This window comes from Anguilla anguilla, chromosome 15 (assembly GCF_013347855.1).
Source record: "Anguilla anguilla isolate fAngAng1 chromosome 15, fAngAng1.pri, whole genome shotgun sequence".
NCBI classification, from domain to species: Eukaryota; Metazoa; Chordata; class Actinopteri; order Anguilliformes; family Anguillidae; genus Anguilla; species Anguilla anguilla.
This window is the reverse complement of record NC_049215.1, coordinates 808,220-952,398: the sequence shown is the minus strand read 5'-3', so window position 1 is coordinate 952,398 and position 144,179 is coordinate 808,220. Positions and strand designations below refer to the sequence as shown.

At 43.5% G+C, this 144,179-nt stretch overlaps 2 protein-coding genes across 3 annotated transcripts in view; both read right to left on the bottom strand.

Moving 5' to 3' along the window:
• The window catches only part of calcrla (calcitonin receptor-like a), a 44,278-nt gene extending 7,201 nt beyond the window's left edge, over positions 1–37,077 (bottom strand). The window contains exons 1-10 of one of the 2 annotated variants that reach the window (XM_035393544.1): positions 36,602–37,077; positions 20,255–20,353; positions 9,433–9,577; positions 5,102–5,212; positions 3,685–3,797; positions 3,289–3,380; positions 2,197–2,320; positions 1,016–1,169; positions 813–873; positions 373–439 (exon numbers count right to left, since the gene is read on the bottom strand). In XM_035393544.1, the coding sequence (XP_035249435.1) occupies positions 373–439; positions 813–873; positions 1,016–1,169; positions 2,197–2,320; positions 3,289–3,380; positions 3,685–3,797; positions 5,102–5,212; positions 9,433–9,577; positions 20,255–20,320 (933 nt within the window). In that variant the 5' untranslated portion in view covers positions 20,321–20,353; positions 36,602–37,077. Of the gene's footprint in view, positions 1–372; positions 440–812; positions 874–1,015; positions 1,170–2,196; positions 2,324–3,288; positions 3,381–3,684; positions 3,798–5,101; positions 5,213–9,432; positions 9,578–20,254; positions 20,354–36,601 lie in introns of both variants that reach the window. The other variant, XM_035393543.1, reaches the window with a different exon arrangement.
• An 11,833-nt stretch (positions 37,078–48,910) lies between these two features.
• Positions 48,911–92,040, bottom strand: tfpia (tissue factor pathway inhibitor a). The gene is made up of 7 exons (XM_035394732.1): positions 91,771–92,040; positions 66,678–66,881; positions 62,695–62,871; positions 60,956–61,021; positions 60,413–60,493; positions 50,229–50,408; positions 48,911–49,433 (listed from the first exon to the last, which is right to left on the bottom strand). Exons 1-7 carry the CDS (start codon positions 91,859–91,861, stop codon positions 49,366–49,368), a joined length of 867 nt encoding a protein of 288 aa, XP_035250623.1. The 5' UTR covers positions 91,862–92,040; the 3' UTR covers positions 48,911–49,365.
• Between the last annotated feature and the right edge of the window lie 52,139 nt (positions 92,041–144,179).

Below are 144,179 nucleotides of genomic sequence, written 5' to 3'. Positions count from 1 at the left end.
AGTTGCTCTGTATAAGAGCGTCTGCTAAATGCCTGTAATGTAATGAAATGTAATGCTAAGTGAATGAAATGTAATGTAACAGGCTAGAAGAAGGCCAACCACCCCAGTAATAATAACGAGCCAGGCTCATAACTGGACCCTTCTGATGCAGGAATAAGAGTGCTCTGAGGAGGCCATAATGAAGCTCTGTGATCTGCACTGACGGGCAGGCCAGGGCTATTCATTCAGCCGCGGACAGGGAGCGAGCGAGGCCTGGAGGCCCATTAACCAGAGAGCTGTTAAACGAGCTCGCGGCGGAGCAAACGCCTGGAGAATCCCCGCAATAATGCGCAACGCTCGCGAGGGCCTTCCGATCACCAGGCTCGGCCTTACCAACAATGCAGCGCAGATGGGTCCGTGGATAATATAGAGCAGAGACGTGTTCGAACTGATCCAGCAACTACAGGTGGAAAAGACACACAAGGATTTTTCAGAACATTCTCTGAGATCTTTTGTTTTGATATTGTGGCAGGACCATTCCTTCATGTAATACTGCAAGCCTTAAGATAGCTGGATAATATTATAAAATTTAGCATGTTTCCAGGAATTCCTACTGCTTAAAAAAACTTGCCTAATTGTGATAATGCCCACAGAGTCTATTAAGCCCTGTATCTGGGACAAACTTTTAACTGACAAATGGTAAAAAAATAAGATTATAGTCAAATAAACAGGAAGACTCAGCTCCATTGCCACATACAGAGAAGCTACATTTAACTTCAGTCCCTGTCACTACAACACAAAACCTTGAACATGAGAAAACCCCAGCAACGTACTTATCATTGTAGTAGTAACTGCGGGCGATTGCATGAATGGAAGCCGGTATCAATGGGAATCCTGAGGAGAAAGAAGTAAAATAACCCATGTGACCATGATATCAAAGGGTGACCATGATAGGATCATAGTAAATTGTACAAGGAGAACTAGGATCATGATATTGCAATAGTGACCTGCACTATAATGAGTCAAACATACGTACCCCATCCCAGAAGATAGTACCACATTAAGTGCTGCTTTTCGGCAAACACTGCCACAACGATGAGCGTGTGCAGGTAGATCCCCTCACACAGCATCCAGAAGTAGTTACAGCCAAAAAGGTAGAGATGAATGAACTGGGACACTTTGCAGCTCACCTGCGATGACAACATCACAGGAAAGAGTTTATGGTCAGCACATAATACTGACCAGCTTTGATGAAACAAAGGATGAAACGCACAATCATTTAAACAGCATTGAGCTAACAGTAAACACTATATTATACTGGTTTAGTAAATACTGACATACTTATAGAGTTCTGCTACCCTAAATACTGATATTTTCACAGGGTTCTGCTACACACAACACTGATATACTCACAGTTCTGCTACACCAAACACTGATATACTCACAGGGTTCTGCTACACTAAACACTGATATACTCACAGGGTACTGTTACACACAACACTTATATACTCACAGTTCTGCTATACTAAACACTGACATACTCACAGTTCTGCTACACTAAACACTGATAAACTCACAGGGTTCTGTAACACTCAACACTGATATACTCACAGTTCTGCTACACTACACACTGACATACTCACAGGGTTCTGTTACACTCAACACTGATATACTCACAGTTCTGCTACACTAAACACTGATATACTCACAGTTCTGCTATACTCAACACTGACATACTCACAGGGTTCTGTTACACTCAACACTGATATACTCACAGGGCTATTCTACACTATACACTGCCATACTCACAGGGCTATACTACACTATACACTGGCATACTCACAGGGCTATACTACACTATACACTGCCATACTAACAGGGCTATTCTACACTATACACTGCCATACTCACAGGGCTATTCTACACTATACACTGCCATACTAACAGGGCTATTCTACACTATACACTGCCATACTCACAGGGCTAAACTACACTATACACTGCCACACTCACAGGGTTCTGCTACACTATACACTGCCATACTCACAGGGCTATACTACACTATACACTGCCATACTCACAGGGCTATACTACATTATACACTGCCATACTCACAGGGTTCTGCTACACTATACACTGCCATACTCACAGGGCTATTCTACACTATACACTTCCATACTCACAGGGCTAAACTACACTATACACTGCCATACTCACAGGGTTCTGCTGCACCAGCTCCTGGTTGTTAGCAACTGCGGTCAGTAAAATAATGGTGATGATTGAGTTTAACACAAAGGAGAAGAACAGGTTCTTGTGCAGCGTTATCCTCTGGCAACTTAAGCTGCTGATAGAAAGAGCCAAGATAATAATGTTACAATGAATGTAGGAACCAATACATTACATTACATTACATTATAGGCATTTAGCAGACGCTCTTATCCAGAGCGACGTACAACAAGTGCATTGGTTCATGATGTAGAGGTGCAAAAGAAACACTAGAGTATAATAATCGAAGATTAAACTCAAATATGTATAGATCAGGGGTGGGCAACTCCAGTCCTGGAGGGCCAGTGTGTGAGTAAATTTTTTTCCACCAATTACCCTGGCTAAATGAGCTGGCTGCACGCATCAACACCAGTTCACTTCTAGATTAGAGCACAGTAAAACCTTTCATATAGGGACACAAGAACAGTCTTCTGCTTTCATGTGCTTATCAAACCATGTTGCCACAATGTCAGATGGTGTAAATGTCTGGGCTAACTAAATAATTAAGGCCAGAAGTTGGCATGAAAACCAGAAACAGACACGGCCCTCATTGCCCACCTCTGGTATACATGCATATTCACTACAATCGTGTTCATGCACTATGAAACAAATTTGATATGACCTGTCTGATGAGCCGTGTATTTAAAAACAAGTTTTAACTAGTACCAGAAATATATACTACACACGAATATCAGATTATTATTAATAATAATAATAATAATAATAATAATAATAATAATAATGTCTTTCAATGCTGGTTTTTACTCCTGCTGACCTACACATTACACAATAAGTGATAATGAATGACCTAGAGAGTAACTGACAATGAATGACCTCATACAGACTTACACAGAGACTGATAATGAATGACCTCACACAGACCTACACAGTCACTTATAATGAATGACCTCACACAGATTTACACAGTAACTGATAATGAATGACCTCACACAGACCTACACAGTAACTGATAATGAATGACCTCACACAGACCTACACAGTGACTGATAATGAGTAGAAAGATTGCTGCTATTATTTACTTACTTGAAATGGAAAAATATTCCCAGTGAAATAAACAATGCAATCAAAGACAATCCCTGGCCAATTAGGGTTAAGTAGAACAAGTTCATCGCTGTCTGCAAGGGAACGGAAAATACAAATCTCTTAAGTTTCCATAAGCACAAATATTTAACTGACCTCAGGTTGATCCAGGACAGGTTACTACGTAACTATTCATCAAACATCAATGTAAACCATAATTTACCTGACACAGATACACTTAAATAGCATATAATATAATATAATATAATATAATATAATATAATATAATATAATATAATATAATATAATATAATCTAATATAATATAATATAATATAATATAATATAATATAATATAATATATAAAAGCACTTATGAATAAACTGAAAAATACTCATACCACTCTGCCTTCATTTGTGTGTTCATTGCATCTGGTGTAGTTTGTCCACGTTCTGTTACTCTGTGGATGTGAAAACCAGCGGCCATTTTCATTGCAAATCTTCGTCACCTTCTCTGTTGGAAAGAAACAGGACCTGTGAGCAGAGCTGTAAGCAAATTCGTCACCTGCACCGTTCCATCCACCGGCGGTGCTGCATCCTGCACTATTGATTCGCTGCTCATACTGCGTGTCCGAAATCACGTCAAATCTGGGTTTTTAAAAAAAAGAGACAGTCTGCCCTCTTTGTATTTCTCGCTTTATTCAGAAAGTTTGAAGGCAGAGAATTCAAAAGGGTCACAGCTGATAAAGTACCGCGGTGTGCAGCGCTCTCCTGGAGGGGTGGGGGGGTCCGCGTTGGCTTGAGATTCGGCCACCCCACACGACTCGCTAAATGAATCTTCTTTTGACTTCAGCATGATGAATGGGCCTCTAGAGATATCAGCCCACATCGTTTCTAAGCAAGCAGTGTTGAGAAGTTTGGTAAGTGGACATTATCGCACCGATACTGAAATGTACACTCATGTCGGTGTTCCAAGGTCAAATTAAAAATGGAAATATTCTAGCAATGTCAAGCCTCATTTTCCTAAAGTAAGATGAAAATAATATTCCATTGCTACAAGGCCAATGTAGCAAAGTAAACATTGGCACCTATGAGAGAGACATTGGCATTTGCAGGTGAGTCATCATTTTACTGAAAGGGGACACAGTATGAAAAAGAAACCTTCAGCTTGGTTGTGTCAAAGGTTTTTTTTGCAGAGAAATAATAAATAAATTAAATGAACAAATGAAGGTGAAGTCTACAGACCCTGAGCAATCACCTGTTTCTCGCATTTAAAGCCACATTAAGCCACAAAACACAGACGTGTAACTCAAGTCTTCCGAATTCAAAAACACTAAACTGGTAAACTGGCACCACTTCAAAACATGAGGGTTGGAGATCTGAAGACAGTGTGTCTATTCAAGTTCACTTCTGATTGGCAGCCAATTAAACACATGCAGTGCTGATTGGTTAATATAGAAATTGACAGATTGCTTGCGTAAGTGAAATGGTCTCCAAAACACTGATTTCCCTGTTGTGGGTAATGTTACTCTCATGATAGATACAAAGCTAATTTAAAATTTTATTAAAATTGGATAAATATCATAGTTCTTATTTTCTTTATTTCTTAAACCCATGTTTTGTGCATTAGTGATACTGCATGAAGGTTAGCTGGTCTGGGAACGCGGACAGCCAGGTTTGAGCGGCTCCGCTGGATTGGCTTACACTCTCTCATGCTGCAAGTCACTCCGGGAGAGGGATTCTGCTTTAAGAATGGTGTATGATGTAATGCAAGGTGTGTTTTATGAACCAGATGCTCAGAACAGGGCAGAGACTCACCGTAAGGGTCAAAGTCCTGGAAGTAGTCGGGACAGTGCTGTTCGGAGGTAATCCCCGCCTCTGTGTCGTCCCAGCACAGCCACCCGTCCCAGGTCCGATTGCACATGGGACCTTTAAAAACACCCCACAAATGCATCCTGTTTAAACTGCAGCATGCACACGCTCACAGAAAGTCAGACAAAAACTAAACAATGGGCTCTGTTTCCGGGCAGGCGCATGGTAAAGTGGTATTTCCCTCACGTATTCTGACCTGCCTGAGTGGTTTGGTAATTCTGTGATTCGCTGTGTGCTAAAGTGGCAGGGGAACCACTGCTGGGGGTATAATGTCACTTAGTACAGTGCGATTCTAAAGCAGCTCATCTGAATCTTCAGGTCAGTCTAGTCTGCCATTTGGGTCCTCCGCCACCCACCTGCTCAGACCACATCTACAGTGTAAAGCACAGGCCATTGCACAGCGAGCACATCTACAGTGTAAGCACAGGCCATCGCACAGCCAGCAATCACATCTCCAGTGTAAAGCACAGGCCATCGCACAGCAAGCGAGCACATTTACAGTGTAAAGTACAGGCCATCGCACAGCCAGCGAGCACATCTACAGTGTAAATCACAGGCCATCGGACAGCCAGCAAGCACATCTACAGTGTAAAGCACAGGCCATCGCACAGCGGGCACATCTCCAGTGTAAAGCACAGGCCATCGCACAGCAAGCGAGCACATTTACAGTGTAAAGTACAGGCCATCGCACAGCGGGCACATCTACAGTGTAAAGCACAGGCCATCGCACAGCAAGCGAGCACATTTACAGTGTAAAGTACAGGCCATCGCACAGCGGGCACATCTACAGTGTCAGCACAGGCCATCAGACAGCCAAGGAGCACATCTACAGTGTAAAGCACAGGCCATCATACAGCAAGCACATCTACAGTGTAAATCACAGGCCATCGTACAGCAAGCACATCTACAGTGTAAATCACAGGCCATCGCACAGCGAGCACATCTACAGTGTATAGCACAGGGCATCGTACAGCAAGCACATTTACAGTGTAAAGCACAGGCCATCGCACAGCAGGCACATCTACAATGTAAAGCACAGGCCATTGGACAGCCAGCGAGCACATCTACAGTGTAAATCACAGGCCATCGGACAGCCAGCAAGCACATCTACAATGTAAATCACAGGCCATCGTACAGCCAGCGGGCACATCTACAGTGGTAAAGCACAGGCCTTGCACAGCCAGCGAGCACATCTACAGTGTAAGCACAGGCCATCGGACAGCCAGCAGGCACATCTACAGTGTAAAGCACAGGCCATCATACAGCAAGCACATCTACAGTGTAAAGCACAGGGCATCGTACAGCCAGCGAGCACATCTACAGTGTAAATCACAAGCCATCGGACAGCCAGCAAGTACATCTACAGTGTAAAGCACAGGCCATCATACAGCAAGCACATCTACAGTGTAAAATACAGGCCATCGCACAGCCAGTGAGCACATCTACAGTGTAAATCACAGGCTATCGTACAGCGAGCATATCTACAGTGTAAATCACAGGCCATCGTACAGCCAGCGGGCACATCTACAGTGTAAGGCACAGGCCATCGTACAGCCAGTGAGCACATCGACAGTGTAAAGCACAGGCCATCGGACAGCCAGGGAGCACATCTACAGTGTAAAGCACAGGCCATCACACAGCCAGCAAGCACATCTACAGTGTAAAGCACAGGCCATCGCACAGCGGGCACATCTACAGTGTAAAGCACAGGCCATTGTACAGCAAGCACATCTACAGTGTAAAGCACAGGCCATCACACAGCCAGCGGGCACATCTACAGTGTAAAGCACAGGCCATCGTACAGCCAGCGGGCACATCTACAGTGTAAATCACAAGCCATCGGACAGCGAGCAAGTACATCTACAGTGTAAAGCACAGGCCATCATACAGCAAGCACATCTACAGTGTAAAATACAGGCCATCGCACAGCCAGCGGGCACATCTACAGTGTAAAGCACAGGCCATCGCACAGCGGGCACATCTACAGTGTAAAGCACAGGCCATCGCACAGCGGGCACATCTACAGTGTAAAGCACAGGCCATCATACAGCGGGCACATCTACAGTGTAAAATACAGGCCATCGCACAGCCAGCGGGCACATCTACAGTGTAAAGCACAGGCCATCGCACAGCGGGCACATCTACAGTGTAAAGCACAGGCCATCGCACAGCGGGCACATCTACAGTGTAAAGCACAGGCCATCATACAGCGGGCACATCTACAGTGTAAAGCACAGGCCATCGCACAGCCGGCGAGCACATCTACAGTGTAAAGCACAGGCCATTGTACAGCGGGCACATCTACAGTGTAAAGCACAGGCCATCGTACAGTGGGTTTCTAAATTTGGGGCTTTCCCACACAATGCGCGTATGATCCTAGCCTATTCAAAAGTCAATCAACAGTCTTCATGGATCGAAGCTGTCTATTTTGACTTTTATATAATTTCCGCAAAGCAGGAAAAATACATAGTTTTGAGTTATTTTTCATTGTCTCTCTTTTTTGCATAATAAATGTAATATGTAATAAACGTAATATCAACATGAAACAAAAATATAGAAATAATTAGCATTCGAGTTAAACAAATAACAATCATTACAAATTCCTATATATGTTAGTTCATACCAACATAATTGAGTTATCTAATGTATCTTACTGGTGGTAATTTTACTCTTGATTAGAGATCTATGGTGCAATAGCGAGAGTGTTAAGACTAGTTGGTGTCCTTCGTTTGTGGATCTAGACTTCTGTGTTTGGAAGGGCTGTTTGGAACCAAGCCCACCGCCCATTCAGATAGTCAGTTTGTCTGCAGCTTTAGGATGTGGTCAATCATGTGCTGTGCTTGCGTTCACATGCTGGGCTGTCTCTGCACAAAACAGGATGCCTGGGACACCAGCGTTCTGGGCTGGCCCTTCGTTGAAGCCCCGCACCCCCCACTCCACAGTAATTCCTTCATCTCCAGTCCGAACAGATCGACCAAATGCCTAAATTAGCCTACCCGTCTGGAAGTCTATCACATGACAATGGAACACCAACTTTTTATAACTCCGGAGGAGTTAAAATCAAAGAGGAAGAAGTACCTTATGTATAGGTAAGGTGTAGGAATGTAATGGGCTTTTTTGTTAAAGAGTTCAAATTGCAAATAAAACAGTGTCACTGAATGTGATTAGTGACAAACTGTCTGACCAGTACAGAGTACAGAGCATTTCTTCTTCTTGCATTGGCTTATTTCTGCACCATAGTTTGTGCCTTTAGCTGGCTGATGTCAAAATGAGCATCACAAATAAAGATGTCTCCTTACCAACCATCGACACCATGCAAGACATTTATTTGGATAAAAATCACTCAGAGAATTACAGTTAAAAGGGTAACAGCCGCCAATGAGCAGTGTACAAATAAATGCAGTTAACCCAAACATAAATCAGGCTGTTCTACAGGAACGCTTAGCAGGGACACAAACCTAACTGTGCACAAGTATCTCATATATCACTTTATTATTAGGTAACATCACTCCACAGATTACAATATTTGCAGCTGTAGAATTATAGGGTAGCAGCAACACAATTAAATGGGGAATTAGCATATATATTGGAAGCAGATTGCACTGCTTGTAAGGGATGCTAACTGACATCTCTGATCTTATTCCTCCATTTTCTCAGTCACACTAATGCTGGCTGGTACCAATGATGAATAAACGGTATGAGCTGGGTGCAGCCCATACATAATCTCACTGTCCATGGTTCATCTGTCAAGATATGCAGCGATCCATATATTTTAAAACAAATGCTTCAGCAAGGCACATTTTCACATTCAGTTTAAACACCTAAGCCATTCTGTCATTCGTTTCTCAACACTGAGGTATCAACACTGAGATCTGCATTTTGTATTTTAACCATGTTTCTGGAAAAAAAAACTATTGAGTGAGTGAGTTGATTGAGTACAGGTTGAAGTTAAAGACACATGTTGGTTCAATCCTGGCCTCAGTATGAACGAGTTATGGGCATTTTCATGGGGCGGCAGTGTAGCACAGTGGGTAAGGAACAGGGCTTATAACCAAAAGGTCATACGTTCAATTCCTGGGTAGGACACTGCCGTTGTATCCTTGAGCAAGGTACTTAACCTGCATTGCTTCAGTATACACTATATCCAGCTGTATAAATGGATACAATGTAAAAGTTATATAAGTCGATCTCGATAAGAGCGCCTGCTAAATGCCTGTATTGTAATGTTATGATGCATGACATCGAATGAAAAATAAAAATCCATCCAACTACGTTACCTTTCTTGTTGCGGTTGGGATCCTTCATGATTTTCTGGTAGCACTCAAATTGGGCAGTCACGATCTTATTCCTCGTAACGCCGATGTCGTGGTAACCATTCTGCAATTGAGTTTCGTTCTCTTCAGCGTGAACAACGCCAAAATGCTACAAAAAAGACACACAAAGCAGTCACATATCTGAATTAAAACTTCTCTGTATCATAAGACTGAAATCAATCTTAGGTTTTCCTCCAGATTTGAGAACCAAATAAAAATTGTAAGTCAAATAAGAGCAATAATAACGCATTCAAAAATAATGTTTGAAAAAGACACTCATTCAGTGATGCCTAATTACTAGAAAGCTAATACACAGAATAACCCATTGTGAGGACTAAATGAAAGCCTTCATATGTTTATTTTGCAGGTATATTGTCATTGGCATATTGTCAAGAGAAGTTGGGGCTTATTTTGATAGTGAAATTAAGAAGCTGTGGTGTGGCCTATTGTTTGATGTGAGCTCAACCTCGTTTGTTTAGCCTCAGAGTCAGGACAAATACTACAGTAGCCAGTGAGTTTGTTGCTAAATTTGAAGCCCCTAGAGACAATTTAAACAGCACAGCCAGCACATCCTTATTTGGCAAACAGGAAATGGCTGCAGCATGGAACAGCTTGTACAAATGGTCCAAGAGATCCACCATTTATCAGTCAGGACACCACTTCCTGCTGAAAGAGGAATTTTATCATGGAATATATAACAGTGTGTGTACTGTTTATTCACACACACACACACACACACACATACACATATATATAGTACAAAAGTGTGCATACGTATTTGGACAGTGACACATTTTTGTGTTTCGGCTGATACTTCATCACACTGGATTTGAGACGTGACTGTGAATATGAGATTAAAGCACAGACTGTCAGCTTCAATTTGAGAGTATTTACATCCATATCAGGTGATCCGTGTAGTAATTACAGCCCTTTTTATACATAATCCCCCATTTTAGGAGAGTAAAAGCAATTGGACAAATTAACATAATCTGAAACAAAGTCATCATATTTAGTATTCGGTTGTAAATCCTTCGTATTTGATAACTGCCTGAAGTCTGTGACCCACAGACATCATCATGTGCTGAGTATCTTCTCTGGTCATGCTCTGCCAGGCCTGTGCTACGGCCATCTTTAGTTTTTGTTTGCCTTTGGGGTACGTTGCATCAGTCGGGTCTTCAGCGAGTGAAATGCATGTTCATTTGGCTTCAAAGATGGTTCATTGACCTAGCCAGTCAATTACATTCCACCTTTTGGCCCTGAAATTGCTTAGTTACAGTATGTTTGAGGTCATTGTCCAGCTGCAAGGTGAAGCACTGTCCAAACAACTGAGCAGATGTTTCTGCACACTTCAGAGTTCGTCCTGCTGCCATCAGCAGTCACATCACCAATGAAGACAAGTGAGCCAGTTCCAGGGGAAGCCATACATGCCCAAACCACAACACTACTTTGGATCAAGAGCACTTCCTTCCTTTCTCCACACTTTCTTCTTTCCATCACATTCGTACAGGTTATTACGTGCCTTGTTTGTCCATGAGACTGCTCCGGAGCTCCACAATGTCTTTTAATGTCATTTTTAGTGAACTCTACCCTGCCCATTCTGTTCAGAAGCTTGCCGGTGGTTTGCATCTTGTGGCAAACCCTCTGAGAATATGCTGGTGTAGTCTTCTCTTTATGGTAAACCCTCTGAGAATATGCTGGTGTAGTCATCTCTTTATGGTAGTTTTTGATACATCTGTGCCCACATCCTGGAGTGTGTTCTTGATCTGTTCTTGACCTGTTCAGTTAAAAAAGGGGGTTTGTTTCAACCTGGCTGTCTCCTATTGCTGAGCTCAGCAGTGAGTTCTTGCTTCCTAATGTATCAAACAGCTTGATTTGGACACAACCAGTGTTTTGGCTGTGTCATTGTATGTTCTGATTTTCAGCCTCAAGATGGCCTGCTTTACTAGCATTGACACTCATTTGGTCCTCATGTTGACAGGAACAAATGCAAATTCCAAACCTAGAATCAACTCCAGACATTTCGTTAGCTTTCATGTGCATGAACTAATTATTAAAGACACACAGCTGGCCAAGAAACAACTGAGCAGGCAATTGTCCAATAATTTGCTGCCCAAAATTGGGGGATTATGTATAAAAAGGGCTGTAGTACACAGATCACCCCATATGGGTGTAGATGCCCTCAAACGAAAGCTGACAGTCTGAACTTTAATTTCCTATTCATTGATTTATTTAAAATTCAATGAAAATTGGGTCACTGTCTAAAAATGTACACACTGCACTGCATATACTCTATATACTGCATATCTAATTGTGTGTGTGTGTATATATATATATATATATATTATATGTATATATATATTATATAATTCTATACCATTTAATATATCATATTCATGTATTATTCCCTTTCAAGCAATGTCTCAGAAAATGTCATAAAATAAAAATCGATCAAGAATTCAACATAAACTTAGTGAAAGTCGTATGATATACATTTCACCATTTATGAGGTCTAATCTCTAACTTGGAAAACGTACTCAGAATGAAAACAGAAAGAGTTTGACTGAATCTGTAAATAGGCAGGAAGGGTTATGGGAGGTCTGTGGAAACACAAGGGGACCATCTGTTGCACAAGTTTCTCTGCCAAGCACTCCAACGCATTTCAAAAATAAATGAATCAAGAGCTTATTCTGTACAAAACAATTTTTACATTTCATCCATTGTCCTAGTTATTTTCAAATTAAATTTGCACTCCAGAAACACAGAACATGGTGTGAAATGACGAGATCCTATGATGACTGATGATCACTTATAAATGCAAAGTGGATACAGATGTAACCAATCCCAAGGTGTTTCCTGAATAGAGAATTTCAAGGCAACATGTTACATATTAGATATTATTCAGAATTTGGTCCAACTTCTTGGACAGTTTGCAAGGTAGACACAAAAGACAACTCCATACCATCTGGCACTGTCCTGATGTGTGTTTTTATGCAGGTTTTCAAAATTCTGAATAGCTCCCAAGATATTTAACTTTATTATTTGAAAAATTCCTCCCATAGAGAATGATTGTCAGAAATTTCACAACGCAGTTTCTGTGAGATGGTAACATCAGAGACATGAGGTTTGGCAGTGTGGTCAGGTCAGTCAGCCATTAGATGCCCATTCAATATAACTCCAATTGGCCCCTACGGAGTCTCTCTTTGACACACTTTCTCATAAATTATAGTTTGTTGGCAGACCATTTCAAACCCTGAATTACCTCAATGAAAGCATAAGCCAGCACTTCCTGTTGGGAGTGGTGGAAGCTGAGTAGGCTCGACCAATCACAGTAGTGAGGTGTGCAGGTAAACAGAACCCATGGGACACACCACACGGGTGCTGATGGCCATACGGATAGTACTCATGGGAAATGGCTGAATTGCCTGAAAAAACACCAAAAAAACCCTCTATGGAGGAGCAGAACACCTGCTCCTCTAAAATGGACGAGTGGGCAGACCAGCTTGTTGGCATCTTCTGCCCGGTGGCACTCAGGGAGGTCCTTAGCCAGTCGCGAGCAAGCTGTGGGCCGTGTCTGATATATCAAACGTTTGCCGTAATCCAAGCAAATGCATATGCCCCGCCCCTTATCTCAATATAAGGCACTGGATTGGTTTCAAACGGAACACAATGAAAACAAAGCAAATATGCTAAATAATCCTGTTCAAAATTTCATCTGTTATCTTCTGTAATCTCCATTCGTCTGTGATCTACATTCCATTCTCCTTCGAATAGTTGCCTAATGGACTATAAGCATGGCAGAACTTCCAGAGAGGAAGATCTTGGGTGGATATGGTCTACTACATATGCTGGGGTGCTTCCAATTCACGAGACTATCGCGCCACCCCAGAGGCTAAATCATCATTTTAACGGTGATTTAACTGATAGGTTTCGAGACTGGCCACTCGGTGACCCTCCAATTAAAGTTCTAAATTTTACAATAACCCCCACACCATAAGTGCAATTTCCATGAAACTCAGCACACATTATTTGCTGATACAAAAAATTTTCTAACTACACAACCAGCTAAAAACAAAGGTTAGGGTGGATTTTCCAACATTATGATAAAACAAGCACAAAACTGTCCAGACCCATGGCGCTAACTATATAGCTAGCTAGCTATGGCATGTCCTCACCTCCGTAACATTATTTGTTGTCCTCCGTGTGTCCATAAATCTGTATCGGTGGTATGCGCTAACTAGGTTAACTAAAGTAGGCGGAATGCTAACATAGTAGGGTTAGCTAAAGTAACATTAGGCGATAAAGCTGTGCTTAAAAATCTTGTGTCGTTCGAAGTGGTGATTTTGGAAGATGCACCTGCGCATGCGTCCTACTAAATGAAGCACCACTTGCGCATGCGTCCCACCAAACGACCCTCAAAGGTCATCCATGAGTGAGTGAGTGAGTGACCACAATTTGCCATGCATAGCCCACGGCGGCAGTCTCCTGCGCGCCGTGGCAAAAAAACAGTGGTTCCTATTATATTCTTTTGTTTGTGGACCGATCTGCACCAAACTTGCTGCATATCTTTATTGAACCAAGATACACATATGGTATATAAACTGGAACATTCGGTTAAAAACATAGCCAGCACAGACCTATGAACTTGAATGAGAAAAAAGGATATGGCCGATGACAATACTGTAGCGGTTTGTGCTGTCATCATGAGACATGAATTATCTTGATAACTGAATAACCAAATGAAACGAAAGTAGATCGTTATTACAAGGACAGCCAAAATTGGGATAATCTGAACATAAGGCAATACAAATCTAAATGCAAATCTTGTTCTCCTGCAAAATCAATGGATTCTAACTCAGTAAAAATTGGGTGAAATGGGTTCCTCAGAATGTCTACTATATGAACCGGACAGGTTTCTGACAATGCATTCACCCAAAGAATTGTGGCAGGGGTTTAACTCCTACACAATTTCGGTTCAGATACCACCTTTCCCTGCTTTTGAGCCCATTTTTGCAGATTTTGACTTCATCTATGATTGCACAGTTGGCGGATTTCCGATTTGGTGTCCTCTTGTCACAGAATCGGCACGACCGAAAAATGTCCAAGAAGCACTTGAGCGGAACGTAAGTAACGAACGTCCGGCTCGTTTGTGTTGTGTGCAACAGGATGTTCATTCTTCAGTCAACACAGAAAACAGATGCGGCTCTTTGTTCTTCAGCAGAAATCAAATATCTGCTTTCCCAAAAATAGCCTTCAAGTACAAATCTGTACCGCCTCCCGCACAAATGCCAAACGCATTATTTCAACAGAAACCCGGCGTGTATTTGACATCATCGCCAAAAAAGTCACACAAGCAAAAAAGCATTAAAGTGAACAATTCAGTTTCTTTTGTGGCGTGGATCGGGGCATGGCTCCACAGTGCCCCTCCCAGCCCGATAGGCGTCAGCCAAAACCGGCCACCAGGCCGCCTCTTCAGAACCCAGGACAGCGCCCCAATAGGAAGCCCAGCCACAGGACCCTGGAGAGCGGCAGATTGAACATTCCTCACCTCCCTCATTGGCAGGCAGCACACCTGCCATCAATGAGGCAACACAGCTGCCGCCACTCCAGGGAGATGGCTGGGAGATTAAAAGGAGGCTGTTTGTCTCCATTGTGGAGAGGGGGTTTTGGGCGGCAGGAGAGCTGAAAGACGTTTAATAACTTTGTCCCTATTTTGCAGAAGCCGGTGGAGACGCAGGACAACATCCCTCTTCCTGAGTTGAAGAGGGATCCCCTCCGCGGTCTCCCGGACGCCGTTGTTTCTTAATTTTGTTCGCTTTACTTTAAGTTAACTCCGACAGGAGGTTTTTGTTGTTGAGTTGGGTTTTGGGTTGGGTATTTACTTTTGGTGAATAAAAGGCCCTGTTGGGCTACTTTTCCCCAAACCTCCGGTCTGTGCGTTTCTGTGCCGCCCCGCCTGCACCGTCACGCCCCGTGCGGTGCCACAGTGGTGGAGAATGCGGGCATAGGCACGGAGTAATAGCAGACTGCAGCTAGCTACCTCGAGCTCAAGTGTTACACTCGTTCTCGCGGTAGAATTAAAAAAAAAAAAAAAAAAAAAAAAAAAATTTTTTTTTTTGTTGTTTGTTCTCCCCCCCCCCCCCCCCCTTTTCCATTAGTCTGGTGTTCCCCCAATTTAGCTGCAATATGGAGGACCTCTTGCGGGCGCTCGTGGAGGCTAACCTGGGACAACAGCATGCTGCCCAGGTCATGGCTCAACAGGTCGGCCGGCTCACCGAGCTGGTCCAGGCTCGCAACGCATCGGCCGTGCCACCCCCGGTTAGCAGGACAACGGCTAAAGACGTCCTGACAAAGATGACTGAGGCCGATGACGTGGAGGCCTACCTCCACACCTTCGAGCGGGTGGCCGAGCGCGAGTTATGGGACCCCCGGGAGATGGCCGACACCCTCGCTCCCTTCCTCACCGGCAAGGCCCAACAAGCGTACCAAGACCTGGGGGCAGCAGAGGCCCAAGACTACCACAGGCTAAAAAGGGAGATACTGGCCAGAGCCGGGGTATCCCCCACATCCGCCGGACAACAGGTCGCCACCTGGGCCTACCAACCGGGGGTCAACGCACGCAGCCAAATGGCGTCACTTCGGAGGCTGGTTACCCGGTGGCTCCAACCCGAACGCCGGTCTGTGGAGCAGATCCTCGACCGGGTCGCCATGGATCGGTTCCTCCGGGCGTTGCCATATGGGGCGAAGAAGCTGGCTGGGCAACATGCTCCCCAGAGCCCGGAGGAGCTGGTGGAACTGGTGGAGCGGGTCGAAGCCACGCAGGAGATGCTGAAGGCAGAGTCGACCGAGCGCCCCCTCTTCCGCCCCCAGGCTGGAGGTGGCCGGAAGCCGACCCCACCCGGCTCGACCCAGGCCCAGATTCCAGGCGACCACGGCGGACATGCGTGGACACCCCACTTCCCGTCTCAGTCTGGAAGGGGAGGGAAAATGCCCACCCTGCTGCCCACCTCTGGAAAATTGCCCTCGGATGTGTCCATGCCCACCGACCCGGCCCCCACACCAGCTCGCTTGCCCCAGGGACAGAGGTGCTTGGCTACGGAGCAATTTGCCGCCCTGTACCAGGCCGCCAGAATTGTCCAGAAGGGGGGCAGAAGAGCCCGAAGGAAGGGAACCGGGTCATGGCCCCGACAAGCCAAACCCCGTGTCCGTCCATCAGGCCAACCCTATGCCGCCTGGCTCGGGGAACGGGTTGGAGTAGGCGAGGCCGCAGAAGAAGCGGATGGGGAAGGTGAGCTCTTACTTCCTGTAACTTTGTCCAATCTCCCTCCCCAGGCACAACGTAAAGGACAGTTCGGCACCGCGCAGGTCCAGGATGACCGGTTGCGCCACTGCTGGAGCCAGGTTCGGGTCCTTGAAGGGGTAAAGAGGGGAGAAGGACCCCTGGAAGCAAACTACTTTTCAGTGCAACAGGGTCTGTTGTACTACCACACCACGAGAAGGGGAGAAGTCCGGGAGCTGTTGGTCCTACCCCACCAGTACGTGGCCACCGTCCTACAGCTGGCCCACACACACATCCTGGGAGCTCACCTGGGCATGCAGAAGACCCTAGAGCGTGTGGCAGACCGCTTCCACTGGCCAGGAATGCGCAGAGCGGTGGAGGATTACTGCCGCAGTTGCGAGGTGTGCCAACGCACCTCCCCGGTAAGGCCACCACCCGCTCCTCTAATCCCTCTCCCCATCATAGAGACCCCCTTCGAAAGGATCGGCCTGGACCTGGTCGGACCCCTGCCAAAGTCAGCCCGGGGACACAACTACATCCTGGTCATCCTGGACTATGCCACGCGCTATCCAGAAGCCGTGCCGCTCCGTGTCGCCACCTCCAAGGCCATTGCTCGCGAGCTGGTGCACCTCGTCAGCCGGGTCGGCATACCAAAGGAAATCCTTACGGACCAGGGCACTCCGTTTATGTCCAAGGTAATGGCAGACACATGTCACCTGCTGCGAGTACAACATCTCCGTACGTCGGTGTATCACCCGCAAACGGATGGGCTGGTCGAGCGGTTCAACCAGACGTTGAAGCGGATGCTCCGGAAGATAGTCGCTGCTGACGGCAAGGACTGGGACCAGGTCCTGCCGTATGTGCTCTTTGCCATTCGGGAGGTGCCCCAGGCTTCCACTGGCTTCTCCCCTTTTGAGCTGCTGTATGGGCGGCGGCCGAGGGGACTCCTGGACCTCGCCAAAGAAGCCTGGGAGGAACAGCCATCACCGCACCGGAGCCTGGTCGAGCACGTGGAGGAGATGCGCACCCGAATATCAAGTGTCATGCCAGTGGTAAGGGAGCACATGGTGGAAGCTCAACGCGCCCAGCAGCGGACATATAACCGGCCCGCTCAACCCCGAGAGTTCCGGCCAGGCGACCGTGTCCTTCTGCTGGTACCCACTCCTGAGAACAAGTTTCTCGCCACATGGCAGGGACCCTATACTATCAAGGAGCGACTGGGACCAGTGAACTACCGCGTTGACCAGCCCGGACGCAGGAAACCGCAGCAGGTGTACCATGTGAATCTGCTCAAGAGGTGGGTAGAGGGTCCTGCAGCAGCAACGGCGGCGATGTTCACCACAGAAGAAACAACCCCTGCGCCCCGGGAGACTGTGCGATATGGTGCTGACCTGAGCCCCCGCCAGGTCCAAGAGGTGAGAGAACTAGTTGACCAAAATCGTGATGTGTTCTCCCCTCTCCCAGGTCGTACCACCTTAATGGAGCACCATATTCGTACCCCGGAGCGCACCGTGGTGAACATACGCCCATATCGGATCCCGGAGGCACGGAAAGCGGCCGTCGTGGAGGAGATTGAGAGGATGAGAGCAATGGGAGTCATTGAGGAGGCCTGCAGCCCTTGGTCGAGCCCCATAGTCCTCGTGCCCAAACCCGATGGCTCCCTGCGCTTCTGTAACGATTTCAGACGCCTCAATGCTGTGTCCGACTTCGACGCATACCCCATGGCCCGGGCGGATGAGCTACTCGAGCGACTGGGTGAGTCCCGCTTTATTACAACACTGGACCTAACCAAAGGTTATTGGCAGGTCCCCCTCACCCAGTCAGCCAAGGAGAAGACTGCCTTCACCAGCCCGGTGGGCCAGTTCCAGTATCGGGTCCTGCCGTTCGGGCTCCATGGGGCCCCCGCAACGTTCCAGCGCTTGATGGACATCGTACTCCGGCCACACCAGCGCTATGCAGCAGCCTACCTGGACGATGTGGTAATCCACTCCGGCACCTGGGCCGACCACCTGATTCACGTCCAGGCTGTTTTGGGGGCGCTGCGACAAGCTGGCCTCACCGCCAATCCCGCCAAGTGCTGCATAGCGCAAAACGAGGCACAGTATCTGGGCTACACCATCGGTCGGGGCCTGCTCAAGCCCCAAGAGAAGAAGGTGCAGGCCGTGAAGAACTGGCCCCGGCCTACCACCAAGACCCAGGTACGTGCCTTCCTGGGGCTGGCCGGGTACTACCGGCGTTTTATCCCTCATTTCTCCTCCACAGCCGCACCCTTGTCCGACCTCACCCGAAAAGGGTCTCCGGAGAAACTGCTGTGGGGCCCTGAGCAGGAGAGGGCATTCCAGGACCTGAAAGCCGCCCTGTGCTCGGACCCGGTCCTCCATACCCCGGACTTCGACCGGCCCTTCCTGGTCCAAACAGACGCGTCGGAGACGGGGGTGGGCGCGGTTCTGTCCCAGGTACACGGCGATGAGGAGCACCCCGTGTTATTTCTGAGCCGTAAGCTCCGCCCGAGTGAATCGCGGTATGCGGCTGTTGAGCGCGAGGCCCTTGCCATTAAATGGGCCCTCTCAGCGCTCCAGTACTACCTGCTCGGGCGGAAGTTTACTCTGGTTACAGATCACGCGCCCCTCCAGTGGATGGCCCGGGAGAAGAACGCCAATGCCAGGGTGACCCGCTGGTTCCTGGCACTCCAGCCCTTCAACTTTGAAGTGGTCCACCGTCCAGGAAGGCTCCATGGGAACGCTGACGCCCTGTCCCGCCTGCACGCGCTCTGGGCGGCCGCAGCCAGCACTGGTGGCGGTTCGCTTAGGGGGGAGGAATGTGGCGTGGATCGGGGCATGGCTCCACAGTGCCCCTCCCAGCCCGATAGGCGTCAGCCAAAACCGGCCACCAGGCCGCCTCTTCAGAACCCAGGACAGCGCCCCAATAGGAAGCCCAGCCACAGGACCCTGGAGAGCGGCAGATTGAACATTCCTCACCTCCCTCATTGGCAGGCAGCACACCTGCCATCAATGAGGCAACACAGCTGCCGCCACTCCAGGGAGATGGCTGGGAGATTAAAAGGAGGCTGTTTGTCTCCATTGTGGAGAGGGGGTTTTGGGCGGCAGGAGAGCTGAAAGACGTTTAATAACTTTGTCCCTATTTTGCAGAAGCCGGTGGAGACGCAGGACAACATCCCTCTTCCTGAGTTGAAGAGGGATCCCCTCCGCGGTCTCCCGGACGCCGTTGTTTCTTAATTTTGTTCGCTTTACTTTAAGTTAACTCCGACAGGAGGTTTTTGTTGTTGAGTTGGGTTTTGGGTTGGGTATTTACTTTTGGTGAATAAAAGGCCCTGTTGGGCTACTTTTCCCCAAACCTCCGGTCTGTGCGTTTCTGTGCCGCCCCGCCTGCACCGTCACGCCCCGTGCGGTGCCACACTTTCAACGGTAAAATAATGTTACATAATATATTAGGAATATGAGTAATATCTTGCTGTGTATTAAAGAGCAATAGAATATATGTGAATCTTACCTCTGTGACAGAACACAGTAGTAGGAGAGAAGCAATCCAACAGCCCTCTAGTTTCATCTTTGGCATTTCAAAGTGTCCACAGCGGCAAAGACCGATGATCTGTAATAACAAAGTAAATTGTTCAAGACATCCAACATCCATTTAAATGTGTGTAGAAAATCAGCCTGTACAACCAGTAAAAGGATACTCTTCTGGAATTAAATGAGAATATGTTATTCATTTATTAGCATTTAGCTAAAAGGCAGATGCAAGCAGCACATTTTAATTGTGGTTTGAGATCCTCAGTATCCAAGCAATAGGAAAGCACCCAGGTCTACAGGAACCAAGCGCATCTCTTCACCCATCACACCTCCTTGTCATAACGCAAACTGACAGTAGGAAATGGATGAGGGGCCACTCCAATAAAAGCCCATTCGGTTTGATGCAGAAGAATGCTAACGGTGACACGTCCCCTTGGGCAAACTATCATTTAAATGAAGGACGGTCAAACTTTTTTTTGGTAATTTTTGCTAAACGAAGATCTATTTTTAATAAACACTGAAACTCTGTTTTCATCCTTTAGACTCTCGAGGCTTCGCAGCATCCCTGCTTTCCAATGGAAATCTCCAGTCACCAAAAAAAGCAATGCTTATGTTTGCTATATCATTAAAAAAAACAGGATGACTGGTTCACTGACTTTTTCTTTGAGGTGGTCAGTATAAATCTCGAGTGAGAGCAGTAAGCAGCAGGGGCAGTGAGTCAGAGGGTGTGGCTGGGGTCCAAGACTGGGGTGGGGTCTGGGGTCCAAGTCTACTCCAAACGAAAGCTGTTAAACTGGGGGGTGGGGCCTGGGGTCCAAGTCTGCTCCAAACGAAAACTGTGTTGTTAAAATGGGGGCTGGGTGGGGGGGCTGGGGGCAAAGTCTGCTCCAAACGAAAGCTGTGTCAGCCAAATTTCTTCCCCATATGTTTTTAAGCTCTTTCATAATTTGTTCCTTAAAGTGAACACAATGCAGGTTTTGCTTGTTATTGGCTTTGTCTTTGTCTACATTATATACCAAATGATTACTGTAGGTTTAGTGGCTATGCGTCCCCACTTTCACCAATTAGGAGCCAATTAATTCGCGTCAGACGTTAATTTGATCAACTCAAAATGGTTGCCTGTATTTATGTAATTGTGCATTGGGCCAAATAAATGGTTAGAGAGGGGAAATAGCATTGAAGATGCAAGTTTGCGATATTCTACTGCGAAGAAAGTAAACTGATACTCAGTAATACATCATTCATAGTTTTGGTAAGTGCAATTATGTGCATTAAGTTTATATGAAGGCAATAACCAGAGAGAGAGAGAGAGAGAGAGAGAAAGAGAGAGAGGACAATAATAGAATTGGATATGAATAAAATTAAATTTGAATTGAAAAACTTTGATTTAACACATCAAAGCAGAAAAAAAGAAAGGTTCCATGTTCACACGTTCAAACCTTTGCACAAAAACAAGCGGAGGGCCCTTCCTGCTGTCCCCCTCTTCCAGACGAGCAGAGCAGCCTCATTAATCCGGCCAGCTTTTTATCAAAGCCGCTGCCGCTGCCAGCTTCCTCCATTTCCCTATCGTGACCGGCGCGCGGAAAAACCTCTGCCTGTCCAGCTCACATCAACACATTACATTTAAATCCAGGCTGCAGCACATTGCGTATAATGCAGCCCAAAGCCCAAAAAACAAATATTTGAACTGCAGTGCATTTTAGCCATAAACATGTGCAAACGCTCACTTGGAGAGGTCCAAACCATCCATAATTACTGTGGCAGTTAACGCCAGGAGGGCCGGAGGAGTCACTGCTTGGACGGGACTCGCTTCGCTACGCTGATCAGTTGAAAGAAAAGGTTCCATTCAAACCGTAGTGGGGGCAGGTTGATGTAATTGGTCAGGGTCAAACTGACCGGACTGCACATATGCATTCAATTAAAGGTGGGGGGGGGGGGGGGGGCACCCCAATTTAGCCTTGTGATTTTGTGGAGTTTGTCCTTGCCGTCGCCCCTGGTGATAAAACCCCCGTGTTTTCAGACCAGCTCGTGGAGAAACACGCTTAGCAGCTGTGCGTAGCTGCATGTAGCTGCAGAAGCTGAAGCACAGGCCCTGGTTATCAGGTCTATTGTCTTTAGATTGAGCACGGTAAACATCCTACAGGGATCACAGGAAGTCTGCCCTCTGCTTTTCCACTTCCTCTCTGGCCTTCAGGAACATACTTCCTATTTTGACAGAAGGGTGTTACATTATACCATATTTCCACAGCATTAATCCACTGAGCACGCAGTCACACAATGTTCACAGCCAAATCAGACTGATGGAGACCCACGTATCCCCTGGTACATACAGCCTCTCACAGGAGTTCTGTTTCTTCAGAACAAGCTTCTGCTGCTGTAGTGCATTTAAGCCCTGGTCACATTTCTAAAATGGGAAATTTACCTTTAATTTTCCTGTATCACACTCTCAGATCTGATATTACTGTATCACACTCAGATCTGATATTACTGTATCACACTCTCAGATCTGATATTACTGTATCACACTCAGATCTGATATTACTGTATCACACTCTCAGATCTGATATTACTGTATCACACTCAGATCTAATATTACTGTATCACACTCAGATCTGATATTACTGTATCACACTCAGATCTGATATTACTGTATCACACTCTCAGATCTGATATTACTGTATCACACTCTGATATTACTGAATCACACTCTCAGATCTGATATTACTGTATTACTCTCAGATCTGACATTACTGTATCACTCTCTCAGATCTGATATTACTGTATCACACTCTCAGATCTGATATTACTGTATCACTCTCAGATCTGATATTACTGTATTACTCTCAGATCTGACATTACTGTATCACTCTCTCAGATCTGATATTACTGTATCACACTCTCAGATCTGATATTACTGTATCACTCTCAGATCTGATATTACTGTATCACACTCAGATCTGATATTACTGTATCACACTCTCAGATCTGATATTACTGCATCATTCTCAGATCTGATATTACTGTATCACACTCAGATCTGATATTACTGTATCACTCAGATCTGATATTACTGTATCACATACTCAGATCTGATATTACTGTATCACACTCTCAGATCTGATATTACTGCATCACTCTCAGATCTGATATTACTGTATCACACTCTCAGATCTGATATTACTGCATCATTCTCAGATCTGATATTACTGTATCACTCTCAGATCTGATATTACTGTATCACACTCAGATCTGATATTACTGTATCACACTCTCAGATCTGATATTACTGTATCACACTCTGATATTACTGAATCACACTCTCAGATCTGATATTACTGTATTACTCTCAGATCTGACATTACTGTATCACTCTCTCAGATCTGATATTACTGTATCACTCTCAGATCTGATATTACTGTATTACTCTCAGATCTGACATTACTGTATCACTCTCTCAGATCTGATATTACTGTATCACACTCTCAGATCTGATATTACTGTATCACTCTCAGATCTGATATTACTGTATCACACTCAGATCTGATATTACTGTATCACACTCTCAGATCTGATATTACTGCATCATTCTCAGATCTGATATTACTGTATCACACTCAGATCTGATATTACTGTATCACTCAGATCTGATATTACTGTATCACATACTCAGATCTGATATTACTGTATCACACTCTCAGATCTGATATTACTGCATCACTCTCAGATCTGATATTACTGTATCACACTCTCAGATCTGATATTACTGTATCACACTCAGATCTGATATTACTGTATCACACTCTCAGATCTGATATTACTGTATCACACTCAGATCTGATATTACTGTATCACACTCTCAGATCTGATATTACTGTATCACACTCAGATCTAATATTACTGTATCACACTCAGATCTGATATTACTGTATCACACTCAGATCTGATATTACTGTATCACACTCTCAGATCTGATATTACTGTATCACACTCTGATATTACTGAATCACACTCTCAGATCTGATATTACTGTATTACTCTCAGATCTGACATTACTGTATCACTCTCTCAGATCTGATATTACTGTATCACACTCTCAGATCTGATATTACTGTATCACTCTCAGATCTGATATTACTGTATTACTCTCAGATCTGACATTACTGTATCACTCTCTCAGATCTGATATTACTGTATCACACTCTCAGATCTGATATTACTGTATCACTCTCAGATCTGATATTACTGTATCACACTCAGATCTGATATTACTGTATCACACTCTCAGATCTGATATTACTGCATCATTCTCAGATCTGATATTACTGTATCACACTCAGATCTGATATTACTGTATCACTCAGATCTGATATTACTGTATCACATACTCAGATCTGATATTACTGTATCACACTCTCAGATCTGATATTACTGCATCACTCTCAGATCTGATATTACTGTATCACACTCTCAGATCTGATATTACTGCATCATTCTCAGATCTGATATTACTGTATCACTCTCAGATCTGATATTACTGTATCACACTCAGATCTGATATTACTGTATCACACTCTCAGATCTGATATTACTGTATCACACTCTGATATTACTGAATCACACTCTCAGATCTGATATTACTGTATTACTCTCAGATCTGACATTACTGTATCACTCTCTCAGATCTGATATTACTGTATCACTCTCAGATCTGATATTACTGTATTACTCTCAGATCTGACATTACTGTATCACTCTCTCAGATCTGATATTACTGTATCACACTCTCAGATCTGATATTACTGTATCACTCTCAGATCTGATATTACTGTATCACACTCAGATCTGATATTACTGTATCACACTCTCAGATCTGATATTACTGCATCATTCTCAGATCTGATATTACTGTATCACACTCAGATCTGATATTACTGTATCACTCAGATCTGATATTACTGTATCACATACTCAGATCTGATATTACTGTATCACACTCTCAGATCTGATATTACTGCATCACTCTCAGATCTGATATTACTGTATCACACTCTCAGATCTGATATTACTGTATCACACTCAGATCTGATATTACTGTATCACACTCTCAGATCTGATATTACTGTATCACACTCAGATCTGATATTACTGTATCACACTCTCAGATCTGATATTACTGTATCACACTCAGATCTAATATTACTGTATCACACTCAGATCTGATATTACTGTATCACACTCAGATCTGATATTACTGTATCACACTCTCAGATCTGATATTACTGTATCACACTCTGATATTACTGAATCACACTCTCAGATCTGATATTACTGTATTACTCTCAGATCTGACATTACTGTATCACTCTCTCAGATCTGATATTACTGTATCACACTCTCAGATCTGATATTACTGTATCACTCTCAGATCTGATATTACTGTATTACTCTCAGATCTGACATTACTGTATCACTCTCTCAGATCTGATATTACTGTATCACACTCTCAGATCTGATATTACTGTATCACTCTCAGATCTGATATTACTGTATCACACTCAGATCTGATATTACTGTATCACACTCTCAGATCTGATATTACTGTATCATTCTCAGATCTGATATTACTGTATCACACTCAGATCTGATATTACTGTATCACTCAGATCTGATATTACTGTATCACATACTCAGATCTGATATTACTGTATCACACTCTCAGATCTGATATTACTGCATCACTCTCAGATCTGATATTACTGTATCACACTCTCAGATCTGATATTACTGCATCATTCTCAGATCTGATATTACTGTATCACTCTCAGATCTGATATTACTGTATCACACTCAGATCTGATATTACTGTATCACACTCTCAGATCTGATATTACTGTATCACACTCTGATATTACTGAATCACACTCTCAGATCTGATATTACTGTATTACTCTCAGATCTGACATTACTGTATCACTCTCTCAGATCTGATATTACTGTATCACACTCTCAGATCTGATATTACTGTATCACTCTCAGATCTGATATTACTGTATTACTCTCAGATCTGACATTACTGTATCACTCTCTCAGATCTGATATTACTGTATCACACTCTCAGATCTGATATTACTGTATCACTCTCAGATCTGATATTACTGTATCACACTCAGATCTGATATTACTGTATCACACTCTCAGATCTGATATTACTGCATCATTCTCAGATCTGATATTACTGTATCACACTCAGATCTGATATTACTGTATCACTCAGATCTGATATTACTGTATCACATACTCAGATCTGATATTACTGTATCACACTCTCAGATCTGATATTACTGCATCACTCTCAGATCTGATATTACTGTATCACACTCTCAGATCTGATATTACTGCATCATTCTCAGATCTGATATTACTGTATCACTCTCAGATCTGATATTACTGTATCACACTCAGATCTGATATTACTTTATCACACTCTCAGATCTGATATTACTGTATCACACTCTGATATTACTGAATCACACTCTCAGATCTGATATTACTGTATTACTCTCAGATCTGACATTACTGTATCACTCTCTCAGATCTGATATTACTGTATCACACTCTCAGATCTGATATTACTGTATCACTCTCAGATCTGATATTACTGTATTACTCTCAGATCTGACATTACTGTATCACTCTCTCAGATCTGATATTACTGTATCACACTCTCAGATCTGATATTACTGTATCACTCTCAGATCTGATATTACTGTATCACACTCAGATCTGATATTACTGTATCACACTCTCAGATCTGATATTACTGCATCATTCTCAGATCTGATATTACTGTATCACACTCAGATCTGATATTACTGTATCACTCAGATCTGATATTACTGTATCACATACTCAGATCTGATATTACTGTATCACACTCTCAGATCTGATATTACTGCATCACTTTCAGATCTGATATTACTGTATCACACTCTCAGATCTGATATTACTGCATCATTCTCAGATCTGATATTACTGTATCACTCTCAGATCTAATATTGCTGTATCACACTCTCAGATCTGATATTACTGTATCACTCTCAGATCTGATATTACTGTATCACAGTCAGATCTGGTATTACTGTATCACTCTCAGATCTGATATTACTGTATCACACTCTGATATTACTGCATCACTCTCTCAGATCTGATATTATTGTATCAGATCTTATATTACTGTATCACTCTCATATCTAATATTGCTGTATCACTCTCTCAGATCTGATATTACTGTATCACACTATGATATTACTGTATCACTTTCAGGTCTGATATTACTGTATCACTCTCTCAGATCTGATATTACTGTATCACACTATGATATTACTGTATCACTTTCAGGTCTGATATTACTGTATCACTCTCTCAGATCTGATATTACTGTATCACACTATCAGGACTCAGTAGGACACCATACAGGCACAACACGGCACTGACACCCAATCAATCTACTGTCAATGTTGAGATGTAAATGAATATCCAAATATTCTTACACACGTTAAATTTAAAATTTGTATAAGGTGAACAAATAACAATAATTGAAGTAATTTTCCATAAAATTATTAATGTGTAATTTTGTCAAAAGTGTTGTTTTAAACATATGAAAAATGTTGCCGTCACACCTCCCAAGCACAAACAGGCTGGTCTGGGCTTGAGAAAAAACAAGTGAGCAATGCTTGGCAATGGTAATGTTTATGTTAGGTGCTCTGCTAGCCAAAATGAAGCAAAGCCCCCAGGCCTGTGATCATAGCACATCACAGAGTCATTTCACACACACAGCGGGGACAAACAGCTATTGCATGTAATCATATGCAAAGCATCCTTCTGTCATCTCAACAGTCATGCAATGTTAACATTTATCTGAACTCATAAGTATTTACCTTTTCAAGTGGCAACCACCAGAATCAAATAATATTAAATTTAAAATTATAATGCCGTTAAGTTCAGCTGAATTCTGACTAGACAAAATCATTTCTTCCACAAAATCAAACTACATATTTAAGGATAAACAAACAAATAAATAAATAAATAGTGCTGAAAGGCACTCAAATCCCAGCTGCTTCAGTAAGCCAGCTTCAGAGCATTAAAGTTGCATAATTACAAGAGTGCACGCCCTGCAGACTGTACCAGAGGAGTGCACACCCTGCAGACTGTACCAGAAGAGTGCACACCCTGCAGACTGTACCAGAAGAGTGCACACCCTGCAGACTGTACCAGAGGAGTGCACACCCTGCAGACTGTACCAGAAGAGTGCACACCCTGCAGACTGTACCAGAAGAGTGCACACCCTGCAGACTGTACCAGAAGAGTGCACATCCTGCAGACTGTACCAGAAGAGTGCACACCCTGCAGACTGTACCAGAAGAGTGCACATCCTGCAGACTGTACCAGAAGAGTGTACATCCTGCAGACTGTACCAGAAGAGTGCACATCCTGCAGACTGTACCAGAAGAGTGCACATCCTGCAGACTGTACCAGAAGAGTGTACATCCTGCAGACTGTACCAGAAGAGTGCACATCCTGCAGACTGTAACAGAACAGTGCATGCCCTGCAAACTGAACCAGAACAGTGCATGCCCTGCAGACTATACCAGAAAAGTGCATGCCCTGCAGATTGTACTAGAAGCAAGAGTGACATTAAGAGGAATTATGTTTTATTCTGACAATATGACAGATTATTCTGCTGAGCAGCTTTTACGGCAAACCACAGATGAATCAGGTAAGTTCATGATTATGACAGCCTATGCTCTTCTCATAGTAATAATAATAATAATAATAATAATAATAATAATAATAATAATAATAATCAACAGCAACAGGTTGAGAAGCACAAAAGCATTCTCAACTCTCACCTGTGGGTGATGCCGGATATGGACAGCAGGGTAGTATGGTGGTTAGGGAAATGGGCTTGCATCTGAGCTGGGTGCTGTGGTTGTACCTTTCAACCGGGTACTTACTTCATTAAATATCTAGTGCTATAAATAGAATTTTACATAATTAATGTAAGCTGCATGTGTATGTTGCTCTGGATAAGAGCATCTGCGAAATGTAAATGTCACCAAGCAACTGAACGCATGTGTCCAAGGAGTCCCCCAATCACATCCTAATATAATGTTAACTAAATCACATCCTCACATAACCCTAACCAAACCACATCCTCACATAACCCTAACCCAATCACATCCTCACATAACGTTAAACCAATCACATCCTCATATAAAGTTAACCAAATCAAATCCTCACCTAACCCTAACCGAATCACATCCTCACATAACACTAACCCAATCACATCCTCACATAACCCAAACTAATTCACATACTTACATAACCCTAACCCAATCACATCGTCATATAACCCTAACCAAATCACATCCTCACATAACCCTAACCCAATCACATTCTCACATAACCCTAACCCAATCACATCCTCACATAAAGTTAACCCAATCACATCCTCATATAACGTTAACCAAATCACATCCTCACATAACCCTAACCCCGCCGCTCTCAGGCTCTGGGCCGTGGCTTCTCTGTGGGATATCATCATCGAGTGTCTCTGCCTTGGCAGGATCAGATGGTGGAAAACACTGAAACGGCTCTGTCCACGTGCAGCAGGGAGGTCCAACTCAACTGTAGAAAAGCCCCTCCCGTCCCACCCGCACAGGCCCATGGGAATGGGTGGAGAATTAACGCCATGTGCGAGAGAAAAGATAAGATCCAGACGCAGCACCGCCACCCACCAACACCCACCCCCCCGCACCTTATCACCCGCCCAGTCAAACATGTATGCTGCTAGTCAAGACCACACAGCAAAATGAAGGCTACACAAGGCTCCGTTTTTAGAAAAAGTCAGGACCTGAGACCACAGTAAGATCTAAGCGCTCATTAGGGGAATGTCTTTCAGTAAAAATGCACTTGTACATCACAGTTCCAGGAATGTGTGCCATTCAGACTCATTTACGACCCCCCCCCCCCCCCCCCCCCAAGTCTGTGACCCATGACCGCCAAGGGCTGGTGAGCTCCAGCTGCACAGTTTCCTGTCACATGGACCGCGGTATAAAGCTGACATTGCTCATTTTCTGACAGGGCCGGGTGACGGATTGCATCTCTTGCACTTTGAAGTGCAAAGTGGGCCTAAAATGAAGGTCTTCTGAATAAATAAATATATAAAAACGATATCAGTACTCGGACTGTTTTTTGCGCTAATGGATGTCACTGACTGACTTGTGTGTGCCACTGGATCAGACAGGCCATCTTGTACCAAGTAAGATCAACTGAAGCCACAATTCTGTTGGGCTCAATGCCCAATACTCTCAAATCAGGTCCTCAAGGCCAGAAATGTTCTACCTGACAATTATATTAATGTCACTATGTGTCACTGTTACTACAGGCTTCAGTCTGACATTACCAATCAAAAATACATGAAGCTATATGCAACGGCAAACTGAGGATGGGGGCATGTGCACTGCTCTACCCAAACAGTGCCATTTTTCCCCCTGTATATGAAGGAGCATCCAATAAGGAAACCCCCAGTGTGCCATGGCTTGCCAGTGCATGTGCCAGGGTGCGTACCATTGTGTATGTCAGTGCGCCAGGGTGTGTACCAGTGTGCCAGGGTGTGTGCCAGCAGGTGTGCCAGGGTGTGTACCAGTGTGCCAGCAGGTGTGCCAGGGTGTGTACCAGTGTGCCAGGGTGTGTGCCAGCAGGTGTGCCAGGGTGTGTACCCGTGTGCCAGGGTGTGTGCCAGCAGGTCTGTCAGGGCATGTGCCAGTGTGTATGTCAGTGTGCCAGGGTGTGTACCAGTGTGCCAGGGTGTGTGTCAGCAGGTGTGCCAGGGTGTGTACCAGTGTGCCAGGGTGCGTGCCAACAGGTGTGTCAGGGCATGTGCCAGTGTGTATGTTAGTGTGCCAGTGTGCCAGGGCATGTGCCAGTGCGCCAGGCTGTATGTCAGTGTGTCAGGGCATGTGCCAGTGTGTATGTTAGTGTGCCAGGGTGTGTGCCAGTGTGCCAGAGCGTGTGCCAGTGTGCCAGGCTGTATGTCAGTGTGTCAGGGCCTGTGCCAGTGTGTGTGTCAGTGTGCCGGGCCTGTGCCAGCAGGTGTGCCAGTGTGACTGTAGAACTAGCATGGGCTGTGTTTTCCCAGCACTGTGGGTTATTGATAACTCATATTGTCTGCGTGTATAATGCTATCATCTTCCTGCTGCCCTGAATAGCACAGCGTTAAGAATATACTGCCAATGCAGTGGATCTCAGCTGTTACTTCTCAAGAGGTTTGACTGCCTGGATATTTTAAAGACCACATGCTACACCCCCACAAGGACCTATTAAGCTTCTTCCTTTGATTTATTCCAAACAGAAATATCCAGAACCATGGAAAATGACCCCCTCCACACACATGCACACACACACACACACACACACACACAGATACAACACACACTCTCTCACACACATACACAGATACAACACACACACACACTCACACATGCACACACAGTATCTGTTGTTCAGGCACACACAAAAAACAGAAAGACAGATGCAGACTCAGACACCCAAAGGACACTAAAACTCATTGCAACCGGCTCATCTAAACAGTGGTGCTCCTAAAGTTCAGCCTCCTTCCCCATGTCCATCTGTAAACAGAGAACTCTCACGCACAAACACATGCACGCAAGGTCTATTCCGATAGACATTAACACTGTAAAAATACCTTGAGGGTACTGGTGCAGCCACGTTTAGGAGCACCCCCCACCCCCCGCCCTGCTGCGGCCAAATCAGAGTGTGTTTACAGGCCCAGTTCTAATCCCGTCCTGCTCTCAGATACACTCAGCGTTGGAATGGGAGCCTCTGGCTCAGGAATAACCCCGCGGCCCGGGTCAAATTCACCGCTGTTTTTAGACCGCTCCTGAGAGAACCCCCGGGGGGGTGGGGGGTGGGGGGGGAAACAAGCTCCCAAGTGCTGAATATCTGCTCAACCTCCGTCTCGCATCAAAAACACACACACATTTTCCACATTCTCCTTTTCTGCTTGCATTTTATACACAGCATTTGCAGACAGAACCAAAGCAATATGAATATACAACACAAATATGTATTCAACTTATGGCCTGTGAAACAGCCAACAGCGTGTCAGATCACATTGAACTGATGCACCATTTTAATTCTGTGCTGAAATTAAACAAGGATTTACATTTCTAAAAACTGCTGAGGACAGGGGAATTGTCGGAGATAAAAAGGAGAAAAAACAGGGCTGAAGCATGATAACTTGCTGCCCTTCCTGTACAGAGCAGGGTGTGGTCACAGATGTGTCTCTCCCTGGAGCCAGTCTTCCCCCGAACCCAACCCCAAGGGCAGGAAGTCCCTGTCAGCCAGAGACAGTTTGTTTAACACACATCCACTTGGAAACTGTGACTGATTTTTCCACTGTTCAAACATCCTTCACAAAGACGTTCTGTTTTCGGGGGGGGGGGGGGGGGGGGGGGCACTCCACTTTAACAAAACTAAATAAATAAAAATATTTTTCCAACAAGGAGAACAAAGAATACAAAAAATAGAGCATTATAGTGACATTTCCTTAAAAAAAAAAACTGCATTTCACTAAATCGAACAGTTTCAAATTCCAGCCCGTAACTAAGCTCAAATTAGCCAGTGCCTCAGTAAAAAAAATGATGTACAGTGTCCAGGCTACCATAGAGTCTATGGGAATGCCCATAACCGCTCCAGCTTCCGGAAATGAGTGTGAATAACTAATGTTTGTAATGGTGATTAAAGAGATATTCAATGACCAGCGCAATACACTTGAATGCGCGTCCAGCGTAGTAAAAACGGCCAGAGGAAATCAGATCTACCTGTGAGACTGAAATTGGCTTAACGGCTGAATCATGGCTGCCTTGTGTCGGCTACCTCTATTCATGCCAGGAGAGGGAAAAGGTAACACAACCTGCTAGTGTTGGTCCGGTCTCTAATTTAACAGAGGTTATTACCGGGACAGGAAGTCACCTGGTGCTCCAGGTGTAGCCTACGTCCGTTTATAAATGAAAGGCAACGCTACAGGCTAAGGACTTCGGCTCCCGTAGACTGATCTGGTGCCTCCTTTTTAATAATGAAATTTCCTGTTTGTGAAGCGCCATTTAATAACAGCTGAAAAAAAGAGCTCAACTGTGTTTTACAACATATCCAGAGATAATTCAACATTGACAATCCCTTAGATTCAAGTAAAACCACTTAGTCAGTTTACATGAAATTCAATTAAACCGAACTTTGTTTTGAATTTAATCAGACGCACCTTAAAGCCTTTTAAGACAAAAAACAAAACCAAGCTGTTAAAATAGTGGGCTGAAAATTGCGGAGGTAAAAGGTTTTTAAGAGCAAGTGAGTTTACCCTGTATCCCTGTCTTATAACAATTATTTAATTGTAATGATTTTTTTTCTCGTAAATTATGAAATCTGATTAAACCACTAAAATAAGTTAAGTCGTTTTTAAAAATTATATTACAGAACGGTTAAATTCATTTTCAAGTAGCAACAAATCTGACGCAATTTGTAGTATTCCTCTGGTAGAAATAACAGTGAACTGAATTTTGCGCGACAATGTGCAGCCTAAGCAGAGCTTTTAGCATAAAAAAGTTTTTTAAATGGTCCGACCGATTAATCAAAAGCATATTTGCAAATAATTTTAATTAATTCTAACGGCTTGAACCTATTATTACTGCCATGTTGAGACCGTGCAAGAAAGGTACCTCTAATTGAGAAAAAGCAACAGATAAATCGGAATGGTTTGACCGAATTGCATAAACCCTTAAACAGTCTTTAAAATTGTGTTTGGTTGAATCCAGCCCAGTGTTTATGAATCCAAACAAGATCAGAATTACTCTAAAATTCAATTAACGACGACTATTTTGTTGTGCACTGTAAACCGAGCAAAAACTGTGGGTTTTGGTTAAAACTCAATTCTAAACTAAATGTAGGTAGCTCATACAATAGCCTACTTGCCACTGCAGACGTACGCATCTCACGTCAGATCGACTGTGCGGCATATCGGCGATAAGTCATGTAGCCTATTTAATAAAATATACACAGTGGAACCAGCCAGAAAGAACAGTTTATGAAACATTCGGAACCCGCGTCAGATTCAGCGGCCCTCCCCGCGCCCGCGGCACATTTCGCACCATGGTGACCGCCACAGATCGGCCAGCGATGCAGCTGCATCAACCGAAGCAGCTTTGTTCCAGCTGATATAAGGCCTCTCTCTCGTCACCGGTCGCCCCAATACATGCCTGGGTGCATACATTACGCGTGGCCATTAACGACTACCCCCCCCCCCCCCCAGGCCAGCCCCCCAAAAAAGAAAATATCCGCGATAATGTCAATTCCCTCGACGACACTGCACCACTAAATAGCAAAGCAGACTTCTTTAGACAGTCAGTGAGTAATGGGTCTATTTAGTCTATTTATGGAGAAGGCAGGCATAAAGGCATGTTCTCTGAAGAGATGGATCTTCTCCGCGGACACTCGGGGAGACGGCCCTCCGCCCCTGCATCCCTAGACCATGCCATGGAGAACTTGTTATGCGTGCGCGCAAATGCACCGTACCGACAGGGCAGCCTGCATGACGGCTGAACAAATTTCAGAATAACAACACTCCCCTCTGTGTGTGTCCCCGTGCATAGCTGACCTAATTGAATTAGCAGAGAACACGGAGAATTTAACCTCTTTGCTGTCGAACAAGTAGAAGTACAGTGGTTTTGTGGAAACGCGTGGGCTCGGGAATATTGTAATACCAGTCTTTCAGAACCTTCCCTTTGGCGGGCGGATGACCTCTTCGCGCCTCGCGCCTCTAACATCGAAACACTTCTCATTGCATCACAGTGCGATCTGCCAATTCTGAAGAGATCTTCCCTTCGGCTCCCCCACATTTCATAATGCACAATCTGCATCTTACGTAACCACGCAGATAACAAAACAACAACCACATGTGTCTAGTGTGTCTAACGGCTCTCATGAGTAGCTTCTCATGCTGATTAACAAATAATGCAGTTTGCGGAATTCCATTGCGCAATGGCACTGTATTGTTGTGTGATATAGTAGGACTTGTCCAGGTAAGTGCTAGGTGCCAACAGGTAACACACACATGATCATAACACGCGTACGGAACGAACGCACACACATGCGCGCGCACACACTTACACACGCATATATATATATATATATATATATATATGTGCAGTTAATATTTCGCTAAGATTTTCGCTAAGACATTACTACATCTGATGCAACTGAAATATGCTGCAAGTTGTGAAATTTTTTCAGCCAAATGAGGTCCCTGGACAATAAGCTACTGGCCGCCGCTTCCCAGGAAACTGATCTCCGTGTTAAATAAATAAATAAATAAATAAATAAATAAATAAATAAATAAATAAATAAATAAGGCTTATGTGTATCCTTCGCAGCTGGTTGGTTCTTAAGTCAAATCGCATAGGACACCAGTTTAATTACTGAAATTCGCACAACGCACGGACTGACATTAGTTCAGCTACACGACTGGAAAATTGAATGGCCATCATTAAATCTCTTAAAAATGTATTTAAGAACCATATACAAACGGTAACATTTATTTCAGCTACTAGAAGAGCAGTTATCAACGTCCTTCCCTGTAAATAACACTCGCGAACCCAATTTGGTGAAAGCGGATATAGGGTGATTCTTCACCCTTTAAAAACAGCAAACACGCTGCACAGAGGGCGGCTGGAGACGGGGAGCAGTAAAATATAAGGTTACATTGTGTATGGGGGAGATACTCAACATCACTGCAAAACTGACAATGAGGTAACAACATGTTTGGAACTGCAGAACGTCATTCGTCTGAAAGACAGGCTGTTCGGCGAGACCAGACCAGAACACAGTCGTTCCTTTTTGCAGTGCTATTGCAGTAAGCACCCAAGCTCATATCCTACAACTTAGTGAGTTTTAAGCAAATTCTGGCTGGATGATTGCTCGCAAAATCTCATGGCATTGTAATCACGGCCAATAGTTCAACAAAATGACTATTCAATCTAATGTCTCCAATACAACGACAGCGCTATGTGCGAGCTTTCATAGACTGCCGCCGAAAAAGGACACCAATTCTGATTTCAGAGACGAGACCGATATCTGCCTCTCATATCAGCTATCTTATCTCTTGTCGCTATATTCACCGTGCATTATGCTATGTGAACATCTTTCGATCTGAGTGTAGAAAACACTACGCAATAGCAGAATAAATATCCCTTACCTGATAGAGAAAAGGCCGAAAAAAACTGTGTATACACGCTCAAGCAGTTCTCTCTCGATGGACAGTGGTTGGTGTCCCTAACATGCAGAAGAAACGAATCCCCCTTTCCACAGCGTAGTGTCTGAAGCGCGTATGGAACAATGACGCACACTGAATCCAGGACACAATGAAATGTTGGTGAAGTTGGAGCTACAGTCAGACTATAAGTGATCCACTACCGTGGCTTCCTGTTACATCACAAATTACCCCGCCTTGGGAGAACACGACCGTCTCCTCTTGGACCGGTTTCCCAATTACGTTTACGCCCCAGACTAAAGGAAGCTTTCACTTCGCCACCCACAAAGACATCTTAATTCGATACTCTTAATCAGAATGCAGTTACTGGGCTCTTTGCTCACAAAACGACGGAAGCAAAGATTTAGAGAATGGAAAGCAAATGAAGATTTCTTCGAGAACATCGAGATGCGATTTCAAATCCCACCATCCTAAATTTGAGATACGATTAGAAAATGACATGAATTTGTAATTCCAACCTGGTTACATTTATTTCGTGTTAACTGCCGATCATACGTCAGAAACACGTGCTCTTACATTCGAAATTAAATAGTGTTTAGATTCTCTCGTATCGTATCTATAATTAACCTTCCTATTGTGTTAGAATGTTGCACGCACCTTTTGTATTGGCGGGTCAAATTTGACCCATACTTTAACTCAGCAGATAATACAAAAAAAAAAAAAACAATGATTATTATCCAATATTGTTTTTTTTTTTCTTTTTTTTTTTTTTACCTTATAACGAACGTATTATCCATTCATAACCATACAATCACATTTTTAATTTTTTATTTCATGGTCCCAAGACCACTTACAATATACCACTCGTTTTCAGTAAAAAAAAAAAAAAGAGTCTAAATTCACTTATTACATTTCCTATAGCGAAGACAAGGGGTAATTATTTTATCTGACTACAAGAGACAAATATTAGAACACACTTTTCTGGAATAAATTGCTTGTGGTTTTTTTTCTTACTTTACATTATTAACCATTGTGGCACCTGTGGTGTTATTACATTACATTACATTATAGGCATTTAGCAGACGCTCTTATCCAGAGCGACGTACAACAAGTGCATAGGTTTCATGATGTAGAGGCGCAAAAGAAACACTAGAGTGAAGTAAGGATCGTAGTGCCAGAAGAAACTTTTATGGGTCAAAACTGACCCGTATAGATCTATGTTAGAAAAAAGGTAAAAAGTCTTATTTTTTCCTAAAACCAAACTTTATTTTGTTCAAAATAATACATTCAACTTAAATATGAACAAGGGGTTTCTCAAATCATGTAGTCAAGGCAGTCCACCTTACTGAAATAAAGGTACCACCATGTGCATCCATTTGTAACGTGAAAAATGTCCTGTTATTTGTCTGAATAATAATTCGTACTCAAAGCTTATTTGAAGGCCTAAACAAATATTTGACTATAACATATAACATCTTTGTCAAAGGTTGCACAAGGTTTGATTAAAGGCTCAAAATAGTAAGCCTAATAGTAACCCAGGTCTCCTGTCACAGCACAGTGACTGGGAAAATGTCTCAAATCAAATCAAAATGTATTTATATAGCACATTTCACAACCAAATGTCACAATACACTTCACAGACAACCCTAGCCTAAACCCCCACAGGAGCAAGCCTAAGGTAACAGTGTCAAGGTAAAACTCCCTGTGGCAGATGGGAAGAAACCTCAGAAAGAACCAGGATCTGGGGGGGGGGGGGGGGTGCACCAATCCTCTACTGGTCGACTGAGGGTGTAGCTTGGTGATCAACATGGTCAGTCAATCAATGTTCACATTGATCAATATAATGGCAGCTAAATGACAATTCTGACGTAGCAGATCAGATGATGGGTGGGGCCAGGTAGCAGTGGTGGGGAGTGGCAGGTGAAGACGGAAGTGGGCATAGTGGTGGTGGCAATTAAAGATGGGCCGGACCACAGTGGTGGGGGAGTCCAGACAACAACATTGTGAGAAACCCTGAACAATTATATTTATAACCAGACAATACCAAATACAGGATTATCTCTCTGAAGAATCTCTTTACCATTGAAGAGGATGTGTCTCTTTTTTCTGTGTGTGTGTTCATGTTCAATTTCCTTGTTAGTGTGTGAGTGTATGTGTGTGTGTGTGTGTTCAAGTTTATTTTGTGTGTGTGTGCGTGCATGCATCCATATTCTGCGAGAACAGTAGAGTTCCCATGGGGGGAGGGGTGCTGGTGGGAGACGAGGGGTGCAAGTCCATACTGCAAGAATAATGTTGTTTATGGTAAGGAAGACAGAAAGACAGAGAGAGTGGGGATGTGTGTGTGTGTGTGTGTGTCAGTGTCCACATTCTGCAAGAAAAATGTTGTTCCCGTTGGGGGAGGGGTGCCAGAGGGATTGGGAGCATGAGTCCATAATGCAAGAAAATAAGCGTTCCTGGGGAGGAAGGGGAGCGGTGGGGAGTCTAGACTCAAAGGTGAATCTTGTTTGAGTCAAATTTGATCCACAGAGCTACCCACAACTTTTCAATGCTGCATGCCATACTGTCAACAGTCAATATTCTCTACTGGGTCATATTTGACCCATAACACCACAGATGTAACCTTCAGAATTGAGACCTTCAGAATTGAATTAAATGGTGACCATTGGATTTGTTGTGTTCAAGTAGCTGTTTTTGAGGATATCATGAAGCCTTGTTCCAATAAAATAAACTATATGGTATTTATCACATATTTTAATTTCAAATGTGACCCTAACACAATAGGAGGGTTAAAGTGTTAAGCAATAAAAAAAATATCGTGCTAATGTTCAAATTCCAGAGAAGGTATTGAAACGACCAATTTCATGGCAATGCTGCCCTCTTGTGGAGAATGCCTGCGGCAGCATAAAGAAAAAACAATTTGCGGTTGCATTTTGAGAAGGGGACCGCTGCTCTACGATCGGGCTTTCCCTTTCATTCCTTAACCTTACCATTATGAAAAAAGAGGCTAAACTGATCCTAGATCAGCAGAATATTTATGAAGATCGACCCTGAAGCCAGAAAAGAGCAGGACAGGCCTTTAGTTTGACAGAGCCAGACCTGACAACTAGCTACAAAAAAATAAACAGTATTAAGTAGCCTAATAACACTGATAAAAATGGGAACAATTAACCAAACAATACGTTTTTTTCAGTACATTGTCACCAGATTAAAGCTAACAGTCATATTAAGAAACAACAGATAAACACAAGAGGACGGGACATATCATACATAAGTGTCTCAAACTCTGCATAGATAATACAATCAGACTCACACAGTTACAAAGTATAAGAAACAAAAATACTACGGATTGTATACATATTTATACATGAGTCTTATTTAGCAAGGGTACTGTACTTTCACTCAAGTAGGCCTACAGGATTTGTGTACTTCGTCCACCACTGCTTATTTTCTTGTTGCTCATCAAAACACATATTACTCCACTAAAAGTCTTCAATTTAAATTTCTACTTGAGTCAAAGTACAAAAGTACCTGCTTTTAAAAATACTTAAGTATCAAAAGTAAAAAGTACTATTATTTAGTATGGTTATGTTTGTCAGGGGTTGCTGACATGACAAATAATTTTAAAATACAGTAGGAAAACGAAATTGTTCACCTCCTAACATACTGTATGTAAGAGTGAAGACTATGGTATAAATACAAATTCACAGTTTATTTTTTTTTAAAAATGGAACAAAGGCACCATCAATTCCAATATTTCACTATCAAATATCAAAATACATTGAGGTTTCCTGGCGACTTAGCCACCAGAAATGATATAGCACAGGCAACAGGTCATAGCTTAATGCAAAAGTGAATGGATAAAAACGCTATTCCAAATGAAAAATTACAAATGAAAACGATGTCAGCTAGGTATATCAACAAACACATGGCTTAGGCATACCCAGAAGTCCTCAATAATATTAGTATTTCCCAAGAAATTACAAAAAATTGTTGACAACGTTTCGTCAGGTGCAGCGTCTTTGACTGCTAACGCAGAGTGAATGCGTAAGTGAATGCGATGATGAGAAAACTTTCGGTTGACCTATTAAACGCTATTCCAAAACCAAAAATAGACGTGTTATACATGGCTAGAAAGCTTATACTCACACCTACTGAATAAATGAATTCTCAATCAAGCCAGACTGTACTAAAAAGGGCAACAACGCCGTCAACAACACGTGTGCAGCAGCTTCTGGTCTGGTCTTACTCCAGAAAACGAGGTCAGCTAGTAATACCACACGTTGCTTTCGGTGTTGTCGTCCTTTGTAGTACAACCTGGTTTGATCTACAGTTAAATGATCCAATATGTGACAGAATAAGCTTTCTAACGATGTTTAATATGTCTAATTTTACTTTTGTAATACCGTTTTATATCCCAGGGTATTCAAAGGTTTTGTCTCATTATAGCTGAATTAGCCTACACATTCATTTTGTGGTAGCAGTGAAAGCAACGCTTTATCACCCCAACTCATGGGTAAAAGATGACTTTCGTCGTTTCTTGGAAAATACTATTATTCTTGAGAAATTCTGAGCGCGGCTGAGGCATGTTTGCTGTTAGATCGAGCTCATATACTGTTTTAAGATGTACTTGGACTACTAAGCTGTCTCTCTGTGTTCCAAACAAGCGGCCAAAACCAGACTTTGTTTTTGAAGCTCATTTCCTGGTCTTGTTGTTCCTGGTTGCTCACTAGCGCCACTACGGTTGGCTCCAGTATAGGTGTTTTCATATCCGGTTTCCATGTAAGTCTACGGTACAAATGCGGTCAAAATACAAAGTCAATAATTTTTTCTCATGAGAACAAATAGTCACAATATGTATATTTTATTCGTCTTATGACTGTCCATGGGTCGATTTCATGATTTATTGTGTCATTTGGGCACTGTTATAATATTTGTTGTGGACCAATGAGGTACAGTTTGCGTCACTTCCTGATTACTGCGGCCGACTAAGCTACAGTAGGGGCTACAGTCTATGGTCACTGGGGTGGGAGGTGGCGCCTCTTGGCCTTGACATTGCGGCTCCGACCACGGTCCACCTGTGCGAAGTCAGAAAATGCAGGCATCCCATTTCGTAGTGATTTCATTATGGCGTGTGCTATTTACAGCTGCACTAGACGACCATAAAATAATCCTCCTCTTAGGTTTTTCGGTAGCCGAGTCATTTTTACTATTTCCTTTAGCCTACTTAACCAAATGATTAGTTGGGAGAAAGCGTAATCAGCTTGCTATATTTGCCATTTGACTAGCTAGCTAACCCTAAGCTGCAAATATTCAATCTGTCAAACGTGTTTGACGGCTTGTCAGTCGTGTACATTCCGTAAATGTCTACCTGGGCCATGTTTCAAGCATGTGCCAAAGCTACTATAATCCCGATTTTGGGATAAACACTGCAAAATTTTCAGTTTCACGAAGTGAATTAAGAGTCTTAAGGTTTATTTGCTGAATAGCATACAACACACGATGAAATCACACACACAGAATTTAATGAAATTAACCATCTTTGTAAGACTGGCATTTAGAAAGGAACATGTTTTTAGCATTTAAGAGACCGACAAGAGCATGTAAGACAGTGGTTCTCAGAATCGGTCCTGGGGGCTCCTTGTGTATATTGGCTTTTCTCCATTGATTTTGATGATTTACAAGAAAAAAATAATAGTCTAATAATAATTAGAAATTCAATGTACATTATTTTTGTCTTCATGCACCAGGTGGAAAACTTGCTGTACAAAGTGCGTTGTCATATTTACACCCCTGCAGATCAGTTATTAAAATACTTGGTAGATTTGTTAATCACCGCTGACAGTGTTAATTTTTATTTGGTAGAAAGTGACTTGCGAATGATTGGTCAGCTAGTGTCACCCAGCAAGTGAACACCACAAACGGCGATGGCGTAGCTAGTAGCAGTTACTGGCTCATTAACTGACTGTGGCGAAAACCTACGACGATAACTTGCTCGGTTAACAGCAGGTCTACCAGACAGTTATACGAAAATGAGCCTAGTCAAATCACCAGTAGCCTACACATCTCTGACTGATTGACCGACCACCAGTGTAGTCGATGTTCTTCCCCTGTGGTTCATATTGCTAATGCGTGAGCTAACCACGGATAGCCTACCTAGCTCACTGGCAAGCTGATATGCTAGCTAAGCATATTCGTTTTGCTGAGAAACCTAGCAGATAACTGAACATAATTGTATTATTACTGTCATACATATAACGTGATTACATGAAACAGTACAGTCACGGATGGAAATTAAACTCCGTAAACATTTCATAATATATTTTAAAACATAATGGCAGACAGTCAGCTGGCCTCAAGTTCGTTCTGCAATCGTTTGTTCAGGTTGATGGGCTTTTCCGCACCGGACTGTCAATCACATTGTCAAAATCACAAGACCGCTTAACTCTATGGTTTTGGCTCCAAATCGACAACATGGCCGCGCCCGCCATTGAGCTTCAAAACGTGTTTTAGAGACCCACGGAGTGTCAATGGGTGACGTCACAGTAGCTTTGTCCATATTTTTTACAGTCTCTGGTTCCAAATTGCCTGTCTCTACTCGCCTTCCCGCCTAGCCAACGTCTTTGGTTCAAAGTGTCATGAGCCGATCGAAACGCACGCTGCACCCTGATTGGTAGGCTTCAGTATGAAAGTGATGTCGTATTATTATTCTATAGGATCTTTTGGACAATCCATTTTCTCCACATCAAAGTAACAAGTAACAGACAGATATCGCACAAAAGTAGTGGAGTAAAAAGTAGGATATTTCATTTGAAATCCCTACAAACACACTACGTAATGACAACGCTACACTTTGGTCGTAATTTGGTAAGTCGCAACATTACCAACAGGTGACGTTGTGACAAAATTGCTCTTATGGTCGCAAAATAACCAGTCCTCATGGAGACTGTTCTGCAACGTTGCTGTAACGTTATAGAATTACGTAAATACGATGTAATTTAATAATGTAATGATTACGTTATATCACAGTCCTCATCCTTACTTAATTTGAAACGTTACTGGTAGGTTGTCAGAACGTTTGTAAATGACGTATTGGCTTACAGTAAAATATCTATCTGTCTGCGCGTTTACGCTTGGACCATTAACACGTTATATCCAATGCAGGGTTTATTATTTATTTATTTATTTATTTTTAAATATAGGATATGATGGATAAGCAGGTATAGGGTTCTTGGGTGGCTGACATGGATAGGGATTTTATAGTAGGACTCGATGTAAAGCATGGAGGATAAAATATAGCTTAGGGTGAAGGGATTTTTGAGTGTAAATCTATTGTCTGATACACATTCTGGAGCAGAAGGTGGCGGTAATTCACCAATAAGCTGTGTACCACCCTCTGTTAAACAAGAAGAAGACGGTATATCCAATCACATGCGCATGTTGCTGTGACGTGCTCTTGGAAGAAGATCGTTGTGATTTCAAATTCTCGGTGGGAAAATCTGGGTTTGACGGCGTTCAAGAGCAGGTAAGCGTTTCATTATGCCTTTATATTTTTAACTGAATGTATTAATGCAACAATACTCGATGCCAACCGCCGTAAAAACTAACAAGAAGAACTGAATGCATTGGAGACCTTTTCAGTTAGTAGTATTTGCAATGTAATGATGGAGTCCTACTTTCAACATGCATGTTTGCAGTTCTAGCTGAATGTTGCTAATGCTTTAAGTTAGTAGGTGAAATGGCGTCTGTTCAGACCTGGCGTCTGTTTGGGACTTATTTTTAGTTAGTGTTCTGTTAGATAACATATTTGCTACTTTGAGTATTTAACGCTAATATTCCAGTGCAAATGTAATGTAAGACCAGCTAGCATTACCTAGCTGATCTGGGCGATGGCCTGTTTAGTTAGCTAACAATTGAGCTAATTCGACATGTATAAACAGCTGTCCGTAAAGCACCTTTGTTCATGTCCTTTTAGCTAGCATTGTTGCCAGTGCCTCTTTTTCAAGCGCCAGTGCATTGTGTAATCAATATTAATCAAGAGTATTTCTCTGTATTTTCACCAAATACTGACTTAAATTGATTTTCTTTTGCAGAGTTCTCTACATTTGGCCCAACAGCTCAAATGGAAACTAGAGCACAATATCAGAATGAAGGTAGTTATGGATATTTTATGGAAACAGCTCTTTGCTCATTGACTGTTTGTCATTGTCAAAACACAATTACGATTTTAGCCTGCTGCGTGTGTTACTCAATGTATTTTTCTTACTTGGTCCAATTTCATATCCTTTCAGCTCCCACACATGGCCTTATGACTGTTGCCCCAGTGAAGAACCCGAGGTCCAGCCTTCCCCACTCAAGACATGCCGGAGACAAGAGTGACTGTATTCCAAATTTATCCAAGGTGATCCTAACTTAAATGTAGTTCACCGCTTGAAAAAGACAAAAATACTCAACACTATTAATGTTGAAATCATTGGTCTATGGTTATTACTGTCCTGAAACTACCCTTCGCCCTTTTTTATGTTTTTGTATCTAGTTTTATATGTTTGTCTCATCTTCTGTACCATAATTATGCTTGCACATATTGCCTACCTAGAAATGTAAGTTGAACCTGATCTTAATGGTATTCTATACAATGACAATAAAGGCTTTCTATTCTATTTGGGCTTGATATGTGTACATTTTTTATTGCTGCACTTAAAGTATCTTAAATTTTGAATATATGAATTACAGAAGCAATGGCATTTCATTGGTAGGATAGAATGTAGATCAAAATTACGACACCATGATATACCTTTTTTTAACACACAAAATCAAAATGTATGGTCAGGGTTTAGTAAGTAAGTGACCAATCCGCAACGTTGTGGAAAGGTAAATAACGTAATAAAGAAGTTTAAACAACGTGTCAGCGACATAAATCTATAAAAAATTAAGACAGTTATGTCTTAAGTAGAGGTTGGGTCTCATTGTCACAGGGAATGGTTGAGGAATTATTCCACTGAAAAATGTAGGACTTATTGAAATTTCGTTCAATGAATTAATATGTATCTTTGCTTCCCTTAATGTGTAAGGGCTTGAGGTTTTCATCTTCAGTTTTGCTGTCAAAGTCAGAACCAAAAATGACTTCAAATGTCTCTGAAGGTGCTTTGTAGGCAAAAATCTACAAATACACTACATGGCAGGAGCGATATGTGCCCAGGGATGCTCTACAGATAGCTCATCACTGTCACTGTACCATAGAAGCTCTGCCATGCACTCATCACAGAAATGCCACATGGGATACATCGGTTAGCCAGAGGCCCAGCATCGGTACAGCCGTAAGACTGCCAGCTTATCCACTCCACAGGAATCCACTCTAGGGCAGTGGACCCCTGTGCATACTGATGTTTCCTACAGCCGTCAACATCTCTTGCTGAATTATGGCTGTTGAACATGTGTTTAAGTTCTTTCAGAATGTTTTCGCTGGCACAAGCGCACTTTTAGTGCTGTAGGCGGCCTGTATGATGTAGAATAATCACTGGCTCTCCTGTAGTACTGCATGTGGCCTGTAGGGTGTAGAATAGTCACTGGCTCTCCTGTAGTACTGCATGTGGCCTGTAGGGTATAGAATAGTCACTGTATCTCCTGTAGTACTGTGTGTGGCCTGAAGCGTGTAGAATAGTCACTGGCTCTCCTGTAGTACTGTATGTGGCCTGTAGGGTGTAGAATAGTCACTGGCTCTCCTGTAGTACTGCAAGTGGCCTGTAGAGTGTAGAATAGTCACTGGCTGTCCTGTAGTACTGCATGTGGCCTGTAGAGTGTAGAATAGTCACTGGTTCTCCAGTAGTACTGAAAATGGCCTGTAGATTGTAGAATAGTCACAGGCACTCCTGTAGTACTGTGTGTGCCCTGAAGTGTGTATAATAGTCACTGGCTCTCCTGTAGTACTGTGCGTGGCCTGGAGCGTGTAGAATAGTCACTGGCTCTCCTGTAGTACTGTGTGTGGCCTGAAGAGTGTATAATAGTCACTGGTTCTCCCGTAGAACTGTGAGTGGCCTGTAGGGTGTAGAATAGTCACTGGCTCTCCTGTAGAACTGTGAGTGGCCTTAAGCATGTAGAATAGTCACTGGCTCTCCAGTAGTACTGTGTGGCCTGTAGGGTGTAGAATCATCACAGGCTCTTCTGTAATACTGTGAGTGTCCTGTAGGGTGTAGAATAGTCACAGGCAGACCTGGGTCAAATACAAATATGTATTTGTATTTGAAAATATATGTATATACATATTTGAAGTATATTCAAATACATTTAAACACAAAATACTTTGTATTTGATTTATTTAAATTATTTCAATAGAAAACCAAATGCTTTCACAAATACTGTAGCATTTAAAAAATACTTTCCTGGGAAACCAAGTACATTTTCTAATAGTATTTGGAGCTTTTTAAAAATTACATTAAAATACAAATACAAGAATGCTATGTTGTTTTTTCAACATAAAGGTATTACCTTATACCACAGTGTTAGTGTACTCTGGACTCCAGTGATAGACAACAGAAATGACCGAGCCAGCAACAATATAGGCTTCATACTGAAGGGGGTATGCCAGACCTGTTTGCACAATCTTTGTGAGTGGCTTTCTATGTGATGTCGGTGAGCTATAATACTGAGGGCACTCCAGGGGAACTACTAGGGGCTAGGGCTTGAATTTGGATTATGGGAAAGGCCAGCTTATGTTGGCAATTTTAAACAACCCATGCACTGCCTCTAACAGACAGTAGCCTAAATGCCCGTACATCTCTTTGAATAGGGGGATGGAAAACTCAGACTTCTTGATAAGCTACTTGCCAGTTTATTGGAACCCATGTAATCTTTTTCAAGTTAGTGACCTTTTACTGCATTTCCTCTTTTTTTCTGTTGTCAGAACGTTCGACAACAATATGTACAGTTCCATCTTTTACATTTTGTAAGGTCAGACACTGATGAAATAGAATTCAGCCGTGCATATTCACTACCAATTAACAATGTAAATCGGTACAATCGGTATTGCTCCTTAAATGTATTTTCAAATACATGTAATTAAAATACTCAGTATTTATAAATGCTGTACTTCAAATCATTTCTAAAAAAGTATTTAAAAATAATTAAAATACTGGAAATATGTATTTGACCCAGGTATGGGTCACAGGCTTTGTGTTGAGGGCATCACGGGAGCGTCAGCAGGTCAGCCACAGTGTTCTCTAAACGGGTGAGGGATGTGTGGAGCTACTTTAGGTGCATGAATGGCGATTACAAACCGAGGAGGAAAATAAAGCAATTTGAAAAATAAAACCTACAGCTGAGGGGATTGTCTGTAAAACGTCAGATTTCTAAGCTGTATGATAGATATTTCGAGCAAAAAACTTACTGGGCCATGTCAGAAAAGTGCTCTGGTGTCATTATTTACCACAATGGTATTTTTTTTTTTGTGATGTCACATTTTGCCATTTTGAGCTTTTTAGCTCGGACGCGGGGGATACAGGTGTGGCTCATCACCCTCGGCAGAGAGCTGAGATCAGCTGCAGACGAACAGTCACTCTATCACCAGAACAGGCACACAGCAGTACAGCACAAAGAGCTGAGATCAGCTGCAGACGAACAGTCACTCTATCACCAGAACAGGCACACAGCAGTACAGCACAAAGAGCTGAAATCAGCTGCAGACGAACAGTCACTCTATCACCAGAACAGGCACACAGCACTACAGCACAAAGAGCTGAGATCAGCTGCAGACGAACAGTCACTCTATCACCAGAACAGGCACACAGCAGTACAGCACAAAGAGCTGAGATCAGCTGCAGACGAACAGTCACTCTATCACCAGAACAGGGACAGAGCAGTACAGCACAAACAGCTGAGATCAGCTGCAGACGAACAGTCACTCTATCACCAGAACAGGCACACAGCACTACAGCACAAAGAGCTGAGATCAGCTGCAGACGAACAGTCACTCTATCACCAGAACAGGCACACAGCACTACAGCACAAAGAGCTGAGATCAGCTGCAGACGAACAGTCACTCTATCACCAGAACAGGCACACAGTACTACAGCAGGGACTGCTGGTAATACCTGAGACAGCCAGCTAGATACTGCAATGCCTCCAAAACTCAAGATCTCATTAAACGAAGGGCAATAAAAACTTTTCAAGCTAGGAAAGGATTGAACAAGTTCTGAAATTCTCCTTATGGGTTAAATCAAGCTGAAAATAAGACTGGCTGAGAAGAACAGAGGGGGAGAAAGCACATTATTATCTTTGAAATGAATCACAAAACTCATGTTGAGTCATTTATTCTTGTGTTTTTTAATTGTATTAATAGTTTGGACATACAGTTTAGATCAGAAACTAATCAGAAATGAGTCCTCTGGCACAGCTTTGTAGAGTGATATGGAGCAGAATGGCTTTTTCTGCATCTTGTTTACAGTAAAATACCTTTTTTCATAGCACTTTTCAGTACAATAAAAAGTGCATATTCCTTTAAAAACAGACATGTGTCAATGGGCCCGTGAACTCATTTCTAAATGTGATTAAAACAGCCATAAAAATACATTTCATATAAGAGCATCGCAGTGAAAATGTTTAACATTACTATTCTACATCTAAATAGTGAGGCAAGGCCAGCGTCTGAACATTATGAAGACGAATACAGTAAACAGCAGAAACAAGACATAAATAAAGGCTGAAAATGAACCGAAATGGTAGTGTTGAATAGAAAAGTTCCAAATGCAGATTTAGGTTCAGACGGATCGAAATATGATGTTGAAATTCCTCTTCTTGACCCGTATCCTCATTCTTCCAGCTTGATCTAAAAAGGCAGTCGAGTATTTACACAGTCAAACAAGCATGGCAGTGCTGCATTCATAAGGCACATGCATCTTTTTGATATAAAATGATTAGGAGCTTGCTAGTAAATAAATCATATAATACCATAATCGAGAGACTTATAGTAATAGTGATTTATCCTCTGGTTAAATAATAAGAACAATAATACATTCTCTTTAATATAAAACAGAGAGCCAGCTGGTTTGGGAACTGGGCCCCTAACTCAGAAGATGCAGGGGCATTTCTGAGCTGGGGGGCTGTCTCTGTATCCTAGAGCAGCGTAATACCCTGAGCTATTTCAGTAAAACACAGCTGATTGTGTATAAAAATGTGATCTCTCTGAATTAGGGCTTCTGTTAAATGTAATATGAACACGAATGCAGCAAACCTGTCAGTGTTTAACTCTCAACAGACAACAGGGACCACACACACTGTACTAGCTCAATTGTGGCCAAATTAAGGGACTGCACTGCGCTGCTTTCTCTGAATAAGAATAAATACACCTAAAAATAAAATATAAAACACACACAAAATGAGTCAGTGAATATCTACACTTTCAAAATCACTTTGGTCAAAAGCAATCAAAATTTTTGAAGAACAGTTTAAAAAAAAAAAAAAAAACAGCTGAAGGAGGAAAAAAATCAAACGCTTCCCACAACAAAATGCTGCACTCACCAAAAAGGACCGCAAAGGTTTCAAAAACAGGATTTGAAAGAAACCGGACGTGTTCAAAGATGGAGTCACAGAAAGTGCCGGAAAGCAGGCTGTCCCACGCTACCTCTCACGCAGGTCCTGACGCACTGGCGTTTGGAGGCGAAGTTGTTCTGGTTTCCCCCGCAGCCGGTGTAGCGGAACGCCTGGCAGCGCTTCTTGTGTGGGTTGTAGACGTACCTCCGGACGGAGTCGTCGCACGACCCTCTGTCAGGGCGGGTGAGGCACAGTGTGGGCGGATGAGCATCTGAAAACAGAACAGGCCGTCATGAGTGAGACGGACCGCTGACCTAACACGTCCCTCACGCACAGAATCGCTGCCCCCCGGCCCTGGAGGATGAGGTAAGGACCTGGGCCTGAAACCTAAAGGTTGCAGGTTTGAGTCCCCGGGCCGGGAGGACACTGCCGTTGTACCCTTGAGCTTCAGTATATATCCAGCTGTATAAATGGATACAATGTTTAAACGAAATGCAAATGGCACTCTTTATAAGAGCATCAGCTAAATGCCTGTGATGTCATGTAATGTCATTCAATGGAATAATGTGTTAAAGAAACACTACAGGGAGAATGCAGGACAGATGGATTGATGGATTAATTTTATGGTTAATTCACAAAATGTATCATAAACTAGGCAACCTAAATAATACATGTACACAATAACAGCACTATTAAGAAAAAAAGAAAAAAAAAACTTTATAGCACCTTTCATATATGCCTGAAAAACTGAAGTAAGAAAAAAGTTAACACAAAACAAAGCAGAGAAACAACATAAAATGTAAAGTACCTCGAACATTAAGAACAACAATAGATTAATAAAACAGAAGTAAAATACAATAAAACAATAAAATGAGGGATAAAAAGCATATAAAACACAAAAGAGAATAAAGGAGTATGCCTTAATGGTATGGTGTGTACCTTGCTGTGCATACACTGAAGTGTTTAAGTCAACACACTCATCCTATAGGAGTAGCTGTGTATCAAACAAGACTAATTAACTAATGACTGATGAAGGTCAGCCTGCTTAGAAGATCATAACCAGCGATAATTCTGCTCTATTCCACTGAGAAAACAGGCATGGAAACCCAAGCAGCTGTTTGATTCTACAGCTTTCCTTATGAACCATTACAGTGGATTTTCAGCCTACATCAGGATGTATATCATCTAGTTACCTTCTGCCATTGTAAACAACTGTGCAATGTTTTTAATGGACTACTAATTTCTCAGTGGCATCCAATGTATCACCAAAGCTAATTAAGATGAAATATATATTCCTCTAAACAGAGGATCAACACTGACATTAAATGAGTTCGAAATATTGTTACAAAAAGGAAACTGACAATAAGCTGACAAAAAAGACTGCCATTTTGTGGAAATCCACAAGATGGCACCATGGGATGCAGCTTCTGTTATTCACTTTACCAGAAAGCAGAAGAGAGGTGTGTTCTCCTTGGGCTGTGGATGTGGAAAGCCCTAACAGAACTAAAAAAAGATCTTTTGTTCAGAAATTCTGCAAAAATACACAAAAAAGAGTTAGAGATGTATAATGCATGATATAAGCTCTGTCTGAGCAGGATTTTTTTCCAACTAAAAAAATCTTGTGACATAAACGTGCACATGAGATTCCAGAACGACGTCCCCCGCTAACATGCTGCAATGAACTTTACCCAATATATCAGCACAAGCTCTGCTGATTCACCCTTGGGCCCTGTCACAGCACTATGGGTAAGAGCAGTGTATCACTGTCAGTACAGAGTCTTGGGCCCTGTCACAGCACTGTGGGTAAGAGTAGTGTATCACTGCCAGTACAGAGTCTTGGGCCCTGTCACAGCACTGTGGGTAAGAGTAGTGTATCACTGTCAGTACAGAGTCTTGGGCCCTGTCACAGCACTGTGAGTAAGAGTAGTGTATCACTGTCAGTACAGAGTCTTGGGCCCTGTCACAGCACTCTGGGTAAGAGCAGTGTATCACTTCCAGTACAGAGTCTTGGGCCCCACAGCACTCCGGGTAAGAGCACTGCATCACTGTCAGTACAGAGTATTGGGCCACACAGCACTCTGGGTAAGAGCAGTGTATCACTGTCAGTACAGACTCTTGGGCCCCACAGCACTCTGGGTAAGAGCAGTGCATCACTGTCAGTAAAGAGTCTTGGGCCCCACAGCACTCTGGGTAAGAGCAGTGCATCACTGTCAGTACAGAGTCTTGGGTCCCACAGCACTCTGGGTAAGAGCTGTGTATCACTGTCAGTACATAGTCTTGGGCCCCACAGCACTCTGGGTAAGAGCTGTGTATCACTCTCAGTACAGAGTCTTGGGCCCCACAGCACTCTGGGTAAGAGCTGTGCATCACTCTCAGTACAAAGTCTTGGGCCCCACAGCACTCTGGATAAGAGCTGTATCACAGTTAGAGCAGAGCGAGGAACCGTGATTGCAGCCCAGGCCTGGGCCCCCAGCTTCCCGCCCATTTGCAGGCCATCTGGCCCCCGAGCCTCGGCTCATTAGTGAGATTATGACAGAAACGTGCGCGCAGCAAACACACAGGTGCTGCGGAAAGCCCCGGAACATTCATAACGAGGCACATTCATAAAGAGGCCTCCCCTGCTTATTACAACACACCCCATCTGAAACAGACACACGGAACAGACACATTCATAAAGAGGCCTCCTGCTTATTACAACACACCCCATCTGAAACAGACACACGGAACAGACACATTCATAAAGAGGCCTCCTGCTTATTACAACACACCCCATCTGAAACAGACACACGGAACAGACACATTCATAAAGAGGCCTCCTGTTTATTACAACACACCCCATCTGAAACAAACACACAGAACAGACAGATACATAATGAGGCCTCCCCTCCTTATTACAACACACCCCATCTGAAACAAACACACAGAACAGACAGATACATAATGAGGCCTCCCCTCCTTATTACAACACACCCCATCTGAAACAGACACACAGAACAGACAAATTCATAAAGAGGCCTCCTGCTTATTACAACACACCCCATCTGAAACAGACACACGGAACAGACACATTCATAAAGAGGCCTCCTGCTTATTACAACACACCCCATCTGAAACAGACACACAGAACAGACACATTCATAAAGAGGCCTCCTGCTTATTACAACACACCCCATCTGAAACAAACACACAGAACAGACAGATACATAATGAGGCCTCCCCTCCTTATTACAACACACCCCATCTGAAACAGACACACGGAACAGACACATTCATAAAGAGGCCTCCTGCTTATTACAACACACCCCATCTGAAACAGACACACAGAACAGACAGATACATAATGAGGCCTCCCCTCCTTATTACAACACACCCCATCTGAAACAGACACACGGAACAGACACATTCATAAAGAGGCCTCCTGCTTATTACAACACACCCCATCTGAAACAGACACACGGAACAGACACATTCATAAAGAGGCCTCCTGCTTATTACAACACACCCCATCTGAAACAGACACACAGAACAGACAGATACATAATGAGGCCTCTCCTGCTTATTACAACACACCCCATCTGTAACAAACACACGGAACAGACACATCTCTGCAGAGGAACAATGAAGTATAAATACATTCAGAGCACAAGATAATGAACATTTTGTGGTATATGATATATGGCTTATTTTCCTGCTGTTGCTGTTGCATGGTCATTTTTATGTATTTATTATTTTTTATTTTTAAGAAATTAATTTTAGGGATGGTCGATCTATGCGCTTCTGAGTCTGTGGGTCTGAGTCACCTTTTGAGCCAAATGCTCATTGTTCTTATGTTCTGACAAAATCACACGTTTCACTGAAATGAATGACAATATGATGTAATACATAAAAATGTTAGGCATAATCTCTCACCCAGACTCAAGCAACGAGTGGCATAATGACTGGGTTTAATTCCCCTTCTTCATCTGAATTCTGGTGCTTATTGAATGTTGTAAACATTAAAGAGCACGATATTGCTGTATAATTTTAGTCCCATCCTAGTCATAAGCCGCGTTTCCACCGCAGGAACTTTACCCCGGAACCTTTTGAGGAACTCAGTGCGTTTCCACCGCAGGAACTAGGGTCTAAATTTAGTTCCGGGGGCTTCATTTTACCCCCAAAAAAGTTCCTGCTCGGGGGGTAGTACTTTCCGAAAGTACAGGAACCTTTTGGGTGGAGCTTGCAGCGCTGAACATTTCTGATTGGTTTTGTGTTTATTTTCAACCGCCATGTTTAAAAATATGCAGCCGCAAACCAATTTGGTTATAGCCTGCCAACGTCTTGGAATTATAACGTGTGCTCTTCTGTTCTTTTCTTGCTTTAGCATTCGTTTTATAAAATGCTAAGCATTCGTGCTGGGACAGCATATTACGTACCAAAACATTCAAACGGATTAATTCGGTTGCTGAATATTTTCTTCCGGATTTTCTTTGTTAGCCCGTTGTAATTGACTCAAAACGTTTGATACAGTTATGTGAGGTAGTTCTGCGTAATTCACATTGGTGATACAGTAAAAGCAAACTGGAAATCACCTTCCACACTTTTTGTCAGGGTAAAATAACAGGTTAATTCTAGTAATCGTCCCTTTAGCTTTTTCAGACTGCCGTAATTTTACTCTGCCATTCTTCAATTCCACAAAAAGACCAGGAAGACTATGGACTAATTTATGGTGCATGGTTCGCATCTGGAGGGCACACTTCGCTGCTCGGCTAGCAGTAACTTTGAAGGAAAGCAAACGGTGGCTGTACCACTGCTAATTTAAATTTTCATGCAAGAGTTTTCGTTCTATTCTTGTAATTTTGCGATTAGCCTATATGGAATTGACGATGAGAAAGTAATCAAACATCAAATTGTTTACAACGTGTGCATGTTTTCTGCTGTTGTTGCCAGTTATATTGGAAATGTGAATGCATTCTGTCACTTCGGATGTCAAGACATGAAAGCGAATGTTCGCATAAAAACATAATGAATGTGTTTGAGAGGATATATAAAACAGTTACAATCTGACTATTGGCCTGTTATATCCTATTTGTTGCATAACAACGGTCCAAGTTCAACTACCAACGACAGTTTTGCTTGACAACGGTACAATATGCCCAAACGGCTGCAGAAGAATATTTAAATTCCAGGTGATTAAATCGATAAAAATCAATAAATACGAAAGTAACCATGTATAATCATTGTTCGTAACCCGTTGTATATAAGTGGAATAAACCCCTCCGGGCTGTCCCGGTTATTAGAAAATAATGTAGGCTACTTCGGTGGTAGTAGAAGAAATCATAGGATAGATGGACCGACGACAACGTCGCTTTTTCATACGTCAGTGGGCTAATTTTCCTAATCTTCGCGGGACTTTAGACTGCGGTGGAAACGCAGACAACAATGGGCTGAAGGAACCTTTTAGTTCCTTGAAAAGTAGTTCCTGGGACTAAAGGGACTAAGTACTTTTGGTGGAAACGCGGCTATACTAATTTACTATAGAAAGCCTTCACTGAACTATGAATTTCAAAACAAAAACAAACAATTAATCACTCCTGGATTTGACATGCATTTCCATTCTGAGCTAAGTCCTTAAAACCTAGAGCTTCAGGAATCCCCACTTATCTCATTTCTTCTGAAATACTCCCAAGTGAGACACTGAGAGAACCTGGACACTAAAAGAGCAGGAGAACATCTGAGACGTCTAAAGAGACATACTCTTTACTAAATCCATCCTGGTAGTAAAGAATTGGCTAAATGAATTTGACAGACGGTGTCACAGAAAGACATTAAGAACATGTACGCGCTATAAATAAATCTGAAAGTTTTGATAAGCAGGTTGAGTTTCTGGTATCTATAATCTCAACGACAAAAAAACCCATATTTTAAATTTTAAAAATGCCACTGTGGTGTGGGGATGGCTGGTTTAAGCAGCCACACCTGCCCTGGGTCAAGCTAATTAGACCTGGCCAATTGGATAATTGGTTAAGAATTAGATAATTGGCCAGGCTAATTGGACCCGAGAACAGGAGTGGCTGCACCTGTGCGTAGTGAGGTAATCAGTGCGCACAGGTTAAATCTGCCATCCCCACTCACAGAAGGGAGCCTCTGTCATGACTGTTTTACATCTGCTCAGTTGGCTGTAACATCTTGCCGACCCTTGTAAATAAATGTGGACTGTTGGAACATCGTCTCCCTGTGTCTCTGTGCTGGAGGGCCCCGTGGAAAGCCACTTCATTAGGTACACCTGTTCAACTGCTCGTTAACGCAAATATCTAATCAGCCAATCACGTGGCAGCAACTCAATGCATTTAGGCATGTGGACATGGTCAAGACGATCTGCTGAAGTTCAAACCAAGCATCAGAATGGGGAAGAAAGGTGATTTAAGTGACTTTGAACGTGGCATGGTTGTTGGTGCCAGACGGGCTGGTTTGAGTATTTCAGAAACTGCTGATCTACTGGGATTTTCACGCACAACCATCTCTAGGGTTTACAGAGAATGGTCCGAAAAAGAGAAAATATCCGGTGAGCGACAGTTCTCTGGGCAAAAATGCTTTGTTGATGGCAGAGGTCAGAGGAGGATGGCCAGACTGGTTCGAACTGATAAAGGCAACAGTAACTCAAATAGCCACTTGTTACAACTGAGGTATGCAGAAGAGCATCTCTGAACGCACAACACGTCGAACATTGAAACAGATGGGCTACAGCACCAGAAGACCACTCCTGTCAGCTAAGGAAACTGAGTCTACAATTGGCATGGGCTCACCAAAATTGGACAATAGAAGATTGGAAATATGTTGCATGGTCTGATGCGTCTCGATTTCTGCAGCGACATTGGTAGGGTCAGAATTTGGCGTAAACAACATGAAAGCATGGATCCATCCTGCCTTGTATCAACGGTTCAGCCTGGTGGTGTAATGGTGTGGGGGATATTTTCTTGGCACACTTTGGGCCCCTTAGTACCAATTGAGCATCGTTTAAATGGGGCGACATAGCTCAGGAGGTAAGACTGATTGTCTGGCAGTCGGAGGGTTGCCGGTTCAAACCCCGCCCTGGGCATGTCGAAGCGTCCTTGAGCAAGACACCTAACCCCTAACTGCTCTGGCGAATGAGAGGCATCAATTGTAAAGCGCTTTGGATAAAAGCGCTATATAAACGCAGTCCATTTAAATGCCACAGCCTACCTGAGTATTGTTGCTGACCATGTCCACCCCTTTATGACCACAGTGTACCCATCTTCTAATGGCTACTTCCAGCAGGATATCGCGCCATGTCACAAAGCTCAAATCATCTCAAACTGGTTTCTTGAACAGGACAATGAGTTCACTGTACTCAAATGGCCTCCACAGTCACCAGATCTCAATTCAATAGAGCACCTTTGGGGTGGGGTGGAACAGGAGATTCGCATCATGAATGTGCAGCCAACAAATCTGCAGCAACCGCGTGATGCTATCATGTCAATATGGCCCAAAATCTCTGAGGAATATTTCCAGCACCTTGTTGAATCTATGCCACAAAGAATTAAGGCAGTTCTGAAGGCGAAAGGGGGTCCAACTCGGTATTAGCAGGGTGTACCTAATAAAGTGGCCGGTGAGTGTATAAAGCACTGTCTGTAAGTCATTCATTAAAACTTGCTAAATCTAGGCCTGCCATTAACAGTATTGATATTAAAATGAGGCGAGGTTACAACAAACAATATTAGCTATCAGCTCACACAACATAAACATCTCTGTTCCAAAGCAATGCCACTGAATGCTTCTTAGATTAATGTTACTTGGCCCTGCGCTTATCATCTGACACAGTGACAATCAGCGTTCCCCTAGCAACTTAAACCACCAATGGCATGCAAGCATCACATATGAACCCTGAACTGTCTGTTAGAAATCAGGTAGATCAGTCTGTCTGTGACAGACTCCATCAGGGCTCAGCAGTGTGATCCCAGTGGTGCTCCTGCTTTCTGTTCCACCTGAGCACGACTGCAAGAGTGTGATGTTATTATGAACACTTAGAGCCAAAATGGTGAAACGCCGAGTGCCACTACCACATGGACACCTGTGTTGAAACCTGATAATTAATCCAATTATATAGACATAGGTTTGGATGGAGCAGAACCCAGGGACTTATCTAACACTGCAGCACCAGGGATGCCGGCCCCTGGTCTATATCCTTATTGAAATATATGATCAATCTTGATATAACCTCTTCAAGCTTAGTAATAGACTGTGTGTGGAATAGCCTGCCAGGTCACGTAGTAGAGGCAGAAACTCTGGGGATTTTCAAGACTTGATACAGTGTTAGACACTGTCTAGTCTGTAGGTAATCAGAGCACACTAACTTAGTCAGGAAAATGGTGAGCATTGTTGTGCTGAATGGCCTGTTCTCGTCATTATATCATGTTATGTTAATATCAGCAAACACATCACAACAGTTAAGAATATTTATACAAAATTACAAAATATTGCTGCATTCAAATCTTGCCATATACAGTGTGCTCCAGAATTGTTGGCACCCTTAATAAAAATGAAGAAAAAAGGCTGCATATAATAAAAGACACAGATAATAATCTATATGTTATGTTCAAACATATGGGAAATATATATCCTTTTATTTCAATACATTTACTCTCATGCTTCAAAGTTTTTTTATTAAGTAAGCTAATTTTTTCTGAAAACCATAGGTGCCATAATTATTGGCACCCCTAACAATTACTGTAAGCAAAATCAAACAAAATGAAATTGGCAATACAATTTTACTTAATTTAGTTCATCTCAGTCTAAAGGAACTATATTGTGTCATTCCATCACTTCCAGTTTCACTAGAGAATAAAAATTAGGTAACAAGCACACAAAATCCCTTTGTCATCCATCAGCATGGGAAAAGCCAAATAACTGTCAATTCAGAAGAGACCGATGGTAATTTACCATCACAAGTCTGGTAATGAGTACAAAAAAAAGACATACACGGTTAAACATACCACTTAGCACTGTAAGGGCAATAATAAAAAGGTGTAAAACAAATTGAATGGTTGCAAATTTGCCAGGAAGAGGAAGCAAGTGCATGGTGTCCCCACGGACGGTGAGGAAGATGGTGAGGGAGGCCATTAATAACCCAAGGATCACTGTTTAAGAATTGCAGAGACTGGTTTGTTTCTTCTGGTCAACAAGTCTAAAAAAAACATATAATGGCACCTCCATACCAACTAACTCTTTGGTAGCACGAAGACAGCACTTACTGAGTACAATAAACAAAACCAAGAATCTGGAGCTTGCCAAACCTTATTGGAATTATGACTGGAAGAGAGTGCTATTGTCAGATGAGACCAAAATTGAACGTTTTGGCCATACACATCATCGACGTTTGGTGGCAAAAGAGGAATGCATACAGAAGAAGCACCACATACCTACGGTCAAATATGGAGGTGGGTCATTCATATTTTGGAGATGTTTTGCTGCCAGTGGTCCCGGGGCACTATGTTAGATCAATGGCACAATGAATTCAACAAAGTACCATGAAATTCTGGCAGAAAATGTGGTTGTCTCTGCTAAGAAGCTAGGACTTGGTCATAGGTAGATTGTCCAGCAGGACAATGACTCCAAGCATACATCAAAATCTAAACAGAAATGCTTAAGTGAAATCAACATCCATGTTTTCCAATGGCCATCTCAGTCTCCAGACTTAAATTCCATCAAAAACCTGTGGTCTGAACTGAAGAGGGGGGGTCCATAAGTGCAAACCCACAGATATCAGTGATTCTTAAAAGTCCTACATGGAGCAATGGTCAAAAATCGCTCCGAATGTGTTCTCTAAACTTATCACAAATTATAGGAAAAGACTCAAGACTCATCTTTGCCAGGGGTGTTTTCACAAAGTATTAAACCAGGGGTGCCAATAATTGTGGAACCTGTTTTTTGGGGAAATATTTTTTTTAATTAAAACATTTAAGACTTTGGTTGATTCCAATGAATCATTAATGAAGTACACTAGTTTACACATGTTGGAAAATAAAGCTTATGTCAATAACTGTATTATTTTTTAGCTTAGCAAATTTTTTTTGCATTTTTTGTGCATATTTATCAAGGGTGCCAATAATTCCGGAGCCCACTGTATTCATACAAAATACAAAAAATTAATACAAAAAATGCATGCAATTATATATTATATAACATAATATTTTCCCAAAAGTCCACATATTTGCGGCATACTGCAGTGTGCCCTCCTGTTTAGTAAAAAGTTGGTGGTATTGAACATCCTGCTCTTACCAGTTGAGATGAGTGGCAGTGTGCTTGGTCTGGCTGGTTCTCGGACACTGACTACTCCTGGCTGTTCGACAACCTCAGGTTCTGTACAAACAGCAAAGAGAGACTGAGGTTGAATAATAACAACAACAACAACGACAACAACGACAACAACAACAATAATAATAATAATAATACACTTCAGGCAACATTTTTCTGGCATGATTTGGGTGCACCCACAAATGCACATTAATCATCACTTACAGTAATGCTCACAAGGGATAATCTGTAACTCATATTATGCGTGTGACACGGCCTTCTCTGTCACCTGATCTGACCCCAATCTATGCAGAATTAATGGAGCATTCTGGAATGGTGGATGAGACAGTGCCGCCACCCCCCCCCCCCCCCCCCCCCCGCAATAATTTCAGGCACTGACACACTGGTATACAGGCTATTATGGCCCAACACATCACAGTCACTATACACTGGTGTTACCGTACCACACAGTCTACAGTCTACTACACTCGCAGTACTGCACACTCTCAGTACTGAACACAGACCTACCGGGGAGAGACTCTGCAGGTTCTGAGATTCTTCTGGTGTGAATGACAGGGGCCACTGGGTCAGGTTCTGCACAGACATAAGAGAGAGATTGGTCTTGATATTTCAACATAATTGCTACTCAGTGAAGGTCATAAAATGATGGTGTTGATTTCTGATGCTCCTTGTTTTAAGGTTCATAAGGTAAGCATTAACCTACTCTATGCTATAAAAGCTCTTAATCTGAAATACAATAACACAAAATAAATGCATCCTACAGTTGTGTTATCATGCTCTTTTACATCAAACACAATATTCTGTCAGAAGCACTGGGAAATGCACTGTATTCCCAAACTGTTTCAGACTAACAATCAATACAGCAACAGCAACACCACAGGGGCTTATTAATTCCACAGTCACATAAATCATTTAAAAAGAGATTTCATTTTCAAAGTTCCATTTAGAAAAGATTGGTGCTTTTCATTTCTCTGAGCTCAACATTAAATCTAATTTACATCAAGGTCACTGCATATCTACACTTTCAGAACCGCATAATACCACGATGAAAAGAAATAAGCAAGCAGTAGGTCTTTATGGCCATTTGAGTACTGTAAAAAAATGAGTTAATGGACTTTGGCATTATGTGCCAAATGACCTGATGTGCATTACAGTATGTGCCAAATGACCTGATGTTCGTTATGTGCCAGAGACCTGATGTGCACTATGTGCCGAAGACTGGATGTGCATTATGTGCCAAAGACTGAATGTGCATCATGTGCCAAATGACCTGATGTGCATTACAGTATGTGCCAAATGACCTGATGTTCATTATGTGCCAGAGACCTGATGTGCAGTATGTGCCAATGACTGGATGTGCATTATGTGCCAAAGACTGAATGTGCATCATGTGCCAAATGACCTGATGTGCATTACAGTATGTGCCAAATGACCTGATGTTCATTATGTGCCAGAGACCTGATGTGCACTATGTGCCAAAGACTGGATAAGTCTGAGTTGTGGAGGAAGAGGAAGAGGAAGCTCACGTTACCCCACACCTGCACCCCTAATTAAACAGCCTGATCAAGTAAAGATTCAATGTTTCCCTAAGCTGCCAGCCAGAGGGATTTTTGAAAAAATAAAATAAAATCCCCATCCCCTCACCATATACACTACCCTCTACCCTCCCCCCACCCCCTAACCATTTCCGCAGAAATAAAACAACTTTGCATTAATGGAAGTCATTCAGCAACAAGCACAGGCTTATTGACATTATCCTGAGTATAACAAGATATGTGAACATAGGCCCACATGGATAATAATTATACAAACAGACTTATCTGGATAGTGCTCTTCATACATGGTGTAACACCATAAATTATGCATAAAATAAATAAACAGAGACGGAAACAGAATAAAGAAAGTGGTGATTCTGCCAAGATATTTACACAAGGCTGAAAACAAGTTGAAAGAATCGGTCTTTAACCATGATATAAACGACAACATAGTGACAAAGGCCTTAATGAAATCTGAATTCAAATTATTCCATAGAATTGGAGCCATAGAGAATTGGAGCCATAGAGAAAATGACTATCTCTGGCTAATACCACAGCACACCATGCGTTCACACAAACAGGCTGTTCCTTAGTTATATCCTCGTCCAAGATGACATCACTGACTGAGATGTTGCCGTGGGACACAGGACCACCAAAGCCGCCAGGGCGGCGAGCGGAACCTTGAGCCGGGCTCCGTGGCGGGGCACTCACTGCGCTGGTGGCACCGGTGCTGGCACTGCTCCCGGGTCCGGAAGTTGTTGGCGTTGCCGAAGCAGCCGCCGTAGAAGAAGCGCTCGCACGCGCCGCTGGAGCTGTTGAAGAAGTAGCGCGGCACCAGCCCGCGGCAGGGCCCCGGCTCGTCGTCCAGGTGACACGGGTTCTTATCGGCTGGGGGGGAGAGAAGAAGAGGGCAGGTGACACAGGTTCTTATCGGCTTGGGGGGAGAAGAAGAGGGCAGGTGACACGGGTTCTTATCGGCTGGGGGGGGGAGAAGAAGAGGGCAGGTGACACAGGTTCTTATTGGCTGGGGGGGGGGAGAAGAAGAGGGCAGTTGACACAGGTTCTTATTGGCTGGGGGGGGGAGAAGAAGATGGCAGGTGACACGGGTTCTTATTGGCTGGGGGGGGAGAAGAAGAGGGCAGGTGACACGGGTTCTTATTGGCTGGGGGGGGGGGGAGGGGGGTGGGGGGGACAAGCAGAGAGCCGGTGAGACACCCCGCAGGGGAGATTCAGCCGCACCCCTCAGATCCCACCACCTCCACAAACCTAATTAAGGTAGGAAGCACCGCGCAGGACTGAAATGCAAACAAACGCACCGTTTACTAGTGAATATTTATGACACACAACCAGCAGGGAAACTGGTGGTGCCGCACAGCATGACTGATCGTGTCCGGGCCGGTCTGTGGGATACACGACCCCGCACCCCCCCCCCCACCCCCCCCACCCCCCCCACCCCCCCCCCCCACACCGCCCCACTCCGCCCCACCCCCCCCCCCGCACCACACCCCCCCCCCCCCCCCCCCCCCCCCCCCCCCACATCACTCACACACCGCCCCACTTCCCCCCCCGCTCCCCCACACACCACCCCACCCCCCCCCCCGCAGGCTACAGCCAGCGGTCCTCATATAATACAGCTTAATATCTGCTATCTTGCTCGTCTCTCTGCCCTGTATTTACGGCTGCCTTTAATTAAAATGCTTCCATTAAGCAGCCGTCTATCATCATTCCGGACACTTCAATACCCCCCCCCCCCCCACACACCGCCCCATTCCCCTGACAGAAAAAAACACTCCCCCTTCCCCCCTGACAGAAAACAAGAACGTTAAACTCCTTAATCAAATGTACGGTTTAACCCAGTCATGCTGTCAGGCTGATTTTCCCAGCGATTGGGCCCAATGTGCTCTGCACGCACACGCTGATGCACACAGTAATGCACACAGTACTGCACACACTAATGCACACAGTAATGCACACACTGATGCACACAGTAATGCACACAGTACTGCACACATTAATGCACACAGTAATGCACATAGTACTGCACACACTAATGCACACAGTAATGCACACAGTAATGCACATAGTACTGCACACACTGCTGCACACAGTAATGCACACACTGATGCACACAGTAATGCACACAGTACTGCACACACTAATGCACACAGTAATGCACACACTGATGCACACATTAATGCACACAGTAATGCACATAGTACTGCACACACTGATGCACACAGTAATGCACACAGTAATGCACACAGTAATCCCTGCTGAACTCCTTTCTCTAATGCCGCTCGTTTGTGGCTCTCCCTGGCTATTCAGCACAGTCGCACGTTTGGAAATAAACAAACGCACATCAGAGATAATAAATCCCAGTGAACGGAGAGGCGTGCAAAGCCTCTCTCACCTCAGCGCAGTCTCACACAGGCATTTCAAACGACCTTAATGAAGAAAAAACCACACCAACAAAAAAAGCCTGTTGCTGAAGATGCTTTCTTTCTTTACTGGCTTGGATTAGCCGACCGCGTCCGGGACGCTTTATAAGTGCGATGGGGTTGATTGGGCAGCGGAAGACAATCCGTCTGTCGAGCGGTCTCGCACGCCACGCTTCTTCAAAGGACGGCTCCAGAAATCATTCCAAACTGCATTTTTTTTTTTCCAGCAGCGACTGGAAGTGATTGAGTTAAATGCCCCAGAAAAGGCAATAACAAACAAGCAAGAGAGCGGGGGAAGCAGCCGATACGTCTTACTTTCAGAAATATTCACTCTGCCGGAAAACACCGCCGACAAGCTGAACACCGCACGCGGTAAAATGAATTTGCTTGGACGAATCGTTCAGAAAAAAGCAATTCTCCAATTCTCAGATGGAATACCACGAGAAAGATTGAGTGTTCGTGTCGTCTTATTGGTGACCTTCTCTCTTTCTTGATGAAGCACTTCGACTTTATTTGTGCATATCATTTTTCTCGGCACCTGAAGGACACCCGCATTTGCAGACTTGTCAATACGGGATTGAGAATTTAAGAAAGCAAAACTGGGGATTAATGCCAAGGCAGAGACTCAGTCCAATACCGAATGCTGAAGAGAAGATTGAGAAGGCTACCCACCGAGCATACGCGCTAAATTTGGGAAAAGCATGTAGTGACATCAGGGCTCACTAGATGGAGACAAACATATTGTGATTTCAGCTGGGGATGAGAATTCAGCTGGGGAGCAGACTGCTGCCCCTCCAGACACACAGAGGAAAAAACAGCCCCCGTATTTAGAGAGAGGCAGTCTCGTCTGTTAAAGCACTTTTCCTGATACAGCAGCTTCGTCGCGCATTTCTGCGAATCGTTTAACAGCGTTCCCACAAGTCTACGGGAACTTTCCAGTTTTCCCACCGTCAGAATGAACTCCGAAGGAACTCAAACGAACCATGATCAGACGATGCATTACACGTACAGATTAGATAAAGACAGGTTTCAAATGGATGGGGTCATTCAAGTTCTTGTACTGGCCTCTGTAGCAGAACACTCCAACCCCCACATTCCACATTCCACCCCCGCCCCCCAAAACACACTGTTTTTCAAACGGCCCCCGCTGCACAAGAGCGGGCATGTTTGCTCTGGCGGCAGCGCGGGGATCGCCGCGGCTGCTCCTGCGATTGGCCGTTAATGTCATCCACAGACCGCGGGGCCGGCGGAGGGGCCGAGGACGGCGGTTACCACGGCGCCGCGCCGCTTCACCCGCTTTCCCGCTTCAGGGCGGGGTCAGGGCGCGGAGTGGGAGGGGCGCTCCCTCGTCCTGATCCCGCCCCCGCGGAGAGATGCGGAATCAGCCCCCCCCCCCCCCCCCCCCCCCCCCCCCCCCCCCCCGCGCCTGATCAGTGTTCCGTGTCGGATTAGCCGCGAGCCGCCAAAGTGCTTCAGTTAGACGGCTTGGTCCAGACATCGGTCTGTGCTCAGGCAAAACTAACACGCACGGCAAAGCCTGCCCTTGGAAGGGGGTTCATGTGTTCAGTGACCGGCCCCTGGCATCGACTCTGATTTCTCCAAAGGAACTTTCTTCCAATCCGTAATACGGACATTGAAGAATGATTCTCACTGTGTGAGCAGGCATCGAAATGGTTGGTGAGGCAGTTCTCCTTCACAGACTTTCTCTCCCATTTGGGGGGGGGGGGTGTCGGGGGTGAAGTCAGGAGGAGCAAACTGGGTGCGTAAGAATCATGGCTACGCCACAGCCAATCACCCCATCAGCAGCCACAGCACAAACACTCTGCCAAAGGGTGTTCATAACAGCCCATTCCCACTTCTAAACCAGCCTGCAACCTTCTCCTTATCTTGCACTGAGACCGGACTAAAGCTCTCTGTTTTTAAGGGTTAGCACAATCGCAAACCAGGGAGTGTCTGCCGATGTGGCCTGTGTAAACACCGCTGTTATCGCTATAGATTACCTGGCCATTCTCTGAATTCTCTGTCATTCTTAGCTGTTAAAGAGTAACTCCCACAGCCCTGGGTAAACCCTCCTAACCCGCACCCAATTCCACACACCCTCCTAACCCGCACCCAATTCCACATGCCCTCCTAACCCGGACCCAATTCCACACCCGCTTCTCTGCATCTCTCTCTGAAAGGAGCTGCCAGGCCTCAGCTGTGGAAATACACCAGCGGGAACCTCTCTGACGCGCGCACAGGTTTCCGGGGGCTTACGTTTCACGATGCACATTTTCTCGCACTCCTCCAGGGACACAAAGTTGTTGGCGTTGCCCTTGCAGCCGCCGTACTCGAACCTCTGGCAGCGGCGGGTGTCCACGTCGAAGTAGAAGCGCTCTTTCAGGGCCTTGCACGGCCCCTCGTCCATCTTCAGAGCGCAGGAGTGGTGGAAGATCCTCAGCTCGGGCTGCACGCCGTTTCCTGAGGGGGGAGAGGCAGACGTTACCGTTTTCCCACCGCGCACAATTAATTAAACCGTTCCTCTTTTTTTTCCAGAGCGTAAATTAAGTCAGCTATCAGCTTTCAACCTGCGGCACCATGGGGAACAAACCGGCATTCTGGTACATAAGTGACTCCAATTTTACAAGTTCAAGATGCCCTCACTGCTTTCAGATATTTGATTGTGAGAAAGTCTTTAAACTCTGGGAAGAGTCCAGCGGGCACGGACTGGCATTTTAAAACACAGACTGTTACAATAAACCAGCTTTAGCTCAACTCAATCATTCACAGAAATGGCAGGGCATAAACTTCACGCCATCGGCCCAATTCTAAAATGTGTGATAAAGATTTCTGTTTCTACTGACAGAACTGTGTCAAGAAGGATGCCTGTGCCTTTTCTGTGTGTAAGGAAAGCCAAGCGCTGCATTTCATGTGTCATATTTAATGTCTGCTTTAGCAGGTGAGCTGGGAAATATGATTCTACCGCATCATACCAGCAAGACTTGCAGGGTCTCACAAAAATAACATCTGAGGATCCGAGCGGCGCTGAAATCTCCGTCACAAGAAGGCTCTGAGAGCGACAGCCGCTCAGCTACGGCAACGGCTGCAGACAACTTTCCGCTTTTGTTTATTTATTTTATTTTTTTTATAGATGAGTTAGTGGGGGGAACATAATCTTTAAAATCCCATGATTCTTCTACACAGTGTTTACCACTGTCTTACACCCCCCCACCCCACAATGCATTGCAGTAACACTAGGTCAGAAGTCTTCATGAAAACATTTCGCTGGCATAACTTCCTGTTCTCTTGGTTATTTGGATATTCCTCGGCGGGAACTCTGACCCAATAAGGCCCAGAGTGCTAATCCAGCTCTGCTCTGATCGTTTGCTTTTCCCTGAGGCCCAGACACTACTGTCTGCATTCCTGCACCCTGAGGGATCAGCGGCGGGGAGACTCAGTGGGGAGGTAATCACGCTGACGACTGGGGGTTCTGCCCACACCGGGCCTCAGCCAGAAGGAGAATGCGCATGCCAGAGCACACAGAACCACAGGACAGACCCTTCACACGACACATAACTGCAGTACAGACCCCACACACTGCACAGAACTGCAGTACAGACCCCGCACACCGCACAGAACTGCAGTACAGACCCCGCACACAACACAGAACTGCAGTACAGACCCTGCACACCACACAGAACCGCAGTACAGACCCCGCACAGCACACAGAACTGCAGTACAGACCCCGCACACTGCACAGAGCACGCCCCGCAGGCCAGTACTAGCGCTCAGCGGGTACTTGTGTTTGCCTCTCGAGGGCGGAGCACCACGCAGAGTGCAGCCGCTCCTCTCAGTCCTGGGAATGGAGAGGGAAAAATGAGAAGCACGCAGGGGCCTGGCTTCTCCACCGAGCTGGGATTAAAGCTGCAGGACTGTTTTTCACACATCCTCATGGGCAAAACATGCTGGAACAAAACTGCCAAGAGGTCGGGGGCAGAGAGTTTTTCAGATGTTATTCTTCTGCTGAGATCAGTGGAGAGAACACCCCTCTCTTACAGCATAGCAGCGAGAGTCACAGAGCACTATCTAAGCCCTCACACAGGACTGCAGACACAGCCGGCCTACAACCCCTCTCCAACACAGCCGGCCTACAGCCCCTCTCTTACACAGCTGGCCTACAGCCCCTCTCTAACACAGCCGGCCTACAGCCTCTCTCTAACACAGCCGGCCTACAGCCTCTCTCTTACACAGCCGGCCTACAGCCCCTCTCTTACACAGCCGGCCTACAGCCTCTCTCTTACACAGCCGGCCTACAGCCCCTCTCTAACACAGCCGGCCTACAGCCCCTCTCTTACACAGGACTGCAGACACAGCCGGCCTACAGCCTCTCTCTTACACAGCCGGCCTACAGCCCCTCTCTTACACAGGACTGCAGACACAGCCGGCCTACAGCCCCTCTCTTACACAGCCGGCCTACAGCCCCTCTCTTACACAGCTGGCCTACAGTCCCTCTCTTACACAGGACTGCAGACACAGCCGGCCTACAGCCTCTCTCTTACACAGCCGGCCTACAGCCCCTCTCTTACACAGCTGGCCTACAGTCCCTCTCTTACACAGGACTGCAGACACAGCCGGCCTACAGCCCCTCTCTTACACAGCCGGCCTACAGCCCCTCTTACACAGCTGGCCTACAGCCCCTCTCTAACACAGCCGGCCTACAGCCCCTCTCTTACACAGCCGGCCTACAGCCCCTCTCTTACACAGCCGGCCTACAGCCCCTCTCTAACACAGCCGGCCTACAGCCCCTCTCTTACACAGGACTGCAGACACAGCCAACCTACAGCCCCTCTCTTACACAGCCAGCCTACAGCCCCTCTCTTACACAGCTGGCCTACAGCCCCTCTCTTACACAGCCGGCCTACATCCCCTCTCTTACACAGCCGGCCTACAGCCCCTCTCTTACACAGCCGGCCTACAGCCTCTCTCTTAAACAGCCAGCCTACAGGCCCTCTCTAACACAGCCGGCCTACAGTTCCTCTCTTACACAGCCGGCCTACAGCCCCTCTCTTACACAGCCGGCCTACAGCCCCTCTCTTACACAGCCGGCCTACAGCCCCTCTCTAACACAGCCGGCCTACAGCCCCTCTCTAACACAGCCGGCCTACAGCCCCTCTCTTACACAGCCGGCCTACAGCCTCTCTCTTAAACAGCCAGCCTACAGCCCCTCTCTAACACAGCCGGCCTACAGCTCCTCTCTTACACAGCCGGCCTACAGCCCCTCTCTTACACAGCCGGCCTACAGCCTCTCTCTAACACAGCCGGCCTACAGCCCCTCTCTTACACAGGACTGCAGACACAGCCGGCCTACAGCCCCTCTCTTACACAGCCGGCCTACAGCCCGTCTCTTACACAGCCGGCCTACAGCCCCTCTCTAACACAGCCGGCCTACAGCCTCTCTCTTACACAGGACTGCAGACACAGCCAGCCTACAGCCCCTCTCTTACACAGCCGGCCTACAGCCTCTCTCTTACACAGGACTGCAGACACAGCCGGCCTACATCCTCTCTCTTACACAGCCGGCCTACAGCCCCTCTCTTACACAGCCGGCCTACAGCCCCTCTCTTAAACAGAGCGCTATTAAACCCCATCAGGAGGTCTTACACTGGACTGCAGACATAGCCAGCCTTCAACACCTCACATGGGCCTAGACTTATACACTTTCATCTTACAATGATTAAAATACTATTTTTGCTGCATGGTTTTCCCAACAATTGACTCAGCACCTGAAATGCTTGTTATCTTTGCAGAACCATACATTTCCAAGTGTCAAGGAGGTATTGAAGTCTTCATGAAGGAAGGATGGCATGCAAATAATTCCCCAAAACGCCTTTGGAATGTGCATTTCTGGTGTATTTAAATGCGCAGGCATTAGACTGGACACAGAGGACAGCACAGTAAGCAGTAAACAACAGGATGTTGTTCATTTAGAAATTGGCCTGACATAAGTAAGGCTGGCCATCCTCCAAGCTCCTGTTTAATGTAATGTGGGTGGATTACTTCATCAGGAGGAGCAGTCCAGACACGCTTCCACAAGTGCTGGGATGGAAACTGTTGATGTCCTTGACTAACAGAAAGTGTCCGTTGTTGCTACCACCGATAGCGATCGCTACAACAGAAGCCGGAGACAGACCAAATCAGCTGATAGCAATCGCTAGAACAGCAGCCAGAGACAGACCAAACCAGCTGATAGCGATCGTTACAACAGCGCCCGGAGACAGACCAAACCAGCTGATAGCGATCGCTAGAACAGCGGCCCGGAGACAGACCCAAGAACAAAGACCAGCCCACAGAACAGAGCAGGTGTTTCACACAGGGCACACGCTAATGCAAAGTGTGGCCTGTAGACAGGGTCTGCGCCTCAGTAAGAGTGTTGCTGCCACAGGACAGCATCAAACCGGTGGAAGTTCCACCTTACTCGCATCGCCCCACAGCACCAGTGATTCACACGCGACTCGCAGTCAACAGAGAAATCGGGTCACGAGCACCAAGTACATCAGAAAGCCGCGGAACGATAACCGGCACTTCCGTAATCACCACTCACAGGGGACTTAACCCGTTTCCTCGGAGAGCAGAGCATCGCGCGTGGTTACGCGCGCTGTATGAGCGTACGGCGAAGAGCGCATCACCAGGAGATCAATACCGGGCGGACACGCCCGCCATCAGCGGGAGCACTCCCTTACCCTCCAGGGCACGCAGACCCGATACTGACTCACCGCCAATAGCTGTGATTACACGCTGAAGGGCAGCTCCTTAAGTCAACACAGAACATGACACAGAGTTCCATTAAGCCTGCGTGTGAGATGACGAGCCGGGCCCCGATCGCGCCGCGCAGTGCCTTCCCAGAGTGAGTAAGACTGAGCTCACGGCCACGTTTCCGATGAACGGGTTTAAGTTTAACAAAAGGGGTTTTTAATCGCCGCTGGCCCACTTCTCTCCATCTTCTGAAAGCCTTTTCTTTCAGAATACGTACCAGAAGAAGATTAAGAGCCAGAAGAAAGCGGAATTAGAGAGGCACAGATCAATGTCACTGCTTCCGTGGCGATAACCGGCTTGTCTAATCGTACGGATCCGGCGGTCTGAAAGGAAAATGCCGATCTCAGCAGTTTGAGATCTAAGCCACCCTGACGGCTTTCTGCGAGGAATCAAATGAAGACGTGACGTCCGGTGCGGCTTCGCTCGGTTTAATTATCCTGCAGGACCCGCTGCGAAGCTTTCATCTGGAAGAGTGTCTTAGGCTATCAAGTTAAATCTTTATACCTTGGTTTACATTAAAATGAAGATCAATACCATGGTCACAAAATTACACTGAACATGACTGTCATGCTTCTTTGAATTTTCTTTTTTTTTCCCGTACTATGTCTATAACCACACACAAAAGTAGAAATGATTGAAAAATGACTCAATTTAATTAAAAGCAAAACACTTTGAATCCAGTCACAGCATTGTGGTCTGCCTATGTACTACGGCAAGATCCTTTTCCTTTAATAAGCCTGCGTTCTGCTGTGATTTATCTGCAGCCCTGTATGAGAGTTGTGTGTTGGAATCCCTGCTAAATCTCCCCAGGCCATTATCTGAACCAGCTGAGATCACCAGGCTGAAATCCAGGTGTGTTCCCTCTCTGAATCTATGTATCAACAGAGAAATGGTACATTCCAGCTGAATCTGAGTATCAACAGAGAAATGGTGCATTCCAGCTGAATCTATGTAGAGAAATGGTACATTCCAGCTGAATCTGAGTATCAACAGAGAAATGGTGCATTCCAGCTGAATCTATGTATCAACAGAGAAATGGTACATTCCAGCTGAATCTGAGTACCAACAGAGAAATGGTGCATTCCAGCTGAATCTATGTAGAGAAATGGTACATTCCAGCTGAATCTATGTATCAACAGAGAAATGGTACATTCCAGCTGAATCTGAGTACCAACAGAGAAATGGTACATTCCAGCTGAATCTGAGTATCAACAGAGAAATGGTAAATTCCTGCTGAATCTGAGTATCAACAGATAAATGGGACATTCCTGCTGAATCTGAGTATCAACAGAGAAATGGTAAATTCCTGCTGAATCTGAGTATCGACAGAGAAATGGTACATTCCAGCTAAATCTATGTAGAGAAATGGTACATTCCAGCTAAATCTATGTAGAGAAATGGTACATTCCAGCTAAATCTATGTAGAGAAATGGTACATTCCAGCTAAATCTATGTAGAGAAATGGTACATTCCAGCTGAATCTATGTAGAGAAATGGTACATTCCTGCTGAATCTGAGTATCGACAGAGAAATGGTACATTCCAGCTAAATCTATGTAGAGAAATGGTACATTCCAGCTAAATCTATGTAGAGAAATGGTACATTCCAGCTAAATCTATGTAGAGAAATGGTACATTCCAGCTGAATCTATGTAGAGAAATGGTACATTCCTGCTGAATCTGAGTATCGACAGAGAAATCGTACATTCCAGCACCCCCGTAGAGACACTGCTGGCTGCTCTCTTAATTTATCCGTCAGCCACCTGGGGAGTTCATAAAACGGCCAATTTCCCCGTGTATGGGCTAATTAGGGGCTTCCAGACGAGGCCTCTCCCGCATCCAAACTAAGCCTGTGTGTGCGCGAGGGAATGTGTGAAACGAAGGACTGTCTCTGAGCCGCAGCGTACTGGTTGGCTGGATCTCTACACGTTCCACGCAAGCTCCGCAAGGCTAAACCGGGGCAACGTATGACATCATGCATCAGAAACATACCTGAGCAAACCGAGCGAGTGAGTCACATCCCGCCAGAACAGCACTCACGGACGAGTGCGCGAGATAACGCGCAATAAACGCGCTCAACAACCGTACACGTATGTAACTGTCACGCCAATAAAACTGCTCGTGTGGCAACACACTTCTGCCTACTGCTAAACGTTCTTCGCCACTATTTTTTATTACAATATTAAATAAATGGAGGAATGACTTTGGAATAGAAAGAAGAAGTAGTTGTGATTTTATGACTGGGCTTGTACAGAACACTGTGTTTAAATATGATGTAAAGGTCAAGAGACAGAGACTGAGAACGAAACGTCTGAACGCTGCAGGGACTGCTCTTTAAAGCAGCTTCCCTCCCGCTCTGATACTCCCTGCCTGGGGAGACAGTGTTAATTTACAGCGTGTTGAACCACAGTTTTCCATCACATTTATACATGCGCTGAGAGTCATTCCCTGCTGTTATGAAATAGCTTTCTGCGCTCTCAGTGAGTGAGCTGGACCAGGGGGCCCCCTCCCTGTGTCCAGATACAGGAAACCCCCCAAATTCAGCACAGGAAAGGACAGCCAGCGAAGAAGCACCACACAAGATCAAAATGATATGCCGCCCTGCCAAGGCGAAACTTGGCGGGATGGCATACCTGCCAACCCAATCTCCCAATAGGACACATACAGGAAGGTACCACGAAACTAGCTAGCATGTAGGACCCTGTAATGAAGGCACTACACTACGGCAAAGGACCGGTGGGCTGGGAAGGACATGTAAAGGACATGTGACCCCGCATACCGAAAACAGGACTCCCCAAAGAGGACCTGCTGGCTCACACCCCAAGGAGGAGGAGGAGGACGGGCTGAGCTCCCTCCCCAAGGAGGAGGAGGAGGACGGGCTGAGCTCCCTCCCCAAGGAGGAGGAGGAGGAGGAGGGGCTGAGCTCCCTCCCCAAGGAGGAGGAGGAGGACGGGCTGAGCTCCCTCCCCAAGGAGGAGGAGGAGGACGGGCTGAGCTCCCTCCCCAAGGAGGAGGAGGAGGACGGGCTGAGCTCCCTCCCCAAGGAGGAGGAGGAGGAGGAGGAGGAGGACGGGCTGAGCTCCCTCCCCAAGGAGGAGGAGGAGGAGGAGGACGGGCTGAGCTCCCTCCTCAAGGAGGAGGAGGAGGAGGACGGGCTGAGCTCCCTCCCCAAGGAGGAGGAGGAGGAGGAGGAGGAGGACAGGCTGAGCTCCCTTCTCAAGGAGGAGGAGGAGGACGGGCTGAGCTCCCTCCCCAAGGAGGAGGAGGAGGAGGAGGAGGAGGAGGAGGACGGGCTGAGCTCCCTCCTCAAGGAGGAGGAGGACGGGCTGAGCTCCCTCCCCAAGGAGGAGGAGGAGGACGGGCTGAGCTCCCTCCCCAAGGAGGAGGAGGAGGACGGGCTGAGCTCCCTCCTCAAGGAGGAGGAGGAGGACGGGCTGAGCTCCCTCCCCAAGGAGGAGGAGGAGGACAGCCCAAGCTCCTTCCCCAAGGAGGAGGAGGAGGAGGACGGGCTGAGCTCCCTCCCCAAGGAGGAGGAGGAGGGGCTGAGCTCCCTCCCCAAGGAGGAGGAACTGTAGTCCAGCACAGGGGAAGAAGAGCTGTACTTCACCTCCAACAGACACTGCTCAAAAATAGCAGCAGAAGATGATAAATGTCCAGTCCTGTGATGATGAAGCAGTGCCCAGCTCCCTGGGGGACAAACCGAGCTGTGCAGCGATGCCTGTGCACTTTATTACAGCCAGACCCAGCCAGGAGAGCGAGTAACACACACACACACACTACACACACACACACACACACTACACAGACAAACAAACACACACACACTACATACACACACAAACACACACACACTACACAGACACACAAACACACACACACACACCCACACACACTACACAGACACACACACACACACACACACTACACAGACACACAAACACACACACACTACACAGACACACACATACATACACACACTCACACCACACACACACATACATACACACACGCACACACACTCACACACTACACACACAACACATGCACACCCACACTCACACACTATACACACACACACACTCACATACGCAAACACAAACACCACACACAATATACACGCACACTACACACGCGCAAACACACATTTTGATGTCAGCATGCCAGCAAATAACACTTAACTTGTAGAATGTGTTGTTACAAATGAACATATTATTATAATGCATAAAAGAGTAAACGTGACGATAATGACAAAAATGATCATTCACATTTTAATAAGAAAATAATACTTTCACTCCAGACTTCCTCCAGCGTTGCTGACACCCCTGACATGGCGATCTGCGGCCGCCAGGCTACAGCGCGATCAGCACGGGCAGGCCAGCCCAGACTCCAGCTCCAGCCTCTACTCTCACAACCAGCCCGGACTCCAGCTCCAGCCTCTACTATCACAACCAGGCCGGACTCCAGCTCCAGCCTCTACTCTCACAACCAGGCCGGACTCCAGCTCCAGCCTCTACTCTCACAACCAGGCCGGACTCCAGCTCCAGCCTCTACTCTCACAACCAGCCCGGACTCCAGCTCCAGCCTCTACTCTCACAACCAGGCCGGACTCCAGCTCCAGCCTCTACTCTCACAACCAGGCCGGACTCCAGCTCCAGCCTCTACTCTCACAACCAGCCCGGACTCCAGCTCCAGCCTCTACTCTCACAACCAGCCCAGACTCCAGCTCCAGACAAGCTGAGCTGCACTGCGTCCTTAAATCAGTGGTCTCCATCCCTGGTCCTGGAGAGCTACAGGGTCTGCTGGTTTTTGTTTTCACCTTAATATCAGCACCCAATTGAGACCCAAGACACCAGGTGAGTTGAGTTAACTGTGTAATCAACTGCTCTAATTGATTCATGAAGTGCAGAGTCGCTATGAAAACCAGTAGACCCTGTAGCTCTCCAGGACCAGTGTCGGAGACCACTGCATTAAATGAATTATGTTTGAGACGGCAAACCGCAAATTCAGTGAGAAGGAGCGTCATAACAGTCGTTAATCTTTGAAACAGGTGAAGCAGGTTAATTCCTCTGAAATGTAGGTGCCTAATGTCTGGGAAAATAATTCACATGCTCATGGCTGATGAAATGAGCAGGCCACAAATATATCATGCGCACTTCTGCTTTCCGAGAAAATGAGTGAAAGACTGGCTGTTAAATGGGGGCATAACTGGGCCCTCAGGGGTACAGGTACTCCATGCAGAGTGAAACAGCACCAGTCACACCCAGCAGTATTTAAAAGTGCAGTAGGAGGAGCTTGATTCCCCCAACCATACAGTACATGGGGAATTATCTTTTGTTCCAGTAATACCAATGCGCTACAGTGCTCCCATTTTAGGAGCATGTGCTAACTGGAAGTATAGCTTAGGAGCACATCTACTAATTTGATTTCATTAGTGTGCCTCCAAATTTTTAAACTTAAAAGCACATGTGCTCCTTGGGAAAAATGTTAGCGTAGAGCCTTGATTGCCCTGAATATGTTCACTGTTGAAAGGCTGTTCCATTTTATGTAGAGAAACTGAACAGAAACTGAGATCACTTCTTTGTCCCATTGCAATGGTTGAAAGTGTACTCCACAGTATACGGACATAATGAATACAAAAGTATCTACTTTTTAGTGAAAAGCAAAGACGGTTTACTGATCAGGTTCCATCTTGGGTCTGATAATGGGAAACAATGTCCTGTGCCATCAATAGACTGCAGCAAAGCTAAAGTCACCCTGAGTGGTTCAGGGATGTTAATACACATATTCTGGAGTACACAGTGCAATGCACTGAATGCCTGAAGGTATGCTCAGTACAGCTTCCACTAAAAGTGCAGGATGGTCTTCTATTGTTGCTGTGTGCTCGAGATGCCTGATACAGGTCAGTGCTAGGAGCACGTACACAGACATGCACACGCACAGGCAGAAGCACCCGCACACACACACCCACTCACACCCACACACACCAACACGCACACACACACACAAACACACAGAAGCACACACACATTGATGCACACACAGTCACACACACACGCACCCACCCACACCTATGCGCATACACACACACACACACACCCATGCACGCACACACACACACACACACACACCGATGCACGCACACACACACACACACACACAAACTGTGATTGGAATAAGCCTCTCTATAACTTAGGTGTTGGGCGCATGTAAAAAGTTTAGCAGCATAATAAAATAAATCAGGAAATGTCTGTATGAGCCGCTTGATATGTGGACACGTTTGTTAATCACAGTAACAGACCCATGTAGGAGCACTTCTCCGCTTCATTTGAGCTGGGCAGCTGGAAGCCTCCAGCTCATCTGCATCTCAAATGCTCCCTTACTGATGCCTTTACTGACACAGCAGGACTCCCCCTTCGCACTGAACTCACATCCTGATCTACTGGCTCATGATACAGCAGGACTCCACTGAACTCACATCCCTCTCTCTACCAGCTCATGATACAGCAGGGCTCCACTGAACTCACATCCTCTCTCTACTGGCTCATGATACAGCAGCACTCCACTGAACTCACATCCCTCTCTCTACTGGTTCATGGCTATTTCTCTTACTGGCCAGGAGTTTCCTATGTCAAACATGTCCCTATGTCAAACTATTATGTCCCTATGTCAGGCTATTATGTCCCTATGTCAGGCTATTATGTCCCTATGTCAGGCTAGTATGCCCCTATGTCAGGCTATTATGTTCCTATGTCAGGCTATTATGTCCCTATGTCAGGCTATTATGTCCCTATGCCAGGCTTTTATGTTCCTATGTCAGGTTATTATGTCCCTATGTCAGGCTTTTATGCCCTATGTCAGGCTATTATGTCCCTATATCAGGCTTTTATGTCCTATATTAGGCTTTTATGTTCCTATGTCAGGCTATTATGTCCCTATGTCAGGCTAGTATGCCCCTATGTCAGGCTATTATGTCCCTATGTCAGGCTTTTATGTCCCTATCTGAGGCTATTATGTCCCTATGTCAGGCTATTATGTCCCTTTGTCAGGTTTTTATGTCCCTATGTCAGGCTATTATGTCCCTATGTCAGGCTATTATGTCCCTATGTCAAACTATTAGGAGATTTCCTAGAGCTTTTGTACATAAATGAGAGGGTGTTTATTTTTAGGATAGGATACCCTCTCAGCTGTGTATGGAAGGTCTGGGGAATCAGTCTCTTAAAAGAAATACTTTTTTGCTATTTTCCTTGATGAGAATAAAATAATACAGAATAATGATATGTCTTGTAGACCAGCACATTTCCATGCCAGAGAAAAAAGTCTCACTGGCAAAAATAGGGAGTATTCAGGAATGCTGTCCCATTTTTACATTAACTCACACTCATCTCACAGAGAAGCACACTAATCTCAGATGATCTCACAAACTAATCTCACAGAATCTCATATATAATCAATCTCATCTCACAGAAAAGCACCCTCATTTCACAGAGAATCACACTCATCTCACAGAAAATCTCATATTTAATCCCTCTCATCTCACAGAGAATCACAATTATCTCAGATACTCTCATATTTAATCACTCTCATCTCACAGACTCAAACTCATTTCACAAAGAATGCACAGGCTAAGTCAAACAGAGCATACAGCTCAATCCATAAACTAGAATAATTACAGAAATATGCTTACTTACAATATGCATTACGGTTACTGCACACACACACTTTTACAACATACATAGACAATGCATACAAGCCTACATGCAGTGCACAGACTGCCCCCCCCAACTCAGCAAGATAAAGCATTTGACTTCTGCTGACAGAAATTGAAAGACAGCAATGCTTCAGGCAGGAAGGGGCACCTTAAGATGATCAGGGACTTCTAGAAAATGGGAAGAACCATCTATGTTTAGCCCCATTTACCATTAAAGACACATGCGCGCCCAATGGGGAAGTCTGGGAAGCGACCTTGTGCAGGAAGAAGATACCGCTATCAGCACAGCCGTTCCTGTCAGTGATGCGTCACTGTGCAGCATCAGTGACAGGCAGAGCGTTTCAGCACAAAACTACAGCCGACACCGAGACTACACAACTGTGCCTTCTAGACCGGGGTCACAGTGAGAGGAAGGGCCCTCAGCAATGACACGGCTGCTCACAGCGACAGCACGCATGAACTGCAAAACTGGCTCCAGAAAAGGTCAATGTCTTACTTACACAAGGTGCACACACTTCAAAATTTATCATTTCAAAAAGTTCCTGAAACGGGACACCTGTTGACCTCAATGCTGATTGGGCAGCAAGCCTTCCCAGCAGTGCCAATATTTATACTGCACAGCTTAATAATGTTTCAACATCATTTTAATACAATTTCGCCTTTCGCTGTTACGGGCATCCTAGATATCAAAGTGTAAGAAGTCATCCATAATAGAAATTAGATTTTTAGCATCTTTCAGTCTCATCTCAACTCAGTGCCCTGACCTCCAACGTAGGCTATCCAGCATGTTTAATTAGTGGTGCAGAGAGAATAAATGTAGCTGGTAAGATGAACACAACCGTAAAAGGTGAAAAAAATGCGAAAAAGATTCTGCATGAATGCTGTGTGAAAAAAAATAGACTACATTTTACAGCTTATTAATAAAAAATACAATATGAACATTTAATTGATTAATTTATTTCACCAAATTTTATTGTAAGAAAAAAAGTGTAAAACTGGGATGTGTGAGATCTTAGGCATTTGAAGTGACTCACAGAAAGGAGTGATAGCAGGAGTGATAAAGGAGTTTGTGGAGCTCTGCATCTTTGGAAATGCCAAGCTGAAATGAGAATTTCCTCCATAAACGCAGCGCACGGGGAGAAAGCGGCACCCCGGTCACGCGGGGAATGGATATTAACACGGAGCAGGAGCACTCCACGGGAGCACTCCACAGGAGCACTTTAGTCAGCCACACTGTCCCAGGGGTAGCACGAGGGGGGGGGGAGGGGGGGGGAGAGAGATGGTACGAGGGGGAAGGGGGGGGAGAGGGTTGGAGCGAGGGAGAAGGGGGGAGGAGAGGGGTGGCACGAGGGGGGGGGGGAGGGGGGGGGAGAGAGATGGTACGAGGGGGAAGGGGGGGGAGAGGGTTGGAGCGAGGGAGAAGGGGGGAGGAGAGGGGTGGCACGAGGGGGGGGGGGAGGGGGGGGAGAGAGATGGTACGAGGGGGAAGGGGGGGGAGAGGGTTGGAGCGAGGGAGAAGGGGGGAGGAGAGGGGTGGCACGAGGGGGGGGGGGGGGGGGGGGGAGAGAGATGGTACGAGGGGGAAGGGGGGGGAGAGGGTTGGAGCGAGGGAGAAGGGGGGAGGAGAGGGGTGGCACGAGGGGGGGGGGAGGGGGGGGGAGAGAGATGGTACGAGGGGGAAGGGGGGGGAGAGGGTTGGAGCGAGGGAGAAGGGGGGAGGAGAGGGGTGGCACGAGGGGGGGGGAGGGGGGGGGAGAGAGATGGTACGAGGGGGAAGGGGGGGGAGAGGGTTGGAGCGAGGGAGAAGGGGGGAGGAGAGGGGTGGCACGAGGGGGGGGGGAGGGGGGGGAGAGAGATGGTACGAGGGGGAAGGGGGGGGAGAGGGTTGGAGCGAGGGAGAAGGGGGGAGGAGAGGGGTGGCACGAGGGGGAAGGGGGGGGAAGGGTTGGAGCGAGGGAGAAGGGGGGAGGAGAGGGGTGGCACGAGGGGGAAGGGGGGGGAAGGGTTGGAGCGAGGGGGGAGGGGGTGGCTCAAGGGGGGGGAGAGGGATGGTGTGGGCGGGAAGAGGGAGGCGTGGGCAGCGTGGCGGGAAGGGGGGGGGAGGGGGGGAGAGGGATGGCACGAGGGGGAAGGGGGGAGAGGGTTGGAGCGAGGGGGAAGGGGGGAGGAGAGGGGTGGCATGAGGGGGAAGGGGGGGGAAGGGTTGGAGCGAGGGGGGAGGGGGTGGCTCAAGGGAGGGGGAGAGGGATGGTGTGGGCGGGAAGAGGGAGGCGTGGGCAGCGTGGGTGGCGCGGGCGCCATCCTCCCGTCGGCTGGCTGGACGTGATAATGTGAGGCCCGTCAGACAGGCTGCAGATGAACAGGCTGAACACCAAGCGCTGCTCCCCCATGAACACGGAGAAGAGGCCTGTTACTCCCTCTGACACGCGGCACGCAGAGTTTACAGACTAAGGGTCTACACAGAAACCACTTTCAGCCACACTGAGCCCCCGCCAGCCACACTAACCAGGTAGTGCTGCAGCATTCAAACACAGCCAAACCTGATGGGCAGCACAGGCCATTCAGCCCATCTAGAGCATAATAACATAATGAGGAGAACTGGGCATTCAGCCCATCTAGAGCATAAGAACATAATGAGGAGAACTGGGCATTCAGCCCATCTAGAGCATAAGAACATAATGAGGAGAACAGGCCATTCAGCCCATCTAGAGCATAAGAACATAATGAGGAGAACAGGCCATTCAGCCCATCTAGAGCATAAGAACATAATGAGGAGAACAGGCCATTCAGCTCATCTAGAGCATAAGAACATAATGAGGAGAACAGGCCATTCAGCCCATCTAGAGCATAAGAACATAATGAGGAGAACAGGCCATTCAGCTCATCTAGAGCATAAGAACATAATGAGGAGAACAGGCCATTCAGCCCATCTAGAGCATAAGAACATAATGAGGAGAACAGGCCATTCAGCTCATCTAGAGCATAAGAACATAATGAGGAGAACTGGGCATTCAGCCCATCTAGAGCATAAGAATATAACATAAGAACATAAGAATAAGTAATGAGGACAACAGGCCATTCAGCCCATCCACAACACAACATACCTGGAGGAAACCCACGCGGACACAGGGAGAACATGCAAAATCCACACAGAAAGGCCCCAAGCTGAGATTCGAACCCAGGACCTTCTTGCTGTGAGGTGACAGTGCTACCCACTGCACCACCGTGCCGCCGAAGCTGCTTCATGTATTTGTACCTCCTGATCTCAGAGTAGAATTAACCTGAACCTAATTTTCAACCGAATCTTGTAGTTCTGCTGACATAACTCAGTGTGAAATATTTTTAATGACTTTTCAAAACCCGCTCATTCTCCTTCTGCAAAGCCCGAAGAGATTCTTACACATCTCCACTTAACTTTCATTTCACACCAGGGACTAATTTAGTTGCCCTTCTCTGTACTTTTTCCAAGAGCTTCTACATAATTCTTGTAGTAAGGAGCCCAAACCTGCACGCCATCGTTCAACCTGACAAAGGCATTGCATAACACACAATACAATACAATCTCCTTTTATTAAACTCAACACTAGCTGCCATACATCGCAGCATCCTATTGGCCTTTCTTACAAGTACTGGTAAAGCAGAATGCTTTCATCCCAACAACCATTTGCAATAGAGCAATTTGTATAGCGGCATGAATGATGCATGAAATGATTCACTCAGCCCCTTCTCTTCCACCAGTTCACTGCTCCCATCTGCTGTAAATGGGGGGCTGGACAGTGGCTGGGTGGCAGTGTAGTATAATGGGTAAGGAGTTGGTCTTGTAACCGAAAGGTTGCAGGTTCGAGTCCCTGCAAGGACACTGCCATTGTACCCTTGAGCAAGGTACTAAACCTGCATTGCTTCAGTATATAGCCTATACAGCTGTATAAATGGATGCAATGTAAATGCTATGTAAAAAGTTGTGTAAGTTGCTCTGGATAAGAGCGTCTGCTAAATGCCTGTAATGTAATGTACCCCACAGTCCCTTTGTCTTGTTTTTATTTGCCATCGTAATTTGGGTGTAATTTCCATGTTTCCCACACCTGCGCTCACGTTTGTACTGGGTTTCTGTTCAATGAAACTCATGCCTCCTAAGGACCATCCATTCAAGGTCCCTATTAAAAGATGCATGACAGGAAATTAATACCAATTTCTCTTCTGTGTGACACTTGGATATATCTGCTATATAAGCCTTGTTACAAATCCACTTACAATAAATGAGCTTTTTTATTACCGTAATCGATAAATGAAGTCTTTCTGTACTGGGGTGAGAGGCAGATTTAGTGCTGTTCTGTGTTCCAACAACTCCTTGAGCTGTGAGAATTTTTTATGATTTTTAAATCTCAGTCCCCTACCACAAAGTGCAGCACATTATTTATCTAGAATGACTTGAATTAAATGAGCGATTAACAGATCAGGATAAATTCTCCAAAATCATACTAACCACTGATGCATTTTGTTTTCAATATGTGCTAAAATTAATAAAATTTTCCCTGGAAGACGTGCTGTTCCCTGTTGCACACACTTGGGAGGAGGGAACAGTCTATCTTAGCATTCTTTGAACTTTGCCAAGTCAACACATTTCATCATATAGCGACACGCAAAGTGAAGTCCCCATGCATTAATATTTCAGTGAGTCAGATTGAACAGTGTATTTTTAAATGACCTTTTCTAAAACATTTATGAAAATTGCCCAATGTGCCCCTTTTTCATGTACGGAGGATACGTAGCACAGCAAAAAATTACTATAATTATGGTTAACGCTGCTTATTGACTAATGCAATCAGGCAGGTCTAAAAGCTTTGGGCCAAAAAATAGAACTACTGTACAACCAATAGCTAGGGTATACCTATGGGTAAGTGAAGGGATTGAAGGTACTGAATCTGCCAATTCAATACTTACATGCAGAAGGGATTAAGTTTAACAATGTTTCAGTGTGAATAATGAAGTCATTTGGTTTTTCATTATGGTCTTAATGAAGAGAACATTCTCACAGTGTCCAGCACATTGACTCACAGAGCCTCTCCGCCAGTGTGGGTGTGCTTCCGCGACCAGAGTCAACACTCCTGCTACAAAAAGCTCATTAAAATGCCGCACGCCAAACAATTCCACTTGGCCGGAGGGTTCTGATTTTTTTCTTGTTATTTTTGAATTAACAAAAAGAAAAGGCTTATTGTGGCCACACATTCAGAACAATTCAGAGCGCAGTGTATAACTCTTTATGTTAACATTGTTTTCTTCTTCAATTAAAATTAGGGGGTCGGGTCAGAATCAAGCAATTTCCAAGTACAAGTGCATTGTCACGCTTGAAAATAGGAAAACTTTACTCTGAGTAAAGCACTGAGGTTTGTACATAATACCACCATTGTCAAAGGATACCAAGTAAATACTACAGGAAAAAAGTCTTTATACACAGATAAATAAAATAAATAAATATCAAGTTCATGGCAGGGGGCTAATAAAGTCAACACAACGAGTAAGATTGACTACAAAGTCCACTGTACCATACCAAATATCTGTGACAGATTTCTTATTTTTTGTAAAATCATTTGTCATCACAGTCACCAGTCGTCTAAACCACAGTCATCAAAACAGACTTTCACTTTGCAAGCTCAAAACTTGGGCAAAACCAGTACTGTTTTCATTTCAGATAGAAATGTTATCTAAAAATCAGCATCACAACTGCACACACACACACAAACGTCATATGAGGTTATATATTCTGATATATATAAACAGGATAAACAAAAAGGTAAATCACAATGGCAGAATTTTCAGAAACCCTTATTTTACAGAATAAAAGATTTTTGCTATCAGAATTAGATAAAGCCATATGTTTTTCATTTTGCAAAACCTCCAAGTTGACCACAATTATGGAAACATAGTATTTCTTCAACATCACAGCATCATGTTCTCTCTGGCCATGCATGTAAGGAGAAACACTATGAGCTCTGGATCATCCCTGGTGTGGATCTGCAGCTATGCTACCACATTTCAGACTGTTTTTTCCATTTGTTTTTATTAATTTATTTGATGCATGGATGGCTCATTAGTACCCAGCATGTTAGCATGCAGCACATCAGGGGCTGGGAACAGAGAGGAATCCTACAGGATCGCATACAGCTGCTTTGGGCATCTACACCATGCAATCCTCATTCCTCTGCGACGGACTGTTGTTATCTGTGTTACTGTGCTCCAGTAGTTGGTTTGTGTGGTGTGCCAAGCCTGGCAGTCATTTTCAGTGCTGACAACCATTTCTCACTTTATTAAGTTTGTGGTGTCTGATTAAACCAAAACAAATGCTACCACTGCATTAACAGTGCCCCCTACCCCACAAACTAGCCATGGAGGCATCTGGCCAATCGGGATGCAAACTCATCCGAACCCCCCTCATGAAATTACCAGGAAATGACCCATTACCCTTTACAAGAATACACCCAGCTGTTGTCATGACAACCATGTGATATATATAACCTCCGGTTTGACTTTAACCCATATCGTCTATGTGACGTTGAACATCAGCAAGCAAATCATTAACTGGAAACGCTTACCAAGAAGGTGCTGGACTTGAACCTAACATCTAATACAACTTAGGATATGATGAAGGGAAATGACACTATTGATATGTGATATCCTTCCTTTTTTCATTTCACTTACATAAAGCATATTTTAGGCATTATGAGATATCACCTTGGTCACTGTGCTCTAATCATGCAGAAACTGGAACCTTACGCCGGGCACCCACCGCACGCGTAGCGTAAGCGGCGCGTAAGCAGCACGGCGAAGCAGCACGGCGCGTCGCGTAGCGTTTCTCCACTGGTTCCGTTTGTGTCGCGCAAAGGCTTGCTTAAAGCTCTATATTCCTAGTAGATCTCGCAGTCTGCAGTGGGATTACATCGTGTATTTCACGTTTGTTCACGACTGTTGATTATGGGTTAAGTGAATACTTTGGTGAGTTAACGAAATATTACTGAAAACAGTTTGTTAATTTGGTAATATTTCGTTAACTCATGTAAATACGTGAGAAAGTAAACGCTTTCAAGAATTACCATAAGCTTAAATCGCAACGTAGCCTGTATAATAATCAATCTCAAACTGTATTAATTTATTTGCTTGGTTAACAAGCGTGCCAATTTCATGAAGAATATGTAATGATCATAATAATAATAAATAATCCGTAATCAACCATTAGGAATTCCCGTGTTGTCTTGTCATTCACGTCAAAACATTTATAGGATCAGATTTAGTAAAATCAGATAATCATGAAAAAGATAGCGTAACAGTTTAATCTTGAAGGGATATGAACACCACAACGCCATGAACACTGGAAGCTTTGAAGTACAGGTGCAATAAAGGCTTGCTTACAACTTCATTTATAAAATAGGTGCATTTTCATCGGCAAGAGCACTAATTAATCAGATTTTTTTAATGCTCTGTGGATTATCTGATTTTTATTAACAAGCCCTTTTTGAAAGCACGGCGAACGAAGACATCGGAGAAGTCAAATAGGCTGAGCAATGGTTGGTTAAAAACTACCTTCCAACACTCGAGCTAACAAACCGCTGCTCGGTGCATTCACTTCTACGTCATTCAATAGGCTACGTCTTTCTGTGGTGTATTTTCAAATTTACCCCACCCCCTCCGCAAAATAAGATAGCGAAACTAAGTTTGCCTTTTCCCCAGGTTCCAGTTTTTTTTTTTTTTTCTGCAAGGACCATACAAAAACGAAAAGGCTTGTATTTTTTTAGCTGCTTATAAAATATCTAGGTAACTAGGGACACACCCCCAGTAATATAAGGATGAAATATAAATCAGAGCATGTATACCTAGCATTTTAGAGCATATTTATGTGTATAAACAGGCCATCGTGACGCGCGACAAGCCGAAAAAATAGAACAGAAGCGAAAAACTACGCTTCAGTTCGCTTGTGTCGAGCTTCGCAGCCGGTTCGCGACGCGTTCGCATCTGGTGGAGACGACGTCGCCCGCTGCCGTTGTAATAACAGCACTTCAACTACGCTTCAGTTACGCGCGTAGTGCGCTCGCGGTCGATACGCGTGCGGTGGGTGCCCGGCTTTAGTTATAAGCTACTGGTGCCCAAATTCCAGAGCACAAAACAGACAGAAATGCACATAGTGTACTTGGCTAAATGCACACTGTGTACCTGGCTAAATGCACACTGTGTACCTGGCTAAATGCACACTGTGTACTTGGCTAAATGCACACTGTGTACCTGGCTAAATGCACACTGTGTACTTGGCTAAATGCACACTGTGTACCTGGCTAAATGCACACTGTGTACTTGGCTAAATGCACACTGTGTACCTGGCTAAATGCACACTGTGTACCTGGCTAAATGCACACTGTGTACTTGGCTAAATGCACACTGTGTACTTGGCTAAATGCACACTGTGTACCTGGCTAAATGCACACTGTGTACTTGGCTAAATGCACACTGTGTACCTGGCTAAATGCACACTGTGTACCTGGCTAAATGCACACTGTGTACTTGGCTAAATGCACACTGTGTACTTGGCTAAATACACACTGTGTACCTGGCTAAATGCACACTGTGTACCTGGCTAAATGCACACTGTGTACCTGGCTAAATGCACACTGTGTACCTGGCTAAATGCACACCGTGTACCTGGCTAAATGCACACTGTGTACCTGGCTAAATGCACACTGTGTACCTGGCTAAATGCACACTGTGTACTTGGCTAAATGCACACTGTGTACCTGGCTAAATGCACACTGTGTACCTGGCTAAATGCACACTGTGTACTTGGCTAAATGCACACTGTGTACCTGGCTAAATGCACACTGTGTACTTGGCTAAATGCACACTGTGTACTTGGCTAAATGCACACTGTGTGGCTGGCTAAATGCACACTGTGTACTTGGCTAAATGCACACTGTGTACCTGGCTAAATGCACACTGTGTGGCTGGCGGTCATAAGGCTCAGAAATGCAAATCAGTCAATCAGGAGCATTGCAAAAACCCTGGGCATGCCCAAGTCAACAGTTTGGTTCATCATTAACAAGAAAAAAAACAACTGGTAAACTCAATTATGTCAAAAGACCAGGTAGACCGAGGAAGACCACTGTAGTGGATGACCGGAGAATACTCTCTATGGTGAAGAAAACCCCCCTGACGACAGCCCAACAGATCAAAAACACTCTCCTGGACGCAGGTGTAGATGTGTCAAAGTCTACCATACGTAGAAGACTACACCAGCAGGGCTACAGAGTATAGTGTGGCTTCACCGTCAGACGGTCCGCCCACTAGCCGTCACTCAAAACGCAAGGAGTACGCCCTCGACCCTGCCCACGCAGTATCTGACCTCCATAGTAACATGATAGTAACATTTTTGTGATATGTCCAAAAGTATAAATTTTTATAATTTAAAACATTTTAAAACCATTTAAAAACAATTTTGCAATGGTATAGAATATAAATAAACGGTTCATCTGATATGTATGAAAATACCCTCAAATTAAAGCTGACAGTCTGCACTTCAACCTCATTGTTATTGTATCCTTTCAAACTCAAAGTGCTAGAGTACAGAACCAAAATAACAAAAAATGTGTCACTGTCCAATGAATTATGGTGCTCACTGTATGCACACTCTGCTCACAAAATTCGCTCGCACAGATGAAAGGCTCCAACCTTGCTCAATCAATACACAGGATATATGATTGCAGGTGATGCATAAGTCATGTTTTCTACCCGAATCGTGATGAAACTGATTGAAACATATGCATTGGCTCAGCTGGCTTGCTGTCACATGTTCTTTATCTCCATAAAACCAGTGAGAGTGAAAACTGCACTAATGTATGCACTGTATACTGTATACCCCATGACAGTCTATTACATAAAAAGCACACATGATTTCCATAGTGCAGTCATCTAGAGAGAGGCTGATATTTTCAGGAGATCCTGCAGTTTCACTAGCGAGTTAAAACTAGCTGAGTGACACCAGCTACCCGACACACGAGGTGGCAGAACAACACCTGAGGTGGAAACATGAAAATGGAATAATACAGGAGGCCATTTCCAAGAGGCATGTGGGGCCCAGCATCAACTGGCTACAGCACACTGAGGGCAGTGAGTCTCTCATTAGTGTAAACTGGCTACAGCACACTGAGGGCAGTGAGTCTCTCATTAGTGTAAACTGGCTATAGCACACTGAGGGCAGTGAGTCTCTCATTAGTGTAAACTGGCTACAGCACACTGAGGGCAGTGAGTCTCTCATTAGTGTAAACTGGCTACAGCACACTGAGGGCAGTGAGTCTCTCATTAGTGTAAACCGGCTATAGCACACTGAGGGCAGTGAGTCTCTCATTAGTGTAAACTGGCTACAGCACACTGAGGGCAGTGAGTCTCTCATTAGTGTAAACTGGCTACAGCACACTGAGGGCAGTGAGTCTCTCATTAGTGTAAACTGGCTATAGCACACTGAGGGCAGTGAGTCTCTCATTAGTGTAAACTGGCTACAGCACACTGAGGGCAGTGAGTCTCTCATTAGTGTAAACTGGCTATAGCACACTGAGGGCAGTCAGTCTCTCATTAGTGTAAACTGGCTATAGCACACTGAGGGCAGTAATATGCAAAATGTTCTTGACTGGCCAAGTCAATCTCCAGTTCTGAATCCTACAGAACATGTGCTTCACTTTCTGAAGACGAGACTGAAGGCAAAAATCCCCCAGAAACAGGCAGGAGCTGAAAATGGCTGCAGCACAGGCCTGGCAGAGCATCACAGGGTAGATACCCCGATGATGTGTATGGGTCACAGACGTCAGGCACTTAAATCAAAGGATCTGCATCCAAGTACTAAATATGATTACTTTATTTAAAATTATATCAATTTGTCCAACTACAGTACATTTAGACCCCTAAAACGGGGAGACTATGTATAAAAATGGCTGTAATTCCTACACGGATCGTTACAGATGTAAATGCCAAAACAAGAATTGCATCACTGTCCAAATACTTACAACCTGCACTGTGAATAATAAATTGTTATGACAATTTTAGCCAAATTTCCAATCATTCCGTATGTTATATCTTCAAAGAATAGGTATACCAGTAAACCTACACTTTCCGAAAAAAGGGTTCCAAAAACCATAGAGGAACCCTATCTAGGGTTCTCCATCAGGAAAAAAGGTTCAATCTGGGAACTTTCAGACTTTTCACACCTACCACAGAGGGTTCCATAAAGAACTTAAAAAGGGTTCCCTTATGAGCCAAAGAACCCTTTCAGAACCCTATTTTCCAAGAGTGTACAACAATACAGAGTACTTATGAAACCACAGAATGAATCCAACACTTTAGCTAACCAGAGATGTCACTTCCATCCCATTCCATCCCATTGACTGATCACTGAAAGGTATGTAACTTAATGTGAAATGATACTTTATGTACACATACAATATGGTGACAAGACAGCAAACAAACTATAATGTTTAAAAACACCTCACTCTGCACTCTTTTAAACAGTCCTACAGAGAAGCAGGTTGTAAATCATCAGCATCCTCACATCATAGAAGCTCACGGATCTACACCCCCATACCCCTCAAGATTTGCAGAATTATGCACAATTCGTACCATAAGTAGCAGTAGTAACATTTCAGGACACATTTTACAGCCTCACTCCTACCCCATGAAATTTCATGAATGTACAGAACTGAACTCCGAAATCGCACTAATAAGCTCATGTTCAAACGAAGCACCTGTTAACTGTGAGAATGTAAAACCTGGAAATCATGCGTGAAAATCTAATGGGTTTATTTACCTTCCTTAAATTACAGTTACAGCTTCGCAATGAAGACAGGCATTAAAATTATGGAATCACTTCCAAAACTGTGCCATGAAATTAGCAGTTAAAGTTTTGTGTGCGAGTGTGTATGCTTGCTGTGTATATGGTATTGTATGCAGTCAACATAAATAGCTTCAATAGCCAGTGCGATACAGGTTAATTTAGGAGAGTGTCTCATGTTTAACCCATGTAGGCACTGTGTTTTATTTCCTTAACAACGACAGCAACAACCTCAACAACAATAACATCATCCCAGTAATGGCAGCTAATAAAAGTGGGAAACAGAAAAGATCAGTAGTAATAAGATTTCATGGCACTGGCATTATTTACTCAACGTGTGCGCGTACGAGTGTATGTGACGCCATTTCAGAGAATTCAGGCCGCTCCGTTTAAAAAAATAAAATAAAAAAATCTTTATATTGTAAGTATGTACATATTGGCAAGTGCTGGGGGAATGTATTATTGTCTAGGAACCCTCTACTGTTCTTAACCGAATGTAAAACCAACTACCAACTTCTTTCCTCTACTTCTTTCCTTATTATTATTATTATTATTATTATTATTTCGGTAGCCGAATTAATTAATATGCATTCATTAAATACTTCTGAATGTGTTACTACATAACCTAAATGCTGACATGAGGACGTCCTGCATATACTCTTTAACAACTAGGCTATACGAAAGTCAGTCGATATAATTGTAAACGAACGTGTCAGAATAATTGTCGCGATCAGTGTAGCTGAGTGATTAATTAATTCCTGTGAATAAAACGTTTCTTTGATGACCTTGCTTTCTAGAGTGCAAAACAGTTCTTTTCTGATTGTAATATTTACGAATTGTGTAGGCTATGTGCTTGGAGTAAAAGTGACTAAGAGGGCTATCTAATGACAGGGCTGCACTTCTCAAGTCGTAGCCCGCGTCTTAACGTGGGACTAAACAAGCTAACACAAGCGAACGAGTTGTACCATTTGATAAATGGAAAATGCATCTTACCTTCTTCTGCATCGAAGTTGCAAGAACATAAGTGCGAGATATACAGAAGTATACCGCTGCATAGAAAAAGCCCGTTAAGTTTTTCAGCCATCACAGCAACCAGAAGAAATACGTATGTCGGACCAAAGTGTTGAAATATAATGAACTTTCTGTGAATGCTAGGGCTTTATTCCCTGGTAGACGTTCCCACGCACTTCCGGTTAATAGCTCATTTGTAGTGTTACGATTCAATTCGGTGAGGACAGCGACAGCGCCCTTAAAATAGAGGGCTTTTCCAAAATAAACTTTATCATGATGAACTCTCACTGGTATTTTACTCATTAACCTAGTAATATCCTGTTTCGTAATGCAGACATTCAGGAAAACATTTGGTCGGTTTTTTGTGTTTACTCAGGTTCCCTTTTCCTAATATTATTTTGGCTAAAAATCTGAAACCATTCCGTGTGACAAATGTGCAATAACAGAGAAAGTCAGGAAGGGGGCAAATACTTTTTCACGGCACTGTACTTACATACATACACACATACATACATACAAGAAATAAATGTTACACTGCAGTGGGAAGGGAACAATGCATTTAAAAAGGTTGCATTTTTGAACCAAAATTTTCAGGAAATTCCTGGTGTAATGTGTAATTTACATGTTTTTGTTCACCACAATTTATTTTTTAATATATAATTGTATACTGAGGTTGTGATTCATTTAGTCATTCTATATGTGGTAAAGACTCGGCATTTCACATTTTTAAGAAGTTCATTCTGTCTGAGTTTTGGTTGTACTGTGGCTTTCCAAATGCTTCTCTGTATGTGCTATAATCCATCACAGTAATATCAAATATTCACAACTGAGTCGGTTTGCAGCCTCAAGCTAAAATTTCCATCAAAGTGCTCATTTCATTTAAACTTTTTTTAAATAAGAAATGAAGCAGGACTACTGGACTGTTTAAAATATAGCTGTTTATCTATTAGCTCCCATGCTTTTTGCATGAACAGAAAAGTTTCTGTCAGTAGATCCTTTGGCGTATTAGCAAAGACTGCAGTTATATGAAGCAACACATTTCAGTGGAGTTACGTTATAGTCTACACCTACCTTTCCTCCTACTCCAGATATATCGCACAGGGCGCTGTGGTTTATGAGCTGATGATGTCAGCCCTTATCACAGTGTTTAATAATGCGCTCAGAAAACTAGCTTGGAAAAGATCAGAGATTACTTTTTTCTTGTTAGAATTATGGAACAGAGCAAGGTCTAGGAACGTCTAAAAGCCTGAATACCACAGAAGCAATGCGCAGGGAATGTGCAGGTCTCATACAAACTTCTGCTCTGCTTTAATTATTCTTCTGCCCTTCATTTGAATTTGATTTCCACTAGAAGGGTTTCTAATTTAATTATATTGAAGTGTAGGCACTGCGTTATATATTGCTAGTTCAGCTATATGTAATTCTGTGAAATATGATATGCCATGTGTAGGCTAATATAACAGATGATATGACATCACATTCCCTACCCTTAAATAAAAGCTACTGCAATATTATAGCTATTGCAATATTCTCAAACAAATTGCTACAGTATTATCCGGATCAGAAAATATGGAAGTCCTCTGAAGCCATCCTTTATTATTATTATTATTATTATTATTATTATAAGCTTAGGAATTCCACATTATCTCTTCATTATATTGTGATCACAAGTTACGTAACTCAGGATGTTTCTGGGTTGTCATGCCAGGATCACCCTTTAGTTTAGTGGGGATTTTGAAATTACCAAATGAATATTTTCTCAAAATTATGATACATATCCGGTGATATCAATAAAATGAATTAGATTTGTTTAAATAATGAGAATTAAATAAATATGAATTGCGACAAGGGGAGGAATATCAAAGTTCCTCCCAATAATTCTGAACTTGCTGGTCGTGAAAAATAACAGATAATATGATAAATCTGCGCATTATTAGGTTGATCATAGGTTAATACAGACAGGAAAAAAATTATGTCTGTCAATAACAGGCATTTCACAATGTATGGCCAAATGTACAAAATATTATTATTTCAGACACTGCAATATTTAAAACAAAATGACTATAAATGTATTGATTATTACTATTGTATTTCCAAGAGGCTCACATATTTAAGATATATTGTTGTATATTCAATTTTTTTGAGGGAAGCCCTCACCAAAACATTAAATCCACCACAAAATATTTCTGCTGAAAACATAACCTGTATTATCAAAAATCCTTAAAAACTTAAAATCGTGGTTGTGCTCCAATATCGTACATCTATTGTGGTGTTTTAATTTTGCGACAACAGTCAACCGATATTGTCACTTTTTGTCCTGCCTGTAATGTTGAATGCCTAGATTTACGAGCAATTGAGTTGATGCCATTTTTGTTTATTTTTAAATGTGTAAATGTAATCTTTTATATTCTGCTGGCTGCCAAGCTGTGTGATATGGTACAATCAAATAAGGTTCAGAAGAATTAAACTTGACAAAAGAGTGTAAATGCTGTAAAAACCTGAACACCCCCGGGTCAGTTCCCACACAAACACATTTAAGGTGTGACATATTGTAGACTGAAGTCGTTTAGCTTGTGATTTGACTCAAATATTCTGATAAAGATTGCTGATAAATATGTATGCATTATATTTTTTCTTAGATATAAAACTGATTTTACTTCATGGTTTACGAATATACTTGTAGCATTTTATGAAAATGGGTAGGCAACTCCAAAGTTCTTGGTTTATTGAAGCCATCACTATTATTATTTATTTATGTATTATTATTATTATTATTATTATTATTATTATTATTTCCTTTTCCATTTTTTAGCTACGACCGCAGCTCTATAGCTCTGTCTGCTGGTCGGTCGGTTGGTTGGTCGGTTGGTCCACAAAAAGTGTCCCACCCTGTAGTGGCCACAGTTTTCGCCCCAGGAGGCTGACATTTGGCATGGACATTGGTCAGAGCTGAGTAACTTTCAAGGTCGATTGAGCGAGAGGGGGTGGGGCGATGGGCGTGGCCTATCACAAAAAGGCGCATAACTCCCGAATGGATTCACAGTTTTGCAAGATTTTGTGGAAAGGTTGGTCATGAGCCAAAGAAGAGGTCACATGTTTGTGTGAGGGTGTGTGCGTGGATGCATGCACACATGGATGCATGCGCGTGTGCGGTCGCAGCTATTGCGGATTCGTGCTTGTTAAATTATTTTTGACTAGTTTTGCCTGACTTGTTGATCCATCATCTTGTCCCTTCCCCTTGTCCTTCTCTAAAGAACCACTTATTAGTGTGTGTTATGCTGAACAATCCTAACTGTACATAAGGACTGCATGAATGCAGGCCTGCATGTATCTTTTTACTATTGTCAATAAACCTTAATCTAGCCTAAAAAGCATTTTGGTTTCCTGTTGGCTACACCAAACAAAGCAATGTAGTCTAATGGATAAACGTGGAAACACAAACACTTCAAACACCCATGGAACAGTACAAAAGCATTTCTTTCACATTTTTGAACCTTGAACCTGAAATAATCATAAGAAAGACAATATATTATTATCATATGCAACTGTCTGTAGCAACTGCTATTACATGCATAGTGACTTTTTTTCCCTTCCTTTTTAACTTTAGTTGTGTTCTCATGTTGATAATTCTCTATGATAGTTGATAACATTGCTTAATGTGAAGCTATGCACAGATTAGGCTTTATTAGAATAAAAGGCAGAGAAGCAGCAAATTATACAGGACTGTGTAAATGAGAGACTACAGTGTGCTGTCTCTGATGCCTGTGTGAACTCTGTGGGGCTGTTACTAGCCTGTGTAAATGAGAGAGACTACAGTGTGCTGTCTCTGATGGCTGTTACTAGCCTGTGTAAATGAGAGACTACAGTGTGCTGTCTCTGATGGCTGTTACTAGCCTGTGTAAATGAGAGACTACAGTGCGCTGTCTCTGATGGCTGTTACTAGCCTGTGTAAATGAGAGACTGCAGTGTGCTGTCTCTGATGGCTGTTACTAGCCTGTGTAAATGAGAGACTGCAGTGTGCTGTCTCTGATTGCTGTATGAACTCTGTGGGGCTGTGGTCTTTGCTACTTTAGAGGACTTAGCTCTACAGCACCTCCATCTTTAGTTATTGGTTTCTGTTACTGTTGTTATGCTACTGCTATTGGGTAAGAACAGTCTAAGCCTCGGGAGCCAATGCTATTTTAGAGCCAGAGATACTCAGGAACCGAGAGGCCCTATATAATCAGGGATGGAGGCCTGTGTGCTGTGGGCTGAATGCGCAGATGTGTCTCTCCAGTTTAAAGAGCTCTCCATCTCCCCATTTCTGCCACTGAGCAGCAGGGTGAGGTGAGTCACATATCTGGGCACGCTCATCAGAGCTCTCTGACTGAGCGCACGTCGCCGTTCTGGAGTCTGCTGGAGGACACGCAGAGACCTGTTAGACACCAGCACTGCAGGTCCTGAACACAGCGTGTGTGTGATAGACACACAGGTCCTGAACACAGTGTGTGTGTGATAGACACACAGGTCCTGAACACAGCGTGTGTGTGTGTGATAATCACACAGGTCCTGAACACAGCATGTGTGTGTGATAATCACACAGGTACTGAACACAGCATGTGTGTGTGATAATCACACAGGTCCTGAACACAGCATGTGTGTGATAATCACACAGGTCCTGAACACAGCGTGTGTGTGATAGACACACAGGTCCTGAACACAGCGTGTGTGTGTGTGTGTGTGCTGGACACACAGATCCTGAACACAGAGTGTGTGTGCTGGGCACACAGGTCCTGAACACAGAGTGTGTGTGTGATAATCACACAGGTCCTGAACACAGTGTCGGACAAGCAAGGATTAATTAAGAATATGTTTATCTTCTGAATCCAGCGGTTCCAACAATCAATGTTCTTGTTAAGATGTTCAGCACTTCAGAATACTGAACCAAGTGATATTGCATGCTAGAACCCCTCACTTAACCTACATGTAAAATATATTTTATTAGATTTAATTTAATAATTATGTTTAAAATTAGAATGATCAATTAAACACCAAATTCATTGATAGGTCAGTGTACAGTGCACTGGTGGAATCAACCAATAAGTCAAAACAAGCTCTATACCAGGTTTTAAGATTAAATAATTGAATTGAATAAGTAGCAGTCAATTATAATGAACTGAAAACATACATTCTTCATTGAATGCTGGCACACTACTTCTAAATTACACAACAGAAGACATACAGCAAAACAACATTAAACAACTAATCTAGAATACCAGAAAATAGAGAGAGAGAGACGGATAAGAGAGAGAGAGAGAGAGAGAGAGAGAGAGAAACGGATCGGCCAGACCTTGCCAAAGTATCACCCACTTCCAGTATAAGGGCCACAAGGAAACCGGCTAAAAGCACACAACCTAGGAACCACCACCAAAATAAAAAGAGGAAAACTTATTCTTCAAGGCTCCGACACCAACACAACACACCAACCTTTTTCCTGTTTTCCTACCTTACCCAGCATGGCTTGTGGATGTTTTGCCCTGATTGGGTGATGCTGAGTTAAGGTGTAAGATAGAAGGGAAGGGGGTTCAGACTAATTTATGACACGGTCTGTCCTACCTAAAGATTGGATTCAAACTTAAAGAGGACACGTGAAAGGGAAATGTTAGGCATGTAGGGTCTCTGACCCCCGATATGGTGTCCTGTGTCATCTGGTTTGACTCTTCGGAGGGGGTGAGACCCATAGATTGTCTGCCTAGATTAGGGTATCAGTGGATTTTATATTGCCCCAATCACATTTGCTTTGATGCTTGTGACGGGGAGGCCAGGCCACATTCTTATTCACTGATTCCCTCTCCAAGGCCAAAATCTAAACACTACATATCCTACAACAGAGTGTGTGTGTGCTGGACACACAGGTCCTGAACACAGTGTGTGTGACGCAGTGTGTGTGTGACACAGTGTGTGTGACGCAGTGTGTGTGTGATGCAGTGTGTGTGATGCAGTGTGTGTGTGACGCAGTGTGTGTGATGCAGTGTGTGTGACGCAGTGTGTGTGTGATGGAGTGTGTGTGTGATGCAATGCGTGGGACGCAGTGTGTGTGACGCAGTGTGTGTGTGATGCAGTGTGTGTGATGCAGTGTGTGTGTGATGCAGTGTGTGTGATGCAGTGTATGTGTGACGCAGTGTGTGTGACGCATTGTGTGTGTGACGCAGTGTGTGTGTGACGCAGTGTGTGTGTGACGCAGTGTGTGTGTAATGCAGTGTGTGTGACGCAGTGTGTGTTAGACACAGTGTGTGTGATGCAGTGTATGTGACGCAGTGTGTGTGTGACGCAGTGTGTGTTAGACACAGAGTGTGTGACGCAGTGTGTGTGATGGAGTGTGTGTGATGCAGTGTGTGTGACGCATTGTGTGTGTGATGCAGTGTGTGTGTGTGTGATGCAGTGTATGTGACGCAGTGTGTGTGTGACGCAGTGTGTGTTAGACACAGAGTGTGTGACGCAGTGTGTGTGATGGAGTGTGTGTGATGCAGTGTGTGTGTGATGCAGTGTGTGTGTGTGTGATGCAGTGTATGTGACGCAGTGTGTGTGTGACGCAGTGTGTGTGACGCAGTGTGTGTTAGACACAGAGTGTGTGACGCAGTGTGTGTGATGGAGTGTGTGTGATGCAGTGTGTGTGACGCATTGTGTGTGTGATGCAGTGTGTGTGTGTGTGATGCAGTGTCTGTTATGCAGTGTGTGTGTGACGCAGTGTGTGTGTGATGCAGTTTGTGTGTGACGCAGTGTGTGTGTGATGCAGTTTGTGTGTGACGCAGTGTGTGTGATGCAGTGTGTGTGTGACGCAGTGTCTGTGATGCATACGCTCACACGCTCACACACTCACTCACCTCTGCTGGGTCCTCAGAATCTGTAACACAAGCTCACACACTCACTCACCTCTCTGAGCTCTGCTGGGTCCTCAGGACCAGTAACACACGCTCACACACTCACTCACCTCTCTGCTGGGTCCTCAGAAATTGCAACACACGCTCACACACTCACTCACCTCTCTGAGCTCTGCTGGGTCCTCAGGACCAGTAACACACACTCACACACTCACTCACCTTTCTGCTGGGTCCTCAGAATCTGTAACACACGCTCACACACTCACTCACCTCTCTGCTGGGTCCTCAGAATCTGCAACACACGCTCACACACTCGATCACCTCTCTGCTGGGTCCTCAGGACCAGTAACACACGCTCACACACTCACATACTCACTCACCTCTGAGCTCTGCTGGGTCCTCAGAATCTGTAACACACGCTCACACACTCACTCACCTCTCTGAGCTCTGCTGGGTCCTCAGGACCAGTAACACGCCCTCACACACTCACTCACCTCTCTGCTGGGTCCTCAGGACCAGTAACACACGCTCACACACTCACTCACCTCTCTGCTGGGTCCTCAGGACCAGTAGCACGCCCTCACACACTCACTCCCCTCTCTGCTGGGTCCTCAGGACCAGTAACACACGCTCACACACTCACTCACCTCTCTGCTGGGTCCTCGGGACCAGTAACACACGCTCACACACTCACTCACCTCTCTGCTGGGTCCTCAGGACCAGTAACACACCCTCACACACTCACTCACCTCTCTGCTGAGTCCTCAGGACCAGTAACACACACTCACACACACACTCACCTCTCTGCTGGGTCCTCAGAATCTGTAACACATGCTCACACACTCACTCACCTCTCTGCTGGGTCCTCAGGACCAGTAACACACTCTCACACACTCACTCACCTCTCTGAGCTCTGCTGGGTCCTCAGAATCTGTAACACACGCTCACACACTCACTCACCTCTCTGCTGAGTCCTCAGGACCAGTAACACACGCTCACACACCTCTCTGCTGGGTCCTCAGAATCTGTAACACACGCTCACACACTCACTCACTCACCTCTCTGCTGGGTCCTCAGGACCAGTAACACACGCTCACACACTCACTGACCTCTCTGAGCTCTGCTGGATCCTCAGAATCTGTAACACATGCTCACACACTCACTCACCTCTCTGAGCTCTGCTGGGTCCTCAGAATCTGTAACACATGCTCACACACTCACTCACCTCTCTGCTGGGTCCTCAGGACCAGTAACACGCCCTCACACACTCACTCACCTCTCTGCTGGGTCCTCAGGACCAGTAACACACGCTCACACACTCACTCACCTCTCTGCTGGGTCCTCAGGACCAGTAACACACACTCACACGCTCACACACTCACTCACCTCTCTGCTGGGTCCTCAGGACCAGTAACACACGCTCACACACTCACTCACCTCTCTGCTGGGTCCTCAGGACCAGTAACACACGCTCACACACTCACACACTCACTCACCTCTCTGCTGGGTCCTCAGGACCAGTAACACACACTCACACACTCACTTACCTCTCTGAGCTCTGCTGGGTCCTCAGGCTTTAGTCTGAATCTTATGAATGCCTGCTGCCAAACGCAAATGGCCAGGACGGAACACTGCAAACCCAGTCGTTCCGCATCTCTGGGGAAATTCCACACTAAACGAGCAGGCCATTTATTAGAGCCTCTGCATGGCCTCTGCGTGCTCGTAAGACATCGGCATGCGTAGCTCCACGCAGCTCAGCCGCCTGATGAAATATGAACCGCAGACCCTTTGGACATGGTGCATTAGGCTTTGGCTTCAGCCTGGGATTATGCATGCTCCCAGAATCCTGCGCCATATCCAAACACATGACACTTCCTGTGCTGTACATACATACATATATATATATATATATATATGTACAGTTACAAGAAAGTTTGCGAACCCTTTGGAATTAATTACATCTGATATGATTTTCATCTACACTCAACAAAAATATAAATGCAACACATCAATTTCAAAGATTTTATTGAGTTCAAAGGTAATAAACGTAAATAAATAGATTAATTAAGCACTTATCTATTGATTTCATGTGATTAGGGATACAGATATGCATTTGTTAGTCACAGATTGCCCAAAAAAGAAGATACCATGAAATGAACAGGATACTGATCAGTATCTTATGTGACCATCATTTGCCTCATGCAACACAACACATCTCCTTCGCATTGAATTGATCAAATTGTTGATTGTAGCCTGTGGAATATTGTCCCACTCCTCTTTAATAGCTGTACGAAGTTGTTGGATATTGGTGGGAACTGGAACACGCTGTCGTATGCGCCGGTCCAGAGTATTGCAAACATGCTCAATGGGCGACATGTCTGGTGAGTATGCAGGCCATGGAAGAACTGGGACATTTTCAGCTTCAAGGAATTGTGTACAGATCCTTGCAACATGGGGCCGTGCAATGTCATGCTGAAACATGAGGTGATGCCGATGGATGAATGGCACAGCAATGGGCCTCAGGATCTCATCACGGTATCTCTGTGCATTCAAATTGCCATGGATAAAATGCACTTGAGTTCTCTGCCCATAGGATATGCCTGCCCGTACCAACACCCCACCACCACCATGGGCCACTCTGTTCACAATGTTGACATCAGCAAACCACTCACCCACCCAATGCCATACACGCTGCCTGCCATCTGCCCTGTACAGCTGAAACCGTGATTCATCAGTGAAGAGGACCATTCTCCAGTGTGCCAGTGGCCATCGAAGATGAGCTCTTGCCCACTCACGTCGATTCTGACGCCGAACTGCAGATAAATCAAGATCCCGGTGAGGACGTCGAGCACGCAGATGTAGTGATCATGGCTTTTAATCAGCATCTTGCTATGCCACACCTGTGCAGGAGATGGATTATCTTGACAAAGGAGAAATTCTAGCTAACAGTGCGCAGCGTGCAATGATAAAGGAGGTCAAGAAGTGCCCTAGAGTAACAGCAAAGAACCTGAAACCTGAACTTGCTAAAGTCCTCTGTTCATGTGTCGACAATAAAAATGGTATTCATGGGAGGACACCACATTGGAAACCATTGTTCTCCAATAAAATATTGCTGCATGTCTCCAGTTTGCAAAAGACCACCTGAATGTTCCACATCGCTTCTGGGCCAATGTTTTATGGACGAATAAGACAAAAGTTGAACTCTTTGGCAGAAATGCCCAACACTATGTTTGGAGGGAAAAAGCACTGCTCACCAACACCAAAACCTCATCCCAACTGTGAAGCCTGGTGGAGGGAGCATCATGGTTTGGGGATGCTTTGCTGCCTCAGGGCCTGAACAGCTTGCAATCATTGAGGTAACAAAGAATTAAAAATTGTATTAAGAAATTTCACAGGAGAATGTCAGGGTAGTGGTCCATCGCCTCAAGCGTAATAGAAGTTGAGTGATGCCACAAGACAATGACCCTAAACACGTAAGTAAATAAACACCAGAATGGTTTAAACAGAAGAAAATTCATGTTTTGGAATGGCCAAGTCAGAGTCCACACCTTAACCCAAATGAGATGTTGTGTCACATAAATGAACAGAAGGAGGTTTTTAAAGGAGGAATGGTCTAAAATTCCTCCAAACCATTGGGAAAGTCTGATTGGCAACTATGAGAAACATTTGTTGGAGGTTAGAGGTCCTACCAGTTATTAGATACCAGGGTTCACATACCTTTTCCAGCCTGAATTGTGAATGTTTAGACAATGTGTTCAATAAAAACATGAAAAGTACAATTGATTGTTATTAGTGCAAGCAGATTGTCTATTATTGTCTATTATTGTGACTTATATGAAGATCAGACCACATTTAATGAGTAATTAATGCAGAAATCCAGGTAATTCCAAAGTGTTCACAAACAGTTTTTTGTCCAACTCTATACACAGACATGCACACACACACACACTCGGGCTAGGCGATGCATATAATATTAATTAAATATTCAGTATAAATTTGTTAGGGATGTAAAATGAAGATACATCGAGAATATACCATTGTGATTATACTGCGTGATTTTTATGTGGCCACACACATTCTGCCCATTACAGAGCATTACATTCTGGTGCATACACATTCTGCCCATTACAGAGCATTACATTCTGAGGCACACACATTATGTCCATTACAGGACATTGCATTCTGGTGCACACACATTCTGCCCATTACAGAGCATTACATTCTGGTGCATACACATTCTGCCCATTACAGAACATTGTATTCTGGGGCACACGCATTATGTCCATTACAGGACATTGCATTCTGGTGCACACACATTATGCTCATTACAGAGCATTACATGCTGGTGCACACACATTATGTCCATTACAGAACATTGCATTCTGGGGCACACACATTATGCTCATTACAGAGCATTACATTCTGGGGCACACACATTATGCTCATTACAGAGCATTACATTCTGGGGCACACACATTATGTCCATTACAGAACATTACATTCTGGTGCACACACATTATGTCCATTACAGAACATTACATGCTGGTGCACATGCGCACTTCATGTTTCTGCCCTGTCTGCATGTATTGCTCTGGTGTAAAGCAAAATGTCTGAAAAGGAGCAGAATTGTATGCATTGCAGGACAGGGATCTCTGCCCACAAAGTTCTGGCAGTGGTCAGGTTTCATATTCCGGCATGGATGCTGCCTGTTTGTGTGCTATCTGAGTTAGCATTTTGTGTGCTATCAGAGCTAGCACTGTTTGTGTGCTATCAAAGCTAGCACTGTTTGCGTGCTATCGGAGTTAGCACTGTTTATGTACTATCTGAGTTAGCACTGTTTGCATGTTATCAGACGTAACACTGTTTGTGTGCTATCTGAGTTAGCACTGTTTGCGTGTTATCAAACGTAGCACTGTTTGTGTGCTATCGGAGTTAGCACTGCTTGCATGTTATCAGACGTAACACTGTTTGTGTGCTATCGGAGTTTGAAACTGTTTGCGTGCTAACTGAGTTTGCACTGTTTGAGTGCTATCAGAGCTAGCACTGTTTGCGTGCTATCACAGCTAGCACTGTTTGCATGCTATCACAGCTAGCACTGTTTGCATGCTATCTGAGTTAGCACTGTTTGCGTGCTATCGGAGTTAGCACTGTTTATGTACTATCTGAGTTTGCACTGTTTATGTACTATCTGAGTTTGCACGGTTTGCGTGCTAACTGAGTTTGCACTATTTGAGTGCTATCAGAGCTAGCACTGTTTGCGTGCTGTCAGAGTTAGCACTGTTTCAGTGCTATCAGAGCAAGCACTGTTTGAGTGCTATCAGAGCTATCACTGCTTGCATGCTATCAGAGTTAGCACTGTTTATGTACTATCTGAGTTTGCACTGTTTGAGTGCTATCAGAGCTATCACTGCTTGCATGCTATCAGAGTTAGCACTGTTTGCGTGCTATCAGGGCTAGCTCTTTCACTTCATCTGGTCCCTGAGGAGGTAGCCCATTCTTGGAATCCTGGTCCTTAAGCAGCCATATGCTCAGTTTGTCAGAACGTGTTTTGCCTCCTGAAGTGTTTGTAATCATCTCATCGTTATTCTAAGGGCCTTTTGGATAGTTTTGTTTGGTCTGATTTCCTGAGGTTCTTGGATCTAATTTGTTGTCCGTTTGTATCCTGTTTGTTTCCTTTTCTAGACTGTACCTGAAATTTATTTTACATTTTTGTATGTTTCTTTATTTTAAAAGTCATTGTAGTGAAAGTACCTTCTTCTTTTCCAGGTTTCCTATTATATAAAAGTTTTTGATGCATGTAAACAAACAAATTTCCGAAAGTGGTGTGTTGGAGAAAATTATCATCTGTTTGTTGAAGAACAAATATAAAAACCTATTTCTTTGAATAAAACAAATGAAGAACTCCATAGCAGTTATTTTTAAAGGCATGTTCACAAAGACGCACGGACAGACACAGGTACAGACTCCAAGGTCCTGTGAGTGAGTATGTGTGAGCGTGTGTGCGTGTGTGTGTGTGTACATGTTTATGTGCGTATGTGTGTGTGTGTGTGTGTGTGTGTGTGTGTGAGTGTGTGTGATAGGGTGTACTAAGCACTGTGTCATAGTAGCGAAAATGCAGGTCTTGTGGTTTCTGAGTTAACAGCCCACATGATTAGGCATGTGGGCCAGGCTGACGTGTTATGGCTTAGCTGCTCAGTAAAGTATGTGTGGGAGAAGTACCCCTCGCACCGAAGGATCTGCAGCCCAAATGCACAGCGCTTACCTCATACTGCTGCCCAGTTTTCTCTCAGCCTCCCCCAATATTTTAAACAACATGGATTACAGTTCAGCTCATCAGCAAATAATATTACATATGACAACAGACTGAGCCTCACTGCTTTGTTCTGTGGATCTCACCATCTTCTCCCTGACCTGGCATGCTACTGGGACTGACTGTTTATAAGGGGACATAACGGTGGCAACTAACAAATAAATAAATCAGACACTTGTTTGTTAAGGGGTCAAAGTGTCCTCGGAGCTACTGGCACTAATTGCTGCTAATTAATCAAGGCCATTTGTAATGCTTTTTTTTCTGGCCTTGATTTGCGCTTAAATGCGTATTAGCTAAAGAGCTGAGGGTCTGGAGTAATCTCCATCTTCTTCATCTCGTCTGAAATGAATAGCCTGAATTCAATCAATAAATGGAAACTCCCTGGACACTTCTCATTGGTGAAAGTTCTGCAATGACTGGAAGGTGGTCTCTGGCAGACCTGTGACCTTAGACGAGGGCCTCTGAGAATGTCTGGACTAAGCTGAATCATCTGAACTCGAGGAAGTGATGCTGCTAAAATGGGGAAACAGGAGAAAAAGAACGTCCCACAGGGACATTTGAGCCATCGGCTGGTTAAATTAAAATAAACAGTCAGGCAGTTAAGATTACAGCTAGCCAAGGTTCCCTGTTACTTTTACTCACAATTGAATGCAACAGTTTGTTTCTTTTTCTCCCTCACACAAATGTTGTTGAGTTGAGCATCAGTTTCACAGAAATGACCTCATCAAACTGAACAGAGGCAGATACATGCAGTAATTTGTCAACGATGAACATAAGGACGACTATTGGGACTAACATTGATTGAATACAAGCTTCTGTATGAGAAAGCCAGTATTTTCTTCACAGATTCTACCTGTTGTTCACAGGGTGGCTATTATTACTTCATGACTGAGTTTCTCCTAACCTGAAAATCCCACACCACAAATAGGGTCATAAGCTTTTAGCAAGCTCATTTTCACTCTCGGGTTATACCTTCCACACACAGGGTGCTGATCCGGGCAGCTTTTCAATCTGCAGTCTGATTGATCCAGTATTCAACAGCCAATTTTGATTTCAGCGGCTAAGTTTAAAGAGATTTGAAAAGCGCCCACAAACCCTTATTAAGTGAAATCACCCATCCACAGTTGGTGAGATCGAGCCTGTCTACCAGGCGTTACGCTGAAGACAACATGCAATATGGCGTCCACCGATGGCAACAAGGTGCTGCTATGTCTTCTTCTCTGTTTTTGAATCATCGTGGCTTAGTACTGTATTTGTACAATGGGTAGTTTATAAAAATAATTGCATTTTAGTATCTGTTGTATTTATAATATTAGTACTTGTGTTTCTGGTTGATCCTTCCATGAAATGTCTGATTTAAGAGTTGATTTCTTGCGGCCTGCTGGTGTTGGTCAGGAAACATCCTTAGGCAGGTGCAGTAGAGGACAGAGCTCTGCTGGTGTTGGTCAGGAAACATCCTTAGGCAGGTGCAGTAGAGGACAGAGCTCTGCTGAGTGTTGGTCAGGAAACATCCTTAGGCAGGTGCAGTAGAGCACAGAGCTCTGCTGAGTGTTGGTCAGGAAACATCCTTAGGCAGGTGCAGTAGAGCACAGAGCTCTGCTGAGTGTTGGTCAGGAAACATCCTTAGGCAGGTGCAGTAGAGGACAGAGCTCTGCTGAGTGTTGGTGTTAAAGTCACCCACAGACCTACAGGCAGAACGACGGGAGAAGTCAAGCTCAGCTTTATTTTCCCTGAAGGGAAATTCAGGGGTTTAACAGACTTGAGAATTATGTAGTTAAAGCAAATATGTACAATTTCAGTCAGTTTTACTTTTGAAATGCTTCCCATTAATGTCTCATCAGCCTGGTTAAAAGTAAAAATGTAATGTATGCTATATATACATCGATCAGCCATAACATTAAAACCACCTGCCTTATATTGCGTAGGTCCCCCTCGTGCTGCCAAAACAGCTCTGACCCGTCGAGGCATGGACGCCTCTGAAGGTGTCCTCTGGTTTATTTGGATTTCTGTATATATTTGCATCTACTGTATATTTGTATCTGATATTTTGTATCTACTGTAAATTTGTATCTGATTGTGTTACTTTGTTGTCTTTGATGCTGCAACGGTGCAAATTCCCCCTGGGGATCAATAAAGTACACTACTACTACTACTACTACTTATTACATTATTGGTTTTTATTACATAAAAAATTTGAAATGGATTACATTTTTGTTATTACACTGTTGGTAGTTTATTACATTATTAGTTGCTACAGGTCTATTGTATTGTTAGAGGGTGAATTATTTCCACATGATTTTAAAAACTCTCGACGGGTCAGAGCTGTTTTGGCGGCACGAGGGGGACCTACACAATATTAGGCAGGTGGTTTTAATGTTGTGGCAGATCGGTGTATATATATATATAACTCACAGAAACAGAATATGTGGAAAATATATTGAATTAGAAAATACTATGCACAATATGGCAACACTTAATAATATACTGGAAAACTCACAAATTATGAATTAAAACAATTTGAAAATATACTACAGTATACCCCATTTCCATACAGGCTGGCTATTTGAATGTAACACAGGTTTGGTTTACACATGCACTGCTTAACAGAATATTTAACTTTTAGGTTTTTTGGCTGGACCGCAACAGCGAATGTCTGTGACTGAATGAGTGACTGAGTGAGTGATGAAATTACACCATTGGACGGCCGAGTTATGACGTCACACCATCGGTCGGCTGGTCCAGCCATATACTACGTTTTGACCTGGTCTTGTTTCAGTTTGCTTATGTTTCTTGAGATTGGACCAGGCAGTTTTTTATATACAATGAAGGATATTTTATATATTTACAAAAGTTTCTGATGACCAGCTGGCCCTACAAGGCTATCAGGGCATTCAGGGGTTTGTGGTCGACGGTTAAAATAAATAAATAAATAAATAAAAAGTGCTATGAAAAAACTATTAGTGCCCTTCCTGATTTCTTCTATTATTGCACATTTGTCACGCTGAATGATTTCAGATCTTTAGACAAAATGTTATATTTTTAGACAAAGGGAAACTGAGTAAACACAATACACATTTTTAAAATTATTCATATTTCAAAAAAAACAAAAACATCCATATCACCCAATTAACCAAATTGAATTGATAATTAGACTCAGCTGATTGAACACAGCCAGGCTTAATTGCTGCCAGCCCTGTTGAATCTATACCTTACTTATATTGAACCTTATCATCAGAGTGAAACAGTCAACCACATAGTTTCTACAAGCACACTATGCCATGATTAAAGTACCACAAGAGATGAGAGGAAAAGTTGTTTAAATATATCAGTCTGGAAAGAGCCAAAGCCATTTCTAAGAACATTTCGAACAGTGATGAATCTTCCCAGGAGTGGTCGGCCTCCAAGAAGTCACAAAAGATCCCTGAAGAACATCCAGAGAATTTCTGGCCTCTAGCCTCAGCTAAGGTCAGAAACATCAATGCTTGTCTCACATTTGCAAAAAAAAGCACCTGGATGATCCCCAAGCCTTTAGGGATAATGTTCTGTGGACAGATGAGTCAAAAGTGGAACTGTTTGGATGGCACAGGTCCCGTTATGTCTGGTGTAAAGCTAATACAGCATTTCACAGTAAAAACATCATACCAACAGTCAAACATGGTGGTGGTTGTGTGATGGTGTGGGGATTCTTTGCTGCCTCAAGACCTGGAGAACTTGTCATTAGTGAAGGAACCATGAATTCTGCTCAGTACCAGAAAAGTTTTAAGAAGAATATTTGGGTCATGGGTAATATGCATGTGATAACTTTTTCATTAAAAAATAGAAATAATAAAAAATGTGCTTTCCCTCAGGTTCCCTTTTGTCTAATATTTAATTTCGTCTGAAGATCTGAAACCATTCAGTATGACAAATATGCAATTATAGAGGAAATCAGGACAAATACTATTTTCACTGCACTGTAACTCCAAAGCAGTATGTACAGTGGTGTTATCCTTCTGGGACAGTCAAACAAACACAAAACTCAAACAAATAAACAAACACAAAACTCAAACAAATAAACAAACAAACACAAACTTCAAACAAATAAACAAACAAACACAAAACTCAAACAAACAAATTAACAAACACAACACTCAAACAAACAAACAAATTAAGCGAACTCTCTTCATTAAGATGTGGCGGCTAAAGACACTTACTGTAATGGGGAATCAGCAAAATTTATCTTGTGCTTAAGGCTAAGAAAACTTTTGTGACCTTAATCACAAAATAGCAGAAACATCTGGCCAGTGTGAAGAATCTCCATGATAACGTGCATGAAGCCACTTTATCAGCTCTTCTCAAATGATAACTGATAAGATTGTAAGGACTTAAGGAAATAACTTTGAGCATGGGCCCTTTCTCTCTCCGTCAAGTATTAATCGACCTTTGGGGACGACTAAATCAACAGGGCCAGAATAGTTGCTCCCTGTGACAGGGCCTCTCTTGACTCTGAAATTACTCGCTCAGATTTGTGATGGCTGCCATGGTCCTGGGCAGGAGTTACGGAGGGGCCAAAACATTCCATCTCCCCAGGGCACGGCGCGAGCTGACGTTGCTAAGAGACAGATGGGAAACCACATTTGGTCTTGCGTCTACGGCCCTGTGATCCCCTGTGAAAGTATTCGGCGAATCATTACATTACATTCATTTGGCAGACGCTTTTATCCAAAGCGACGTACAAAAAAGTGCATTTCATGGTCGTAGAATCAGCAAACAGACCACATTAAATTAACCTCCGGCGACTGGAGCTGGTCCGCAGCATGAGCAAGAGCCCAGCCATCTTAAGGTTAATATTGTAATATTACACTGCGCACAATTGTGTGGAAAGCCTAACTCTGTCTTAGCACTCAGGAAGGAGTGGAGCAGGGCGTATTTACTGCCAGTACTGGCATTACTCTTGTCAGACTATTTATTTTACACTGCGCATTATTGCATAATCCCCTCACACTAAGGCCTGTTTTCAATCAATATTTGTCCTTAACTTAAGTCACAATAAAATGCAATTGTTTTAAAAGTAACCAACATAGTTTGGCAAGTCCACTGATGACAAAACTGTAAAGCACTTAGCATCTGCTGTTATTGTTTTGCAGATTCAAGTCCAGACCAGCGTCTTGTGTTCAGTTTGAATAATGCAGCAATGCCTGATGGGGTTTGCTGTTTGTTGCCCACGTGTGACAAAGTTTTGTCTCACAGCCTTTCAGCACTATTCTCGAAGGCTCTTGTGAAAATATCTGGTTGTTATTCAAAAATACGCATATGCTGCTCAAGGCGAGCAGCTCAATTTGAAATCCTATTCTGACCGTTCTCCTGGAAATTCCCCATAAGAAGTATAAATGAAAATAAGAAAATAAATGATTGCATTTCACAACTGACTGTGCCAGTGCATTATTGCTGAGTATTACTGCTCAATCTGATTAACAGGCCCTTTTACATGCAACATGAAATGATATTATTACAATAAATGCATAAATAATTGAGTTGTTTACAACAGAATTTCAGATGCGATATTACTTTAAAAGGAAATATATGTGTCAGTGGCGAGTGTGGGAGGATTAATAGATGTGTTCAGTCTTGCTGTTTGATGCCAGGGCAAACACAATGGGAATCACGTTTTAGACCTCATGAAGGCTCTGACAGAAACAAACCGAGCATTCAGGAGAAAAGCAGGAAGACTGAACTGAAAACATAGACGAAAAGGCAAGCATGCTCATGTCCTCTCACCCCTTGTGTTAATATAATACAACCCATGGGCTGTTACTGAGAAGTGATGCAATTAAATGGATATTAAAGCGTGTGCAAACCCCTAAAACATGGCCAACAATGTGGATCCTGGCTGGACACGTGTTGGCATGCTTTTCCTCTCTTTCGGGCTTGTTTTGCTTTTTAGAAACCAGGGCAGCGGCAATAGGCCATTGCAGATGTTTTCAAGTAATGAAGTTCTGCTTATTTATTGAGCAAGAGATGTGGCAATCTGCAGAAGTCAATGAAATGAAGCAAGCGTGTAATTACGCATCCAAAAGCACTGCCTATTAACGGCTGTTTGTATTTGCCATGACTTTTAATTTGAATATGAAAATGAGCTCTCTTCTAAGTCTCTCTCTCTCTCTCTCTCTCAGTGTAATTCCTTGCTTCTCTTCTGCAATATTGCTGTTGCTTTAATAGCTGTGCTCTTCCACGGGGCGGGTCAGTAATCAGAGTCAGCGCAGCTCAGTCTACGCTGTCAGCAGATGGGATAGCTGTGGAACGTCCCTGTTTATCCATCATCAGGAACATGCCCTGCCAGCACAGGACCCCGCGAATCCCCCACCGCTAAAGGGAAAGTACAAAGTGTTCCTTTCCCGCCAGTCCACCTCACACAGGGCTATCTTTGCCGATTACTGGAAAGCCAATGGTTTCCATGAATGTGGACAATAACTGTGTTGCTATTCCACAGTATCTACGGTCTGACAGATATAATGACACATTCTGAGAAAAATATTTGCTATAAATTTGATGTACAAAATTCTCTGAACAATACAACCCCATGCACAATACAACACACCCAAAACACAAAACATTAGTTGTACTGCACATAACTTGACCGAAATTAAAATTCCTGTAGAGTGTTTCCAAAAATAATGAATTTCAGATTGATGATACAGGGGAAGTCTTATCAGTGCTGTAAGGCTGAAATTAGGCCAAAAACCATTTAGCCTGTGCTAATGCTGGGACGGCCTGTCTTCATGCTTATTAAAACTCCTTTAAACCCTGCGACAACCATCCAAATAGCTCCTTACAGAGAACTTCATGTGGTTTAATCTACAAATATGATACAGGTTTTTGCAAAAAAAAAAAAATCCACTAAAAGACAATAAGCAGCCATTACCTGCCTAGGTAGAAAATTCCATGATTCATACGTCCCACAGCGATCTTGGAGCTTGAATCGTTATTACTGTCATCAAGCACCTAGCTGAGATCAAACAGCATGAATCACTTAAGACAAGATCTGAACATAAAAGCTGATTTTCATGAACCACCTCCTACCTGTTTCATTTCATACACCGTGATATATTGAAGAAAGTGGCATCGTTACAATAGATGTCGGCTGAACACTGTAATAGAACAATTATATTACTGTGGTGTTACCGTGGAGAGCCTATAGGAACCTACAGTAGGAACAGCTTATGTGGCTAATGACTTCAGTCGTGTGTTCTTGCTTTTATATAAAGAATTCAGAGGGCGCACTGAAAACAATGCACTATTCATTTACGGAATGACTGACCCTTGAAAGACATTTCATGTGATATTATGAATGAAAGTTATGATGTATTCTAATGTGTGTCAGAAAATTTTACATGCAGACGTGATCGTTGTGCAGTTAGCACGTTTTTTAGGCGGGATGTTAACAGTATCGAATGTTCATTTTTAGAGGGATAATCACCTTATTAGCGGCATGTAACAGCTGAGATCTAAAGGCATGAATCTATGCAAGATGAATACACAAAAATATTACGATGAAAAGACACCCCCCCAACCTACTGTGTTAATGAGATAAATAAACTGGAAGGAATGAGTAGGAGTCATATAAACAGTGTCACCGTGTGGAATCTTGTTTGTGCGTCATCTTGTCAATCACCATTTATATTTTTTTGGCAAGGGTAAATCTTAAAAAGTGCCATAGTACTGGATAACAGTCCCTAATTGCCTTATTTTAAACTCTGTTGCAAATAGAGGAACCTGGAATATGAAAATGAATACTGTAGAGGACACGGTCTGCTCATAGTATGCCACAATCCTAAGACCTGCCTATTCCTTTCTGCCCCCTGTAGGGTCTGTGGCTCTAGAATCATATATTCTTCCATGCTGAAGACTACACTACAAGGGACATTCAATAAAAAATAAACAATATTTTTAAAACTGTTCTCGCTGTAACATGTTTTTTCATCCAACGCACTTGTGTTACATCAAAAAATCGAAATAATATTAGACCGTTCAATGTATCTGGTGGCATGGTGCTCTTGTGTCGCTGATTGTGAAGAAAAAAAGTTGTGTATTATCTGATCTAGATCATTTTCAAAACACCTTTCATTGTTGACAGAACAGAATGCATGCATATTTTAAGAAGGCAACTACTTGTAATTTCTTTTACACAAATTACAACACACCTTATTTGTTCATTGTTTTAGAAATGGTCTTGGAAATGTTTAGCAGTATATTTTTGATAAAGAAGGTAAACCACGATATAACCATGATATAAGGAGTAAAGGATGGTTTCTGTTGTACATTCAGTTGTGTGCAGTGAGAGAGAGATGCTGCACAGTGGTGTGTAGTGAGAGAGATTCTGCACAGTGGTGTGTAGTGAGAGAGATGCTGCACAGTGGTGTGTAATGAGAGAGAGATTCTGCACAGTGGTGTGTAGTGAGAGAGAGAGATGCTGCACAGTGGTGCGTAGTGAGAGAGAGATTCTGCACAGTGGTGCGTAGTGAGAGAGAGAGATGCTGCACAGTGGTGCGTAGTGAGAGAGCGATTCTGCACAGTGGTGTGTAGTGAGAGAGCGATGCTGCACAGTGGTGTGTAGTGAGAGAGAGATTCTGCACAGTGGTGTGTTGTGAGAGACAGGTGCTGCACAGTGGTGTGTAGTGAGAGAGCGATTCTGCACAGTGGTGTGTAGTGAGAGAGAGATTCTGCACAGTGGTGTGTAGTGAGAGACAGGTGCTGCACAGTGGTGTGTAGTGAGAGAGCGATTCTGCACAGTGGTGTGTTGTGAGAGACAGGTGCTGCATAGTGGTGTGTAGTGAGAGAGAGGTGCTGCACAGTGGTGTGTAGTGAGAGAGAGATTCTGCACAGTGGTGTGTTGTGAGAGACAGGTGCTGCATAGTGGTGTGTAGTGAGAGAGCGATTCTGCACAGTGGTGTGTAGTGAGAGAGAGATTCTGCACAGTGGTGTGTTGTGAGAGACAGGTGCTGCACAGTGGTGTGTAGTGAGAGAGCGATTCTGCACAGTGGTGTGTAGTGAGAGAGAGATTCTGCACAGTGGTGTGTAGTGAGAGACAGGTGCTGCACAGTGGTGTGTAGTGAGAGAGCGATTCTGCACAGTGGTGTGTTGTGAGAGACAGGTGCTGCATAGTGGTGTGTAGTGAGAGAGCGATTCTGCACAGTGGTGTGTAGTGAGAGAGAGATTCTGCACAGTGGTGTGTAGTGAGAGACAGGTGCTGCACAGTGGTGTGTAGTGAGAGAGCGATTCTGCACAGTGGTGTGTTGTGAGAGACAGGTGCTGCATAGTGGTGTGTAGTGAGAGAGAGGTGCTGCACAGTGGTGTGTAGTGAGAGAGAGATTCTGCACAGTGGTGTGTTGTGAGAGACAGGTGCTGCATAGTGGTGTGTAGTGAGAGAGCGATTCTGCACAGTGGTGTGTTGTGAGAGAGAGGTGCTGCATAGTGGTGTGTAGTGAGAGAGAGGTGCTGCACAGTGGTGTGTAGTGAGAGAGAGATTCTGCACAGTGGTGTGTTGTGAGAGAGAGGTGCTGCATAGTGGTGTGTAGTGAGAGAGAGGTGCTGCATAGTGGTGTGTAGTGAGAGAGAGGTGCTGCACAGTGGTGTGTAGTGAGAGAGAGGTGCTGCACAGTGGTGTGTAGTGAGAGAGCGATTCTGCACAGTGGTGTGTTGTGAGAGACAGGTGCTGCATAGTGGTGTGTAGTGAGAGAGAGGTGCTGCACAGTGGTGTGTAGTGAGAGAGAGATTCTGCACAGTGGTGTGTTGTGAGAGACAGGTGCTGCATAGTGGTGTGTAGTGAGAGAGCGATTCTGCACAGTGGTGTGTTGTGAGAGAGAGGTGCTGCATAGTGGTGTGTAGTGAGAGAGAGGTGCTGCACAGTGGTGTGTAGTGAGAGAGAGATTCTGCACAGTGGTGTGTTGTGAGAGAGAGGTGCTGCATAGTGGTGTGTAGTGAGAGAGAGGTGCTGCACAGTGGTGTGTAGTGAGAGAGAGATTCTGCACAGTGGTGTGTAGTGAGAGAGAGATTCTGCACAGTGGTGTGTAGTGAGAGAGAGATTCTGCACAGTGGTGTGTAGTGAGAGAGAGGTGCTGCACAGTGGTGTGTAGTGAGAGAGAGATTCTGCACAGTGGTGTGTTGTGAGAGAGAGGTGCTGCATAGTGGTGTGTAGTGAGAGAGAGGTGCTGCACAGTGGTGTGTAGTGAGAGAGAGGTGCTGCACAGTGGTGTGTAGTGAGAGAGAGATTCTGCACAGTGGTGTGTTGTGAGAGACAGGTGCTGCACAGTGGTGTGTAGGCCGAGACCATGACGAATGATGACACTAACAGAGTTAAGAGACTGATTAGCAAAGCTAGTTCCATAATTGGCACGGGCCTCCATTGCTTAGAAGTAATTTCCAAGCTGTTAATTATGTAAAGAAATGCATGCAGTCCAAATGACGGAGCTGCAGATCGAAGAGCTGATTCAGTGTGAGGCGTGTCATCTCTCAACTGACTCATTTCAGCCCTCATTCTTACCACATTAACCTACCGTGTACGGTATGGGCTGTTCACCTGTGCTGCATGTTCTGAATACCAATGCTGTATGTGCTGTATACCAATCCTGTATGTTCTGTATACCAATCCTGTATGTTTTGTATACAAATGCTGTATGTGCTGTATACCAATCCTATATGTGCTGTATACCAATCCTGTATGTGCTGTACACTAATGCTGTATGTGCTTGTATACCAATCCTGTATGTGCTGTATACCAATCCTGTATGTGCTGTATACCAATCCTGTATGTGCTGTATACCAATCCTGTATGTGCTGTACACCAATGTTGTATGTTCTGTATACCAATCCTGTATGTTCTGTACACCAATGCTGCATGTGCTGTATACCATTGTTGTATGTGACTCTCCTAAGAGCAGAGACTCATGGTCCCTACGGAGGACAAAAATGTATTTCCTAGGATACTTAGTATATAATCAACAGTTACAATACGGTATAAACTGCTACTAGCAACAACACGATTAAACAATGAAAACATACTTTGTATGTTACTGTGTGTGTGTGTGTGTAAAATAATTGTATTCATGCTATTTTTAGAAGGTTTTAAGTGTTTGCCCGCCTAGGGACTGCAGTTGTAGTCAGCCAGCTGCCTAAATGTGGCACATTTACAGAAATGCTGATCACTGTGTACTGTGCCTGTCAAATAAATAAATAAATAAATAAAATGAACAGTACACTGAATTGTATAGTAATTCCATACAGGATGTTGATGTTTGTGGATTCTTCAATAGCCTTGTTCTTCCATGAATGTTCTGTTCATTGAAGCTGAGCTAGCTAATAACTATGCCCGTCAGACTTCTTTTTCCCGTCACACGGTCACTGGGTACAGGGGAAGCAATGCAGGCAGCCATTCGAACGAGCCATTATCTGAGATCGCACAAGGTACTACACATCAAAAGAGAGCCATTTTCTTTTTCAGAAAGCATCTTCCCTTACCCTCCTTTCATGTTGAATATAGAGGGGCTGTCTAAACAAACACTTGATACATTCTGCAATCAGACAGTATCCAGCAGGCTGCTTTACTATGCTGGTTTAAAAAACAAAACAAACAGTGTATTGAACATGAACATACAGTTGCAATCAAAATTATTCAACCCCTGGGGAAACTGTAAATATTTTTAAATGTATGCTTTTTGGGAGACTTGAAACTAAAAAAAAACATGTATGTCACTTGTGTGTTATGTTAAAATTCAAAATAAAAATGTATTTTTTAAGATTTCCGAGTAGCATGTAAATTTTGTATTTCAGCCATATCATAAATATTCAACCCCCATTCAATATCACAATTTTTTAAATATTTGCTGTAGAGTGACAAAATTTTGTGGAAACACACTTAAGCCCTTAGGACATCCGTAACGATACTGTTTGCTTCACCTGTGATAAACATATAAATCCCACCGATGCATTTCTTCACATCAGTTTGAAGCTGACTAGCAAACATGCCAAAGACAAAGGAGCTCTCTGAAAAGTTAAGAGAAGAAATTCTTTCATTGCATAAAAAAAGGCAATGGATACAAAAAGATCTCCAAGATATTGAAAGTTCAAAGACACACAATTGGCAGCATCATATGGAAGTTTAACAGTCATGGAATTGCAGTAAACCTACCTGGACGTGGAAGGAAGAGTAAAGTTACATCAACTGTTATCAGGCACATCGTAAGAACTGCTGAGAAACCCCCTCATATTACTGCCAAAGGCTTACAGGATGACCTTTTGAAAGCTGGAACAAAAGTATTAGTACAGACGATAAGAAGGATATTGAACAAGCAAATCCTACATGGCCGGACACCTCGCCGCACTCCACTCTTAACCAATAAGCATATGAAAAAACAACTTGAATATGCAGGACGTCATTTGGATAAGTCTATGGAGTTTTGGGAGAATATTTTATGGAGTGACGAGACAAAACTGGAATTGTTTAGACCTATGGATAAGCGGTATGTCTGGCGCAAGAAAGGTACAGCTTATGACAAGAAGAACACCATCCCCACAGTCAAGTATGGAGGTGGGTCAGTCCTTCTGTGGGGTTGTTTTGCTTCTTCTGGTACTGGCAATCTTCAGTGTGTGACTGGCACCCTGCGTTCCTTGAAATACCAGGCCATTCTGGAGAAGAATGTGATGCCCTCAGTGCATAAGCTGAAGCTTGGTGATCTTTGGACTTTCCAGCAAGACAATGATCCCAAGCATACATCCAAGTCAATCAAAGCTTGGTTCAGGGAACGATCTTGGAATTTCCTTGACTGGCCTTCTCAGTCCCCAGATTTAAATCCCATTGAAAATCTTTGGTGGGATTTGAAGAAAGCAGTGGCATCGCGAAAACCAAAGAATATCGGTGAACTTGAAGCATTTGCACAGGAAGAATGGGCCAAGATTCCAAAAGAGAGGTGTCAGAGGCTTGTGAGCACTTATAGGAAGTGTTTATTGTAAGTTATAAAAGCTAAAGGATGTTCCACAAAGTACTGATTTTGGGGGTTGAATAATTTGGTCATTGATTTTTTTGGAGAGAATTTCATTTTTTCCTTATAACAAATAGTAAACTCAGCTGTATGTTTTCAAAATCACTTGAACATGTTCTAATAAACGTATTTCTGTTTACAAAGGCCTTAGTTGATACATTGTCATGAAATTTTATTTACATCACAAAGACATCTTATGGGTTTGAGGGGTTGAATAATTTTGATTGCAACTGTAAATAGCCGCACATCATCATCTTTCATTATTCTATGGTTGAAAAACCATTGTACTAGATGGGCAATGATGTCACTCAGCTTCAGAAGTAAAACCCAGCTCTACTCCTGCATTTATGTCCTTGTTTTCAATGAAGATGTTGCAAGACCCTGCCTTTTAATGGGGGCAGCATTGGTGCAGATGCCAATGTTCTCCTTGAACTTAGATGGCATTACACTCTGGTGTGTACATCAATAGCTTTGAAGTAGCTAGTCTGGTAATGACAGTGAAATATGACTGCAGTAACAAAATTAAATACGAAACATGCTGTGCGTGACATTTTATATGCAGATCCCTTGAGACAAATACATTTTTTGTGATTTGGCGCTGTACTCCACAGATTTTAGATTTGTAATCAAGCAACTCACATTCTCATCTTTTATTTAAGGATATTTTCATATGCTTTGATTTCACCATATAAAAGTTACATCACTATTTATACATATTACCACATTTCAGGGCACCATAATATTTGGGACATATTAATGGTATGTAACCCAAAGTAGTCACGTTTACTACTTTGTTGCATATCCTTTGCATGCAATGGCTGCTTGATGTCTGTGACCCATAGACATCACCAGGTGCTGAGTATCTTCTCTGGTGATGCTCTGCCAGGCCTGTACAGCAGCCATCTTCAGCTCCTGCTCGTTTCAGGTGCTAGTTGCCTTCTCTTCATCATAAGAAACACATTTTCAATTATATTCAGAATGAGTGAATGACTTGGCCAGTAAAGAATTTAGCAGTTTTTGGCTTTGAAAAACTCCTTTGTTGCGTTACCAGTATGTTTGGGATCATTGTCTTGCTGTAGAATGTAGCGCCATTCCAATTTGGAGTTTGGAGACATTTGCTTGATGCAGCTTGAGCAGATAAGTTACTCCATTACATTACATTTATTTGGCAGATGCTTTTATCCAAAGTTTTGTACGAAAGTGCATACCAAAGGTCATTGGAACAACTACTTTTGTACACTTCAGAATTAATTTTGCTGCTGCTATCAGGAGTTACATCACCAATGATGACTATGTATAAAAGGTGCAATAAGTTCTACAAGGAGAAACCAAAATGCATAAAATGCCCTTTAATAAAGAATTTAAACTTCACATGTGAGTTGTTTGATTACAGATCTAAAATTGCGAAGTACAGAGCCAAATCAATAAAAGCATCTTTGCTCCAAACATGACACACACACACACACACACACATTGCCTCCCAAGTCAGCTAATCAAAATGTATTCTGCATATTCTATTATTAATAAATAGTCATTTAATTTAGCATGTTATTGCCAAGAGGAACTGGAGGTTTTGATCTCAGTGGGAGATGAATGTAAGATAACAAAGAAACAGAAAGCAAACAGTTCATACAGTTTTTTAATGAATAGACGATAGTCAACACTTGTCAGGAACAAAGCAGCTTATCAGAAGTCTCACACTGTGAGAATCAGAATGTAAATTAAGCTGAAATTCCATTATTAAATTGATATTGCCAACACAACAATGACATGAAAATAATGTGTAATTTTCTCGAAAATGTAAAACATCAGACCAGGTAACACTGAAGTTGTACTTGAGGAGGAAAAACCATTCTGTGGGCTGTGTTATCTTGTTCAAAATGACAGTGTTTAGCTCAATGGTGTTCAAAAACATCCTGGGGACCCTCTGCGTATTCTGGTTTTCGTTTCCAACCACAACTGCAATCCCAGAATTTTAGTTTTTCATTTTTCTGAATTAAGTGCTTTTCATGTTTAGAGGGATTACTTACCCTCTTTAAGATGCATTACGTCAGAAATAGCTATGGATGCTATGATGAAATTCCCATGTTCACATTGTGCTTATTTTGCTATATTGCACACAATTGCATAAAAAAACGAAAATCAGTTTTAACTGATCAAATTAAAGGCATACTATGCAGCTATTTTGTGGCCCCTCTGGACTGTGTCGGTCTCCTCCTCCATCCTCAACTCCACCCACACCTTCATTGAGGACACACCCTCGAGCACTACAAACAAGATGTCAAACAAAGAGGTGAGGTGATCAGAGATGTTGAAAATCACATTTTTAGTAACATGAACAATCCCATATAGATGGTAATAATAATTAGGCAGTGTTATAACGATTTGAGAACACTGTATGGTACTCCGTAGTACAACTATTTTGTGTGTTTCCTTGTTCGGTATTTAGCTATTGTGGACATTTAGTTAGAACTGGGATGTAAACAGAATCGTGTGTGGAATAAGTAACATTAGCAAGCCATAGGTACATTATTGCTAGCTAATACACTTGTAAAGTGAAAGATTGTTTCGCTAAGTTTTCCGTATCCTATTCAAATATTAGGCTCTTTATTTTCTCAGATACAACATAGTATGCATATGTTCATGGCTATGGATAACTGGTACTTTATGCAAATTGTAGCTACCTTATCTGACCTGTGTTCTGTATTTGTTCCAACATCCTTCAGTATGCAGTTATTGTGCGTCGCTATGAAGGTATTATTGGAGCAAAACAACTGAGCACCTGTGACAGTGGAATTTGTAGTCACAGAGAAAAATGCTTTAGGAGTTGCAAACTTGTAGATTTTTTTTTCTCTCCCACAAACACAACACAACATTTACACCTTTTCAAATTCTTCATTGCAGGTGAACAAATCCTATTCTATGAATCACAAATTAAGAAACTCATACGCTCACATTTTTTCTACAGTTGCTGCAGTGAATATGGTGCAAAACACATTCACACACCCATATCAAAAAATGTGAAGTCTTGGACAAAATTTGCACATCCGCAAATCAGTATGTGAATTCATGCAATGAGAGTTGCACACCTGTATAATATTTTGTCACAAAGACATTTTTTTTTTCTTGGATATTTTTCTAGTACAAACACAAGTTAATAACTACAACTGCTTGAATCTGCCGCTACGAGTCTCAAATGCTGTTTTTTCGCGCACAAATGACAAGTTCTGCACGCTCTCACCTTTACACCACATATATCAGTGAAATGTGGAGCAAAAGTGATTTGTCCACCTGTAGAGTCAGGGGCAGGCACTGTTCAGAGATCAGAGAAAGGAAAAGCCAAGATTTTTTTTTGTTCAAAATTGAATTTGAATATTATATTAATATGTTGCACAGGATAAAAAATAGCAAAGCAAAGCGAACCCTGAATGTGTGTGAAGCTTTATGTATTTTCGTTTGAGAATGGTGTGTACCCAACTTTAATGTTTGTAAGTTAAATATGTGTTGATATGTTCTGTTAAAATTTTTACAATAAAAAAAATAATAATTAAAAAAATGATCCGGGTGAGGTAATGACATTCTAAAACCATTGTGACGTACATAAAGTTTCATTGCAGCATCCGTTGCTATGGCGACGCTGCCAGCCTTGCTACATTCTATGGCGATTGGTTTAATGGGTTATTTTCCAGCCTGAAATGCGATCGTATTAGTAAATGGCTACGCATGTCATCTAACTTGCAAGTAGTTGGCTATCTCCCTGAATATGAATTAAATGTTTAACAGAAAATAATAATTATAAATGCGATCTTATCCACGGAAATAGCTATACAAAAAGGCAAAATAAATGTCGTGCACGCGATCGCCGTCATAGTCAGAGAGCGGAGTGGTACAGATGTTTTGGGTTCTAGAGAAAATTGCTAGCTGTCCAGACAGTTTAAAAAGCGATAGATAACCAATGCTTTATTGCAAATGGGAGTAAACGCCGTCCGTATTCTTCCAAGGAATAAACAAGTTAATGGTTGAATCCTTGTGCGTGCTGGCCGTCTCCAGAACTTTGCAGGTGCTACAGGAACACAGCAGAAAGCACTTAGCCACGGCCTTACACTTTATTGTTAAATAGCCTACTTACACCATTGTATCACCGAGGTTCAGAAAATGTAAGCCGAAGTTCAGCGCAAGCGGCCAAAACCAGACTCGTTTTTGAAGCTCACTTCCTGGTCTTGTTGTTCCTGCTTGCTCACTAGCGCCACTGCGGTTGGCTCCAGTATAGGTGTTTCCATATCCGGTTTCCATGTAAGTCTACGGTACAAATGCGGTCAAAATACAAAGGCAATAATTTTTCCTCACAAGAACAAATAGTCACAATATGTGTATTTTATTCGTCTTATGACTGTCCATGGTCCGATTTAATGATTTATTGTGTCATTTGGGCACTGTTATAATATTTGTTGTGGACCAATGAGGTACAGTCCTGATTACTGCAGAGGACTAAGCTACAGTAGGGGCTAAAGTCTATGGTCACTGGGGTGGGAGGTGGACCACCGGTGCAAAGTCAGAAAATGCAGATACCCCATTTTGTAGTGATTTCATTGTGACGTGTGCTATTTACAGCTGCACTGATCGACCATAAAATAATCCTCCTCAGAAGTTTTTTTGGTAGCCTGCCAAGTCATTTTTACTATTTCCTTTAGCCTACTTAACCAAATAATTAGTTGGCAGAAAGCGTAATCAGCTAACGCTTATTTGCTGTATTTGGTGGTCCAGTATGCTAAAACAGTTAGCAACTTCGGCTACCAAGCCATTTGACTAGCAAACTAACCCTATCCGGCAAATATTCAGTCTGTCAAACGTGTTTGATGGCTTGCAGTCGTGTACATTCCGTAAATGTCTACCTGGGCCATGCTTCACGGATGTGACATAACTACTATAATCCCGATTTTGGGATAAACTGCAGAATTTTCAGTTTCACAAAGCGAATTAAGAATCTTAAGGTTTATGATTTAATTTGCTGGATAACATACAACACACGGTGAAATCACACACACAGAATTGAACAAAATTAACCATCATTGTAAGACTGGCATTTAGAAAGGAACGTGTAGCTAGCATTTAAGAGACCGACAAGAGTATTTAAGCCAGTGGTTCTTAGAATCGGTCCTGGGGGCTCCTTGCGTATGTTGGCTTTTCTCCATTGGTTTTGATGATCTACAAGAAAAAAACAAATAATTAAAAATTCAATGTAGCCTACATTATTTTTGTCTTCATGCACCAGGTGGAAAACTTGCTCTACAAAGTACGTTGTCATTTACACGCCTGCAGATCAGTTATTAAAATACTTGGTAGATTTGTCAATCACAATAACTTGCTCGGTTAACAGCAGGTCTACCAGACAGTCATATGAGAATCAGTCTAGTCAAAAATCACCAATACACATCTCTTATTGATTGACCATCAGTGTAGTCGATGTTCTTCCCCTGTGGTTCATATTGCTAATGCGTGCTGGTGCATGAAGACAAAAATAATGTAGGCTACATTGAATTTTTAATTATTTGTTTTTTTCTTGTAGATCATCAAAACCAATGGAGAAAAGCCAACATACGCAAGGAGCCCCCAGGACCGATTCTAAGAACCACTGGCTTAAATACTCTTGTCGGTCTCTTAAATGCTAGCTACACGTTCCTTTCTAAATGCCAGGTCTTACAATGATGGTTAATTTTGTTCAATTCTGTGTGTGTGATTTCACCGTGTGTTGTATGTTATCCAGCAAATTAAATCATAAACCTTAAGATTCTTAATTCGCTTTGTGAAACTGAAAATTCTGCAGTTTATCCCAAAATTGGGATTATAGTAGTTATGTCACATCCGTGAAGCATGGCCCAGGTAGACATTTACGGAATATACACGACGTACAAGCCATAAAACACGTTTGACAGACTGAATATTTGCCGGTTAGGGTTAGCTAGCTAGTCAAAGTTGCGAACTGTTTTAGCACACTGGACTACCAAACACAGCAAATAAGCGTTAGCTGATTACGCTTTCTGCCAAGTAATTATTTGGTTAAGTAGGCCTAGGCTAAAGGAAATAGTAAAAATGACTTGGCTGGCTACCGAAAAAACTTCAGAGGAGGATTATTTTATGATCGTCTAGTGCAGCTATAAATAGCACACACCATAATGAAATCACTACGAAATGGGATGCCTGCATTTTCTGACTTCGCACAGGTGGACCGTGGACGATGAGTCGGAGCCGCAATGTCAAGGCCTAGAGGCGCCACCTCCCACCCCAGTGACCACAGATTGTAGCCCTTACTGTAGCTTAGTCCTCAGCAGTAATCAGGAAGTTACGCAAACTGTACCTCATTGGTCCACAACAAATATTATAACAGTGCCCAAATCACACAATAAATCATTAAATCGACCCATGGACAGCCATAAGACGAATAAAATTCACATATTGTGACTGTTTGTTCTTGTGATAAAAAATTATTGACTTTGTATTTTGACCGCATTTGTACCGCAGACTTTCATGGAAACCGGATATGAAAACACCTATACTGGAGCCAACCGCAGTAGTGCCAGTGAGCATCCAGGAACAACAACACCAGAAATGAGCTTCAAAAACGAAGGCTGCATCTGAATAATCTTTTTTGCTTAGGAAGGTTCCTAACTGAGTGAACTGACCCGGAAGTATCTAAGTGGCAGCCATGATAAGAGCTGTTCGAATTCTCTAAATGCTAAGGAAAGGTGCTTCAATGCTTCCTATCTTATCTCCTTTAGCATAGGGCACACTGGACCGTCCTTTACGAAAGGAAAGGAGATAATGCTGCACCACAATTCCTTGTGGCAGCATTAAATTCAATGAATTATTTTTATACAATCATACTGATTGGGATTCATGTCGATACATATGAGTGGACAGGAAGGTGAGCGTGAGCAACCATTCTCAATGTGACAACCATTTCGTTTCACTTTTGTAACTGGTAGCCTATATTCCTTTTTTTAATTTCAATTCCACCCTTGGTAATGAAGTAATATTTTTCACCGGGTTGTCCACGTTTATATAGCCTGCATGAAACAACATGGTAAGAACGCACGTGGCGAAGTATCTAAGATGCGCTTTTAGTAGTCCACCTTTGGAACATTGTAGTTTTGCCACGGCAGACCCACGTCAATAACATCCCCCATCGCATAATTACGTAGCCTAGTGTAAGTGCAGTCGGATTCTCTTGTCTTTTCCTAAGTCCTTTTGAATTCTCCTTCACATCTTTCCTTAACCTCATGACGCTTTCCATCGAGGTCAAGGAAAAGTGGTTAGGAAAACGCAGCCGAAGTCTGGTTTTGGCAGTGGCATTTCCTTCTGACATCTATGACGGCGCTCACGTCCACAACATTTATTTTGCCTTTTTGTATAGCTATATCCATGGATAAGATCACATTTAGAATTATTATTTTCTGTTAAACATTTAATTCATATTCAGGGAGATAGCCAACTACTTGCACTACTTACTTATTTCAGGCTGGAAAATAACCCATTATACTAGAGAAATGGTTGAATTGTCTTAGAATCTTTATCGCCATAGAATGTAGCAAGGCTGGCAACGTCGCTATAGCAACGGACGCTGCAACAAAACTTTAAGTACGTCACAATGGTTTTAGAATGTCACTACCTCATTTTTGCAACCCCGATCAAAATTGGCCTGACAGCACCAAGGGACAGACGCCCAAACGAGCTCCTTTGATTGGCCAAAAGGGTTCTCTGATCTCTGAACAGTGCCCGCCCCTGACTTTACAGGTGCACAAATCACTTTTGCTCCACATTTCACTGATATAATATATCAGTGAAATGTGGAGCACATATTATGTGGTGCAAAAGTGAGAGCGCGCAGAACTTGTCATTTGTGAGCGAAAAAACAGCATTTGAGACTCGTAGCAGCAGATTCAAGCAGTTGTAGTTATTGACTTGTGTTTGTGCTAGAAAAATATCCAAGAAAAAAAAAAAGTATTTGTGATTCGTAGAATAGGATTTGTGCACCTGCAATGAAGAATTTGAGAAGGTGTAACTGTTGTGTTGTGTTTGTGGGAGAGGAAAAAAAAAGTTTGCAACTCCTAAAGCATGTTTCTCTGTGACTACAAATTCCACTGTCACAGGTGCTCAGTTGTTTTGCTCCAATAATACCTTCATACGTCGCTTTGGATAAAGCAACTGCCAAATAAAATGTAATGTAATATTACATTGTTATATTCCTGAGATATAGAGTTAGAAATAAATTATTGAAATATTTAAATATTTCAAGTTATGCCATGTTTTATAATCAGTGAATCCTAATGAGGAAGGGGAGGCTTTGTTTGCAAATTTGTTCGCTTTGTTATGAAGTCGTACACATAGCTAGATAGCATGCAATTTATTAAAGTTGCGACTATAAACAGTAAGTTTCCATAGGGAGGAATACCCTACATCTTGATGGGAGAACAGAATTTAGTACAAAAGCTCTCCAGCTTCAGACATTAAGCTGCCTAACATAACTAGCTAGCTAAAAGTAAGTTACTTACAGGACCAACAGAAAACAGGCCATCTCCGTGTTTTCTCCGTGCTTAGTGAACTTCAGCTGGCGGCATCGAAGAAAAGCCCTTCCAAGGTTGACTCTAGTTTTAGAACGAGCCCTGTCAGCTTGTCTTTTTGCTTCGCTGCATCTAGGCATCTTAGCATCCGTCATTGCCGCAGCTAACAAACAACATGCACTTCTGGAATCTGATCCCAAACCACAGATTCTGTAGCCACACTGTGGTAGGGGGGGCGTGGTTTGTGCGTTGACTGCAGAGAGAGAGTGGGCGGGGCGGCTCTCGGACTCTGCGCCACAGCTGTTAGAGGTTGCTAATCAGCACCGCTCTTTAAATGTTTAATTGTTTAACGATGTGCTGATTACCTTGACAGTGAACCTGGGTGTTTTAAAAGGCATTCACCGAGGCAGACGGACTGGCTGGTGATGGAGGAAGTACGGCACTACTGTGAAAATATTGTGAAAACCCATGTAACCGGGTGAACGAAAAGCCATGTGTTCGGCTACAATAAAAAGTGATTACTTCAAACTCGTCTCTCTCTCTCTCTATATATATGCGAGCGGTGGCACTCACCTTGCCACACACACCTACCCCTTCCCACACAGAAAAGAGTGCCACGCCCAGAAACGTCCAAAACACATAAATACAGGTAAAAGGTGCATGAATTTGGTGAAAATAAGTAAAGACATAGATTGACAGTGCATCATAGATATGCCTTAGCATGGCTATTTCATTATATTTTCAAGTAAAAAAAATCCTGCTTAGTCTGCCTTTAAAGACTGCAGTGAATCAATATGCTCCTAATTGGTGAAAGTGTGAACACCGTCACTAAAACAAACCATTTATAAGATGATGAAGAATTCAAAGACAGAGCAAACAGTAATGAGCCAAGCCTGCATTGTGTTAATATGTTTAAGGAAAGAAATGAAACACTTATTTGACTACTTAATTAGGAGTCTATTGATTTAATAAAAAATAAAAAAAATCCAGTTTTTATGCAACTGTTTGCAATGTAGGACATTAAGTACAACAGCTGATCTTCTCATTTCCACAGGCCTAACACAGCAGAATTTACAGCCAGTGTTGACAATAACACTTAACACAGAGGAGCAGCTGACGCTGGCAGACAGCTGAGGGGCTTTCATTTCCTTCAGCGGTTTGGAGATGTTAACGCCGCGCTCCGTGTGTCAGGCCTCGCCTGCGAGCGCAGGAGAGACATGCACAGTGTGCAAATACATTATAATGAGTTTTCAAAATCACACACCCTCTGCCATCACTCTTCTCCTCCTGGGCACAGGGAAGATGGCTGTTCAATCAGCCCTCATTATCCCTCCCATTACTGCCGTGCCAGTTAGGACCAAGGTAAGGCAGCTGTAACTGATGGAGCGTAAACTTTATATCGGCTGCCTGTAAACAAGAAGCAATGGTTTGTGTCCACTGTTCCTGGACTGGGCCGTGCCTCTTTGTCCACAAATTTAAGTGCTGAAGCCCACTATATATAGTGTGCAGGCATTTACAATCTGGACCATTTTTCTAAATAAAGTCACTTTTTGATATCTTTCATCCAGCATATTCCAACTGATCTTTAAAAAAATATCAAAATTGAAAAAACCAAAGGCATCAAAGAAGAGAACAGAGATCATATAACCTAATTATAATACAAAAATAATAAGTATAAAGTGCAGTGGGGTTCATTGACAGGAGTTAGCATGTGAATGAGTTAGCACATGAGTCAGCACATTGAGGAATCCTGACTTGAGTGAGCTAGCACATTAGTTAACACTTGACTGAGTTAGCATGTGTGAGATAGCTCGGGTGTAGACATGTGCATGAATTAGCACAGGAAAGAATTAGCACAAAAGGTGAGTTAGCATATGAGTGAGTTAGCACAGGAGTAAGCATGCAAAATAATTAGCACAAAAGTGAGTAAGCATATGAATTAGTTAGCATATGAGTGAGATAGGACAGGAGTAAGCATGTGAAAGAATTAGCACAAAAGTGAGTTAGCACATCAATTAGCATATGACATAGTTAGCATTTGGGTGAGATAACACAGCAGTAAGCACATGAAAGAATTAGCTCATTGTTACGTTCGTGCGTGAGATGCGGGCGTGCGTGCGTTTTTCTCCCCTCTTTCGTTCTGCTCTCTCTCGGTTGCTGTCATTTCCGCAGGAGTCCGTGTGCCTCCCTTCGTTATTCCCATTGGTCACCCCCGCTGTCAATCATCAGAATTCTCCCGCTCATCCCCCCCATCCGCCAATCAACTCCCTCCTGCAATCATGTCTCCTCCAATCATGCCTCAGCTCTCAATTTAAAATATCCTCATTTCGTTCCTGCAGGAGCCTTCCGTTTCCTCATTTGTGCTGTGTGTTTGGGCAAATGCTAGGTTGTGTGTGTTATTGGACAGAGTTGTGTTGTCTAAAATTGCGTCCTCCCTGGTTCACTTCAGAGACCAGTGTTAGGTAAGTTCCGGGGGCCCCTATACACGTGTTGACACGTAGGGTAAGGGCTCTGTCTAAGCACATTAGTTTAGTGGTGGTGTCGCCCCCTGTATTTATGACTGCTGGTCGCAGTTAGATTAGTTAGACAAGTTTTGTTTTCTGTATTGTTAATTGGTTAGTTATATTACAAATTCGTAGTTAGGGTATTGTGTTTGTTATTTTTGGCACCACTCCCTTTTTTTTTACTGGTCTCGGTTGTGTGTCTTGGCGTGTTTTATGTTTGGAAATGTCTGTAAATACTTGTAATAGCCCCCCCCCCACACACAGTAAAATCCCTTTCACCGTAGTCCGCCTTGTGTGTCTCTCATTGTTCTCACAAGAAAGCTTATATATTTTGTTACATCTCCTGGTGCCAAACATCATTTTAAATATTGCACCCTTAACCCCTAGAAGGGTCGTAACACTCATGAATGAGTTAGCATTTAAGTGAGTTAGCATGCAGGTGAGATAGCAAAGAAGAGAGTAAGCATGTGAATGATTTGGCACATGAATGAGTTAGCATTGCACATTAACGAGTTAGCACTTGAGTGAATTACCACATGATTGTCCAGTAAAGAGGGTGAAGTTGGCCCTGGATCTTTGATAAGAGTGTGATTGCTTTCCTGACTGGAGGACCTTTGTATGTAGCTGAGTGAGAAAATCACATCTCTTCATGAGCAGAGTGACAGGCGAGAGCCGTGGTCCGTAACTTGCAAAACGCCTGCCCATTATTCAAGCAAAAACCTGATTGAGGCCACATCCACACCAGGGAATATAATAATGGCTACATTAGCAGGACTGCATAATTTAACAACTACATTTTCAGATGCGGAGGACACTAGCTTTATATTACATGTATGTAACGTGTATGTGATAAATACAGGACTTAAAACAGTGTTACACACTAAGCTCTGGATAACAAGCTTTTCAATTAGCCAGACTTTAATTTACCCAGGTACTACTGTGGCAGGATGAGATATCTTCCCTTTGTCATGTGTTCCAATTGATGCTGATGAGTGTGTTGCAATTAAATGGTTTGATCCCTTATTTCCCCTTTTTCCCATTCAAAAGCATACCGTCAGCTTCCACCTAATCAAAGACAATGGACCCCCATCCCTGAGTGCACCTCTTCACAAAGTAATCCCTCCATCCCTGAGTTCATCTCTTCACAAAGTAATCCCCCATCACTGAGTTCATCTCTTCACAAAGTAATCCCTCCATCCCTGAGTTCATCTCTTCACAAAGTAATCCCCCATCACTGAGTTCATCTCTTCACAAATTATTTATCCGAGGTGGCACGTCTTAATGATTACCTTGGTGTTAGTCTTGAATTTAAGCTTGTTTTAAGACTGATGTACTGTATAACACCCGCTGGTTCCGTATGAAAAGTTTGATTCAACCCCTATCCCTGCATGATACACAAACTGAAGAGGGTTTAAGTAGCTGTAGCATTGGTAATGTAGCTCTTCATAATTCTCTCAAAAACCTTCATAACAAGGGAGGTGAGGGTTATGGGTTGGAGATAATTCACCCTGGAGCTGCTCTTTTTAGAAATGGGAATGTTTCCATGCCTGTGGGATTATTATCTTCTCTGGAACAGCTACTGGAAAACCTAGCTGCTCAGCACAGTGATTTGGGATGTTGCCATAGATGTCATCTGAGACATGTCATCCGGGGCCTTTTTTTAACCTGTGTCCTTTCCAGGTGTCTGAACACAGGATCACCATCGATAATGAAGGGGAGTTTGCCAGGGGTCAGGCAGGAGATGGTATCTGCCATTTGTGAATGGATGTCTTTCTCACACCTTGCATAGAAGCAGTTGAGATCTTTATGGAGGTATTTAACACTCCTTGCAGTCACACAAACCAGCTTGGAGTCACTCACAGAATTGGCTGCAGCCATAGTCTTTATCCCCTGCCATACCACCTGAAGGTTACCCCCTTTGAATTTCTGTTTTACCTCATAGACTAATTTAGCCTTTCTGATAATCTGCTTCACCTCTCTATTCACTTGTTTGTTCTCCAACCCAGATCTAGTGAAAAAAATATTTTTTTTTATTGAGAATAGACTTCGTTTTTGAAGCTCATTTCCTGGTCTTGTTGTTCCTGGTTGCTCACTAGTGCCACTACGGTTGGCTCCAGTATAGGTGTTTTCATATCCGGTTTCCATGTAAGTCTACGGTACAAATGCGGTCAAAATACAAAGTCAATAATTTTTCTCATGAGAACAAATAGTCACAATATGTGTATTTTATTTGTCTTATGACTGTCCATGGGTCGATTTCATGATTTATTGTGTCATTTGGGCACTGTTATAATATTTGTTGTGGACCAATGAGGTACAGTTTGCGTCACTTCCTGATTACTGTGGCCGACTAAGCTACAGTAGGGGCTACAGTCTATGGTCACTGGGGTGGGAGGTGGCGCCTCTTGGCCTTGACATTGCGGCTCCGACCACGGTCCACCTGTGCGAAGTCAGAAAATGCAGGCATCCCATTTCGTAGTGATTTCATTATGGTGTGTGCTATTTACAGCTGCACTAGACGACCATAAAATAATCCTCCTCTGAAGATTTTCGGTAGCCGAGTCATTTTTACTATTTCCTTTAGCCTACTTATCCAAATAATTAGTTGGCAGAAAGCGTAATCAGCTTGCTATATTTGGTAGTCCAGTAGCCTATGCTAAAACAGTTTGCAACTTCGGCTACCAAGCCATTTGACTAGCTAGCTAACCCTAACCGGCAAACATTCATTCTGTCAAAAGTGTTTGACGGCTTGTCAGTCGTATACATTCCGTAAATGTCTACCTGAGCCATGCTTCACGCATGTGACAAAGCTACTATAATCCCGATTTTGGGATAAACACTGCAAAATTTTCAGTTTCACGAAGCGAATTAAGAGTCTCAAGGTTTATTTGCTGAATAACATACAACACACGATGAAATCACACACACAGAATTTAACGAAATTAACCATCTTTGTAAGATTGGCATTTAGAAAGGAACATGTTTTAGCATTTAAGAGACCGACAAGTGCATTTAAGACAGTGTTTCTCAGAATCGGTCCTGGGGGCCCCTTGCGTATATTGCCTTTTCTCCATTGGTTTTGATGATTTACAAGAAAACAATAATAGCCTAATAATAATTAGAAATTCAACGTAGGCTACATTATTTTTGTCTTCATGCACCAGGTGGAAAACTTGCTGTACAAAGTGCGTTGTCATATTTACACGCCTGCAGATCAGTTATTAAAATACTTGGTAGATTTGTTAATCACTGCTGACAGTGTTAATTTTTATTCGGTAGAAAGTGACTTGCGAACGATCGGTCAGCTAGTGTCACCCAGCAAGTGAACACCACAAACGGCGATGGAGTAGCTAGTAGCAGTTACTGGCTCATTAACTGACTGTGGCGAAAACCTACGACGATAACTTGCTCGGTTAACAGCAGGTCTACCAGACAGTTATACGCCTAGTAAATAATCACCAGAAGCCTACACATCCCTGATTGATTGACTATCAGTGTAGTCGATGTTCTTCCCCTGTGGTTCATATTGCTAATGCGTGAGCGAACCACGGATAGCCTACCTAGCTCACTGGCAAGCTGATATGCTAGCTAAGCATATTCGTTTTGCTGAGAAACATAAATTGAAGATAACTGAACATAATTGTATTATTAATGTTATACATATAACGTGATTACATGACACAGTACAGTCACGGATGGAAATTAAACTCCGTAAACATCTGATAATATATTTTAAAACATAACGGCAGACAGTCAGCTAGCTAGCCTAGTTCGTTCTGCAATCGTTCGTTCAGGTTGATGGGCTTTTCCGCACCGGACTGTCAATCACATTGTAAAAATCACAGAACCGCTTAACTCTATGGTTTTGGCTCCAAATCGACAACATGGCCGTGCCCGCCATTGAGCTTCAAAACATGTTTTAGAGACCCAGGGAGAGTCAATGGGTGACGGGGGGGTTACATCTTAAGTATGACTGTGTGTGTGTTTGTGTCTGTCCATGCCCCTGCCCCCTCCTCTTTTCCACTGATTAAAATATGCGGCTTTCTTTCTTTGAGTTAAATTAGTTTTATGGGCAACTTATAAAGAAGTCTTGTAATAGTAGTAAGTGGGCATCTGAGTCCCACACCTAGGTCTGGCATTCTACATTTCATTTCATCTCTGGTTCTTTAGGAATATGCTGCTGTCTTTTGGTTTTTTCACCTTGGACAAAAAGCTGTGGTTTGATATCTGCTTTCATTCATTTCTTGTGTGACAATAATGTCTGTAACCTCTGTTAATTGTTTTAACGTAGTTGAACCTTCCCTTTAGATTAGACATGAATATTTGTTGTAACTTCATTAATTTCTTACTTTTCATCTGGTTGTGAGTTGTGCATTTTGATAAAGGTTGATCCAAACAGTTTGCTCTGTCTATCATTGAATTTGGCAATTTGATTGATAATTCATATTTTTATAATAATGACCAAATGAAATCAAATAAATATATTTTACATGTTGAGTAAGTGAGTTGTTTCAATGGTTGATGCACCTGTGTTCAGTATATAGAGTGCCATACGTCAATGAGAGTGTGAATGGTTGAAACTGTCTGGTTCGGAAAATTAAACATATTTAAATTAATCCTCACCTTGCTGACAGTGGGGATATTATCTCCACAGATTATGTAGGAGGAGACAATGCGGATTTGTTCATTTAGATTGTAAGATGGTTTTAGAAATACATCCTAGATTGTACACTCAAAACAACCCCTTCAATCAATCAATCAAATTTTATTTGTATAGCGTAGTTTACAGCAGTTGTCACAATACGCTTTACAGACAACCCTGGCCTAAGCCCCCACAGGAGCAAGCCTAAGGCAACAGTGGCAAGGAAAAACTCCTTGTGGCAGATGGGAACAAACCTTGGAAGGAACCAGGCTCAAGCGGGAAACCCATCCTCCTCTGGTCGGCTCAGGGTGCCGACTGATGACCAGCATGTCATTCAGTTTTATAAGGTTTATGATGTGGCTCAGATGATGGGTAGGGCCGGGTGGCGGTGATGGGGAACAGCAGGTGGCGACAGATGTGGGCAGGGTGGAGGCAATGACGAAAGAGGGGCTGGACCGCAGAGGTGGGGGAGACCAGACGACTCTTGAAGCACTCTCGAGGGTTGGGGCAAGAGCCCCACCGGCAGCGTGGGGAAGAGGGTAGAAACGGTAATTAGGGAATTTGCAATATAGCAGACCTATAGCATGCCAGTGCCTTTTTCAGTCCTCTGTTTTATAGACTTGATCACATTCTCCGTCCTCCGTGTAGCTAGTCCATATATTGTGGTACGAGCAGTTCCAAGGGGGAGGGAGGCAGTGATTTGTAGGCACCTGGGACTGAACCACAGCATTTGCTCTCCATCACTGTCAATGGTACCACAGTGGCTGCCTCTTACTCTACAAAAAACCTGGGGGTAGTGCTGGATGACCAGCTGGACTTCACAGAGCACATCATGGCAACATCACAGTCCTACAGTTTCCTCCTATACAATATCAGGAGGATATCACTATACATGACCATGTACTCCACCCAGCTACTCGTCCAGGCTATGGTAATCTCCTGTCTAGATTACTGCAACTCACTTCTTAGTAGCAAGCCTATCATCCTGTGCCATACAGCCACTACAACTCATCCATAATTCTGCTGCCTAACTTGTCTTCAGCCTTAAGTACTGAGGTGCTGAGGTCACTCCATTGGCTACTGGTCTCGTCCAGGATCAGGTTCAAATTCCTGACTCTGTCCTGCACTGCAGCCAACATGACAGCCCTGTCTACCTACAGGACCCTACACACCGGCTTGACCACTCAGCTCTGCTGCAGCAGGGCTACTTGCACTTCCTGCCATCTGGGTGTTTGGTTCTCCTTGTCCTGACTATGGAGCTTCTCCACTCTAGCTCCCCAATGGTGGAACAAACTCCCCATTCCTCTGCAAACCACTCAACCACTACTCAATTTCCACTGTGGACTGAAGATGCATCATTCAAGGCTGTGCCTTGACCAACTCTCAACACTACTCCATTACATTACATTACAGGCATTTAGCAGACACTCTTATCCAGAGCATATCCAATTATGCAGTTGGATATATACTGGAGCAATGCAGGTTAAGTACCTTGCTCAAGGGAACAACGGCAGTGTATTACTGGAAAATCGAACCAGCGACCTTTAGGCTACAAGTCCAACGCCTTAGCCATTGTACTACACTGCCGCCTCCAACGTTATGCCGAATCCCAGATCACTGTTTTATATCACTTGTACTTTGATCTTCTAGCGCTTTCATGTTACACCACTTGTATCTTCATCTAGCACTTTTGTGTTGCACTTGTACTATCATCTTGATGTTGTAGCTCTTTATGAAATCTCTTGTAATCATGCCTCACTTCTAGTTTGACTTTTCATAACTTTACAGACTTAGCCCATGCTTGCTGGGTGAACTAGATCTGATGTTCCTGTCTATGGGTTACTGATACTTTAGGAGAATTGAATCTTATTGGACCTGTGTTCTGTAGTTGTTCCGATGACCTTTGGTGTGCACTCATTGTATGTCACAAGTGTCTGCCAAATAAATGTATTGTAATGTAATGCAATGTCAAGGACTTTGTAAAAACATGTGGCACATGTAATGTATTGCAGGAATCTTTTCAATGATTTTTCCATCTAGCAGTGGTTAAATTCTCCCAAAATAAATTTGGGGGAATCAAGAAAATTTAGTTCTAGTATATTCACCGTGTTCATTATAAATTCAGAAGCAGTGTTTGTGTTGGCTTTGGGCTGAATGAAAATAAAAAAACAGTTGGGGAAATTCTTTCGGTAGATAAAAAGGATGGAGTGACACAGCCAGGATGTCCATGTCGGGTACACGCGGGCTCTCATGAGTTATGGTTCTGGAGCAGCAGTGCTTGATAAAAACAGACTCTGCCTCTGTGTTGTTTGCTGGTACTTTTTTTCATCTCTATCTAATGGGATGCCAACAGTGCATTATCACCAATGTGACTGTCAACCGAAGTTTCTCAATGAAGGCCTTCCTATATTCATGCAGGTGGTTTACATTAGCTTGAAGTATGTCCACCTTATTTTGCAATGAGCAGACATTGCTGAGGATAAGACAGGGTAGTGATCTATATTTATTGCCCTGTTGGAGTTTAGTTCCAAGACCGGCATTCTTATCCTATTTCCTGGTTTGTGTACCCTGTTTCCTTGTTTGTGTTGCCTGTTTCCTGGTTTGTGTACCCTATTTCCTGGTTTGTGTACCCTGTTTCCTGGTTTGTGTTGCCTGTTTCCTGATTTGTGTACCTTGTTTCCTGGTTTGTGTACCCAGTTTCCTGGTTTGTGTTGCCTGTTTACTGGTTTGTGTTGCCTGTTTACTGGTTTGTGTACCCTGTTTCCTGGATTGTGTACCCTGTTTCCTGGTTTGTGTTGCCTGTTTCCTGATTTGTGTACCTTGTTTCCTGGTTTGTGTACCCAGTTTCCTGGTTTGTGTTGCCTGTTTACTGGTTTGTGTACCCTGTTTCCTGGTTTGTGTACCCTGTTTCCTGGTTTTTGTTGCCTGTTTCCTGGTTTTTGTGCCCTGTTTCCTGGTTTGTGTATCACCCCGCATGCTGGGTTTTGGGAGAGTAGCCTCACTGGGATTGTCAGCATAAAATCTAAAACAGTTTGCGTCCATCCACAACTTGGGAGTCCCTAACTTAGTCCCTAAGTCCAACAACTCCAGTGTGTGTTTTGTCACATACACATGTTGAAAAGAACACTTATTTAAAAAAATGCTAAATGCCATAAAAATCAACACAACATACATACACTGCACCTAGCCAAACCGGCCGGTCAGCACACGAGCAGCCTTTGTAATAGAGGGAAGGTCCTCTTTATAATTAATTTTATTTTAAGATAAGGACTGACATTTTAATGCCAGAGCATTCACATTTCTCTTTAAGCTGATGTTCAAATGCGTTCCCATCCTTAATGATCACATAAACTGTATGGCCCCTGGGAAAACAAGACAGAGAGATTCCATTTCTGCAGTCTGGCACCTTGCAAATTTATGGATTGTAACAGCACCTAGCCTATGGGCATAAGCCATTTCCCCAAATCGTACACCCCATCTGGTGATCTGCCTTTCACCCCTGCCTGCCCCAGGCTCGCCTGCTAAGGCGGACCTCTCAAAATGAGCAAATACACCCCGTTATAAAGTCTCTATGCTATGAGCAACACACCCCGTTATAAAGACTCCACTATGAGCAACACACCCCGTTATAAAGTCTCTATGCTATGAGCAACACACCCCGTTATAAAGACTCCACAATGAGCAACACACCCCGTTATAAAGACTCCACAATGAGCAACACACCCCGTTATAAAGCCTCTACGCTATGAGCAACACACCCCGTTATAAAGACTCCACAATGAGCAACACACCCCGTTATAAAGTCTCTATGCTATGAGCAACACACCCCGTTATAAAGACTCCACTATGAGCAACACACCCCGTTATAAAGACTCCACAATGAGCAACACACCCCGTTATAAAGACTCCACTATGAGCAACACACCCCTTTATAAAGACTCCACAATGAGCAACACACCCCGTTATAAAGACTCCACTATGAGCAACACACCCCGTTATAAAGTCTCTATGCTATGAGCAACACACCCCGTTATAAAGCCTCTATGCTATGAGCAACACACCCCGTTATAAAGACTCCACAATGAGCAACACACCCCTTTATAAAGACTCCACAATGAGCAACACACCCCGTTATAAAGACTCCACAATGAGCAACACACCCCGTTATAAAGTTTCTATGCTATGAGCAACACACCCCGTTATAAAGACTCCACTATGAGCAACACACCCCGTTATAAAGACTCCACTATGAGCAACACACCCCGTTATAAAGTCTCTATGCTATGAGCAACACACCCCGTTATAAAGTCTCTATGCTATGAGCAACACACCCCAATATAAAGATTCCTCTATGAGCAACACACCCCGTTATAAAGTCTCTATGCTATGAGCAACACACCCCATTATAAAGATTCCTTTATGAGCACCCCAATAACAATTCAAAAGGTGATTTCGCAGCACTGATACCCAAAAACAAAAATGTCTCAAGGTGTGTGTCTGGTGCAGGAAATTGTGAATGTGATTTATGACATCTTCCACTGTCCTAATTGATTGTATTGTGGATAGATAATGCCCATACATCAATCTGTCCTCAATCTACGAAAAATATAATATACAGAAATATCATATTTTACTAAGGTCCAATTACCATCAATAAAATAATGATTTATAAAGTTCTGATTGCAGTCCAGCTAATGCATCTGTGCTATTTATTGAGTGTCTGGAATATGGGAGGAATTCATGATGATCTCTGGCTACATTTTTAATCCTCCAAATGGTACCTGACAAGAATGTGCACACCCGCCATGACTAATGAAGCAAATCCCTGATTTGTTTTTTTGGGGAAGCAGGTGGATGGAAATGGAAAAGTACTGGAGGTGAAGTCAAGGTGACATCCCCACACCAGTCAAGTCTTGTTGAGATGTATCGCCAGTTTGCCACAAAAAGACAAATCCATCTCAGATGTCTATAATAGTCAGAGAGAATGATGACTTTCCATTCTTAGACCTGTGAGAGCCATCTGCTTCTCTAAATCAGAAATGGAGGGAGGGGGACGCTCAGTCTGTGAGTATAGTGTGCATTTTCACCGTGAAAAAAACAATCAAATGAAGTCAGATGCTTGGGGGGAAATGAATGCAGTCGCTGAACGTCCTCATATCAGGCTGGTCGTGTTTCCCGTGCTTACGCTGATGATGATGCTTCTTCCTCCTTCCTGGCGAGCGGGAGGCGTGCTTCGCTCGGGCATTTCCTGTTTCGCTCTGCTACCCCTAAGGCCATCCTGAGGCTGGTCTAATGAATTGAGCCAATCACCATCTCGGCACATGCTGTAGCTGCCAGTCACAAGCTTTCAGAGCTGCTGTCATAGCAACGTACACATGTACTGTCCCTATCCATCTTTTTTCCTTTCTCTTCCTCTGTGAGAGACTTCATTTATCCTGAACTCTTGCAAGATTGACCGGTTCAAGAATGGAAAATCTGAGAATGGAAAATGATCTTCAAGCTGACATTAGACTGATGCAGCACAAGAAAATTGTCATATATAAAACACGTGCCAAAAGTGTTAGGTGACCTGGGATTTTTAATATATATATATATATTTTTAACCTTTGGTAGAGAAGAATTCAGTTAATATATGCACATTTATTGAATAACAAACCAAATTATGAACATTTTGTTTTTCAATTTCTACATACAATAACATACAAAATTTCACTTAAAAATAATCTTAGACACGGTTTTCCTCAAAATAGCCTCCTTTGCAAATGGGGGGTGGGAGGGAGGTGGAGGGGTTATTAAATTGACTGAAATCCTACCTAAATTTAAGTTTTTTAAACCGGAGGTTGCCATAATAGCTTTGGCCTGTAGTGTAAGCAAAATAGGCACTAAGGCTGCAAGAAATACAGCAAAGAAGAAGGCGTTGGGCTTAGCTGTGCCGAGCCAAGTAAACGTATTGTGGCAAGGTTATTCCCCGTGAGAAATTGCATAGACGCCTAATATTTCCAGGTGCAGTGTTCAGTACATACTCAGAAGGGTCCAGCTGATGGGCAGTAATGTTAACAGGAGTAGACTAGGAAGATAGCAGTTGACAAATATCTTGTGGTGTCTTGCACCGCAACTACAGGAAGAACTCAATGCAGCTAGAAATACCAGTACCCCTGACTTCAGTGAAACTGCAGCTATGATCTGCTGGTCTAACTGGATGTGCATCTGCCTTTCCCCTATCTTTTTGGTCCAGTGTTGGTGGTTTTTGGCCCATCAGAGTCGTTCCTTCTTGTTAACAGCACGTAGCAAGGGCTTTTTTGCTGATATTTTGCAGAGAAGAGTTGTGTCTAAAGCCACGTTTCCACCGCAGGAAATTTCCCCAGGAACTAGGAACCTTTTGAGGAACTCAGTGCGTTTCCACCGCAGGTCCCCGGAACTCTAAATTAAGTTCCGGGGACTTTATTTTATCCCCAAAAAAGTCCCTGCTCGGGAGGTAGTACTTTCCAAAAGTACAGGAACTTTTGGGGTGGGGCACAAGCGCTGAACATTTTATTTCAACCGCCGTTTTTAAAAATATGCAGCCGCAAACCAATTTATTATTTTCAAAATAATAACTTGAGTTCAAAATTTTATGTTATGCGGCGCAGTAGCCTACTTTTGGTTATAGCCTGCCGACGTCTACAGATGAGAAATTAAGACTGAGGATTATAACCTGTATAACCTGTGCTCTTCTGTTCTTTTCTTGCTTTCGCATTAGGTCTGTTTTATAAAATATTAAGCATTCGTGCTGGGACAGCATATTACGTACCAAAACATGCAAACAATTTAATTTGTTTGCTGAATATTTTCATCCCGATTTTCTTTGTTAGCCCCTTATAATTGACTCAAAACGCTTGACACAGTTATGTGAGGCATGCGGTAGTTCTGCGTAATTTACATTGGGGATACAGTAAAAGCAAACTGGAAAAAATCGCCTTCCGCACTTTTTGTCAGGGCAAAATAACAGGTTAATTCTAGTAATCGTCGCTTTGGCTTTTTCAGACTGCCATAATTTTACTCTGCAATTCTTCAATTCCACAAAAAGACCAGGAAGACTAGACATATGGACTATCTGGAGGGCACAATTCAAGTATTTAGCTGCTCCGCTTGCAGTAACTTTAAAAGATGAAAATAAACGGTGGCTGTACCACTGCGATATTAATTTAAATTTTCACGCAAGTCCAAGTTTTCATTCTATTTATTCTTGTCATTTTGCGATTATATGGAAATGATGATGAGTCTAATTAATGAATTCAATAGCAAATTGTTTACGACTTGTGCATGTTTCCTGCTATAAATGTTGTTACCAGTTATTTGTGGAATGTGATTGCATTCTGTTGCCTCAGATGTCAAGACATGAAAGTGAATGTCCGCATAAAAAACATAATAAATGTGTTTGAGAGGATATATAAAACAGTTACAATTTTATATTGGCCTGTTATATCCTGTTTGTTGCATAACAATGGTCCAAGTCGAACTACCAACGAGAATTTTGTTTGACAATGGTAAAATAATATGCCCAAACGGCCGCAGAAGAATATTTGAATTTCAGGTGATTAAGTCGATAAAAATTAAGAATGTACTTTGGTGGCAGTATGGAGTTACAGAAGAAATCATAGGACAGATGGGCCGACGACGACCTCGCTTTTTAATATGTCAGTGGGCTAATTTGCCTAATCTTCATGGGTTTTTAGACCGCGGTGGAAATGCAGACAACAATGGGCTGAAGGAACCTTTTAGTTCCTTGAAAAGTAGTTCCTGGGACTAAAAGTTCCAGGTACTTTGGGTGGAAATGCGGTTTAAGATTACTTTTATGTTAAACTCATCTGTGTTATTGTAAGTAGAAATTGTGCTTTGGTTTGCTGTTTAATAAACGTGCATATGTAAACTGAATTCTTCTCTACCTTAAGTACTGGGTTTTGGACAAATACATTATTTCTTGATTTGTCTCTGTACTCCACAATTTTAGATTTGTAGTCATACAATTTCTGTGGTCATAGTGTACATTTTGGCTTCACCATGTAGAAATTACAGCACTTTTTACACATAGCCCCCACATTTCATGGCACCATATTGTTTGTGATATATTAATGTTATGTAAATGAAAGTAGTCATGTTTAGTACTTTGTTGCATATCCTTTGCGTGCAATGGGTGCTTGAAATCTGCCAAGCCTGTACTGCAGCTATCTTCAGCTCCTGCTTGTTTTGGGGGGTTAGTTTCCCTAGGTTTTCTCTTCAGCATATGAAATGCATGTTTAGTTGGATTCAGGTCAGGTAAATGACTTGGCCAGTTGAGAATACTCCAGTTTTTAGCTTTGATAAACCTTTTTGCTTTAGCAGTATGTTTTAATAATGGGATTATTACCTTGCTGTCTGGAGAAGTGCTGTCCAATGAATTGCGAGGCATAACTTCTACATGGTTAAACCAAAGTGTATAAAAATACCCCTGAAAATGTGCAATTTAACCACATGCAAATTATGTGATTACAAATTGAAAACTGTGGAGCACAGAGCCAAACTCAAGAGAAAAAAAGTATTTGTCCCAAGCATTATTGAGCTCAAAGTATATTTAGCCCCAGCCGTAGAAAGCTCGATAATCACATCTGACCTGTATCTGCTCTGGCTGCACTGAGACTGGGGGGGAGTACTGACCTGTATCTGCTCTGGCTGCAGTGAGACTGGGGGGAGTACTGACCTGTATCTGCTCTGGCTGCAGTGAGACTGGGGGGAGGACTGACCTGTATCTGCTCTGGCTACACTGAGACTGGGGGGAGGACTGACCTGTATCTGCTCTGGCTGCACTAAGACCGGGGAAAGGGCTGACCTGTATCTGCTCTGGCTGCAGTGAGACTGGGGGGAGTACTGACCTGTATCTGCTCTGGCTGCAGTGAGACTGGGGGGAGGACTGACCTGTATCTGCTCTGGCTGCACTGAGACTGGGGGGAGGACTGACCTGTATCTGCTCTGGCTGCACTGAGACTGGGGGGAGGACTGACCTGTATCTGCTCTGGCTGCAGTGAGACTGGGGGGAGGACTGACCTGTATCTGCTATGGCTGCACTGAGACTGGGGGGAGGACTGACCTGTATCTGCTCTGGCTGCACTAAGACCGGGGAAAGGGCTGACCTGTATCTGCTCTGGCTGCACTGAGACTGGGGGGAGGACTGACCTGTATCTGCTCTGGCTGCATTGAGACTGGGGGGAGGACTGACCTGTATCTGCTCTGGCTGCAGTGAGACTGGGGGGAGGACTGACCTGTATCTGCTCTGGCTGCACTGAGACTAGGGGGAGGACTGACCTGTATCTGCTCTGGCTGCACTGAGACTAGGGGGAGGACTGACCTGTATCTGCTCTGGCTGCATTGAGACTAGGGGGAGGACTGACTGCCTTGAGTCTCCGCACAGCAGTTAGTTAGTACTCCTATCAGGAGGTACATGCTCTTGAACCCAGTGAATGTTGATCGTTAAAAGCAAATGTATCGTTGCCAGAAACAAGCGGTGGATCCTTCTGTTATGCTCTGTTACATGAATGTGTCCGCATTATATTGCTTTTATTCTTCCTAACAGAATAACGTGGCTCCGTAGTCAGGCAGTCTGAAATGCTTCAGCCAGAACACACAATAAGGTCAGCCCCAAGGTTGGGAAATGACATGATCCCTGCAGGGAATCTGACTCACTCTAACCTTGGAAGCTTAAATCTGCATCTGAGTCATGTGAAGAACCCCAGCATGACTTCACCAAAGTGGACCAATTAACCATGCAGCATTGCCATTCAGTTTAAGATATAACTCACGCTATGTGGTTCCGCCTGCTGCAGTACTGTCTCTGGTCATTTTCATCCTATTGGATACAGCGGGAATTTTAGAAATCATTGTCTGTTGCTTATTTAGTGTAAAATACTTCTGCATCACCTTCTCTTTTTTCTGTCTAAGAATAAGTCCTGTTGATTCCTTCTGTGGAATGGAGATTCATTATCAGGCATTACGTTCACCACAGTCACATAAATAAAAGAGCAAGCCATGCCTTGGCATCTTTGAGGACACTTACTTCACTCATCAATGAAAATGAGAGAACTAATACAGAAGATGGATTTCAGAATGAGGGGGTGGAAGTTAAATTATTCCACATGCCCACAACGTCTGGCTCTAAATTAAGAGGCAAGACTTCTTCATCATCGCACGTCCTCAGCTGGCATTTCAGGACAATCCTGCAGTTAAGCTATGGAAAGCTATGGAAACAGTGCTGTTTTTGATATGATGGTGAAAGGTATGAGCTATCTCTTCTGCTGTAGCACCTCTTCAGCCTTCAGATGACATATAATATTCCAGTTTTTAATATTATTCTATGCAAGTTAAATTTACAGTGTCAGTGAAAATGTTATTTGATACACCTTTTCTGATCTGGCAGTACCTGTAATGTGAGTTCCTTTTCTTTTTGGTTTTTGGTACCGCACTAAATGACAGAGTGGAGCACTCACCTGGTCCA

Excerpts from the sequence above, each read along its gene's own strand:
- tfpia (XM_035394732.1), bottom strand. The coding sequence starts at position 91,861 with ATGGCTGAAAAACTTAACGGGCTTTTTCTATGCAGCGGTATACTTCTG. Across the intron at positions 66,882-91,770 it reads CAACTTCGATGCAGAAGAAG|GAAACGGCGTGCAGCCCGAG; the intron begins GTAAGATGCATT and ends CTCCCCCCTCAG. Across the intron at positions 61,022-62,694 it reads GCACCGGTGCCACCAGCGCA|AACCTGACCCAGTGGCCCCT; the intron begins GTGAGTGCCCCG and ends ATGTCTGTGCAG.